Source organism: Aulonocara stuartgranti (assembly GCF_965226115.1).
Source record: "Aulonocara stuartgranti genome assembly, chromosome: 5".
NCBI classification, from domain to species: Eukaryota; Metazoa; Chordata; class Actinopteri; order Cichliformes; family Cichlidae; genus Aulonocara; species Aulonocara stuartgranti.
Window position 1 is genome coordinate 24,816,564 of NC_138943.1, and position 121,896 is coordinate 24,938,459.

Genomic DNA, 121,896 nt, shown 5'->3' on the forward strand with positions numbered 1-121,896 from the left:
CGGCCCTAATAAAGGCTCACTTTGAGTTCAGTAAACATTTTGCCTCGTTTGTCTGTGTCCGCACCTGGGTCCTTCAAAGTTTGAAGTTTAATACTTATTATACGTATTATTTCTCAGGATGATAACTGTGATTTCTGTGATACAGTTAACTTCATGCTTTGATAAGCAGGGGTTACAACAGAAGGATATCCACATTTGACAAGGAAAAAAATTCTGAGTTGAAAGACACTCCAAAGAAATTTCAAACCAACTGCCACAATGATTCTATTGTAGGAAAAAGAAGAATGAAACGTACAGCACTACAAGCGTGACTGTCCATTAGTGCTTTTGTTACCTACTGATGACCCAGTTTCTGGCTCCTGCACTGGGGTTGATGTACACACAGCTGTGGGTCACTGTGGGTTATGTGTAAGCTTTGTGTTAGCAATGAAAATAAAAAGCCAATGTTATGACTTCTGTCCTAAACACACTTTTTACTTTACCATGACCCGCTACTTCTTTTACCTAATATAAATATTACCCCATATCTCCACTCATCAAAAATTGTAGCTCCTTCTGCTGAATTAACTGAAATTGCCTGATTGTAATCCAAATTTGGAGGAAAAAAAGCAAAATTGTTTGACTTTGTCTTTCTACCCGCCAGGTGTGCAAATAACTTGGAAATCAAGTTATTGGTTACAGTCTGTAACCAATAACTTGTTTGAACAGCATGTTGTCATGGTGGTTAGCACTGTTGCCTTACAGCAAGAAGTCCCCGAGCTCCACCACTTGGCCAGGGTCTTTCTGTGTGGAGTTTGCATGTTCTCCCCGTGTCTGCATGGGTTCTCTCTGGGTGCTCTCGTTTCCTCCCACAGTTCAATGACATGCAGTTACTGGGTTTATGTGACGGCCAGGTGACCAGTGCGAGGTGTGTACCCACAGTTGTGAAATTAAATCATCTTTATAATAGAAAAGTTACAAAAAAACAATAAACTCACAATGCTGGGTCAAAACACCCAACGCCCTGACAGGTTACGTGAATTGGTGAATCTAAATTGCCCATAGGCGTGAATGTGTGTGCAAACGGTTGTCTGTCTCTGTGTGTTAGTCTTGCCCCAGGCTGGTGACCCATGCAGGGTGTACCCTGCTTCTCACTCTATTACAGCTGGGGTAGGCTCCAGTAACCCTGATAGGTGGAAGAGAGTGGATAGAACGTTACAGAAAAGTGTTATTATAATTAGAGTTTAATGACACTTAAAACCACATTACTTTGGAACATGTTACTCTCAACACTGATTATACACCAGGAGATGTATAAATCAGTTCTAAAAATTAGCTATGTTGTTGATGTACTTTTTTCTTCTTCTTCTTTTTTAAAAAAAAATCTCCATAAGTATCATTCTTTGTATCAGCGGCACAATGCTGCCATGCTATCAGTCAGGAAAAGGTTATAAAGCTGTGGGACCTCAGCCAACCACAGTGAGAGCCATTATCTACAAATTGTTAAAACAGGAAACAATGGTTTCCAGGCTGACTTACCAAAATTAAGTGAGAGAGCAGTGACTACTCATCTGAGAAGTCACAAAAGACCCCAGAACCACATTTAAAGAACTCAGGCTTCATTTGTGTCAGTTAAGGTTACTGTTCATGACTCTGACATTTTTGCCCAGTCTCTTTCTTATGGTAGAGTTCCAAGAGAAAATCCACTACTGAGCAAAAGGAACATAAAGGCTCATTTCAGTCCAGAAAACATCTTGATGATCCTCAATACTTGGACAAGACAAGTATTCAAGTAATACTCTAACTTTTGTCTTTTTAGTCCAAGACTTTTCAACCTTTCGGAAGATGTGTGTCCCATTACATCTGGCGTAAAAGTAACACAGCATCTCAGAAAAGGAACACCATATCAACAGTAAAATATGGTGGTGGTAGTTTGTTGGTCTGGCGCTGTTTTGCTGCCTCAGGACCTGGAGGACTTGCTGTGGTGTCTACCAAAACATCCTAAAGGAGAATGTATGGTAATCTGTTCATTGACCTGAAGCTGAAGCGCACTTAGGTTCTGTAGTAGGACAATGATCCAAAACACACCACCAAGTCCAACTCTGAACGGCTTAAATGTTGTCCCACCTAAAGTAAGACAGAAAAAAAGTGAAAGTTTAACGTGTCGAGAAACCCAGGGCGGATTTGGTGAGATTGGCATGTCTTAGACACCAGGTTTCGCAAAGGAGCTGAGCTGAGAACCAACTGGCGGTGAGTAGGACCGAAGGGCAGGGAAAGATTCTTTACAGATCTTGTACGGTGGGATTATCTAAAAGAGGCCTCTGTCCCTGATATCCACAAATCCCACATCGTCATCCCACCTGCAGTCTATGGACTTTGCTAAAGATGACAATGAGGTCACAGAACTATCAAGAACAACTGAGCTTGTTAGGTAAAGCCATGGAAGGGCAAGGATCCAAAGGAGACACCTGGACAGGGACTTGAACCCTGGACCCTCAGATTAAAAGTCTGATGCTCTTCCATCTGAGCTACCCAGGTAACAAGAGTCACGTGTTTGTCCTCTGGGACACATATTGTCTTTCTTTTCTGTAAAAACGTGATCTCTTATCCTCTCATTTTACTGTAGGTACTGGTGAGGATTTGCAGTTAGATATTATTAAATGGTCATTTCAGACAAGAGCCAAGGGAAGGATTTGATTCTAGGGGAAACATCGCTAGGCTGTATTATGACGTGTGATCACCCAACCTACAAAGCCCTAGGTAAGTCAATGGTATAATGGGTGAGGCCTGGGAGCTTCTGAAGGAGGACCTTCTTCAAATTCCACCTCCACTTGATGGACGTTTGCAAGGTGCACCATATGTGTTTGTTTTCTCATTTGATGGCAATGATCCACGTAGTTGTAGGCCGTATAATGAAGTCCTACCAACAAACCTACCAAGCCCTAGATGGTGACCAAAATAGCTTTGCTGAAACCCAGGATCGAACTAGGGTCCTTTAGATCTTCAGTCTAAAATGTTGTCCCACCCAAAGTACGATAGAAAAAAAGTTAAAGTTTGACGTATCGAGAAACCCAAGGTGGATGTTTGCAAGCTGCTTGGACTTTGCTTCAAATGTCAAGGTCACAAAAAGTTGTGCGCTGCCTGTGTCAGTTTTTGTTGGTGAAGCGTTCAGTTGCGAGCTTGAAAGCTGCAGCTGTGTGAAGTGATAACAACTATATGCTGAAGAGCATAAAAATGTGGACGTGTCCGCCGTGGTTTGTTTACAATAATGTATTGTGTAAGTACTATTGCTGTATGGGTCACTCAATGTAAAATCCATAAATTTACTTAACTTACTCCTATCATACAAAATATTTGTAAAGCGGATTCTGACTCATTATTTATATTACATGCGCAAACACTATACATCCATATTTTATTCACATTAGAACACAGAAAACAATACTAATATTAGAATTTAGAAGAAGAAATTTTACTGTTTCATGAAAAATATAACTTCATTTTCAATTTCATGGCAGCATTACATCCATCCATCCATTCGCTTCCGCTTATCCTTTTCAGGGTCGCGGGGGGCGCTGGAGCCTATCCCAGCTGGCATAGGGCGAAAGGCGGGGTACACCCTGGACAGGTCGCCAGTCTGTCGCAGGGTGGCAGCATTACATCTCAAGTGAATTTCCAGGAAAGGCAGGAAAATAGGGTGTTGCTAGCAAGAAACAGCTAGGCTAATTCGCATCTACTAAATTATAGACTAATTTCAAAATAATGTTGTGTAAAAAAAAAAGTAAATAAATTGAATAATTAATCATCTCCTCTACGTAGTATCAAATAATCTGGACAAATTTCTGTGCGTAAAGCGAAGACTGATTATTATTCTGTCATCAGCTCGCCTGAAACCTGTTTATTCTGTGCAAAGCGCTAACTTGTTTCTGACCATTTTCTCCTGTATATAGATTCCCCTGGAACTGTTCCTGTTTCCTGTCCTGGATTGTCTGAGAGCGGCTGAGTGGCGAAGTGCGTGTGGGACAAAAAGTATGAGTGTCTGACGAGGAGTGTGGAGAAACAGCGAAGGAGCATTCATATGTGGACTTCTCCCTTTCTTCCCCCACAGATTCCTGGAGCTCTGCACTTTGTATATATCACACGTTTTCTGTAAAAACAAACAAACAAACAAACAAACTACTGACTTGTCTTTTGAAAGGAAACCTTGGTCTGCACCTGAGTCCATTCGGTACTCCGGTGTATGTATCTCTACATCTACTCTATTTCTTGTAAGAGTAGCTCTCCTGATACTTCAAGCCCTTAGCCAACCCTTCCTTCTCTTTTTTTTTTTTTTTTTTTTTAACCTTAGAGAATAATATGTCTTGTGTTGCAGTTGAATCATCTTAACTGGGTCCCAGTTTTGTCAAAGGTAGCTACAGTAGTAAATCAGCTCTCATTTATAGACAGATTTTCTAAATAGAAAGTGTCTGTATACCACACCTGAGGTCTTGTTCCATTAATTGGACTCCAGATTTACTCCTTCCTGAGCCAAACAGCTCAGCCTAAGCCCAGCCATCTCACTGAGGGTGGTTGGTTGGTGCACAGCAGATGTTTGACTTCCAGTCTTGGGATTAATCATTTCTAGCCCCAGGCATCAGAATCAGTTCATTAAGTACATTTAAACCCCTGAAACTTCTTTTGTGGATCCTTTGTTCAATGTGGAAAGAAGCTCTCTTCTTTATTTCAAAACCTAAAACTTTGCAGTGTGTCAATGTGTTTGTAACCCTGGTAAGATTTACAGCAATCAGAAGTACAGGGTTCTTTGAATGCATCGTAGTCCTTGTCTGATAGTTTAATTTCCGGGCTTGCCCTGAAGGCACCATCTGCAGCTCCGTGCGCGTGAAGGTGTGGTGTAGAGGAAAAAGGACGGCAAGGAAAAACTCCATGCTGCCGCGGAGCACGGTTTTTTCCAGTTGAAAGAGAGGAAAGAGGTTTAATTAACATTTGTGAGAGAGCTGTCGTTAGCGGTGAACCACAGACGGGTACCTACCTGAAAGGAGCCGGAGTATTTCTTTGAACTTTTTGAACTATTCTGGTGAGTTAGCCTAGCTCACTTAGCACCGCTATTGCAGTTCAATGCACTGGAAAAAATAACTAACCAGTCAGAATAGTAGTAAATGTGTTTAATGATGTTTAAGATGTGTTTTCATAGTATTGCAATGTTGTGACAGTTTTGTTTATTATGAGTGTCTAATGTTTTTACTTTCTTGGGCCTGCTAGTTCAGCCGCGGCCAGCTAAGTGGTTATGCGCAGTTCACGTGCAATAGCTGTGCTGTTACTGTAACTGCGGGTGATGCACAGTAATACGGTGTATTTACTTTTAATGTGTCACAAGATGCAGATTTATTTTAATATTTCAAAAGAACCAAGGACATTAGGAACAAGGACATTTAAGGAATGTGGACATCTAACATTCTGCGTATTTGTGTGCAGACTGGTTTTTTTTGAGGTACAGTTCCATGGGTGCCAAGTGAGGAGCTGGTATCGTGGGTCTAAGACACTGTTGCTGCTGTGGAGGCCTTCTCTGTGTCAGGACGCCGACACGTTGATGCCTGCCGTACCAGGAGGGCGGTAGGGAAAAAAACAAAAGGAAGCCCACCTGAGAGATACCTTATCATTTTCTTTGCTACTTTTTCTCCGCCTGAGATTCAGGTCGTTTTCAGTTCTTAACCCAGGACAGTGGGTAACTGAATAAACTGACACCATAAGGAACTGGACACTCACATGCTATTTTCTTTTCTTTTTCCTTTTCTTTGGGGTGTTGAAATATTGTGTTTCTTGTCTTACATCTATTTTGATTGTTTCAATTATTTTTGTGATGCATTTGAGATGGTTACTGCATTTGAAGGTATCCCTACATTGAGGATGAGCAAAGGGAACTGATCCAAAAGGAAATATATAAAGCAAACTTTGTTTCATAAACCTGTGGTCGTGCGTGTTATGTGGGTTGGAAGTCTCATTGCTCTTACAGAGTTGCTACCGCCAATCTCCTTCCCAAACCTAGATTCGGATATTGTAGACATTGCACTTGGGCGAGCAGTATAGATCATCTCTTTATAGATAGAGGGACACACGTCCAGGTTACATAAAAAGTGGCGAGCCAGCCAGGAGATTGGTTAATAGTAACTTTCTGATCTTCCACCCCACACTACGCACGTTTGAGATTTTTGAGATTTGTTCCACTGAGTCAGGTATGGATATTTGCAATCGTTTTGAGGTTAATGGTCAAAACTCCCTGTATGTAACAGGTATAGGACCAGAATACACAGATGAGGAAATAACTGCTGTGTTCAAAGTTAATGGAGATATTTCTAAATTAGTGAGGATCCCTGACGAATCAGGACAACCAGAGGGTAGAGCCCTGGTCCAGTATGCATCTGACAGGTCTATCTCTAGAATCGACCCCATTACTTTGGGTACCGTACCAAGTCCAAAGGACCCAGCTGTGATGTGGTTTGCGAGGACCATTAGAGATGTTTGTCAGGAAGTGGTGGGGAGGGAGATAGCTTGCAGATACCTGGACGAACTAAAGTCTGTCGCAGGCAGTGGCAGGAAAGGTTTCTTGAATGTGCTTCAGGAGGAACTGCATGGGAACCAGGGCACATCACATGACGTACACAGTAATGCTACACAGCCCTATGCAGCTCAAAATGCTAACACACCTAATAATGATCAAAATGAGCCTGCAGAGCCCACACATGTTTATAGTGCATCTGCTAGTTTACCAACGAGCCCAGTCCACATCAGTGAGGATGTTTTTAACCCCCCCCAGATCCAGAGAGTGATTGTGGAGCATGTCATCCGAAGTGAGTCCACCACTTCACCATCCCCACAAATAAGGTTGCGCACCTTCTCTGGGCGGATGCCAAGGCCAAACGGTGAGGTGGACTACGAAACATGGCACACCCAAGTTGATCTTCTCCTTAACGATCCTTCCTTGAATGATGCTCACAAGGTGAGAAGGATTCTTGAGAGCTTGCTGAGTCCAGCAGCTGATGTTGTGAAGCCTCTTGGCATCTCTTCACCACCAAGTGTCTACATCACTCAACTTGATTCTGCTTTTGGTGTTGTGGAGGATGGAGAGGAGTTGTTTGCGGCATTTCTCGGCTCTAACCAAGATAGTGGAGAGAAGCCATCAACATACTTGAACAGGCTCCATAGCCTCCTCACAAGAGCAATTTCTAGAGGGGGAGCCTCAGCTGGAAATTCCAATGATCATTTGCTCAGACAGTTTTGTAGGGGCTGTTGGGATCAGAGCATCATCATCGGCTTACAGTTAGAGTGCAAAAAGGGAAATCCACCAACATTTCCTGAATTCCTCCTCATGCTGAGGACTGAGGAAGACCGCCGTTCCACAAAGCTAGATAGGATGAAAAAGCATTTAGGTGCTTCGAAAGCTAACATGTATGCCCACCATGTTTTTGATATGCCCTCTTATGACTGTGAGCCTGTCCCACTGCCTAACTCAAAGCCGAATGAGACATCAAAGCTTGAAAAGAAAGTAAATGAGCTAACTAAACAGTTGGAAAAGCTAAACAAAAAGCCACCGAGCCTCACTCATGATAGTAATCCTCCCCTAGTGGTAAAAGCAAAGCGAGATGAAACCTCTGATATTGAGAACAAGATAGCTGAACTGACAAAGCAAGTTGAAAAACTAGCACAAAATCAGAGAGAGAGTACTGAAAAGACCGTCTGCTTTGCAATCAGTAGTAGTAACATGAAGAGGGGCCTTAAGGTGCCTGGAATGCCGAGGCCGTGGTTTTGTTTTAAGTGTGGGGAAGACAACCACATTGCTGCTCACTGCTCCAATGAACCCAACCCCGCACTGGTTCGCAAGAAAAATGCAGAACTCCGGGAGAGGCAGGATAAGTTTTTAGCTCAGCAGGCTGCTTCCCCATTCACTTTAAACTAGTAGCAGCTCCTGTTGTGGGACGTCCAGGAGCTGCAGTTGATGATAACCCCTGTCCCAACAGATCAGTTGATGGTGCTGGAACACAGAAGAAAGTCATAACCCACACAATGACTGAAACCTACCGTTGCACAGAGCGATCTATACCTGCAGGGCTTGTAGGTCCTCGTTGTGCGGCTTCTGTCTTTCTTGAGGGTGTACAGTGTGAGTCCATAATGGACACCGGCTCACAAGTTACAACAGTGTCCGAGTGTTTCCATAAGAACCATCTGTCTCACTTACCTATACATCCAATTCATGCCCTTCTTGAAATCGAAGGAGCAGGTGGACAGCAGGTCCCCTATCTTGGTTACATAGAAGCGCGTGTCACTTTCCCGCTGTCTGTTCCTGGCAGGAAAGAGGAGCTAGTCGTGTTAGCACTTGTGGTGCCAGAGTGTCAGTTCAACAGCAGGACCCCCCTGTTGATTGGTACCAATGTGTTATTACGACTTTATGAACAAGTACTTGAACAGGATGGTCCAGAGGTTGTTTGCAAACTCTTCTCTAGAGATTTTGCAGTGATCTTCCAGCATATTGCCCAGATCCATGACCTCAACAACCATGCTCATCCTGTCAGGTTACATGGTGGAAACCCCATCACCATCCCTGCAAAACAAAAGTGCTGCATCACAGGTGATGTCAGGTTGAAAAGGAACAGTCAGACCACATTTGTGCTTGAACCCAATGAACATCACAGGTTGCCAGGTGGCGTGTTCCTTGAAGCTGCTCTGATGGACATTCCATTTAAGTCTAGCTGCAAGGTCCCGGTCGTCCTGCGCAATCTTAGTGACCATGATGTTACGCTGCAGCCAAAATGCATCATTGCTCAAATATGTGCAGCTCAGCAGGTCACATCACTTGGACCAGTGAAAGGTGACTCTCATCACAATAAGCCTGACAGTGACAACCTCGAGTTCAATCTTGATGATTCACCAATATCTGAACAATGGAAAGATCGTATCATCACCAAGCTTAGATCTATTCCAGAAGTCTTTGCTGTGGATGACCTGTCATATGGTCACACCACTGCAGTGAAACATCACATCAGGCTACATGACGAGACTCCTTTTAAGGAGAGGCCAAGGCCTATTCATCCCAGTGACAGGGAGGCAGTCAAGGAGCATCTTAAAGAACTGCTTGATGCAGGAATCATTAAAGAGTCACAGAGCCCTTTTGCATCCCCAGTGGTCTTGGTCCGGAAAAAGAATGGTTCTATCAGGTTATGCATCGACTACAGGAAGCTAAATGCTCGAACCATCAGAGATGCATACGCTCTTCCGAACATTGAGGAGACCTTTGCTGCCCTTAGCGGTGCTAAATGGTTCTCCGTCATGGACCTTAAATCTGGTTATTACCAGGTTGAGATGGCCGAAGAAGACAAGCCTAAAACCGCTTTCACGTGTCCCCTCGGCTTCTTTGAATTCAATCGCATGCCTCAGGGTGTCACGAACGCACCAAGCACTTTTCAGCGCCTTATGGAAAGGTGTGTCGGTGACTTGCATCTCAATGAGGTATTGGTGTTTCTGGACGACTTGATTGTCTTTTCAGACACATTGGAAGAACATGAAGCACGACTCATGAAGGTGCTGAACCGTCTTAAAGATTTCGGTCTAAAGCTTTCTCCGGAGAAATGTCACTTCTTTAAGACGTCAGTAAAGTATCTTGGTCATGTCGTGGATGCACGAGGAGTTCATACTGACCCTGACAAGATATCCGCCTTGAGAGACTGGCCTCGTCCTTCAAATAGGAAAGAGCTTAAATGTTTCTTAGGCTTCACTGGGTATTATCGGCGGTTTGTCGAAGGATATTCCCAGATAGCCAAACCTCTTAATAGCCTGACAGCAGGCTACTATCCACCAAAGAAAAGGGGCAAAGTGTACAAGAGGGAACGCTTCACGACTCTGTGAGCCCTAATGCACCGCTCGGTGAGGAGTGGACTTCGGAGTGTGAGAGTGCATTCAGAACCCTGATCAAGAAACTGACGTCTGCGCCCATCCTTGCTTTTGCGAATCCACAACTACCATATGTTGTACATACTGACGCTTGTCGCGATGGATTGGGGGCAGCGCTCTATCAAGAGCAGGAGGGGAAGCTCAGAGTTGTCGCGTATGCCAGTCGAGGTCTTTCCAAGAGCGAGAGAAACTACCCTACGCACAAACTCGAATTCTTGGCCTTAAAGTGGGCCGTTTGTGAAAAGTTCAGTGATTTCCTTTATGGGTCAAGTTTCACTGTGCTTACCGACAACAACCCCCTCACATACGTCTTGACATCTGCGAAGTTAGATGCTGCTGGTCATCGCTGGTTAGCCGCTCTTTCTACTTACCAGTTTACCATCAAGTACAGAGCAGGGCAGGCCAACCGCGATGCAGATGGGTTATCCCGGCGGCCTCAAGGTCCGCCTCTTGAGGATGAAGCTTTCACTAAAGAAAGAGAGAGAATAGAGGACATGAAAAAACGGTTCATGGAAGCAGGAGATGACATGGATCATGAGGTGTTCTCTGCATTATGTCAACGTCATCTTGTGATGGTTAAAGATGAACGTCACCCTCATTCAGAGCAGCCTGTCATTGCGGAGTCTCTTGTTGTCGACCCTTCTGTAGTGCCTGATGTTTTCGATGAGGACACTTTACCATCCATGGCTAACTCTGACTGGTGTAATGCTCAAAATAATGATCAGTCTCTCTCACGTGTCATCACCTTTGTGAGGAGAGCTGTAAAACCCAGTTTCAGAGAGACAAACCTTGAACATCCCGATGTCAAACTTCTTTTTAGGGAGTGGAAAAAACTTGAACTCAGGGATGGTGTCCTGTACAGGAAGTGGTCTGAGCGAGGCGAACTGGTGTATCAGTTGGTCTTACCCGAACAGTTCAGAGAGAGGGCACTGCAAGGAGTGCATGATGATGTTGGCCATCTCGGTTCTGAGCGTGCACTTCAGCTTGCTCGTGCCAGGTTCTACTGGCCGAGAATGGCCAGAGACATCGAGGAGAAGTGCAAAAAGTGCGAACGCTGTTTCAGGCGGAAGGCTGTGCCTCAGAGGGCCGCGCCTTTGGAAAACATTTCTGCTACTTATCCACTTGAACTTCTTTGTATGGATTATCTATCCCTTGAGCCGGATGATAGAGACACGAGAAACATTTTAGTCATCACCGACCACTTTACAAAATTTGCTGTGGCGGTGCCGACTAGGGATCAGAAAGCCAGAACTGTTGCGAAGGCTTTATGGGAGAACTTTATTGTTCACTACGGGTTCCCCAGTCGTCTGCTCAGCGACCAGGGCAGGGACTTTGAGTCTAAGACGATCAGAGAACTCTGCACACTGATTGGAGCAGACAAAGTTCGTACCACCCCGTACCATCCCCGGGGAAACCCAGTGGAACGATTTAACCAGACCCTCCTTGGTATGCTAGGGACCCTGGAAGAAAGAGACAAATATCATTGGAGAGATTTTGTCAAACCTCTGGTCCACGCATACAATTGCACGAGAAACAGTACAACAGGCTATTCGCCTTACGAACTAATGTTTGGTAGGCAGCCCAGACTGCCGATTGATCTTGTCCTGGGAATCCAACCTGATATGGCAAGTCACAAGACCCACTCAGAGTATGTCAAGGGCCTTCGTCAACGCCTACAGGAGAGCTACTCATTAGCTGCTAAAAATGCCAAGAAGATGGGAGAGAAGAACAAGGCTAGGTTTGACAGGGAGGTCAGGGCAGCTGAACTCTTAGAAGGGGATAGGGTCTTAGTGAGAAACGTGAATATCAGGGGGAAACACAAACTGGCAGATCGGTGGGAACAGAAAATCCATGTTGTTGTCAGACGGATTAGCGACAGTCCTGTTTATGTAGTCAAACCTGAGACAGGGGAGGGGCCACACCGTACGTTGCATAGAGACCTTCTTTTGCCGTGCGGGTTCCTACCTGTAACTGAGATCAGAGAGCAAAGTTCTTCCACTGACGCATCGAGGAAAATGAGACTGAGGGGCAAAACAACAAAAGGCGTGCAAGGGGACACTGATTGTCAGGAGGGCGAGTCGTACAGTGATGAAGATGAACTGTATCCTAATACATGGATGCCAGAAATCATCACGAAGGGTCCTTTCCTGCAGAGGGAAGGAGGCTTCAATGAGCCTCAGCCAGTTTCCAGGGTATTAAACCCAGACACCCCTTCTTTTGTGCCCCAAAGTTCCGCACACTTACCTGAAAGACCTACTCACGAGCTTCAACCAGGAACTCCTTATGTTAGCTCTGAGAATAGTGGTTCAGTTACACATCTTACTTCACACTGTAGGACTCCGGACCATATTGTCATTGATATTCCTGAACCTGATGTGACACAAATCTCACCTGATGAAGAGAACACAGATCTCATCACCACAGACCCTGTAGTTGCAGACACTGACAATGTAGTATCTGAGAGTCAAGAGTCCGAGAACGCAAGTGTCCGGCGTTCTACTAGGGAGAGACGTCCGCCTCGGAAACTCACCTACGATGAGCTGGGGGAGCCTTTAACCTTGGCCATTAGTTCATTCTTTCAGGCTTTAGGGGCTGCTATTTCACATGTGTCTGTACCGGTAGGAGCAGGTATGCATGCTGGGACTCATGCAGTCTAGAGGGGGAGAATGTAACCCTGGTAAGATTTACAGCAATCAGAAGTACAGGGTTCTTTGAATGCGTCGTAGTCCTTGTCTGATAGTTTAATTTCCGGGCTTGCCCTGAAGGCACCATCTGCAGCTCCGTGCGCGTGAAGGTGTGGTGTAGAGGAAAAAGGACGGCAAGGAAAAACTCCATGCTGCCGCGGAGCACGGTTTTTTCCAGTTGAAAGAGAGGAAAGAGGTTTAATTAACATTTGTGAGAGAGCTGTCGTTAGCGGTGAACCACAGACGGGTACCTACCTGAAAGGAGCCGGAGTATTTCTTTGAACTTTTTGAACTATTCTGGTGAGTTAGCCTAGCTCACTTAGCACCGCTATTGCAGTTCAATGCACTGGAAAAAATAACTAACCAGTCAGAATAGTAGTAAATGTGTTTAATGATGTTTAAGATGTGTTTTCATAGTATTGCAATGTTGTGACAGTTTTGTTTATTATGAGTGTCTAATGTTTTTACTTTCTTGGGCCTGCTAGTTCAGCCGCGGCCAGCTAAGTGGTTATGCGCAGTTCACGTGCAATAGCTGTGCTGTTACTGTAACTGCGGGTGATGCACAGTAATACGGTGTATTTACTTTTAATGTGTCACAAGATGCAGATTTATTTTAATATTTCAAAAGAACCAAGGACATTAGGAACAAGGACATTTAAGGAATGTGGACATCTAACATTCTGCGTATTTGTGTGCAGACTGGTTTTTTTTTGAGGTACAGTTCCATGGGTGCCAAGTGAGGAGCTGGTATCGTGGGTCTAAGACACTGTTGCTGCTGTGGAGGCCTTCTCTGTGTCAGGACGCCGACACGTTGATGCCTGCCGTACCAGGAGGGCGGTAGGGAAAAAAACAAAAGGAAGCCCACCTGAGAGATACCTTATCATTTTCTTTGCTACTTTTTCTCCGCCTGAGATTCAGGTCGTTTTCAGTTCTTAACCCAGGACAGTGGGTAACTGAATAAACTGACACCATAAGGAACTGGACACTCACATGCTATTTTCTTTTCTTTTTCCTTTTCTTTGGGGTGTTGAAATATTGTGTTTCTTGTCTTACATCTATTTTGATTGTTTCAATTATTTTTGTGATGCATTTGAGATGGTTACTGCATTTGAAGGTATCCCTACATTGAGGATGAGCAAAGGGAACTGATCCAAAAGGAAATATATAAAGCAAACTTTGTTTCATAAACCTGTGGTCGTGCGTGTTATGTGGGTTGGAAGTCTCATTGCTCTTACAGAGTTGCTACCGCCAATCTCCTTCCCAAACCTAGATTCGGATATTGTAGACATTGCACTTGGGCGAGCAGTATAGATCATCTCTTTATAGATAGAGGGACACACGTCCAGGTTACATGTTATTTTTAAAACTGAGGTAAACTAAAGCTGCTGCTTAATATGTGCACGCTTTATTTGATTTTGCAAATCGGGCTGAGGGCTCCCTCCACATTCTTCAACTACACCTTTACAATTATTCCACTTTGAAAACAAAAGAATAAGAATAAGAGAATTTAAAGAATACATTAAAAGCACCAAATTACCATAACATTTAAGCCCATGATGAGTATATGTAAACTTCTGACCACAGTTGTAGATCTCAGTTTATGAGGGAATAAAACAACACTGAAAAATTACGTGAGCTGAGAAACACAACACAAAGGTGGCGTGAAAGATGATTATTGGTTTGAAGACTTGACTTTCAATAGTGCACACATATCTGTATCTGGTAATAACATGCAAAATTAGTCAAATATGTCATGCCTCTATGCTGTATTTCATTAAAGACTACTGATAATATTCTGCTGTAATCATTTTTGTATATTTTTTTTGTCGGTGTAATCAAACATCATCAATCAAACCCAAGCTTCCTTTTGTCCAATAACAACACGGTCATCTTGTGCTCTGCTCTCTCTTCGCTACATCCCAGATCCTTCATCCACCACAGTTTCCTTCCCAGGGCTCTGCTACAGGACAACAGTATTTCAGCCAGGCTCTACTCACAAACCTCTTGTGAATTGTAAAAAAATTTTGCTCTTTTTAATAGGATAATAAATGCAGGATTCAACTTCAAGTAATTACAGCTTACATAGTTTATGTCCTTCTGGGAAGCATCTCCATTATACCGCAGGCTGGAACTCTCCTCCTGTAAATGAGTTGTTATATTCATGAGCTCTCTCTAGCAGAGGTCTCTGTTAATAATAATAATGCTGTATGGGTTAGATTTATGCAAAGCAACACAACAAATACCCAAGTGTACAACATGACAGACAGCCCACTTAATCACATTCCACCTCTCTGCTGGCTTTCACGCTGGTTATCTGATACGTGTAGCAAATGCACTAAGTAACAAAGTCAGTGTTAATGGGCTTCGCAGTGTCTTCAGATTCCAGGCCTGGTATGCAGGAACACGGTAATGATACATGTCTCAGTGCCTTGCTTGACTAAGTTACACATTATGCCGGTTAAACAGAGGAGTGCTTCTCGACTTAGGAGTCCAGTTTCTGGGCATTGTCTTTGTTCTTTAGGTTTATTTTCGTGTGGATAGAATCTCAAGTCCATCTGGCCAAATGGGGACATGGCCTACTTTTACCTAAAATATTTCTCTTCACAGTGTCTGCAGCTACTGACATTTACACTTGTTTTGGGTTTTTTTTTGTTTGTTTGTTTTTTGTTTTTTGAGGACTGCAGAGAGGATTGTGGTGTGAAAGATCTGTAGATGACATACACTCTACATGCAGTTTAAAACGAAACAATGAAAAGGAAATGCATCAGTAATTAGTACAGAATGTCTCAGCATAAATTCCCTTATCTCCCTTAAACTCCCTTATCTGAAATGTGCTGGTTATTCAGCTCATTTTCTAACAATAACATTTTAGCATGTGAAGATGTTTCACTCGTTTCGTGCTGAGAGTTCCAAAATAGTCTGTATTGTCTACTATCAGAGAAGCAGTTGTTAAAATCAAAGTAAGCATAAGCTACAAGTGTGGGCGTAAATCTGTGGCACTTTCCTCCTTACTTACATTTCCTGCGTTCACGTCTATCAGCTCTTCAGCCTCACTGAGCTCGGTGCTGCTGCAGCCTCCGGGGAAACACCTTGATGGTTCCTCCTCTCTTGTTTTTTGCAAAAAGTCAGACGCTGTTGATTTTCTCAACAGTGCTGCCACACAAACAGGTGAGGCAGATACATTAATTTAACACCGAATTTCCTCTAGATGTAAATATTCTGTCCTATCGTAAAAACATTTCACCTCCGTCACAGATGTAGTTGACCGTGAGCATCAGAATCAGCAGCTTTACCGCCATGTCTTCTTGCAGACTGTCATATGCTGGAATACTGTGCCCCCTTTCAGGTGCTGCTACTTTGTGTTTGTTACCTGAGAAATACCCACGCCCACCACCATCCCCAGCAGTAATCCCACAGGGACAACAAGAATTTGATGGATTTGCAGAGCGACAGGGAAGTAAGAACTGTGCGAAGGAGCACATCAGAGCTATACTCGGAAAGGTTTAAGAGTTATAAAATATTCTCAAACACTTCATAAAAGTTATCCAAAGGAGAAAAAAGTAGTAGCTTTGTTTGAGGAGCGACTCAGTCTAACTGACTCTGTACAAAGCTATTGTGGTAGAAGGTCATTAAGTCATGGACCTTTAAAACCTAATGTTCAAATCTGCAATTCTTCAATAGTGTGTGAAAGGTTATAAAAGAAAAACAAATTTACTCTGACTGAATCAGTTTCTATTTATGTTAAAGCAGTTGTTTTTTCCTTATTATACAGGATTTGTGCAGAACTCATTTGGAAGCTGCTGTTGTATGAAATGAAAATAGGAAATACTCCCAAAACTGGGAATTCTCATTATACAACTTTAACAGTTGTAAATGAATTACACTTCGCACAGCAATGCGTCAGATTGAGAGAGATCTTTCAGAGCAATTATGACTCCATCTAAAGATTTCTGTAACCACACTGGGTTCGTTTGTGTAAAATCATCGACATTTATAAAACTATCCGCATAATTCATGTAAATGAGAGGAACTCAGATCTGAGCCGCTACTCCTCCACATCGCATGGAGCCAGCTGGGGTGGAACGTTCGTCTTACTTGAATGCCTCCTAGGCGAGGTGTTCCCTCCATGTCCTAGCGGGAGGGAGGCCTCCCAGGACTCTCGGCCTCAGTGTTTCCGCGGATGAGCTGGAGTGGGTGGGAGGTCTGGGCTTTCCTTCTTAGGCTGCGGTCCCCACGATTAATGGATAGATGGATGCTGGATATTTGCCACTGACATGCAACTGGTATAGGTTATCAACTCTTTTCCAGTTCTACCTCTGCTATCTTGCGGATAGTCACTAGAGGGCGCCACTATTCTTTCTTTAGTGAGTTTCAATTAAAACCCGTAATCTTCTGTTGTTTGCTGGGATTTCACGATGGGTTTGCTGCTTTAAATACCCGAGTTTACCAGCACTGAAGGTGCCTTTATTGTGTTTTCACAGGAAAATGTAGGTTTGAAACTGAAAGAGCACCTTTTTTGTCTTTGCTCCTCCTGCTGCCATCCTAAAGGTGAGAGGCAGCGTTTTTACAGGGGGATGCTGAGGTGAATGGGCTGGTCCACTTGCAAAGAATTGTGGCTGGAGGCAGTAGTAGGACCACGGTGAAGGATACACGGGATTAATTTGTTGCTCAAAAAAAAATTTTTTCCTAAGTAACTTACTCTGAAACTAAATATTAATTGTGCATTGGTGGAAGTATGCGCCTGTAGCGAAATCCCTGCAGCTTTTTTTTCTTCTTCTTTTCCCTCAGTGATTTCATCCATCACCAGCACTGCGCGCCTTGGTGCGCCTCCCTGACTCACGGTTGTCTCCTCGTTGTCACAACATGTGGATTATTTTGGCGTTTATTTTTGCAGCCGTCCGTCCCGAGGGGAGCTGGGGGTGTCAGCTACCCCATGACTGGAGACCGCAGACGGAAGCGTGCCGTGCCGAGCTGGCCGAGATCATCGTGTTTGCCAAGGTGCTGGCGCTGCACAAGGAGTCGTACAGCGTGTATAACTATCTGCCGTGGCAGCACGACACTGACCTGCTCTTCTCCGCCGAGATTGAGCTCCTGTGCGATCAGGCGTGGGGCAGCATGCTGGAGGTTCCTGCGGGTTCCAGGTTTAATGTCACCGGCCTCGGTTACTTCCCCTGCTTCTCCTACAGCGTCACCAAAGACAACAACTACTACTTCTTCCTAAGGTGAACTCACAGATGAATAAAGTTGGTATGGCATTAATCACGCGTGATAACAGATAGCTGTAGTCTGATTTGATGCCAGTCTCAGTTAAGCTTCACTCCTAAGACTTTAACACCATGCTCACCTAAGTTGCAAGCGCCTAGTTTAATTTGGTAAGAAGACTGTAAACGATACACTAGGAATCGGGCCCTCCTGTACAAGATGCTTAGCTCAAATGTTGCATTTAATTTCACACATCCTATATATTCAATGTGGAAATATAGACAAAGGGAGACAGCGTTTAAGGATTTTATATGTTTACACTAAAATATGCAGTGTGTGTTTTGTCCCTGACAGATGATCTCCTACAGGTCAAAAAGACGCTTAAATGTGCATTTGACTGCATTACATGAGAATCAGAAGATGATTACCTGACTAAGTTGGCTACCTGTCCATCTTTTTCTTAGGTCCTCTTTGACACAAGAGACAGTTAAATATTTAAAGAATAGAAGAACAAAAGGTTTAGTCAATAGCCATGTCATTGCTTTATATGATGAAAAATAATGATCACTAGCAGGTTTAAGTTTTCTTCATCCTCATTAAGTGCAGATGTGATTTATTCTCTATGAATAATGCAAAATCCACAGATGTCACGTAGCACTCTTTCCAATGAAAACCAGCACCTCATCAGGCCTGTGCTGAGATCTGTCATGGAAACAAAGTATTGTTGACAGATTTAGTGAATTCGCACTCGAAGTTCACTCAAAGGCAGATAACTGGCACCTGTCCCCCATACAGCATATTCTCTTTCAGTCATTATCTGTCTGTGACACCATCCCAAATTTGGTTAATGTGCCGAATAACCAACCAATTTCCAGATTTAAAAAAAAAAAAGACAAGAAAAGAAAAGAAAAGAAAAGTATGCAACAAGTTAATTCCTAAATGTCTGTGTTGGACAGAAACAACACTGTTGCTCAGGAAACGTCTGTTGCTTTCCAGCTAGTGTAATTACAGAGCCAGACATTTCCAAGAGCTTGAAGGTAAATTACAAAGAATTTGTGAAGAGTTATGAGCACACCAGCGGTCAATACGACCACCTTTTGTCCTCCATATATGCACCAGTGTGTCACCTGACAAAAGGAGCGTGTGCTGACACGCCTTACAGATGAAGAGACAGGATATTCAGAGAGGGGTACTAAAAATGCATTCCTCAAGTTTAAAGTTTGTCTGTCCCACATGAGGGTATGTGGCAGAGCCAACAACAATAATGTTTTATAGCACATGTTACACCTCATATATGCAGAATTACGTGCACATGTGTGATAGTGTTTTGCTGTGAGTGGTGATAGCAAAAAGACTTTCATATGATTTTTTTTACTAGCCTGAGTTAATCACACCTTCAGGGACAGCTTTGCCGTCCCCCTGTTGCGATGGTGAAAACCATCCGGATGTTATCCCTGTAATCGGGGCAGGTGACCGCTATCGGAAACTTCCTAGAGCAAGTCGCAACAGAGTTGTGTTTAAGTGGAGACCTGAAGATAATTAAAAAGCCATGATTACTTCAGTAAAGCAATACAGTGGTCTTTGTCAATGTTTACCAAAGATATAATGGAGGAAAACCCCCAAATATGTTTGCCCACATTTTCCTTTAACTTCAGGGCATCTAGGATTGAAAGACTGCCAGTGTTCTGCTTTTAACAGATGGTTTTTAAAAAAAACAAAAAAAGCTCAAGAACCCAAGTAATTACTGGGATGGGAACAGTTATTACACTGTCATAACAACATATCAAATGACAGTGTGTGGCAAGACTCGTAACTTCATGTAAAAAAAAAATTGCAGAGATCAGAACAAAGCCTGAAAATTTCACCTTACAGTTTAACAGGGGGTGATGCAATCTGGGGGTTAATTGGCTGGCCAGGAGCAGCATTTCCTAAAGTCAAAGGAAGTGTGTGACTAAGCAAGACATAAAGCATTAATAGAAAGATCCAAAAATCCCCTGTGAGCGTGCACTTGGCGAAAGTGGGGGAGAAGAACACCCTTTACTTCTTCTGGAAAGCACAGGCCTGGTGAGTGAGAGGATGATTATTCGAAGCCATATGCTGTTATGCTGTTAGTAGCTTCATATTTACATATTTAAACAATCCAACTAAGTTTCCTGGTGATTGCAAACGTAGCAAATCGATTTATTTTCCAACGATTCTTTTAGCACCCTAAAAAAAAGAAGAAATAGATTTTAGTCTCAGTTTCGTGTGGTGTTTGACACCACAGCAACCAAATATTTAGAGAGTATTAAATCAAATGGTTTAGATGGGAGATGACATATGGCTTAAACAAATTGTGTTTGCATGTTCTGCTATGTGCGAGGTCGAGGCACCTCCTGTTTCCTGAACCTGAAACAGATCAGTTTAGTTTTAGTGGAGTACAACATCAAGTCCCAGACACTATAGTATCAAGTCCAAACTGAAAACTTCTCATCACAGTCTCCAGTGGATGTTCATTTCCTGTTGCAAAAGCCCCAAAAGCATAGTCTCTGACTAAAATAGTATTTCCAATCAATCATGAGTATAAGCTCCCTGGACAGAGCTGAGCATGGAGAAAAATGCAACTGAAGACCTCCCTCGGGACCTTTAAATGAGACAGATTGAGTGTTCTGCTTTAGCCATATGTTCGATGCAAAAACCTTAGCTTATAGTTCATTTTTTTCAGGATTTGTAACTTTTACATTAAAAATGAGGTAACCTAACACCGAGCCTTGAAGGAGGAGAAAGCTATACTTACTTTTACTCAAAGTAAGGTTTTTGAAGTATGCATGCTGCTTTTGCACTCTCGATCATGTACTAAACCGATACTCTGTGAAAAAAGAAAAAAGAAAAAGGATTTTCATTTCTTCAGACCTCACAGTGACTGTGATTACATCTCACCTTTGACATCTTCTGTTGAAGCAAAACATCAGCTTTCTTCTCGCTCTTTCAACATACACACAGATACCCACATATACAACACACACCCACACAGCTTCCTATAGGGACAGCCAAACTTTTGATGTCCCTTGAGGGATATGAGATGGAATCCAGATGTATGGAAACCCACTGCTTCAAGACTTCCTGAAGATATGAAACATGTTTTGTAAAAGCCTTTGGCTTGTCATTCGCTGGTTTGAGTCATCCGCATAATGCTTCAATTTGCATAAAAATAGAACAAGACCTGTTAACAATTCTCTAGAGATGTGTTTCTTTTTTTCCCCCAGATAAAGAAATTGTATATATGAAAATCATACAAATACTAAATGCCTAAATTCTCAGACAACAAACAAACATTGACTGAGTGGACTTGTGCAAAATGCTTATAGCGATTTTTGCACAAGTCCATTTATTTGCTTTGAGTGGACTTCTGGTGATAATTAAATGTTACACAATCTATTCTTCTGTCTGTGTGCATCTGTTTGTTTCCACACATTTGAGGTTTTTTGTTTTTTTTTACTGAAAGCCCACATTTCACTCTTGCTCGTCGCTGTATCAACAGACTCTTTCCCCTTTTTGTCATGCAGGATGGATGAGAATTACAACATCGTCCCCCACGGAGTGAACTTTCAGGACCCCATCTTTATCGACACCGCAGAGAATCACCGCATGTTTGCTAGCCTCTTCCAGTTTTCCAACTGCACGCCTGGAACTCAAGTCCACACCTTTACCCCGGAGTGGGAGGCTCAGGAGGACAGCCGGGTATGCAGATACTCAGACCCACCAAGAGAGACTTGATGTTTGACTCTCTTGAAGTCATCTGTTTAAATCCAGTTAGTGAGAAGGGGCGTGTTTTTCTCATTTAGCTGCTGCAAGTTCTGGTGGCTTCCCACATAGTACTTCAGGCAAAAAAGTATACTATAGGACATGATAGCCACAAGCATTGTGGTAAATGTGAAAAGTATTCAGTTTGACATCCTGTTCAAAGGACCTTAATGTGTTCTTACAGCATGGGAAACCAGAAGCACGTTTCTTTAGGTTTGGCTAGATCAGCGGTGCTCAAACTTTTTTCTGGCACGCCTCGTTTCAGGGGCTGACAAAGGTTGATTCCTCACACCCCACAATTTACAGCCTGCATCCAGCAGTTGAACTTTACTTAAATGAAGGTTAGCGTAATAGCATCAGCAAACGTGCCATCCCTGCAGTGGCTCGAGAACCACTGGGCTAGATAAAAATTGGGACAAAGGACAAAAACATACAAAGAATCCTGAATAAAGTCGCTACATAAAGTAGAACAAACATAATTAAAATATTTTCAAAGTAAGTGGCCATTTTCTACAAAAAAAAGCTCATGATTGCAGATCGGTGGTGTAGCAGTGCCACACTCTTACTCTTGTAATGCTTCTAATGATGCACATGAGATTATAACATGACCTTAATGAACCAGCTCAGTCTCCGCTTCACGCCCCTGCTGTCACTGCTGAAATGATTAAAGCATGTTTGTGTCTACACGTGCTTCTCCTAAACCTCGACTGAGTCAGTTTTGAAGGGGTTTCCAGCCGCTCACTGCTCTTTTATCTCCTTTAATGAATTTAAACCTTTTGGCATAAGCCCCCCCCCCCCGGTTCAGATCAGTTCACTCCTGTCTGGTTTTCATTTGCTGACTACTCATAAAAGAAAGAATCTGCCATGGGTTAAAAAAAAAGAAAAAAAGAAAAGAAAACATAGTTTTGTATTTCCATTAATGGAAAACTTTTTTTTTCTTTTGATCCGGCTTGTGATTATAATTACAGAGTGACGTCTTGATATCGGTGCCGCTTTGTTATATCACTCTGGTGATTAAATTTCCTTCTAGCAAAATAAAAACAGACTTTGCTTTTAGTGCTACTCAGCGACCGCTGTTTGGACAGTTGACCTGAAGTCAAATCAGACTGGATAATATGTCCTGCATCTTATAGTCCAGTGTCAACCGGAGTAAATCAGATGGGGTGACGTCATGTTGTGATTTAACACTAAACGTTATTAGTAACATAAACATTATTTTAAGAAGCAGGGATTTTCCCACAGTTTTGTTTCTCACACTGATGGTGAAATATTAGTGTTAACGGGCCAAAAACAGTCTTGAGCCAGTGATAGGACACAGAGCCAACACTGATCACACAATGTAGGAAGACCGCAGCTTCAGGTTGCATACGGTCCAACTGTGCAAAAGTCTCAAGCTGCCTCTCATTTCTTTATATTTTCTTAGGAATATGTGACATAGGGAAGTGATTTATTGAGACATCTGAAAAAAAAAAATACAATATGTACACCAAAAACTTTAACACGCTTGAAAGTCAATATTTATTATGAGCACCTTTATTCTTCAACACACCCTGAACTCTCTCATCAAGCTTTCTTGTCATTTCTTTAAGTAGTCTTCAGGAATAGATCTCCAGGTTTAATGAAGGACATTCAAAGCTCTGTGCCAAGATCATCCTACACTGCTTCAGTAATTAGGTTAAAACAGATTTAGATCAGACACATTAGAAGTCCTGGATATTGTCTGTGCTGGTTGGATGCATTTTAGAGAAACTTTAGAAAAAATGCAGAAAGAAAGAAGAAAAGTGTGGTTCACAGAAGAGGCAGGCAGGATCTTTTTAACAGTGTTGCATGTTGAGCTTGAGCCATTCTGGGGTTTAAACATCAGAATATATTTAATGCACTACGACATGCCCAAGCTACAGTATGTTTGGCCGGTTTGTGCTGTTAGGCGTGAAGGTAAAATGATACAATGCTTTTTTGAGGTAATGTACGTACGCAAAGACAAAAACAGTTGATTTTAGCACACTCGTATGTGTCTGCCAGGCAACCTGATGACATGACAATCACTAAATTGAGCCCTTTGGGGGCCTAAGATGTACCTGTGTGCCAAGTTTGGTTGCTCAGCTCTTTATTGTGTAGGAGGAGTCGGTGTACAAATAAAAACAACACACACAAATTTTGTCCCTTACATTAAATCTAAATAGATATTAAAAACAAACATATAATTAACAATTGTAATTAAATCATCTTAATTTTATCAGTTTTTCACTTGATGGCAATCAACTAGAAAATTTTGCAGAAGCTGAAAGTTTTTTTCCCGTCGTTCTTATAAATCCTTACAACTGTAGTTTGACACCATGTGTCATACAGGAGAGATGTTTATCTAACCGAAAAACCATATCTCCCAAATCCTGATTATACAAATTTGAATGTCATGTCTCTCCAAGCTCATTTCCCAAAAGACTTTAACAGTTTAATACAAAGTATGTTGAAGATGAATTACACTTATGAATTTTTCGCACTAGCTGCTATCATCTAATCCATCCATGGCGCCGTTCTAGGTTCAGCAGGTTTGCTTTTGGTCCACCTCTAACTGAACGTGTGCGCAAAAACATAGATGTGCCACTTTACACTTTATGCTTCATAAAACATTTCTTTTAGCTCCTAAACTTCATTCTTTGCATTGTAAAGTTTAATATTTCCACAGAATTCGCTCTGGGACATATGGAAGAGCACATGGGCAAAACCCACAGCTAATATAACGAGAAGTAATGTACTAAGCAGCGATGTGGGCAGGCAGCCGGCAGCACATTTTTAACATTTCCTGAAAAACCATGAGTGGTGGTTATCTGATGAAGGAGAATTTACATCAGTGTTTCATGCTGGCCCGTGTGGAAGCATTAGGATCTGCTACGGAAATCCACACTCAAGCAGACAGGCATGCATTCTGAAGCATCTGGAGCTCGTTTTTTCACCCAGGAATGGTCCGGGCCTTTGGATGTCTGTCACAGGTTCCATCTCACAGTGGTGTCTCACTGAAATGGGAAAAGTATGTTGTGTAACAATTTTTCCCTAGTTGCTATAGAGCTGCACCGTTGCCCACAGTATTACATAAAGAGTGGGACTTGTGCTACACGATAATGCTTAAAACAGTTCACTGCCACAGTTACACAGCGAGAAATTCTCTGCTGTTTATACAAAAGCTAAAACACTGGAAGACCTATGAGCTGTTGGCACTAAAAACATGAATGATTCTCTCATTAGATTCTGGCATCAAGAGCAACAGATCTAGTAGGTGTTACATCTTAAATGTATCACAGAGAGATTTGACTTGACTCTAGCATTTAGCATGATTCATTGTGGGATAAAGCGCCAACTATGATTTCACTCAAGTTGCAGCGCAGGATGAAAATTTGTGGGAAAGCCTGCAGAATAAGGCTAACACTGGAATAATGAGAGATTAACTGTAACCTTTCACGTTTACCTAGTGTAAGACATCTCGTGCTTTTTCAGGTAATACAAACGTATTTGGCTCTGTTTTCCTTCTCCTCGCAGTTGCTGTGCTCCACCGTGCAGAAGGCTCTGTTTGAGGAGGAAGAGAGGGTGAGGACCCTCTCCCAGAAAGTGCGTTCCTTGGAGAAAGCCAACGGCCACCTGAGGGAAAAGGTGAAGACCATGAAACGTCTGCTACGCCAGGCTCAGCGAGAAACAACAAAAGAGCAGCAAACCCTCAGCTTCAAACAGATTTACGAATCGAAGAAGCCACAAAGTCACCCCGATCAGGACACGACCCAGGACCAAAAGAACCAGCCGATTAAAAAGGCCCTCTCCAAAAAGCTAAAAAATTAGAGCTTCTTCCTGTTAACTAACGGAGAAGTGCTCTCTGTGAAGCATTAGTGGCAGATCAAACTGAAACAATAGCAAGTGAAATGTTGGGCGAGGTGACAGAAAGATCTAAGAACTCTGAATAAGCATGAAAGCCACTGTATTCTTCATGTCTTCCACAAGATTCGCCTTATTTCCAAAGAAGCATTCATTTTAACCCGCAGGATGATTCCTCTGCTTTGCTCATGCAACAAAGTTTAGTGCCTCACTCTTTAGTTTGTGGTTCAGTTGATCTGTGCCAGTGACATCATTGTTTCTCTGCACGACTGTACTGTCACCTAATCTACCCACAACTTATACCAGTGTGTACCGTTTCAGTTTATTTCAAGTGGCCGCACAAACAACTACTAGAAAGCTCATAGTTCAAAGCTTTTGAATGCCCAAACAACAGGGAGATAATGTTCAAACATTGGAAATGAAATATCTAAATCTGATATTTCTTGTTTCTGTGCTGGACACAAGCATTGTATACATTTTAGAATTTGTTTGTTTTTTTTCTTGGTTTTGCTGTCAAAATTCTTCAAATCAAACGTTGACTTTTGAGAGGATATGTGACAGTGTAGCATGTATTGTTTTAAATGATCCTATGTTTCCTGCGAGTGCTGAGGTACAAATAACCTTTTATTAACTCAGAAGTTTGTAAGTGCATGGCATTAGGTTGACTTCAGATGCTCACAATTACTGGCTGTGCAAGCTGGTGAGCTAAAATAAGCATGTGTGGGGTAAGTGGTTACAGGCCTGCATATTGATCTAGTTCTCTTTACGAGGAGCAACAAATATACCAAAGAATAAGGTGTGAAAAATATTTTTAAATTCAGTATTTGTTTGTGGGGGGGTTTCTCCCAAGAGTGCATTTTTCCAAGTTCACATTAATCTGTGATTTGTACTGAATCAAAGTGTCATTTTCGTATATAACAGGGTGCTGAGCACCCATTAATTCCAGCCAGTGAGCCTGGCATGGTACGGGATTGGCTTTTTCTGTGTCAGAAAAAAAAAGGTTGCTTTTGTTATACATTCTGTATTTGCTTTTGATATGATCTTGCTCTCTCTACAATGTAAACACCTGGCTTGCCTCGCCGATACAATAGCTTTTGTAATAGTGACTGTAGCTTTTTGGAATAAATTAATTTTTACAGAAAGTTGCAGTTGTCAGAGGTTTTTATTTCATTTGTCAATCAGATCTTTATGCTTCATCATTTTCCTCTTTTCAACACATTGCCAAAAACCGAGTGGGGCTCTGTGGAGGCCAATCCATGACTGATAGAGTTTCCCTGTGTTTTTTTGTTTGTTTGTTTTTTTGCTTTTACTTCATTAGCAGTGTATTTGTGATCTTTGTCATGCCGAAAAAATCAAGCTGTTGCAAATCAGATGCCTTACAGATGCTATTGCATGATGGATGAAAATGTGATGGTACTTTTCTGCATTTATAATTCCACCAGTTCTGAATAAAAAAAAACATAACATGGTCAGGTACAAAGACTGAGCTGATAATGAGTGAAAAAGAAGCCAATGTCCAAAGAAAAACACCTACAGGAAACCTGAACTAAATTAAAAATGACAAGAAAGGCTGGCTCCTTGGAAGGAAAATATAAAGAAATGAGGCTTGACTCACAGCTTTTGCACAGTACTGTAACTTTGAAAAAAGTCAGCGTTGCAGTGTTGGTCTCTGGATCTGTTTCCAGATCTGTCCAATCAGCAGCAGAAGAAAAAGGTTTCATGTAACAGTTTAAGGCAGTCATGCTTCTTTGTCTTCGTTTCCTGACATGACTGCATTCAGAAGTCCTACCGAGTTTAATGTTCCTAAGTTCTTTTCATCTGCAACACTGATACTTTCTAATAAATGTAGCCAAACAGCAGAACAAAGCCACTACTGAAAGAGCTGTGTTGCAGAGTGGTAATGATTTCATTTCGTAATGTTTCCTGCTTTCTGTGTTTTCCAGTCAAAAATGATAAATGCTTTCTGGCATACACAACATATTTAGTGTGATTCGCTGCTAATAAATCAAAAGTTCTCACAGACCCCAAAAGAAACATCAATCCTAAAAATAAATCAACCCTGCATTGACCCATTGCTCTCAAACTTTTGTCCACCTTGAATCTGGTGAACTTTCACAATGAACATTTATACAATGCAAAATCATCTTGGCAGATGAAATTTTCAACAAAATTTCCAAGAGAGCTGAACCAAATTTCTTCCACATGCTGCTGTCGCATAAAACGGGGGGAAGCCCCCTCTCTTTGTGTGTCCAGAGGAGAAATGAAAAACGGACACATTTCAAACACATTTTATGTCAGGAAGTCTCTTGCAGTTCTGTTGTTCTGCAGTAAACCAGACCATGATGCTTTTCTTCACAAGCATCACGTGGCCTCTTGAGCGAAGAAAGAGACTAGATCCACACTCCTCGTCTTTGCTTTGTTGACTCTTTCTTCTCCCTGTGAAACCATCGCATCCGACAACCTTGCCTGCAGCCAACTGTCAAGATCACATGGATCTGAGCCAAAGATGATACACACACACCGCTTTCTCAACATAAACCACCGTGCACAACCAAGCTGCAAAACAGATGTCAGGCAATGCGTTTGCACAGTGGTGGTCCACCTCGACAGGACCTGGCTATCTGTGAACACGGCTCGTTTATCTGGCCCCATTTTCCTTTTTAAATGCTGTTATTTTTCTCTGGTTTTGTTTTTTTATATTAATAATTCCAGTATATTTTCTGATTGGTTATTGCATTTTATTCTTTGTTTTCCCCACCTTGCAGTTCAGATTTTCTCAAGCATTTACACTTAGCAGTCTGTTACTGCTTCACATAAAGAAGTCCTGCAGAGAACTTTTAACTCTGAGCCTCAGAACCTAACACTGACTTTGTTGTTTCTGTAGATAATTATCTGGGTTGGCCCTTGGGTATGCAGTTTTTCCTTTAGAGCAAAGAAACCCAGAGCTTTGTGTTTCAAATTAACTTTATTAAAACCTGTGAGGTAACAGTTCTCTGTATGTCCTCTGGCTTTTTCTCCAAAGACATGCAGGTAATGGGGTTGGGTTAACTGGCGACCTGTCCAGGGTGTACCCTGCCTTTCACCCTTTTGCAGGTGGGATAGGCTCAAGTATTGACCACATAAACATTTGCTCACATGTTTGTTGTCTGACATATTTGCACCAGAATAAGAAGCTGTTTGAAGTTAAAAAGTGGTTTTCTGACAGATAGTGAGAAACAGCGCAGTTATTCACTTATTCACAGCAACAATGCTCATGTGCTAATCGTTTAGAAATTGCAACCATTGCTTAGAAGATTAGCACACTAGGTTTATGGGAATACCACTGATTTTTGTTTTTTAAATACAAATTAATTCAGTTTTTTTTTTTTTTTTACCTGATTGTGCAACTAGATTGGGAGATTTCTAAGCTTTTAGAAGATATGCACAGCTAAAAAATGAAGCACACCCCTAAGTGTCAAAACCTGCAGTTCTTCAAATGGCCACTTGAGGCTGGCTCAGAAAACAATACAGACTCCTGTGTTAAAATGCCAACCTTGTAAACAGAAATAATTATATTTAAAGTTTATGTTTAAAATGTTCCCTTTCTAAAACTCCCTGTGTAGAGGTATGTATGTATGTATGTATATGTGTATATTAGGGGTGCAACGATACACAAAATTCACGGTTCGGTTCGGTTCGATACTTTGGTGTCACGGTTCGATATTTTTTCGATACAAAAAAATGTTCATGCCTTTTTAATTTGTCATTTATTAAAATTATAAATATATATTTTAACTCAAAAGTACAGTTTTTAAATTTAACCCTAACCCTTGTGCGCGTTTTTTATTTTGACAGCGAATGCGCACCTGCGGACCACTTATGTGCAGCCCTGGTTATTTAGCTCGTCATATTGCAGCCACAGAAATTCTTTTGTCCATGAAACCATAAAGCTGCACTTTCTTTTTGCCTTATAGTCTCATTTGTCATAACTTCTCCGTTTTGTGGTAAGCTTTTCTTTGGCTGTCACTTCTTCACCCCGACCTGTCTTATTTGGCTCAGCAGAACTAAAATATATATACTGCTACTTTTACACACGGACTCACATAAGCTCAGCGATTCTCTGCGCGATCAACCTCTCACATGTGTAAGCTGCGGGAGATTTCACTTGTCATGTTTGCATAGTAAGCTAACGATTAATAAGACGATGTCAGAGGAATTGGTGCACAAATTATCATCACTCACAGATCAGTGCTGTCATTGCAAAGTGAAAGCAAAAAAACAAGCGCAAATTCAAACGCAATTTCAATATGTCACATATTGACAGTGGCTCACCGATGCCAATGACATAATTACCCAGCTACATTTCTGAAAGAATGCAAAAGCATTGACATATATTTTTCCTACAATAGCCCGACGGGCAGGGCAGAGAGATTTTTGTAGCCCGACTGGAAAGATCGCTAGCTCCGGGACGTCGGGCTAGCGATTTTGCAAGCCCTGTATCTGATTGAGGAATCACTCATCTTTGGAAAAGAGAGTTTATTACAGAGAAATGTCTCTTTCCAAAATAAAAGCTATACTATCCGCTTCTTCTGGGCTATATTCTCAGCAGCATAAGGAGAATCACGTGCTAACAGCTGTCTAAATGACTCGGCTAAAGTTAGTAGCATGCTTGTTGTTTTTGTCTTTGCACTAGGATGATGTCGGCGTAAATGTGCAGTCATATTCGTTGTGTTCCCACTAGTGCTTTCAGGTTAATCTCGTTGAAATGACCTTAACGCCACAACACGGCAAATCTCCGTTAACGAGCTACCGCCGATCGCCCCGTGCATGGGGCTAGACGGCCAACACGTTAACGAGCTAACTGCGCTAACACACTAGTTCACACCAATGTAATTAAGCATTGCATGGCACATCCAACATACTGTTTTACTTTAGTCCATGACTCGCTTACCTTCAGGGTCATACGTCACATGAAAACCAAAATAATTCCAAACGCCAGATCTGAATGAGGGTGGGGGAGGTCCATCTTGCAAGGAGAGCTTAACTTCTGTCTCGCTAGCTTGCCCTGCGCTCTTCCTCCTGACTATGCTGTCTGTGTTGAGCGCTCAGTGGATCTGCGCTCGACAGTGCAGCCTAGGCGGAGTAGTCGAACGCAGAGTATATGGATACTTCCTGCTTAGACCCCTTAGACACAGGTGTAAAGCTTGATTTGTGGCTTTCTGGGAACCTTTGGTTACTGGGGAAAATGTGACCCAATAACCAAAGGTCGTGGTTTGTTCCCGTCTTCGCCATTGTGGTGGATGTGGAGGTTGGGATGGGCTTAGGGCGTCTGGAGAATCCCTAGGGACGTTATCCCTGGAGGGCTTAACCCAGGGGTTGTGGTCATAACCTGGTTAGTGGCTCTGGTTGCTCTTAGAGGGTGTTCTCCTTGTGGCTGCGTGCAGCAGGCCTGGGGGAGGGCAGACGTAGGTTACTGCCCTGGTAGCCAGGCTGCCCCCTGAGTGGATCCGGGGCAGGCGTGGGGCTCCGTGCTAGGGCTCTGGCTGGAACTTGGGGGCTTCAGTCCTTGTTGGTGTGTCGCCGAGGATGTGGGCGGGTGGGTGCACAGGGGCTCAGCCCTGGCGCAGGGGGCCTCTGGCGCATCGGCCTAACTAGGGGGCTCTTCAACTGACAAGGAGTTTGATCCATCCTTGCAGGAGTCCACTCTGCAGGTGGGGGAGAGTCATGGGAGAGGTGGAGAATAAACTTAACCTGGGTGCCTACTGTCTTGTGCAGTCTGGGAGATGATTGAATGTTAGGGTGGGTACAGTTTCCTCTGCGTTGGGGTCGGGTGGGCTGCCCCAGGTCCTGTGGGGCTGGGCGGTCCTGCTGCCGTAGACCCCGGTCTGGATGGGCCTGGGCTCCCTTGCCTTGGTGGGTGCCGAAGGACGTGGGTACCTACTGGGGTGCGGGTGTGTCACCAGGGTGCAGGGGAGGCATCCCCCCATCCCCTTCTGGCCACCTGTGCCTCAATTTTATTCCACAACTTAGACATCCACATTACTCACACTCTCATAACACATACATATAGGGCCTTGAGGGTGGGCACGTTAACGGCGTCCAGTGGACGGTCTGTGTATTCAACCCCACCTCTGGTGCTCGTGCCCACCTCTCAATTTTAAATCCATGTAGACAATGAGGGTTCTCGGGAGGGGCTGTGCTAACACCTGCTGCTCTCTGGCAGCACCACCATGCTCGCCTGTGTTTTAAATGCACCTTAGAATAACACACAGCCACACTACACATGAGCAAGAGGAGGGAGGTTTGGGGTCTTCACACACCCCTGTTCTCTGCTGGCCATCGGGGTGGGGGGGCTGGATGGAGGTTTTGGCCATCCGATTGGGATCTGGGATGCGGGGCCTCCCTGCTGCTGCAGAGCCTGGGGCGGTCTGCTTGCCTCCACCCCAAGGGGAAAGGGTAACATCTCCTGGGTCTAGGTGCCGTTTCCCCCCTCCAGGGGTGAGGGTACCTGGACCCAGGGTATAGAGTTTTTTTGGGGAGTGTGATTGTGTGTACAGTGTCCATGTATGTCTATCCCTACGTTGGGTGAGTGCTGAGTATTTGTATATGTGTGCATGAGGGTGGGAATGCATGTTTGTATCTGTGTGTGCCTGTTTGTCTGTGTCTATGTGTCAGGTCAGGTCTTACACTCCACCTATCTGGGAACTCCCAGGCCTATCTCCCCTCACCACACTCCCTGCCGGTAATTGATGCCCTCAGGGGTCGGTGCGTTGGTGGTTCTTGGTGTCCGGGGCTGGGCGCTCAGGTATGTACCAGCTCACTCCCGGTGACTACTTGGCGGGGCCTGGTGCCTGTTGCTCGGTCAGGCCTCTTCTGGGGTAAAGGGGGCCCTCGGGCCTCCAGCCTCTGGGCCTGCGGCTCGGTTCACTCTGGCACAGCTGGCTGCCAGCAGAACCGGCGGGCATGCCACTGCAGCCCCCTCTGGCTTCTGCTCCGTGGCTACTGGGTGACCCCTCATCTGGGGCTCTCCTCAGCTCTTCCCAGGAGGGTGGCATGGATGCCCCTCCAGTGGTCCTCCTTGGGCTCTCGCACTCTGGGGCCTCTGGATGTCTGGGGCCTGGATCTCCTCCATGCCTGCTTCATGCCCTGGGGGACGGGGCTATGGCTTTCTACTTCCTCTAGCAGACCATTACATGGGGAAACCTTTTGAATACAAGCGCGCTGATCCACACAGGTGTGCACACGGGTGTTCACTGTTCATAGACATAAACTACACCTCTATTGGCTGCTATTTCCAAGCACATTGTGCGCTGTCGGTCCTGCTTGCTACACAACATTCACTATTTAATATTTACTGCTGTTTACACTTAGCTAGATTAACGTGATGTTGTTGTGTTTAGTATGTTGTTCTGGTTTTTTTCTTTTTTGCTTGTTTTCTCTTCTTTTTCTCTCAACAGGTGATCCAGGAGAGTTTTTTTTCTCTTCTTTCTCTTTTTAAGTGCCCTTTCTCACTGTCCCTCTTCCCTTCTGTTTTTCTTTTCCTTCATCTTTCTTTCTCCCTTGGTTTACAACTGAAAATAAAATAAAATAAATAATAACAACAAAGGTCGATCAAATGGACCAATACGGCAAGGCCGTGATGATCCATTTGGCAAAGTAAATCCATTGGGTATCCTTGTTGGTCTTCAGACAACAATTCTGACGGCTAAAGAACCAAATGGGACAGGCAAAAAGAAAAAAAAAAGTGACCCAACTAGTTGGCAAGTTGTTGTCAGAGATTACTGGCAGCTGTTAAAACTGGTTGCAATGAATACCTCCTTGCAAAAGCCTTGATCACCAGTCACCTGTAGTTTGCACAGAGGATGCTGAGTCGTCTGCAAACATTCTCTAGGGAGGCAAACGTTCTTTGCTTCCAGTTTGCATTGACCTTTCACAAGTTTCTCTACAGCTCAGAGAGTACGTGACAAGTGCTTGCAGACATGTTGGCATTTTTCATGCAAACTGTGGGTGGCAGCATCAATCTGCTAGCAGCCAAAACAATTTCAATCAGGCTTTGTTTTGTTGCACCAGGCGACAGGCAGCAACCACTCACCAACTGGCTGTGGAATATATATTTTTCCTAGAAGACTGGAGGTTGCCAGGGAGTCGACGACTGGTCTCTAGGCCTCTGTGACTGTGGATTAACCAAGTTAACTAGCATTAGCTTATTACTTCTGCTTCCAAAAAACAAAAATAAATAAATAAATATTTGACATAGATTAAAATAATTGAGGCGTCCACAAACCAACAGGTGATATTATGGTGGTTATATCAATTTTTTAGGTAACAGCCATCCTCTCTGTAGTATGAATGTCTGCACTCTTTTTAAGGACTACAGTGGTCTAACTGACTGATCCAAATCTATGATAATACTGTTAGAAAGGCTAAACACTGAGACACAGCTCTGTCTCTCAGTTTTTCATTGCCACCACAATAACATCTACAAACATTTCCTCAACATCTCCTTACACTTAACCAGCTGTACTTTCAGCAAAGGGGGAGGAGATTTTTCATTGCTGTCTGTCCATGTGTCCACATGTGGCACATGAATGGGCTCTGTCTCACGTTTGAGTATGTGGATTTTGCTCACTCGGGGAAATAATTTCTCATGTTTGCATTTACTGACTAAATCACACATCTTTCTTTCAGAAATCGTTTCAGGGGCACAAACAGTTTATCTTCTTTGGAGGTATTTTCTTTTCCAACTCTTTGTATTTCTTTCTTTTTCCTCTACCAGTTGGCTGAAGGTAAGCTGCTGCTTTAACCTTCACTGATAACTGTTTTTTCCCCCACTTAGCTTCTTCTCCTCTTACCACTTTTACCTCCTTTCTTTCTGGGTGCACTTGTATGTACTGATTCCTTTCTTTGTCTGGGTGGCTGACTGGGTCCATAAGGCAAACAGGAGGAATTCAAGTTCATGTGTTTGTTGTTAGTAATGCTATTCTGTTTTTCTATCTAATAGTTGGGGGAGTTTGCGTTAACGTTGCCATATTTTCCACTCCAGATGTTTACAGGTTTTTTTTCTTGGTTTTTTTTTGTGAGCGATTTGTTGAGGATTTGAAGCTGATTTAGTATTGTGATGTGGGTCGACTGTTTTCTTGCTTTGTTTTGTTTTTTCTATGCAAGAGTGATGGATCCTTCCACTTGATTGCAGGCATGAGTAATTGTAGGCTGGATGTTACAGCTTTAGAAATCAGTGGATCAGATTTTTTGCAGAGCTTAAAGGGACAGCTTACCCCACAGTGCCAAATGTTTACCTTTGACCTGCACCATATAATTATATATATCTTTTTCCTTTTTGAGGTTGTATTTGTCATAGAAGGAGCTTTTTCCCCCACCACCAAACTATACCCACCAACGTGTCACTCTGCAGAAGAAGGTTTGTGGATTTTGAGCAACCAGGTCATGATTTCCATTGTGTTTAAGAGAGAGCAAACATTTCAAGAGCCTTTCTTTTCTTTTTCCAATACTTGGCAACTCAAACCTAGACTTTCTATCTTTCCTATCTTGACTTAATTTCTAAATCCCAGTCATAATGTTTATCCAAACCCAGTTTATACACGGCACAAACAAAACACAGCTGTGAATGCTATTTTTTTAAAGCAATTAAAAAAAATATTGGCACGAGTCATTAAGCGTGTCAGAGCAGATTTAATATTAGTGCAATCAACAGCACTGCTTGCACCTTCTGCACACACTTATCCTGTAAAATAAGCCTGAACATATCACCAGAACTTAAACTGGTCACTGTGAAAAAGCTTTTCAGACCTGCAGTCTGTGAATGCACAAGCAGTCATTTTCTTTTTCTTTCTTTCTTTTAGAACAATTACAATTTCAATAAAACAAACAGAAAATGGAAAACACAAATAAAAATGGTCTGTACAACACAAAGAGAAGGTGTTGGAGAGGTAGCAGGAAAGAAGCAGTGGCTTATCCAGTGCTGCCCCCAGATAAATACTCTGTTATATCACCTACATAATGATATTCTTATTCTATACAACAGCACATGTATATACACATAATGTGAATCAGCAGACAAAATAAATTTTAACTTAAATTGGACCAAATCCATGAATTTTATAACAGATTTTTTCAAAAAGGTATTTTTGTGTTCATGATACCAAACATTATGTATTATCCTTATTGGTCTTTTTTGAATTGTGCATATTTTTGTAGAGAGGTCTTGTGTTGCCCCAGATTTCAACACAATAATCTCAATATGGCAGTAAATTATTTATTTAAATTTCGCACATGTGCATGGTTTTGTGTAACGGGCTGAGAATGTCCTTTGTGTCTGCTCGAGCCGGTTTTCTTGAGAAAGAGCGCGTAGTGAACACGGACCGCAGTGTGTTTAAAACCAACGGAACAAGAGCTGCTCTCATTTCTGCAGGCTTTTCAGTGGCTGCTCTTTAACGTAAGCACAATTTTGTGCTAATGACCTGAATGAATGAGTAAAAGTGGGTTATCTGAAAATTTTATTCACACGGACACTGATTTCACAGAGTTAACACCCACTGTGACCTCAGGCAACTCAGAATTCCTCTCCGGATCCCGTCTGATGTCCACGTTGATCCACGCACGTCCTTTATAGATGTGCAAAACCTGTAGAAAAAACCTCTCTAATGATTTTATACCTCATCTCTCTTGCACTGCTTGTGTTTTCCTCCTGACAAAGGCTTTCCTTTTTGTCTACCATCGCCTCATGGCCGGAGTCTGGGCCTGCATTGCTAATGTAAGTAACATGGATGTCAAGTTTCTGGCGATGTTGGACCCTAATTGCAGACTGAATTTTCCCAAAAGTGGAAAATTAGTGGCTCTTCTCTTTCTGCCAGATGCTCTCCATCTCTCGTTTTTCATCCTTCTTTCCATCCTGTTTATTATTACCAACTGTGGTTTGCAGAGTCATGCAGGACTTGAGGGGCTGCAGCTTTTCACAAACTGTGGTTCTTCAGCTTCAGGGCCTACAGTTCACCGTGTAAGTGCTCCAAGAAGGTCTCAGGATACAGCCAATGTTTTTCAGAGAAGTCGTCACACGTCGCACGCCAATATTGTCTTGGAATTCAGCTTTATTGGCTACTACTATTAAATATGAGACTCCTAAGAAAGCCCTTTTCATCCTTTCCCACTCATTTCTGCTAAAATGACTCATCCACAGTGAGTGAATTGTTCACAAACTATATGTCACTCATCTCCAGGGCATGAAGAGGAGGGTGAGCTCACTGCATAGTTTAGTCTCGAGCCTTCCGCCGTGCTCCAGCACCTCAGGGATTGTTCAAATTCAAACAACTTGGTTTTACAACTAAAGCAATGCAAGGCCACAGAACTGAAGAGACATGCAACTGGAAAATCTGTGCACATTAAGGTTATTTGTCTGTTTTTCCAAAGAAAATATTTGGCTAAGGACGCTGGGGGTTATCTGAAGCTGCATCCAAGACAAATGCACAACTTAGAGTGAATAAAACATGTCAGCGATTAACTGAAAAGGGCGGAAAGTGAATGTGTGTGTGTGTGTGTTTGTTTCTGTGTTTATTTGGTATCTAAAGCCATCCACACAGCTATTTGTTTGTCAAGCCACTGCTTGCTCACTGCATTTGTTGGTCTTCCTAATGTGTGTGTGTGTGTGTGAGTGTGTGCAGAATCTCTAAAAATAATTTAGAGATTCTGTAAAACTTTGCAAATATTTTCTCATTATTCCTTCAGCATGCTGCTTTAAACTGCTTGTTGAGCTTGGTGAGATCATACAAGTGTTTCAAATAAAAATCACCAGCATATTTGTCTGGGAATGGAATATCACTTAAATAATTGTGACCTCCACGAAGGCAATTACGTTTTCACTTTGTCATTTTTAGCCTAAATTTTCCCAGATTTTTTCTCAGACTTCAGTAGTGGGTCCAAAAAGAACCAAAGAAATATATTTTGGAACAGAGACTCAAAAATAGTTTGGGAAAGCATGAATTAAAATAGAGCAGAATAATTGGTATTTGCTATTATGCATGCACAAATGCTATTGCAGGCAGATATTCAGCACTTGGCAGAAACTAAATGCATTCAGGCTTGTAGACATGGTCATGACATCTGGTTGAAGTTCAAACCGAGCGTTAGAACTGTGAAGAAAGGTGATTTAAGTGACTTTGACTGTGGTGTGGTTGTTACTCTCAGGCAGGCAAGTCTGATGTACTGGAATTTTCCCACAAAACCTTTTCTGTTTTTGACTGAGAATGATCTAGAAAAAGTGGAAATATCGAGTGAGCAGCAGTTTTGATTAAAAATACTGCTTTGAGCTGATAGGAAGGCAAAAGTAACTCAAATAACAACCAAGTTATGCAGAAGAGCATCTCTGAACACACCACACTTTGAACTTTGAAGCAGATGGGTTACAGCAGCAGAAGACCACACCATATTCACTTTGAGCCCATCAGTATCAACTGCGTCTAAAAGCCACAGCCTTCCTTACTATTGCTGCTGACAATGTCCATCACTTGTGGTCACATAGTGATTGACATTAACAGAATTCTGATGTTTGCTTCCAGCAGGATAACATAAAGTGTAAAAAAGATCATCTCAAACTGGTTTCTTGAACATGACAATGAGTCCACCACATGCACCCAATGTAAACCTAATATAGCACCTTTAGGGTGTGCAACTATGTGATGCTATCATGTCAATATGGATTAAAAACCACAGAGGAAAGTTTCCAGCACCCTTTTGAATCCATGCACCTACTTTGACTTATTTATTTATCGCAGTTTTCAATCCTCTCGTTTAGTTTTCCCGAATGGCCTCAGGAATTATTGTGACAAGTATTTATTCGAATGGTTTTCTTTTCAGGGAAAAGGGTGGGAAAAGAGCGAACAGTTCAAACCAGTAAAAACTTGTCATACTTGTGACATCACATGTGTTGATGGACAGCATGGATGTAACGGTCGTACAAATCTGAGAGCATTGACAGATATTAGCACAATAGGTTCCTGCTGACAGACGTGAGGCCTGTGTGCTAGTGCTTTTTTTCCTTTGTACACAACACATTTAATTTCAAACCTTTAGTCAACACAGTAAGGTAAAACCTTGAGTAATTAAGCTTAATAAAGAGGCATTTAATCTGAGAACCGCTTTCCCCCAGAAGGCATAAACTCACAGAGTTGTAGCTCGTCTTTCATTTCCAGTGACCTACAGTATCTTATCAGTTATCTTCATAGTTATTGGAGGGTAACTTAATGCCAGTCACCTTGAATGATCGGTTTGATTTAGACTGTAAAAGCTCAGCTACAGAATGGATCAGCTTTTGCCTGAGTTGTATACTTTGTATTTGTGCTAACAAGGTTATATATCCACCTCTCAACGGCAACATGCTAATGGATTATTTAGAAATTTCGAGCATGCTGACATAGTTATTTACCTATTCACCACGTCTTCACAGTGCTGTGACACTGTTTGGGTGGAGCGTTTTTTTAAGGTCTGATTTGGGCCCTGTTCGCGACACATAAATCTTTGCAGCTTTCAACATCAGCAGATAAATCAACCTGAAAATGATGAGACCAAGTCTGTCATAGCAGTGTTGCTCTCTTTTGGCTCTTAACTGCATCAAGTCTGCGTTTCACATTCCTTACAAGCATGGGCAACGGCATGTGCTGCGAGGAGGATGTGGACTATGCACAATCCTCACCAGGGTGCTGATGCTTTTGTTTTTCTGTTTTAATGGGAATTGAACCCCAGTATGAAGATGCGCATCCTCGCCTTAGTTTTACAAGTTTGTCGTGTCAGGTTTCACTTTCCCTCAGTCTTCCACATCTAAAAATAAATAAACTGCTTCTTTCAGCACTTTCTACCTTGTGATCAGTGAAATTTATCCCCCATTATTTTTGAATCCTTCCCGTGTTCATGGTTTGACCACATAATTTTTACTCGTCTACTGTCTCCTGAATGAGGTCGACCACCAGATTCTTTCTCACTCTCCGCTCTCCCACCAGCGCATCGCTCTGGCGGCCAAACCGCAAGCCGCAGTTACCCAGCATTCCTTGGAGAGGATGAGAGAGGCTTCAAGTAGCAGACTGTTAAATTAACATTCATGAGGAACCTCTCAAGTCACAGAACTGTTTCATGAGATCAACTGTTGCTGAATTTCACCACTGAAATGTAAAGTAGCACTTCCATTGTAGTGTTATTGTTTTGCAGATTTGCCGTTCGAGACAAAGAACAAGACTGACTTTGAAACAGCTCTTAAGACTTAGAAAAAAAAATATCAAAGGGCAGAATGGGGGCTTACTGTTTGTGCATTTATACTGTGTCTGGGAAATTTACAAAGTCACATCTTTAAGAAATAAGAAAAGACCAGACACAGGACCTGAGAGACGCATATGGTCCTTTCAGTTGAGCCAACTATGTTCACTGACGCGTCATCAGAAAATGGTCTCAGTGGAAGGGTGGCTGCCAAGAAGCCATTCTTAAGGAAAGGAAACAGGGAAAAAAGGCTGCGGTATGCCAGATTACACAAGAACTGGACTGAAAATTAGTGGCAACAGGACTTATGGAGTGCCATCCATCATTTGGATTGGGGGGAGACCCACATGTGCACAGGACAAATATGTAAACTCCACACAGAAAAGGCCCAGATGGCACCTTCCTGAGGCAACAGTGCTAACCACCACACCACTGTGACTCTTCAAATTCAGCTTCAACACTCTAATGAAGTGATAACATAATGTGTAACAAGATGGAGGTTCTTTCACGGTTTGACAGCCAGTAGTGTTGGAGATCTTGTCAAAACTGATGGAATTATGAATGAAGAAAAGCAACATCAGATTTTGATCCATCATATAATACCATCTGGAAAGCATCTGACTGGCAGTGGGTTAATTTTTCAGCATGACAATTGAAGCAGCGTGGGAAGAAAATGCAACCAACATCTGAAGAAGAGCTTTGAATGCCCTTCAGGAAGCCCGGAGAACTATTTCTGAAGACTACTTAAAGAAAGTTGACTTAAGAGTGCTCAGAATGTGTTTCAGAGTAAAGGTGGTCACAGCAAATATTGACTTTCAAACTGTTTTTGTCCTATATACTGTACCCCCATGTATGTGTGAACCTTTCAGTAAATCACTGCACACATTCCTATTATATTCCTAGCATAAAATAAAGAAATTATTAGGGGCTCAAGACTTTTGCACAGTGCTGTGTATTCACAACAAGACAAAAACCTGTTGTGGTAATTAACGCGAGCAGGAGTTTGCCTTTAGCCTAATGAAATTAAAATTACTTTCACATCCTCCCCAGCTGTGTACTGTAACTGAAACATATAACTGGTTATTTAGTAGTAAACTGACAGAAAGTAACAACCAACAATCCTGCTGAATTAAAAAAAATAAACTAAAAATCAGACTAATGAAAAAATTCAATTTTTTGATTTTAAGGTTTTGTGTTTAATCGAGCTAACTCCTTTTAAATCGAATATGTAAATGCATTAAATCTTAAGTCAGTGCATTAGTTAACATCATAACTAATGATATAAAACATGTGCTGAGGTGTCATTTAACCTTAGATGAAATCCTTTTATTCCACTTTCCAGCACACTTGAACTCTACATATTAAGCATAAATGTAGCATTCAACATGTATTTTTTCCCCGGACAAACAAACTCATTTCCATAATGCATAGACAAGGATTTTAATGTATGCTTCCCTTACAAATCACTGGCTTTCACACTAAGCAATAGTCACTTTTCAACAACCCATGATGCATTGCATCTGTGTATACAGTAGGTACTGCAGCCCAAAACAGCATTTATTAAAAGGCAACATAATTATGGTACAAACACTCAGAACAAACTGTCACCACACACTGGTCATTCTCTACAAGCTGTTAGAGGAGAAAGACTGTCTCGCTCCTTTAGACTGGCGCAGTGTAAAATATATAAATGAAATTTGTCAAGAGCAGTAGCAACGTATGAAACCAACTGTGAGGTCATTAGCACATCCTTTCTCTACATGTTCCCGATATCATTCCGGCAGTTTTCCTACAAACATGGCTGACTGAGCAGATAACAGTTATATTTCCCCATCATGTGTTTTATTACCCTATACCCTGATGTAAAAATCTTTAATTTCCTTGCACATTTCAATTTGTTGCCTCAGCAGAGAATCAAATTAGAACTTTCAAGGACTTCTGTTAGTATTTTTTTGCATGTTAAATACAACAAACCATCTTCTTATTCATCATCACTAGATTTCTTTTTCCTGCAATATGTTTTCTATGGGTATTAAGTTTTTAATTTAATGGAGGAGGACATGCAAAGGATTATGCAAGTGACGGGGTGAGAGAGCAACGTGATCTGCTGTGGTGTCCCCTAAAAGGAGCAGCTAAAAGAAAAGAATATTTACATGGAGGGTTTGAAGTAACATTTTAAATCCATTTCTTTTTTTATTTATTGTGTTGTAGCTGTCTAAAGGAGACACGGCCAACAACGACTCAAATTAGAGCTGTTTTCATTAGCACGGGATCAGTTTTAATATTGACTGCTCCAAAATTAGTCTGTCTGCACGTCTGTTTGCTTTCCTCTGCTTCATGACATACAAACAACTCACGCAAAAAAACAACAACAAATTCCTGAAAAAAATAATTTGCCAATGTTTACCCAAATATATGCAGAAAATTTCAACAATTATTTTTTGAAGCAGCACACTAAACTCGTTTGAACCTGTTGAAATGTTACTATTTTTTTTCTTTGCCCTTTACTCATTTGCATGACAGGATTTGGATTAAACGATTGTCAAATAAAAAGAAACATCTTCCTTTTATCTGCATTCATCTCATGGTGGCTGTACAATTCAAGAAACGGTCACAATTTTCAAACAACATCATGCAAACATATGTAACCAGCACTAAATTACATGAGCAAGAATGATCAGCTGAAAGTCAATGAGAGAGCAGTGAGGGCAGAGATCATCGCTTTTACTGCTTTTGACAGCGCTGAGCTCAGGACAGGACCCACTGTAACAGGTCCCAGAGCAAAAGTACAGAATATCCAATTAAATGCACACAAAACACCTTAACATCTGCAGCAACCAATATGAACACACTAAATGAACATTTATAGATTCTCCAGCATTTACATACTAAGATTCATTATAAAAGCCAGTAAAAGGACCAATAAAACTCTGTTTGTCCATGTAGGATTTTAAAGGGAACTGAATGTAATAAATGTGAAATATTTACTTTTTATTCTTACATAAAATGCACTGAAGGGTGTAAAGTGGGTCTTTGTAAACACCAGCGTCAAAGCTGTCCCTTGTTGTTGATTTACCTTGTCGTATTGTAAGGAGTTTAATGTTATTTTCATTAACAATTAATGAAAAATATCATTAGCTTACATTTTGTTTTCAGGCATCCAGTCTAAAATTACAGTAATTAACTGTGAAACTACATCTTAAAGCTCAAAGTATAACATGTACAAAATATGAAGTTCCAGAAAGAGGTTCTGTTGCAACAACTCTCACCAATAGACCCATCATAGTGTATATCCTAAAGGCACCTTAGACAAAGAGAAATCCCTGTGTGCAAGCGGTTAAAGAGGTTGAAGGTTGAAAAACAAATGTGAACAAAAGGTAAATGGAGAAGCTTTTCCCTCTCAGAGAGCCTAACCACTGCATGGAAACACTGTATCACCACGAGAAAGGCTACATAGTAAATAAATTGAGTTTTCATTGCATAAACTATTCTGTTGCTGATTGTCTAAAAGCATGACTTAAAGACACAGAATGCAGCTCTGTAATATTACAAGATTTGACTCAGTTTTTGTTTCAAATGCTGCAAAAAAAAAATGCCAGAAATGCTCCGTCATTTGTTTTGTTTTCGTACTGCGATTACTGAAACAGTGTATGTTTTTAGAAATAGGAAAGCATGCATTGGGAAATTATCTCCTGATCATGCAGATATTGTTTCTGGATTTGTACTTCAAAGTCTAACAGTAGGAAGGAACACACAAATATACAAAACAATAAAAACAAACAATGAGACGAATTGAATTCAAAAAACAAAAACCTCAACAATTAAAAACAGTGTCCAACAAGCTCTGTTCTGCTTCGGCAAAAACAATCCCCCCCAGGAACGATGATGGAAAAGTTCGCCTTCCCCCACTTGCTTGGTATCCTCTCCTCCTTTTAAACTCATCCCAAAAATCACCCACTGTGGTGCATCATCATCGTTATCATCAATTCTTCCACCTCCTCCACTTTCAACCGGGTATATGACTTTCCTCTTCAGGCTGGGCTGACTTGCTCCCCCTGCAGACGAGAGGTTGGAATGACTCAGTAGTCCAGCAACCAGATAAGTGGGGAGACAGCGCCTCTGGTGCCACTGAGGGAGTTTAAATTGGAAAGTGACTTGGGATCAATTAGATAAGTAGGTGGAGCAGGTATGGATCACACCCTGCTGGTCGGGTGGCAGCGGTATGTTGGACAGTTGGACAGAGCATCTACTCCGCTGTCGACGTTCTGTGAGCACCCTCCCTCACAGCAAGCCTCTGGGAGATATAAAGCAGACAATATGAGTAATGAATCTACCTGACATTAAAAACGGTGAAGTATGTTACACACAGCCAAAGAGGAGCCACCTGCATCTTCCCCCGGCATCAGCAGATGAGCTGGGTTGGCTCCTTCTTGTCCCGTGCCGAGCTGGAGACGCCTCATGTGACGAACCACTGCTGTGGCATTGAACGCTTGCTGCAGAGAAGCAATAATGAAACTTCAAGAAAGGAGGAAAATCTACTTGCCAATTTTGGACAAATTAGGATCTGGATGGCAATTTAACCCGCCGAGGATCAAGTCATTGTAGCTGAAATCCCTAACCCTAATTACATTTTTTAATTGCCCGGTACAGTTAAGTTAAAATATAGCAAACCAGACCAGTTTTAATCTCTGTCCTCTCCTTTAATGCTAAAAATGAAAAGAACAATGCAACATGTAAGTAGAACTGGGAGGCAGACTTACCTTCCACTTGCTCTTAGCAAAATTCTTCTTAATCTGCGCACTGACAGACTCGTGAATGTTCTTGTCCAGCGCAGTATCCCCAGCAATCCTGACAGAGGAAATGGCTTTCAGTGCGAATGTGTTTTATTTGTGTGCATAACGGATAGGAATCCGGATAGGAATTGTTCTACAGATATGGTCACACATAGTTAACCGACATGCAGTCCAAACACTTACAATATTTACAAAACTTAAGTGTAATTATTGAAGATTTGAACTAACAAAATAACATTATTCTTCTTTGGAAAAATTATGTGTACAAGGAGCCATACCAGGGGTGCTGCAGAGCCTGCTCACAAGTGTAACGTATGCTGGGATCTTTCTCCATCAGATGTACTATAAAATCTTTAGCTGAAAAGGTAAAAAAATATACATTTTAAACATTATCAACTGCATAAAACTGATGTTTAATGAATGATTAATAACCATACTGTACTATCAGTCTAAAACTGGATTAAGCTTATTAATGCAATAATACTTCAGTGTTTTAACTTGACGCCAAGAGTCAAAAGTAGGAATTTTATTTTATTTTTTTACATTTGATCGTTGCCTGATCTTGCAAGTTAAATGCCTGCAGGGTAAACTTTAGGCTTGGAAGGAACAAAAAGATCAAGTCTCCGTCTGGCACTCTGTGTCAAATGGAGTGTCAGGTAGGTGGGAGATTTTTCTGCTCACTGTGAGGGTCTGTGTTTTGCAGAGAGAAGTATTCAACATTGGCGTGCAAAACTGCCGTTCACAATATTCACTATTGGATGAATGCCACCCATTCACAAGGCAATATTTTATGAATCTGGCAAAGATACTTGTAGTAAAACATTTAAATCAGCATGTACGTGTGTAGACACAAAATAATTACCATGTTCTTCCTGTCGCTTGTGGAATGCAATATCTAATGTAATTTCCAGGTGTGATTTAATGACTAGAAACCGTATCAAAGAAAGTTTTTGAAGTTTCTCCAGGACATGTGAGCACTCTGGAGTGTACAATCCCAAATAACAAATGCAGACAAGCACCGGCTGAGACTGTAACAATATAAGAAAAAGGATGTAAATTTCTAATAAATTTCTAGTGGCTCATCTCTTTCTGTGTAATCCAGAACTATCAGATTTGATTTAAAGAGGAGGATGTTTCTGACCTCAAAGAAAAAGAATGAATTAATTTGATGGTTTCCACAACACACACCCAGAACACAATCCTCTGGTGATTTGGGAAACTTTGTTAAAAGGGTGTGTTCCTTCTTTAATCACAGTTTCCAGTGTGATCAGCCTGAAAAGTATCAGTTCCAAAAAGCTCTTTATGAGAGGTCTCATGTCTGTACTGTACCTGAATCAGAGATATCGTCCCAGTACGGAGAATCAAACTCATATTCTGCTTTCAGGATCTGTTCAAACAGTTTGGCATCATTCTCGTCATAGAAGGGAGGATAACCACACAGCCTGAAACACAGAGACAGCACAGGCTGACACTTCCCTTTACAGACACGCTTCGGCTTTTCTATGATGCTAAAGCCTTAATCACTCCTTTATTTAGTAGCTCTGCTTGTTTTGATTTGGCTGATTTTAATGCTGGGTGCCCTTCCTGATGCAACCACCAAGGGATTAGTGTCTATTCCTGGGATCCAACCATGAATCCTTTGTTTGTTAGTTGAATGTTAAAATTAATACTGCTGCTGCTGAATCCAAAACATGCTGCATTCTGATTAATCCTTATCAAAACCTGACTGTTAAAATATTGTATCTCTGCAGATGTGATTCATCTTGTATAAAGATACATCTAAAACATGTACTCACAGAATATATGCTATGACACCAATAGACCAGCAGTCAACTGCTTTACTGTAGGGCTTCTGAGCCAAAACTTCAGGGGCTGAGGAAACACAAGGTCATAGCTATTAAGGCACAATATAACAAGACTTAGCCTTCATAGTGTCTGATACATGTTTAGCATGCTTTCTGTCTCACTTTTTCATACACAGTACACCATCTCTGAGCCATTAAACTGTGTTAAAGCTGAGATCTGAGAAAAAGGTGGTGTACACGCCTAAAGTTGTTTTTTATAAACAGATTTCTAGTATTTGACTCCTTTACCGACATATCCAGGAGTTCCACAGGCTGTTGACATCACACTGCCAGAGCCCTCAATTTTTGACAGACCAAAGTCACTGATCATGATTTTGGAGTCTTCATCCATGCTGTAATACAGCAGATTCTCTGGCTTTGGATGGAGGGACAACAGAACAGAACGTAAATAAAATGCATCATAAAAAAACCATAAAAAGTCTTGCAAACTGAAATCCAACATCACTGGACACACAATTAATAACTAATTCTACTTTTGTTAATGATCAGCAAAGCCATACAGTAAGGGGGGATAACAGACATGTATTTAGTCTGGGGGGAAGAACGTTTTTGCCAATTCCTTTAAAGGAGTGTGTGTGTGTGTGTGTGTGTGTGTGTGTGTGTGTGTGTGCGTGCGTGCGCGTGCGTGCGTGCGTGCTAAAGATCCTCAAAGGTTCGGTTTAAAATACACAGCACCATTAGGTATCAAAACACAGAAGATAAAGCCCCATAGCACAAAAACATTGATGAAAATGAAACCATATCTCATTATATTGTAGTGAAAAAACAAAAAAAGAGAGACAACAACCTACAAGAATAAACTCAAATTCACTACCATTTGCCACACAAAGTCAATCTTTTCAAACATAGTTCTGATCCCTGGTTCACCTTGAGGTCACGGTGCACAATGCCCATGTCGTGGAGGTATTTGACAGCATCCAGGATCTGCTGAATGAGCTTACTGGCATCTTTCTCTGTGTAGAAGCCCTTCTCTATGATACGATCAAAGAGTTCCCCACCAGACACTCTGTATTTTCAATGTGGATAAGAAAGAAGAAAAGAACAGTGAGAGGGGGACTAAAAATAGAAGGGAAGCATGGAAATTTAAAAGTGTAAAAGCGAGATATAAAAAGATAATCCCTGCTAATTCCAGCAAATAAAAATCTTTTATAGTTAGTTATAAACCACTACTTCAGATAAAGTTACTTTCTTACAAACCACATGGGAAAAATGCTTTCAGTCTAAAATTATAAACAGTCAGTCAATCTTACAATGTCTGCTTCATATTTTGCCACTAGATGGCAACGTGACTCTATCATAGGAATTTCGAGTACATTATGAATACCTGCACAGGAAATTTAACATCTTACAACGAGCTAAAGAAAGAAAAGAGAAGATGATATGGATGTTTAGACAAGCAGTGCATGGAAAGCTGGGTTGCTGAACTCATTCGGCCAGTGTCCCCGTGTCACTTTAACCACATATTCAGTTCCCTCCATGATACATTCCTATTCCTGCGTACATTTTCACATATATGTGCAGCCTCTGTTTGACACCAGTTGGCAGAGGTAAAATAAAACTGAACAGGATAGTGATGCAGCACAACATGAAAGAGTGAACAACCACGAATGAGGTAAAACATCTGGATTTCAAGGTCACATCTTCCCTCTTTGCTGCTGTTTTTCATTTCCCTAATTTTACAGTCATTAATAAATTAATAATAATTTTTCTAATCCTCATCTTGCCTTTGTTTTTCCTCTCTCACTCTGACATTTCACTAGTTGAGGTGGGTGGGACACTGACTGGCAACTAGTATGAGGGCAAACTCCCCACTGTTGCTCATGAGTAGGCAAAGTACAGAGTTTTCGTGTGTGTGTGTGTGTGTGTGTGTGTGTGTGTGTGTGTGTGTGTGTGTGTGTGTGTGTGTGTGTGTGTGTGTGTGTGTGTGTGTGTGTGCGCGTGCGTGCAAGCATGCCTGTGTGAATGTGTTGCAGGGTGCAATTCATGGCATGTGACAAGCCGTGTGTGGGAGAGAACACAAGTAGGCACGCAAAGACAATTCACAAAGTCCCACACATATGTGAATACTCACAGTTGCATGACAAGGTAGAGGTGTGATTTACTCTCAAATATGTCTTCCAGAGACACAATGTTGGTGTGTTTGATCCTGTGAAGAGAGGGAAAAAAGGAAAAAGCAGGCGAGAAGTTCAGTTGTTAATGTCTGCAGATACAGATGCGAGATGGACTCATCAGATTAAGATTACTCTTGTACCTCTGTCTAACCAACGTGTAATGTTAGCACACCTGCAATATGTGTCTCATACAAATGCTACTGTCAATAAATAACTGTAACCAAACTTTCTGCCAGTTTTTTAAAAGTGATTTACTAACACATCCATCTACAGTCATGTACAAAGGAAAATGCATGCTCTTTCTATCCTGAGGTTTAAGTGATAACATTTTTTAAAAAATGTGTGCTGTATGTCCCTACGAGGTTCTAAAATTATTTAGAGACAACCTAATCTAAAAAAATAAAAAAAATACATACATAACACATTTGATAGGCAGCGTGGCCTTAAAAAAATATCAAGAAAAATGTAAGAAGTGAAGGACAAAAGAAGAAATGGCAGGCATAAAAAGAAAAACAAAAAAAGACACCAACAATCTAAAATAGATCAATAGTGTCTGACAGTCATGTCCTCAAGAAAAAAGGAAAAAACAAAGACCTGGCCCATGACCTGAGAGATTTAGCTGGTTTTTCCATCTACTGTTCACTGAAGCCTCATCAGAAATGGTCTCAGTGGAAGGGTGGCTGTTAAGAAGACATTTTTTGGGGGAAGAGAATCAAGTAGGAAAGGCTGACATACGCTAGATTACACAAGAACTGAAATGAAAATGCAAAAGTCTGATAGTGTGAAGAATCCAAATGTGAAACATTTTCTTGAAACTGTTGTCAGTATTTATGGACGTCAGAAAAGAGGCACAAGAGAGAGCATCAAAAGCCATGTTCAAAATACAGTGGAGGTTCTCTCATGGTTTGGAGATTTTGATTGAACATGCAATATGTTCTATAGCTATAATTCTTATTTTTTTATTTACTTTAACTGTTGATTCACTTTTGACCAAATGAACACACTCAATACTGTATGTTGGAAAGAAGTAAATCACTTTTGAAAAACTGGCAGAAAGTTTGGTTACAGTCTCCATGGTTTCCACAGACCATGGAGACCATCTGACTGGTAACGACTTCATTGTTCAACTTTACAATGGTCCCAAACACACTGACAATGCAGTAAAAGCATACCTGGAAAGAAAAACACACAGTGGATCACTATCAGTCGTGGATTGGTTTCCACAGAGCCCAGACCTCAACATTATTGAAGCAGTGTGGGATCATCTTGGGTGAATGGTAAATGGCCTGTACTTGTATAGCGCTTTACTTAGTCCCCAAGTACTCCAAAGCGCTTTACACTACATTCAGTCATCCACCCATTCACACACTGGTGATGGCAAGCTACATTGTAGCCACAGCTGCCCTGGGGCGCACTGACAGAGGCGAGGCTGCCGGACACAGGCGCCACCGGGCCCTCTGACCACCACCAGGAGGCAACGGGTGAAGTGTCTCGCCCAAGGACACAACGACCGAGACTGTCGGAGCCGGGGCTCGAACCGGCAACCTTCCGATTACAAGACGAACTGTCAACTGTTGAGCCACGATCGCCGACAAAACGTGACAGCCAACATCCAAAGAAGAGCTTTGAATGTCCTTCAAGAAGCTTGCAGAACTATTCCTGAACTTTGCTTAAAAATGACAAGGAAGCTGCCTAAAAGAGATTAGACTGTGTTAAAGAATAAAGGTGCTCATGCCAAATATTGACTTTCAAGCTCATAAGTCTGTACAAACTCAGCGTTGATCTTTGGTCTTGCTGTGTTTCCACTGATGTTTGCACATGTTTCAATAAATCACTGCACCTAGTTCCATTTTAGGAGCAAAATATAAAGAAATATGGGTAACTCAATCTTTTTTCACAGTACTGTATCTCAAGAAGAGGTGTTTGTCCTGGTACAGGAACCAACTCATAAAAATATTGCCCCATAGTGCTACCTTTTACTTCAGCTTTGATTCTTTTTGATTTTTCCTTTTCCTTCATCATGCACTCTGAGTGTTTGTTACCTCAGTGCCTGGTCTAAGGTGTGTGTTTGAAGGTTACCGAGTTGAAGGCAGGAAGACAAAGACAACATAAAACCATGTGTCTGAGATGTACCCAAGGTAACTATGTATGCGTCATCCTGTGCTCACGCTGGATTACAGCAATGAGTCTTATCCACCTTCATTCAGCAGCTTAGCTCTGTGTGGAGCGAGAAACGGACATGTGGAGACTCACATACAGTTTCACACACACGATTACATATGGTCTGCAACATGTAGTACACATTCTGTGCTTGTGTGGACAATGAACCTACGGGTGGACACGGGTCATTGTGACTGTCAGAAAGCTGAAGTGTCTATTTAAGGTTCGGTCCTCTGCTGACCCCTGTCAGCTTGGATCACAGAAAGTCAGCAAATTAGAGAACAGAGCTGCCAACTTTGCAGTGAGCACGAAGCAAAACTGACACTTGAGTGAAAGTAAGAAAACAGGAAATTCTAGTGATTTTTAAATGCTGCTGATTTTTTATTGATTTATTTAACCCACCCTTTGGATTTTGCTGTCTTAGACTTTAAAGTTAAAAATTTATTTTTTCTGTTCACACCTTTTGTATTTTATTGTATTCTTCCAGAGCACTGAGTGGGCCAACCACAAACGAAAGAATGGTTCTTATAAAACTCTTATAAAATTTTAAAGTGTTTCCAGAGAAAATGTAAATATGTTTTTTTCAGATCAGAAGAGATTCAATTAGTCAAATGAAAAGAAACAAGCCACCAAAACAGAACTGTTAATCTGTTACCCATCATGTTTTAATTTGAATGCAGTTACTTCAGTTCATGTGCACGCAAATAAAACATTTTAAATAACTTCTCATTTTAAGAACTGTATAATCACTTGAAAATCTTCCACAACTTTTCTGTGTTGGAAGCAGCTACTCTACTGGCAACAAGGTTCCCTGTGTGACACTGAGCAGAATATGCAGTCACATCACCCACTGCCTGCCTCATCTCGTGAATTCACTTTGTAGTAAAGGTGTCAGATACAAGCTTGTGGTCTGACACAAACATGTGTAGTCTTCTTATCTGTCCAGTCCAGTGTTAAATGAGATGGAGTCAAAGACATGCTTAAGGTATGATATTCAGGCTTTGCTGCAACCCTTTCCAGATTTGAAACAAAGTAAGAGGGCGACTTCACAGAAATTCCTCCGACTGGCACAGCTACAAGTGACTCGAAGAGTACAATTAGTCACTGTATTTGCAAATGTCTGTGCTTCAGTAAATGTTTGGTCTAGATAGAACGGGGGAAAGACGAACAGCCCGTGTAACATTTATTAGCAAGACAAAATAGAAAAGCGAAACAGGAAAGACATATTTCTACACTAGCTTGGTGATCATATATTCAATACACTGACCTCTTTTATACAGTTCATAGTAACACGTGTCAAGCATTAAATACACACCAATAAATTTACAGTGGGAGAAATAACAAAAGCCATAGAGGATGACGGGTTTGGGTCTGGCCTCACAGGGAGTGAAGGCAGAGACCGAGTGGCCACATAACGTGGCAGCTGACTATTTAAAAAGCAATTTAATGCGACAGCTGTGTCCCTCGGTCATAAACAAACAGCAGGTTTACTCTGTTTCAGTGTTGTTCCACTGTGCTTTTAAAGTATTTATTAAGGCAGAGAGTAAAATGTGGAGAGAAAGAGTCTCTTATGGGTGTAACACAATGGTGAGACTTGTTTTTCACTGGTTATGTATATAATCAGTTTTGTATTCTTGTTTGCCTGTTTTAATTAAACAGTGGTAATTTTATTTTGGTGATTTTATGACCTACAACACTGTTTCTAAAAAAAATAAGTACACTTTGAAAAAGAAAAACAGAATGCAATAATTTAAAAATAATTTAAAACCTATATTTAGTTGAAAATAATACAGAAATATATCAAACTGTTTTTTTTTTTTTTTTAAAAAGCTCATTTAATGTTTTGCCACCAACACTTAAAAAAAAATTAGGAAGGAGCAACAAAAGATAGCAAAAGTGGTTCAAAGCCAAAAAAATAACTCATTATGATTAAACTTAATGAATAACATTATTATACATAAAACGGAAAACCTAGGGAAAAAAAGTGAACCTGAAAAAGGTTCACAGTTGCACACACAAACTTTGGAAACACATAAACTTTAAATAAACCTCATTTTTTCATAAACAGGGTCAAGAAACACTGCCACATATTGTGGGCCTGACTACAGCCTAGTCTTTGCAATCAAAGTCACGGATACTCTGACTTCTCCAAGCTAAAGCGCAAAGTGCACATTAATGATGGGTAAAGTGAGGCTTTGTGCAAACATTCAAAGCAATTGTGTCAACTGTTTCGAGACACTCATCCCTACAGTGACACCTACTGGCCAGTTTTGATATTGTCACAGGTTGACAATGCTCTTCTTCTCTAAATGACCATAGAGAAAAGTGTTGCACACTTCTACCACTCTATCAATAATTATGAACATGTTTTGAAGAAATGCCCATACAACAAAAGGAGAAAAACCTGTAAGAACCTTAAACGACAAAGCTGTGACTGTAAGCAAATACTATTTCCTCCCTTTTAAGTTTACATAAATGTGGTTGTTTCCGCTGTTTTGAAATTCAGTGAAATGTAAACAAACCAATTTATAAAATGTTTGTTTATTGTGACAACAATTTCAATGTCACCTACTTTGTAGGTAGGGTGTAGATGTAGATGTAGAGGTGGGGAACTCCAGGCCTCAAGGGCCTGTGTCCAGCAGGTTTTAGATATCACCCTGGGTCAACACACCAGAATCAAATGATTAGTTCATCATCAGGCCTCCGGAGAACTTCAAGACATGTTGAGGAGATAATTTAGCTATTAGAATCAGCTGTGTTGGATCATGGACACATTTAAATCCTGCAGGACACCGGCCCTTGAGGCCTGGGGTTCCGCCACCCCTGGTGTAGAGTGTAGGCCTCAGTGATCTTTATAGAAGATGTTTCATTTACAGTGGAACGAATGTAGCTAATTATACCAATGAAAAATTAACGTCTATGTAAATATGTTTATTCACAAATATTAGTTTTTCAGCTGTTTTGCGGATGAGTTGGCTTCTTTTTTTGTAACTTACCTCCCTAGACGTGGCAAAAATCTTTTCACACTTACTGTGGGTATACACGGGTATTTTTTGCCAAGCTCTAAAGGTGTGGATAAACAACACCTTATTCATGCCATCATCAGTGACCTCTACAGTGGCATCAGCAGTTGCACTATGGGTGCTATGAGTTTCACTAACCCAGCTGTCAAAAATTTCCTACAATCTCTGCTGAGTCCTGAGCTGTGGTTACTGCTGCCACTCCTGCTCCTGGTCTCGGTCCAGCTGCTGCTGACTTTCAAACTTTCTGGAAGTTTGTGGTGACACCTGGTGTGGTATCGCCCTCAGTTGATACTAACAATCAACTGAGGGCGAACGCACCAAAACTTGAATTAGCTGTGATCACATTATGTGCGTGTTTTGAACTGCACTGTGTTTCAGAAGATCTGCGCTTCATAAGCTCAACACAGCATTGAAGTTTTAGTATGGAGCATCCCACCCTAGTGCAAATGTCACAGGTAACATCTGTAAAGGGCCCACTAATCCTAAATAATATGAAATTGTGTATTCGGGGCCCAATTTTTATTTTTCACTTTAGTTTTAGTAGGGTGACTGGACAAAAACTGTGGAGTTGGGTGATTTAAGAATTAAAAAACTGGACAGCAAATATGCCTCTTTTCTTAAGAAACATTTTATGAAGCCCCTGTAATGAAAGCGTTACATGATCACGTATATCAAAAAAACAAAAAAAATGCATGAATTTTGGGGGAAAAGGAAAAAAAAGGTGGAGTTGGGAGTGAATTTCCTGATTCAGATATTCATTTTCTGGATGCTGCCATCCAGAAGTGTTTTTAGTAAAGGTCTTGCTCATTTTAGCAAGTGTGCCAAACTTCTGCAAGTATTACAACGGCATGCTTCTGTCCAGATGCTACATATTAGTACAGCTTCATGAAACGTATATTTTATAAACAGTTTAAATACTCCCCCACTCAGACCCCGTTCCCAACTTTGTGTACTTGGATGAGGTGTTACAATGATTCATGAAACCACTTTTCGAGTCTATGCAAACTTCACAAAGAGCAAGGCCTGATCTGCAATCCAAGTTTACTTCAGTTTACCTCATTTGTCAAATTTGGACTGTTAACTAAACCCCAACATGCTCATTGCTCCGTCCTCACGTCACCTCGTCTCCTGTAACCCAGGCAACAAGAGCGCTAAAAATAACTAGGGACCCAAAGTAGATCAGCCATTTTCACTGTGGCCTGTAATTCCCTGCATCTAAAGAAAGGTACATTTGAAAAACTTCATAACAGCAAAGAGTGAAACTGCCGCTTGCTTTACTATATTCAACATTATGCCTGTTTCTCAGGTAGAAAGAAAACCACTTGGGCAAATGACTCAATATGTGTTTGCTGCCAGGAGAAGCTGAAAATCATTGGTTTAAATCATTGTCAATCTTCATTTTGTGTGATGGCATGAAACATAGCATGATCTCAAAAGATAATGTCAATTACATTAATAGTTGCATCATATACAATAATTAACTTGAACACCTCATATGAACCCCAATCCTTGTTTCTACCTGAGAAACTCCAAATCAGTAGAAATAAAAACTATTTTTAGAGTAATTAGGGGTAAAACGACTCTATAACAGGCTACAGAAGCTAATCGTGTCAGCTAAGAAGAGGAAACTGATGCTATAATTCACACAGGCTCACACGGATCCTTCCCACCTTGGATCAGCGGTTCAGGTGTGTGGTGGTGTAATGGAGTGGGTGATTTCTTTTTAATTTTGTTTTGTTTTTTTGCCAAACTTTGGCACATTTAAATGCCACAGCCTACCTTCTTACCCACATCTTTTGTTATTTGCTCTCATCGTCACAAACACAGTCAGGAGATCTTCCTAACGTAATGTGCAGTGCTTCAAAATACAGATTTTTACAATAACAATTTAATCTTCTATGTATAAATAATTTCTGATCTCTCTCGTGTTTTTAAGCAAATCCATTCAAAATATGTCTTCTTTAAATGAAGACATATAGGGCCTATTAATGCCAACTCACCAAAACACAGAAGTCCACTTACTTGTGCAGTACTGCTATCTCATTCTCAATGCTGTTTTCCTTGCCCTCTAAGGCCTTCTTGGGGATACACTTGACGGCCACCAATTTCTGAGTCCTCTTCTCCTCAGCCAAGACCACCTCAGAGAAAGCCCCGCTGAAACACAAACACACAAGTCTGTTAGACCTGAGTTTATTCATCCCAGGGGCTTCAGCTTTTCACATGCGTCGCTGACACTCTACAGAAATTCCAGCTCTGATGTTAAACTGGTCTAACTTTTGTAATTCTTGGCTACCAGCATCTAAAAGCTAATATAAATTTTAGCCTGCTGATGCCAGATTGTGTTTATTTTTAATATCAGCCGCCTCCCGAAGTCTTTGGCGTGCTGAGTCAAGTTTTGGAAAGACTACAACCTGGTGGGATGAGTTGGAAGCACCAGTATTAAATATCGAGGTTTATCTCAGTGACAAATGTTGATACTGGCCAAAGGATTTTAAGTCTGACTCATGTAATGCTGTATATCAGTTGTATGCTACAGTTTACATTGTCACAGATTGAATAATGGTGTATATGAAAGTCCATATGAACAATAAATGGGGAAAAAATAGCCTCAGAATTTTTCCCCGTTTTGGATGTATTGCAGGCTTCATAAAACTTACTGTTATGTTATAAAATTCACTGTCTTCTTATTTATCTGTATTTGTTTCTAATTTATCTATATTCAGGGGTGCACATAAGTGGTCCGCAGGTGCGCATTCGCTGTCAAAATAAAAGACGCGCACCAGATAAGAAGTTGCAACGCACGTTTTTTTCACGGTATATTCTGCACCACATCTCTGTGCGTTCATCATTTGTTTGAAGCCAGCTCACCTCCTGCAACCACTGTTCCGAGACTACGTGCTTCTTTTGCGGTTTGGACTCCTTCGGACATTTCTTTGGTGGTGGAGGAGCACCAAACTAATTGCTTAAAGGAGCTTGCTTCTTCGCATCTTTAAGAGTTCTAAACAAAGAAAATCTTACGTACGCAAACGCGCGTTGCAACTTCTTATCTGGTGCGCGTCTTTTATTTTGACAGCGAATGCGCACCTGCGGACCACTTATGTGCACCCCTGTCTATATTTGTTTCTCTATTGTTTTAACCGATTGTGAAGCACTTTGGTCAACTCCGTTGTTTTTAAATGTGCTATACAAATACATTTTGAATTGAATTTGAATTGAATTTTGCCTTTTACCATCATTTACGTAAAGAACCCAGGCTTTGACTAGCTGAAGTACTGCAACGACAAATCTGACAGCCTTTTACACTTTTTTCTTTTTTATTCTCTTGGTTTCTGTATTCAGGAAAATCAAAACAAGTAAAGCATCTGAAGTCAGAGTAGCAAAAGAATAATAGCACTTTCCCATGACCCATTTCAGAGTGGAGGTGGACCTCGAGCATTTTGACCACAGCCCGAAGAGTTCTGACTCAGCTCCAGTGCTGTTCAATAGCTACAACTCCTGAGCCACAATGGTAGGCTTTGACACCGCAATACAACAGAGACAAGGTCACGGTAGCTTCAATGCAACGTTTTGGTTTCTTCATGTGTAATGTAACTTACTGTTTCAAACTGTGATGATTTTAATAAAATAAAAATAAATAAATAAGCAAGACTAATTATAGGTCATTTTTGCAATGGTGGTTCTTCCAAAAGTCTTATTGCACGAGGTCATCACTCTCAGTCAGTTTATTTATAAAGTCCATTTAAACACAACACAGTGCTAAACAGCAAGTAATAACAAGAGTGAAAATGTTTAGAACAATAAAAATAATGATTTTATCCAATATTCTTCAGGTAGGAGTGTCAGGCAAGTCATTACACAACAAACACAAAAATCTGATTTTTTATATCTCACCTGAAGGAAATCTGAATTCTACTAAATGATGTGTAGTTTTACAGGAAAGTTTACATAGCTTGAAATAACTCACAATGATGTCTTGCGGTGAAGCAGTAATTCACACTACAACAGACACTGACAGTGAACAATGTTTGTTTTTTGTTTTCTCAAAAAAAAAAATCTATGATCATTTCAGTATTAGCTGCCAATACCATGTTCAAACATGTCCCTGTTTTCTTAAAACCAATGGCACGATAAAAACTCAGATCAAAAGTGAAATCGGTTGTTATCGCTCTGGTTCCAGGCAGTTGTTTGTGTAGACAGAAAGGAAGGACATGCATTCAGTCTAGAGATTTACAGATTCATTATTACTGCCAAACATGAAGACTTGTTTTCATACCAGCGACATCTGAAAAACAAGCAACTCTCTCTTCTCTGTAAAGTAATCCTAGAAAAAAAGAATCCTGCAAAACACATTTACATTCATAATTCAAATTTTAATTTTAAATAAAATAAATAAATTCTTGAAAGAAGGCTGATTTTGCCTAATGTAATTTATGGCTCATGAGTTATATCAGGATTTTCCATAAAGGGACACTGTGTTGGCAAAGGTCGAGTGCACTGAGCAGTGATAGATGTCGCCTGCAGTCCTATTTTGGCTCAGCGTTTGTGTTCCTGTTTGCATTTCTTGCAGTATTTATAACAGTTGTTTGTGTCTTTTGCTTTAGGAAATTACTTTCGTAGTGAAATAAAGCCCATGATCAGTGTAACAAACTCAAAAATTGGGTTCCCATTTTGCTACTACTATTGAAATACACGCTGCCATGCATGACATTGTGATATTTCAATTTTGACATGACAGGCATTGGTGCACGCTGAATAACACTGGCAATGGCTTCCTTACAAAATAACAGTGAAACTGCTTGCTTCCTGCTTACGTTTAAAGAAATTGAATATGCAAACAGAGGGCTTACAATTACCTTTTTTTAGTTATCAAGCAAAATTCGTAAAGACAACAAATGAACAGTAGTTGAGCTTAGATATATATGTTTTACAACGGGTCCTTCCACAAACTTTATGCAGTGACCCTCATGCAGGTCTCTGGTGGTGTTAACTACAAAAACCCAAAGAACCCTGAACCCAGATCTTGATAAGACTAACTGTGAGTGAGGCTTTGTGGTCGTGTGTCAACAAGAAACTAAAACTTGTGCAGGAATGCCATCTGCTTTGGCAGAAATCCAGCTCTGTGGAGGAGGTTGTCACTGCTGCAAATTCCTCTGCAGCATCTGGAGAATTTAGCTGACATTCTCCATGCTTCCACTGACAAACCAAAAGGGCTCTTGGGAAGTGTCAAATAGTGGTTCACAGAGACGGTCTTTGACTACAGATATTCAAGGGGGGGGATTTTATTTGTTTCGCAAGATAAAAACTGTATAACCATTTTGCCATGTGAAATGATCCTGATGTATATTTGCCTGACTTGAATTGTTTAAAATAACTTGATATTTATATTTAACCACATTTTGCCATAAACCCCCCCCCCCCAAGAAAAAAAAAAACCTTTTACGTTCTTGACTTCCCATCACAAAATAAGACTGGTCATTGTTTTTATGTAGTTCCCAAAATTACTTCCCTATTTTCTGAATATCAGGAAACAGTCCTTCACTGCGTTGGTCCTTTAAAGTGACACTTTTACTGAGCAGCAGCCTTGACAGCCACTGTTTAATAAAAACAGAAGAAGCAGACACAAGTTCAGCCAACTGCCTTCTATGCTTGTCACCACACAGGGGATGCCAAAGAAATGTAGCAGCAACCCTCAAGTACTGTTGTTATACAACTGTTTTACAGTAAATTATCTGAGTATTATTTGATGTGTCTGCAACTGGCACCGTGCAGCCTAAAAAAACATGAAGAATATAGAAAGGATGGCTGTGTCGGGTGAGTTTGCTGAAGGTTAATCCTAACCAAGGTTTCAGTTGGATTATAAGGTAAACAAACGTGTTTACAGAGCTGTTCCCGTTCCAAACAGGATGTTCTAATCAGCACCATGGGAACTGTGTCCAGAAACAGGAAACACTCAGTCCCCTCACCCTCACGCACACACAGGCATGCAGACATGGTACGACTGGAGAGCTATTAGCTGCTAAGCCCTTAATGAGGACTAGCTTGCCATTATACAAACAGTAGGGCATTTCTCAGAAAAACACTGTGTAAATACTTTACACAGTGGTTTCAATATATACATACAGTATACAGTCAAATATAGAAAAGACATATACACATTTAGGCCTCATACAGTTTAAATATTTGCATAAACTCCGTCTCTGTTGGTTTTACACCCCACCCAAACATTTGAATAAGATGCTGGGCTGTTTTTTTATTATTATTATTAATTTTATTCATCGTAAATGGTCAAATGTCAGCAGACCCCTCTGTTTCTTCTATTTTGAACACAACACCTTTTTTATTTTGTTACTGTTGTATTGTATAAAGTAAGTGTCAGTGATGATGCAGATATGTACAGCACATACTGTATGCCAATTAAAATGAACTCTGCAAAGCAAACATTAAAAAAAGAAAATCAACAAGGAAGTATTTCTTATGTGGCAGTGACGTTTTGAGAATACTAATCTTCTCTGACTGTTTGCCATGGAAAAAGGACATTTCTTATTTCTCAAACTCACAGCACTTCTGCCATCTGTCCTGCTGAGAAGTTGGTCAAGAAGGTATGTAAACAGATGACAAAACTGTAACTGTGGAAAGGTCAGAGAGACATAGGGAAGGACCATCTGGCCCAATAAGAGCTGAGAGATACCCAACTGTGAAACTGGACCTGAAACATAAAAAGACCATCTTTGCTCTGTGGGCCTCCCAAACATGAAGAACAGCACAATCAAACCACAATCACTCTCGATTTACATATAACAACACAGCACACAGACACAACACATCAGTAAAATGTGGTCATCTAATCCTAAAGGGAGACCCATTTAAAATACTTGAATTACCTTTTTTTTTTTGCTCCATCAAGGCAAAGACACAAATCTGAGACAGTGAAAAATACTTCACACAAAAACTGCCAGAATTTAGCCTACATTAACCACATCTACCTCATGAGTAAATAATGTTGCCTATGTTGTGTTTACAGCCTATTGTTTTGAATCACCTGATCAAAACAACCATTTATACATGGCTAATATCTCAAAATTATACACCGTGCCTCCTTTGTCACTGGCGCCTTGATGCAGCAGGTTATGACAATATCAAAATACATCTCTCACTTCCAACTCATCACATATGGACACATGTATAAGAGCCCTTGGCATCAAATCACATAAAGGCAGTGGTTAACCCATCCAATACGATGGGTTAACTTTTGGCATATTTTAACTCAAACTGAAAGTTTTTCCTATACTATATTCCAATATTATACTACACGTAACACAGTAGTGTGCCTAGCAAGTAAAAAAGGAAGTGAAAATCAGTAAGTGGAAGATCAAATAAACTCAGAAGCTTCCAGATTATCCTCCAAACCTTTTCTGTCGTTGAAAGCCCACCATTACCCCTCTGCATTGAACACAAACTAGCAAAGCATTGTATTGGTGTGGAGCTGCGATGAGTATGTTTGCATTCTGTTCTCCTAGTTTACACATCTGCAGCATTAAACCTTCCTATGGGGCTAAGACTTGCTGTGATTGCATACCGAGTGAGGATGTATACACATACTGTATCACAAATGTGAAAAGTAAAATGAAAAAGAGATTTATTTACTTTTAAAAGGTTTAAATAAACCATTTAAAAACCATTAAATAAAATAAGGCAACACGGTGGCACGGTGGTTAGCACTGTTGCTGCACAGCAAGAAGGTCCTGAGTTCAATTCCACCATCAGGCTGGGGTCTTTCTCCGTGGAGTTTGCATGTTCTCCCTGTGTTGGCGTGGGTTCCCTACGGGCACTCCGGCTTCCTCCCACCGTCCAGCTTGTGGAGATAGGTTAATTGATTAATCCAAATTGCTCATAGGTGTGAGTGTGAATGGTTGTCTGTCTCTATGTGTTAGCCCTGCGACAGACTGGCGAGCTGTCCAGGGTGTACCCCGCCACTCGCCCTATGACAGCTGGGATAGGCCCCCGTGACCCTGAAAAGGTTAAGCGGAAGCGAATGGATGGTGTAAAATATGACCTACTGATATTGACAAAGTGCACCAAAGACCAGCACCATGGCTAAACTATGTTTTTTAGTGTAATACCTCAGTACAATCCACACTACAGTTCAGTGAAGTAATATTACATAACCAAACCAAGAAAACTAAACTGCTACATCTAGAGCTATGAGCAACATGGGGAGCTACTGGCTAGAGTGAACTCATTAATTCACCAAAAGACAAACATTGCTCCTGAAGTCTGTACTGTTGTCAGTCTCTGAATGGTGATAGCAGACAGCAATCCCATGATTCCTATGTCCTCTCTAGGTTACTATCCAAATATTTCTGTAACTGCAAATCTAAATATTGGAAACACTAACAATTTACTTTTAGCCATCTGATCTGTTCATGAGACACCAACAAAAGATATTTTCTGACTTTTTATATGGAATACTATTTGTAAATTAAAACAGCTTTAAATCTACAAGTACACAAGTGCTGGCATCAATAATGGTCAGTTTGTAGCATGAAAATTTTTCAGCAGAAAAAATTTGTCCTTCACTGAGAATAATTAAGCCACTCTGACGATACACAGTCTATCTGGACCAATCATCTCATGACGTAGCCTCTGCAGCTAACATTGTTTCTGAGGATAGAAATTCTTGGTTTTGTTATCTGCTATTTCCTCAATAAATAACAAAATGAAACACTCTTAAACTGTCATCACAAAATAACTGAAGGTTTCAAGTCTGAACTATGGCCAGTGCAGTAAGAGGTCACCTTACCAACTCCAGTTAATTCAGAACACTGCTGCCTGGATTTTAACTGGCACTAAGAAATATGAGCATATTTCTTACTCCAATAATAAATCAATGTTAAACTTAGACTGGCTGACCATTCAATTTTGTATCCATTTTAAAAGAAAAAGCTACTTTTAGAGGCTACCTTATCCACAAGGGGGGTCACCACAGCAGGTAGCGCTCTAAAAATGCACCTCATGAGGTAGCTTGACTTCACAAATCTTGTTGTCCTTAAAGTATTTTTTGGGAAAGCCAGAAGCTGTTCACTGTGTCCATGGGAAAAAACAAAACTAATGATAAACACACACACACACACACACACACACACACACACACACACACACACACACTATTTTGAATTTTGGATTAAGTAAAATCCAACTTTGAATTTTTTGCCGTTCTCCAGAGCCCATAAAAAGGTATTTGGGAGAGCCATACAACAATCCCCCAAAAGCTTCCATTACACCTTGAACCTTGCCCTGATATACTGAATGCTCATATATACATCTACCTGCTAGTAAAGATTATGTTCAACTATAACTTAAGATATTGCATGCAGAGCAAGTTGCAAAAAAGCAACAAGAAATTTCTAAAACTTTTTGACATGGAAATGCTAAGTATATACATACATTTAGGGAAGATTTACCCTCAAAAAGTGCACTGTAAAAAAATCAAGTTGGTATTTTGCATTGATAAGCTGGTCCGGCTGTTTCAGAGATTCAGGATTCATCCAATTCCCATGAAAAGACAGCAGCAAGGAGAATTTTATGATTTGCTCCAGAAGCTGAAGCTGTATCATGAATGCTTTCGTACATATTTCAGGAAGTCAATGGGGCAGTTTGAGCTCCTGTTGGCATAGTTGGGACCACAACTGAGGAGCCAGAGAACTCATTTCAGAGAGGTGATTGCGCCTAGCTGTTTATCTGAGGTAAAACAGTATTAAGTTAATATTTCCATATCATTGTATATTCACTACCGATGTGCATGTTAAGCCACAAGGACTCTTGTTGCTTAATATAGTGGTCTGATTACTAAATATTTTATGTGTCCTGTGTTTAAAGGCCTTTAAAGTCTTCACTAATTGATTTTATTTTATAGCTTGATTATTTATGGATTCTGACTCTCTTTGGTAAACAAATTAAATTTCCAGCACGCACCTCTTTGCAGTACGCCATTGGACAGGCATTGACAAAAGACAAAGTAACAAGAAGCTCTACCCAGCTAAAAAAAACAAAAACACACACACACACACACACACACACACACACACACACACACACACACACACACACACACACACACACACACACACACACACACACAGAGTAGTTTGCTGGTAGTTTGAGTGTTGAAAGAGATCAAAAATAAAATTTAAAAAGGAATGAATATTTGCCATAAATTGGCCGGAAAAAGGACAAATAGACATAAATGGTTACTCTTGGTGGATGTTTACATAGCTCACTGCTATCTAGAGGCCTAAACTCTGTTACTACCAGAGCTTTAGTATCCATTTAAGATAAAAATAGACCCAACTTTCCACTGTTTAAACTCCACTTACTGGCAGGAATTGCTTTGAAGCACATACATGAAAACAAAATCCCCCAATCAAATCATATAGCGGAGTATAATTAAGTTAGACAGCAAAGAACACGCATCCCTAAGGATTTCTTGGATTGGAGATAATAAGCGCATGGAATGTCTTTTCAAGCCAGTTTGCTGATATGTGGACAGCTTGAAATGTGAGAAATACGGACAATAAAGGATTATAACAATGGAGAAGGACTGTGGGAAGATGTACATGACAAGCCTGCGAGTGTACTAAAAGCTGTTAGGAGGATATATTGCTGTGAGCAGATGGAGTTGCCTAAGTGGGCCAGACAGTGGGCATATATGTGTGTGTGTGTGTGTGTGTGTGTGTGTGTGTGTGTGTGTGTGTGTGTGTGTGTGTGTGGATGGATTCAGGAACTGCAGGCTATGCCATGCTGAGTTGCAGACTTCTGTTTGAATTAGGTCAGGGCAGGGCTGAAGGGCTGAAGGTGCCATAAGCAGGGATGGATTTTGAGGATTGTGCTGGAGTTGGAAATAGTTCTAAACTGTCATTGTTCCAAGGAATGGTTAAACTCCACTGATCTGTGCTATGGCTGCTAGAGTGTCTTAATGAATGCATATTTAGAATGCAAAAATCTGTCCCACTTGATTACTATTTTTGGAATTTGAAACTGAAAGAGCAGCGAAAAGACAGAATAAGCCAGAGACACTATTACAAGGACACAGTAATGTATTGTCTTGTGCTATGCTTTACAGTACTGGAGCAAAGCCCCATCCACCTTCTTCCTTTTAATATCATCTATTCTGCAGCTCAGGCTCAATTTAAAAAAAATAAAGAAAACCAGTCTTCTTTTTAAGCTAGCTATGAGGTGATAACGTTACAGAAAAATTTATACTTTGGGGGTTTATGTGAAGATTAAAAACTGACGTTATAATAAGCACTATTACAGGAATACGATGGGATAAGTATGGTGGTAAATGAAGAGATGGGAGAGTTAGGACACAGACAGAAAAAAAAGAAGCACGGAGAGATGAAAAATAGATGAAGTGGGGCAGCTCTCATGCTGTGAGATTCATCTGCTCCATAAAGGTGGCTGTTTCTTTTGTCTGAACGGCTTTGTTAATCATCATTTTGAATTCGTTTGATTCAACTTCACACGCAAATGCTGTAGTAAAAGTGAGTCTGTGCTTATTTTCCTTCAAACTCCATGTGTGTCTGAACCTCCACACTACACTTTAGACTATAAATATGTTGGCATAGGGATGTGTGGGGTGATTGCTCACTTATTACTTGGAAATATTGCACAACACAGCAACGAAGTAATAAATTGCAGCAATATGGATTCAGCAGCATCATCCAAATTCAGACAATATAAATATAGTAATTATGTATAGGAACTGTATTACTTTACAAGATTATGGAAATACTATGTAAACACAATATTTGTGGCAACTAACTGTGGTTGAGGATGTAATACACACTCAATTTCTGGGCAATCACTTTCATTTGCAAAGTGACTGCACAGGTTACCTAATGAGATGCAACGTCCAAACAACTGCAGTACATCTTGGACTCACTTCAATCCCTCTCTGACAAATTGGCAAAGAATTCAACTAACTGCCATCTAATTTAAAAATACAGATCGCCAATCAGGTGCAAGCAACCTGACTCAGTAAGAACCAATGAGTGCAACTTGTCTACGCTGCAAGTTGCTCGATTCCGACTCAATTGATTGTGCAAAGTTGACATTTTGCAGTTAAACTGGCCCCTACAGCAACTACGTCACCATCTGAAGAAACTTCTTTCAGCTGTTTCCTTATTTACGTGTCACCACACTAGATGGCTCTTCATATTTGCATATCCCCCCAAGGGATTTGTGTCTCCTCCCAGTCTTAAAACAGGGACCATGTTAGGCACATGAGTGGGCCACTGCACCACAAAGCCACAGTATCATTAACTGTGCAGGGATTTCTGAATTTTAATTTCAAATCTCTGAAGTTCTGGCTGCACTAAATAATTAATGTGAATTCCTGTGTATGCAGGTAGCAACAGGTTTGCAACATACCACAACTGATTTGTGATTTTTGCAGTTTAATCACAAACACAATGCACATCTGTAATCTGATCCCATTCAGCTGCAAACTGGCCACCACAGTCTGACTCTACCTCGTTGCTGTTTATCACTGCCTTGCTGGGCCAAAGTCACTTTGAAGATGGCAAGTGACTGTCATCGAAACAGTCATTTCAATGACAATGAAACTTTGAACGGGTGAGTGCAAGATCCAGACAAAGGCATGTCCCTTATTTACTATAAGATTTATATACTATAAGAGAGGTTAGTACGTGTTTTAGAGACCGTGGTCTCTCTAAATCAGAGTTGTCAAACATAATGCCCAGGGGCCATAACTGACCTAGTAAAGACTCCAATGCGTTTTTTATTTTTGTTTGCTTGTTTTAAACAGCTTTTCCTACAGGCAGTAAGCTAACAGAACTTTTTTCTGTAGTTTTATACATTTATTTATGAGTTCTGACAGATTTTTGTCATTTACTACGGCAGCATTTTTATCCTTGTAGAAAAACTGAGCTGTACTGTTGAAGCTGCACTTCTTTTTCTGATAATAAATGGGATTAAATGCGTAGTTAAACATCTTTACACTGACAGAAAGGGGAGTTTGGCTGAATCAGCCCACTTAAGCTCAAAGTGGGCTGAATGTGGCCCATGGTGTAAAATGAGTTTGACTTTCCTGCTCTAAACAATAATATGATTTACTGTAAGAACATTCAATGCTACAGCGTGGTCAAAGCCTCATCTCTGGTCATGCAAATCATCGTCATTCACAAATGAAACTGTGCGTAAAAGTGCCCAAATAAACACACTCAGACGTATGAACATTTAGTGCTGAGTTATTGAACCCTTCCACTCAGGAACAGAGAGCCCTTAGACAGAGAGGCAAATCAGTGTTAAAACCCATGTAATAGCCCAGAGGCATGAGTATGAGGTAACAAGTGGAGCAAAAGGTTCCTCTTTTCACTAACAGATTGTGTCCCAGCACTAACTGTTGATTCTGTACAACAAATCAGCAAAAATCTTGAATCCAGCATTTCACTGAGAAACATCAGCAACACAGTTTCATATCACAGAAATACACACTGATGAAGTTAAAAAGATTAGTATCTCATCCATCTAATAGACACTGAACAATATAAGCTCACTCTGAAGTCTAGCACATAAAAATATCTGTGCTCTTTGCTTGGTAAAAAGAGAAGAGAAGTGATGAATGGATCCTCTTTCATTCTCAGAGTTGCTAAGTCAAATGGGGGGAGCTGAAGGTCAACAAGAGATAACAGAAATAGAGAGGTTTTATTGATTATTATAATTATACTGCATGTGCCTATAAACATACACAACGGGGCAGAAAAGAAAAACAAGTGTTGAATCCTTTTACTCTCTGTGCCTCTCCATCACCCCCGCATGTACAAAAACACAACTCTTACCAAATCAATTGCAGCCAATAGCAGATCCTACAAACAACGAGGGCCACTGGGTCACCATAGAACATGACTGACGAAGACAGGCAGTGGCCAATCCATCAGCCATAACGATTTTAGATGATTACACCATGCACCCCTGCTTTTTCTGTCCACTTCCTCCTATAGCCAGTCTCTTGTTGCTTTATCTCCTCTATGTTTTGCAATGTATTCTAGGCTAAAAATACCAAGAATTCCGCCTTACTGCTCGCGGCATGAGAACATGTGCAGCCATTTAAATGTCAAAAAAGTCAGCATGGTTCATTTGTGCAGTTTATCATCACTAAAGAAATCTCAAAGCCTGTGGCAAAGTGTGGGAACATTTCTTGCAAAGAGATGTTTATAGGCACTACAGTGAAAAGATCAACATCTTAACAACAGAAAGAAGGGGAAAAAAGTGAAATAATGGAGGACACTGGGATTCAAATGACATAATAGGTCATCTAGTCTTTGAAACATAGAAACAGTTTCAAATAAATAACTACTGACAGCAGATTCACTCATATTTTCTATATTAAGTTGAAAAGGCTCTATAATAATACATTACACAATATATAAGATATTTCCTATTTTCCAAATACAGGGCCTGTGACAATGAGCAGTACACCCGGGGCAACATGACTCATGACAAATGCTTACCAACATATTGTAGAGAGAGCAGCGAAAGTCAATATTTGAAATAAAAGGTTAGGAAAGTACCAGCAGAGACAAGGAAATTCAAACTTCTCAGTCAAAAACATCTGAATATGTATGCATGACTGCATACACACCAAGCCTTGCACACCTACCCTTGTTGAATTCAAGGTAACTGTGACAAATGCTACTTTTAATATTACCAGATCTTTAACTAGAAACGTAACTGTAATACTCTATATGTGATTAACAAAAGCCCTGAAGAGGATCTGTGGCATTATGCTCAGCTGTGTGTCCTCAACCCTGCATAATGAACGCTTTAATTTCAGCTGAAAATCAAAGGGCAGCAGGATACACTGGGATCCCCCATCCAACACTGAACACAGTTTGAAACCAGGAAATAGAGAGCAGGTGATAGAGATGTGGAGCCAAAAATGAGGTTGGCTTTCTGACAGCCGAGATCCAAGTTTTGAGTTGGGTAGGACAAATAGAAAGAGAGAGAGGTTGGGGGTGTTAACTTAAGGGAGGATTTAAGTTGATTGCAGTACCATTGCTTGTTTTTATTAATCCCCATCTGTTTTGATTACTGAAACATGTGCCTGCAGCTGGGGATTAACCAAATGCAAGCAGCTGTTATGTGGTTCATAGGACTGATGCACTGATACAACACTTATATCAGATACTGATCAGACAGCTGGATGGGGCATTTGTAACAACACAAAACTCTATGGGGCTGACCTAGAGTACTGTGCAATAGGGTTGAGCTACCCCCAATTTCTTTATTTTATTTCCAAGGAGCCAGACTTTCTTGTAATTTTGAAAGTGGTCTTGGCAATAGCTTGCAGAAGTTTCTCTTTGGAGACTGGCTGCTTTTTCACTCATTTTCAGTCCAATTCTTGTACCTGACTATTTTCAAAGCCACTTAACACCGACCTATGAATCATATAATATAAAAAGGCTCCTAACTCGAAAGATGAACTAGTGTTGTTTTCATAAAACGGATAACTTAGCTAGGACGTGGCTGTCAAAAGGCCATTTTTTTAAGGATAGCAAAATGGGAAGAAAATGTTGAGGTATGCCAAATTGCACAATAACTAGACTAACTAGACCAAAGGGTCTGATGGAGTGATGAATCCAAAGGTGAAAAGTTTTTTTTTTTAGTTCTAATTGTTAGTATGTACAAAGGAGGTCAGGAGACAGCCATCTGTAAAACATAGTTGAGCTTCTGTCATGGTTTGGGGCTGCATTTCAGTCAGCGGTGTTGGAGATCTTGTCAAAATTGGTGAAATTATTATAAATTCAGAAAAGGAACACCAGATTTTGAGACAAGATGCAGTATCATCAGGATACCATCTGACTGACAACAGCCATTTCCATTTCTCAAACACACTGCCAGTGTAGTAAAAGCATACATGGAAGGACTATTCCTGAAGGACTATTCCTGAAGAGTGCTTAAAGAAATTACCAGAAAGCTTGGTTAAGAGAGGTCAGTCTGTATTTAAGAGTAGAGGTGATCGTGCCAAATACTGATTTTCAAGTTCATTAGAATTATATAAACTCTGTTTTACCTTATATATACCATATTTCCATGCATGTTGATACACATTTCCTTAAATTATTGCACCTATTTTCCAAGCAAAATATTAAACAATATATTTTTAAGAAAGGTGACTTAAGAGTTTTGCACAGCGCTTTATTTAATTCATTTCTATATTTAATAGGTTACTCATCAGAAAAAAGTGCACCAATAGACATGGGTCAGGGAAGTGACACTGAGTATTTCACACATGCTACGCTAGAGCAGGGCGATATGACCAAAAATATTTATCACGATATACATTTGAAAATTTGCGATAACGATATAACTGACGATATAATTGACACTAGACAAAATACTTTACAACTCCACAATTTTATTAGTGGAAAAAAAAAACATCAATGTATTTTCACTTTTCACAAGCAGCTGTTTTTTTATGTGCATTAAAGTTATATAATATAAAAAATTAACAGTGCAAATGGAAATTCCTTGCTGACAGTTTAACCAAAAGGCATTTCCAGTGGAAATTGGCCAACATTGGCCAACATATCCTCAGCATAACCAGTTCCACACCAGTGAAGTTGCAGCATTTTTACAAACCAATTCTGGTTCATCCGTTTCATTCAACGATGCACGTTTTACCCATATTCTATCGCGATATTTCATTTTCTTATCGTTGCCCAACATTATACCAGTATTACCGTGAACGGTATGATATGGCCCAGCCCTATGCTACGCCACAAGTTCTGGGGGTTTTTTTTATAGTTTGTAACTGACTAGGTGATTTCCAACAAACAATGGTCAAGTGAGTTGGCCACAATAAAAGGAGTGTGCTTTCCATTTCAGCTTCGCTCTCTCTTTCTCTGTTAACATTTTGGATGTTGCTATATTCGATTTTACACTTGTTAGGAAGATTTTATAGTGCTTGCAGTAGCATTAGTAAGCCATCAGCTTCATTACACTCATCAATACCTGTCTCTCTGTCCAGCTACACTCCATGTGTGTACAGAGGGGTACACAGGGGTAAAATGGAAAGCAGAGAAAGAGAAGAGAGACACTAGCAAGAGCGTTTAGGACAGCAAGCGCAAAAACTTTGATCAACATCAAAAGTACAATTTGTTTGTGTGTACCATTGTTTGGTATTATTTTGATCATAAAAAGCAGTTCAGTACATTTATACCATTGCATGTACCTGTTACATTTGCTTTGTGAAGTTTGAAAAAAAGTTTAATTTGAACCTGATGCTGCTTGAAAGATAAAAGAATGATTTCCAGTCTTTACCTCACAGTGAGAAACAAAGCTTGTTAATGTACACTGGAGCTGTATCAGTATTCAGTATTGGCATAAACCTAAAGCCAAGGTATCTGCACTGATACTGCAACAGACCAAGCATCCTAAAGTGCTGGGATAACTGTGTCATTGAAGACCCCTGAAGGAAATAAATGTGACATATATAAATAACAAGTCATTTAAATACACATTTGATTATTTTGCATTTACTGAATGTTTTTGCAAATTCAGGACAGGTAAATTGATGACTAATGTTTAAGACTAATACTAATGGTTTTACATCAGTGACCACCCCGATCATGGTCAAAATATGAGCAAGGAAGGTTCCAAAAAAAACCCAAACAAACACAAAACGTGTGTAGAGAAAGGTATAGAAGCGCATCAAATTTTCTGTGTTTCCATTAAAAAAATTTTAATTTTTAATCCGATTCACAAAGCACACACATGAACCCGGTGGTGGATTATTAATAGCGAATCAAAAACTTTGTTTCCATAGTGACTGTTTGAGTCCATTATGGAAAGTGTCTCTTGTTGTTACCAAGACAACAATCCAGCAAAGGCAAATGAATGTGGCAAACAGCTGAGTGATGCATTGAGCCGGTGATCTCTCCATAAACAAGCTCAGCCCCAAACCGGGGGCAGGTGGAGAACTAGAGGGATGACAATAAGAGGGTTGAAAGGATTTTCATGTATGTGGCTGTCAACCAGGCTCAGCTGGTTATATATATATGTATTCTTCATATTATGATTAGGTTTTGAATATGTTTCTACTTATGTCAACTCGTGACACAAAAGGAGCAAGGGGAGGTTTTATAAACTCACAAAACCAGCTAGCTTTCACCTTGTATTAGGTTTCATCTAAGTTCACAGAACTTAATCCAAAACTAACAAGGATGTGGGTGTATGGAAAACACGCTTTAAGCAAGACACCTTGGACAAACATCCTGTCTTATGACACTCGGCATCCATGCTTAACGAGCTTATAACCAGGAGTTATTCTAGGCATTAAGTGTTACAAGTATGCATGCACAAAACAGTATAGGCTTAAAGGGGAAAAATGGGATCCAAATTGCTAAAGTAATTTTGGGAAAACATTTCATAGTGGGAAAGACAGTGGGACTATTTGGACAGGAGGACGATCTCAATCCCAGCATGACCTCTGAAAGGCAGAAACAGTCTTGATGTCAGAATAAATTATATTTTTATAAAAGCCAAATCACATCAAGATTTGACTAGCATACTGTGTGCAGCTACAACAGTGGGATTCCTGCATACTAGCACATATAGTGTAGCTGCGCTTCAGATACGTCAGGAATGATTCAAGTTTCTATAAATGACAAACAGCGGGGTTGCCATTCAAAAATCAAGCATGACCATTTGAGATAAAGTGATAATCACAATCACACCCATGTGAATAAAACCTAAACTTAATGTTTGTGATTTATATGCTATGTTTTGCAGGATTTAAACATCTCATGCTATGACTTATTCATGAAAGAAGCCACTTTCACATTTTTTGTCCCATGAAATAACAAAAGCAAGAAAGTATAAATCAATTTAACATTATGTTCTATGGGAACAAAAAACAAACAAACTAGGTCACATTCCCAAGTGAATCACACTAAGAAATATTAAGTCATATAACACAGGCACACACGCACGCACACACTTTGAGAGATTACACAGCAAACAGATCATTAATAAGGGGACAAGCACAAATCTGCAGCCAGCTGAACGCAGGACACTACATCCAAAAATATTTCAGCGATATAGCAATCTTGTCTGCAAGTACTGATAATACTGAATGTAGGCAAAGACTGCTGGTGGTATGATGAAAAACAGCTTAAATAGTTTTCAGAGCAGCCAATCCTCCTTCCTAGTGTTTCACACTCACCAGCGACACAGACGTAAAAACACAGTGACAGACTAAGAAGTGAGAATCCAAGTCTGTTACATATTTTTATGTGTCACTAGTCTCATATAATGACATATGTGCTGGAATAAACAAAGACACTCAGCTATGCAGTTTGACTTTATGCTTTCTTAAACAGTGAGCCACACATTTACAGAATCACAGAATCACTGTTACGTAAAACATGTTTCCCAGTTAAACAGTATATTACAGGGGAATAGAGAATGAAGTGTTCCTCATTTGGCTGTTCAGCAATATAAAATAGTGATAATTTGTTGAGAGGTCCTTTGGCTTAACAATCTTATAATATAAGAATAAGAATAATCGAAGTAGATCAATAGATTACTTCAGTATTAATGCTGATCCTTCTCAGGAGTATCATTTTGGCCTTTCGTCGACACTACATTAAACAGGTTTAAATTTACGAGGCTGTGTGTTTATCTTGTGTACTGACTAAGAAATACACTTCTTTAAGAGGTCTAACATTGTATTCATTTGCACACAAGCAGCAGCTGATCAGCATCTCAGTGTAATGCTTTGTGGCAGGATTGTTGACACTGGGCCAGAGAGGTAGATCAACAGGATACCGGTGACACGGCAGTGTTCCTCATACATAGACTTTACTTGGGCAGATTGCCATGGTATACTGAAAACCTCCAAATCATATTTGATGACCCTTTTTTTTTTAATCAGTCTGAGAGAACAATAACATCTGTTACAGGGTTTGTCATACATCCATTTATTTATTCAGCTGCTGATAACCATATAGACTATATACGCAGCAGATAAATGTAGCCACTGACCCTGACAAGTGAAGACAAACTGTGGGAGACTAGATGCTGGGTAAAAAAACAAATACAAGTAAAAATCAGTGTCACACACAACAAGTAATTGTGAGGTCATTAGCTAAATTCACGGGCTTTGATCAGATGATTTTTCTGAAAATAAGTCCATGTTTGAGTAGATATAATACTTCAAAGAGAAAAAGGCAGGTGAAACAAAAGGTGGAACACAAAACTAAAAACCTGACATTCACAAGAGCGCCCAGCATGAAGTTGGCTTGCAAAAGGCAGCCCTTTTAGGCGGATGGTTGCATAACACCGCGTATGCGTGCATCATTTGCCTATTCAATACATTCACGGCTGAGTGCCCTTTACCAACTATGGTTTATACATTCTTCAAGCAGCAACACTTACTAGGTAATTACATGTATAATGGTTTTATAAAAAAAAATGAAATCTAGTGTCAAGTATATATTTCTGGATTTTGTCCATGTGAGACAAGTGAATAGACAGGCATTAAAGAGCACACCATTTTTGCACTTCATGGTTCTGCAATGTCTTCTAGAGTGTGACAAAGACATCTCGCAAACCAACAGCACGAAGGAATTCAACACTGTGGCAAAGACACACTTACGTGCCCAGGACGTCTTTGAAGTCATACTTCTCCTTTATGTCCGTGGTCTTCTTTTTCCAGGCATGACAGTCCTCATCCAGCGGCATCTTCTTGTTGGGACGCTCAGAAACAATGCTAGTGAGGAAAAAGGGGGATAAGGAGAAAATATTCATAAATATCGGCATTTAACTGCCATAAATACTTCACTGATAGTTCAGGGCTCACATCTCTTGTGCTTTTTATTGCAAATCTATTTTTTACCCTTATCAGTTAGATGAAACATTTCATATCCAAATGTAGGTCACATTACTATGTGAGCATTATTTCACTGTGTTGGGAATATATTAGTTGTTTAGCTGATTTATTAGGGTGTGTATAAGCCAGGTGGGTGTCTGTTAAGCCACTTTTCCACTAGAATCCACATGACTCATCTCAACTTGGTTTTTAGGTTTTTCCATTAGGTGATAGTACCTTATACCAAGTACTTTTTAGTACCTACTAGACCAGGTTTCCAATCGAGCCAAGTCGAGTTGTGATGTCAACAGACTCCGTGCCACTGATTGGTCAAGGAGTGACGGTACTGGATGAGTTATGAGACCGACTCCTTCACAAGAATCATACCCGCCATTTTTTTATCCTGGCAACGAGGGAAATGGCTACACACAACGCCCGCCACCTTCTCTGGCCCTCTTCTTTCACACTGAGTATGACAAAAAGTCATAGACCAAGCAGCAGGTATACCATCACCTCGATGTCCTCCACTGTATGGTGTGTTTGTGTCTCATACAAATGAGATCACAGACCTTTCTACAGCGCCTTTCAAAAACTAACCACACTGAGTTGCAACTACAGGCAAACCATTGCAACACTTTGTTACAGCAACAGCTGCATGTTTCTGTTGCGTTTTCACACAGTCAACATTGTATGGCATAGGACTCTAAGCACAGGGCCAGGAGAGAATTGGTCATTTACACAAAAACACTGGTAAATATCTGGTCACGGTTGCTTGTGTGCTGGTGATTCCTTTTAAGTGGTTGTAACATGTAGCATATGCAGCGCTATAAAGCTTCAAAATGGCAAACAATAAAGTTCACTTCCAACTATATAGAGATGTTGTGAAGTTACATCAGTGCAGTCATGTGCAATACAATTTATAATCAGCAAAAGAGGAATTCATTGCAGACAGGGCCAAAAGCCAAGTCTTGTATCTGCCAGGTTAGTAAGTAAACCAAACAGTGACCTGAAGCAGTTCAGTTGCTGCTGTATGTCCTAAGTACATAACTTCAAGTGCTTAACTTCTTACCACTGCAGTTGTATCAGAGCTGCATACAACTCTGGTTGTATTATGGATCCAGATAACATATAAATTTGTCATCCTCACGCAATGTTTTTTTCACAGAGCTGCAAAGCTGTGTTGACAAGTCCAACTTTAAGATGAGCCCCTCTGAAGAAGCACATTGTTATGAAGAACTGAAACTCAGATGTTTATGCTTATGAAACGTGTGTTTATCTATTTAAAGTTGAGCATCAGGCAAGTTAGGTGAACTCAAATAAAGTCAAACAAAATTAGATTCACACTCATATACCCGGCCAAGGTATTAAGCCCTCCATAAATACCCTTCTACCATTAAAAAGTTATAAATGCAGCTCTCATTGAAACAATGTTTGTTTCTTCCTGTTTTCTTCTCACTTCATTTTTCACACCAGAAGTTAACTTTCAGATGTTTGTCCTCACCACACTTTGAAGAGTGGGAGGGATCACAGAGGACCCTGCTGTCACAGCTATCATAATCTAAACCTAGAAAGTGCCTCAAGATCTCGAAGACTAAAATAGCCCTGTTCATATCAGCATGCCTCACTCCTCCTCTGTTCCTGCTGCCTGCCTGGCAACTTCACAGTCTGTCTATATGGGATGATATAACATATTGTTCTGGACTGGGCCAGTGTTGTTCTGCTAAAGGCGATATAACAGCGCAGTTAATCATCTTCCAATTAGTTCAGAATCAGCTCATTTTAATGCCGAGAGGCACTGTAGCCATATAAACAAGGCGAGGCTTAGCACTGCAGTTATCTCAGAACAAATGGTCATGGCCTCTTCTAGCTGCAGGCACTGATTGGTGTACACGCACAGTAGCATGAATTCAAAGATTTTTTTTTTTTCCCACGTGTGTCCAGGGGTTTTCACATGATCACACACATACAGACGCACACAGACAGGCGCAGCGACAGTCGTGTTACCTTCACTAATGCCAGAAGTTGGCTTCATACATGTCGCCATGGAAACCCAAAGGCGCTGCTATGGTATCTGAGCGTCTAAATTGCTTTAGTGTCTAATGGCAGGTGGCAGCTAAGCTGGAAATCATTCTGGTTACTTTGACGGCTGGCTGCGGTGTGTTACCTTTAGCTTGAATATATCAAAATAGCCTGCTCAGACATAAAGTGCACATATATGCACAGGAAGAACTGTTTCATTTTAATCTACAGAGTAATTCTCAGTGCTAATTTTTGTATGTGTTCATGTTCAACTTCCGATATAATCTAAGGAACAAACCAACCAAATGAGCCTGTCGGAACAAAGCTTACCGTTAACATTTAAATACATATGAGTCATTCTACACCACATCATTTGGTGCGCTATTTAGAGAAGATGAAGTAAAAAGGAAGTGTCTCTAAATTAAACATGAAAACCAGCATGCAAAGTGAGGATAGTTGTATAAGGAAGTATAGTTAACCATGTGTAAATACTTTACTGATACATCTGATGTTGCACAGCCTGTAGTCCTGTAACTACTGTGAAGAATCAACAAATAATAAAAGAGCAGACTAACTGAATTCCCATGTGTATGCTCACCACCTGTCTCTTTCTATGGAAACTGTGGATTCATTTAGCAATTTTTACTTTAATGTTTTCCTTACAAAATAACCTGGAGTAACTTCAAGTCAGGACCTTGAACCTGCACTGCCAAAACAACTACTTAAAGTTGATATGTTGCAATCATTTCTACCATCATAGTTGTTTCTTGGCCCCAACCACAGAAGCTTTGCATGATTCACTGTTCAAAATAATCCTTGTCTATCGCATTGTAGGATTTGGTGCAGCCCCTCAGTTTGTCCACATTCCAAAGCACAAAGTTATTGCTCCACTACCTTTAAGCCAAAACTCTTCTGATTGACTACCTGTTGCAAACAGAAGGTCTGAGCTGTTGAGATGATAACTCTCTTTTATTTACAACATACAGACCCAAGAGCAATCTGAAGTCTGAGCTTTTGGTTCACATGGATCATTTGTACACGTGCTTTTTGAAAGTCAGGCATTTAACAGTATAATATTATATAAGAAATATTTATTTATTTAAATATATATAAAAGATATATTTTATGAGAACTATGCAACTACACAGTCATGACCCCTTGATTGTAAAGATGTTCGTTTTCTGTATACAAAATGGTTGGGTTGCATAATAAAAAGCTACAGTAAAACATGACTTCCATTAAGAGACTAAACAATGAATTAAACAACTGAAAATAAAATTCTTCACAGTTCTGAAAGGCTTTGTATTTTTTAATCCCCCTAACTGCATAAGAGCAAAAGACTTTTGAGAACATGAAGCCAGAGGAAGAGTGAAAACACCTCTCACATGCTGCTTGTTTGTAGCATCTCACCTTGCTCATATGGAAATTCATGTTAATTCATGCACTGAGAAGAAGTGACAATGAACATCAAAGTAATTTTTAATCCATATATGCGTCAACCTTTTGTTGCCAGTGGTTGCATTTTCTAAAGGTAGCATTACGCAGCAAATGCCAACATGCACCTAAACCTCCTTCACAGCACTTTTATATCAAAACAACACATTTCAAGCCACTGGAGTTTAATCCAGTTAGACATGAGCAAGGGTGTCTGTTGTTTTTTTTTTTTATTAAAAAAAAAAAACAGGCAAATGCTATAAACAGCAGATTAAGGTTCATGTTTCACACACGCAAGGGCAGAAAAGGCCAAAGCTTAAATATGTGGAAGAGTAGAGGAAAGATACATGCATGGTATTGTATGAGCATAAAGCGGATAAAAAAAAAAAAGCCCTTCAACGTCCACGGATGGCATGACTTTGGCCAGTGGGACACGATAAGCTGCTCAACTGAGTAAATAAGCAACAGGACTGAAGAAGCTGGAGGTTGGAAAAAAGCACAATATCATAGTCACATTCCCTGAGAAGTAGGTGACATGCAGCATTCACCCCCTGTTGAAGAATTAGAGAGAGTTGCTGTACTCACTGGTTTCCCATTCCTGTGATGCGCAGTGGACAGAAGAAACACACACACAAACACACACACACACACGACGACAGTTAAATGTGACAAAATGGCACGTGCAAAAAAGCTCTGTCCGGCCCTGCTAAACCGTCTCTCACACTCACAGACACACAAACACACACATGAACACACCACAAAATGAATGCAAAAGACTGAAAAAAAGAGGAAGTAGAAAAAGTTAAATTAACATTTAAGGAGACAGAGCTCTGCAAATAACTTATTTGGCTTGTGTCTCTATAACGATGCAGATAAACTCCAAATTGGTTCTGTTTATTATTCTTCCGTTTTTTTAAAGAATAAAAACTGATTTTGGCTCAGCTTAATCACTATTATTCCATACTTCTCCACACCATCTATGGCAAACTGAGGGGAAAATATGCTGCCAAGTATGAACAAAAAGTCAAAGACATGTCCAAGGAATGCATTCCTGTTAAAGCAGACAGAGTTCACTGAAAGCTCACTACACTAGTGCAAAGAGATGATCTTTCAGTGATTTTAAAACCTTCAGATGAGTCTGGCTATGTTTTTGAATCAAATTTCATAAACCTACCCCCAACATGTTTGGTTATTTATCTTGATATCTTTATTATCTCTTTGGAAAACTAGTGTTTTTGTTTTTGAGGAATCTAGTTTTTTTGTTTCTGAGAATGTTGCGCACACTGACAAGGACGAAAGACACAGGGGGGGAAAGCAGCTGCTGTCAAAACAAACTAACAAACTCCATTCACATATTTCATACAACAACAACAAGTTTCATTAGGTCAAACACTTGACAAAGACCTCCGCAGATGTGGGCAAGCTCTTTTTCCACAGGGTGCCAAGTGGAACATATTTAGAAGCATAAACACAGACAGTGAAAGAGAAGAAAGAAGAGCCAGTTTGTGTTTCCCAGAGTCAGAAAGCAGCTGTCAACTGAACGCCATGGAGCCCATCCATACCTGCATATCAATCAACCGACCTGCACCCATCTGCTTCCATGGCAAACACATTGAGATTTTTCTAACAGCAGTGTTGATTGGTCATCTGCTGTCAGTGACGCACACCAAATCTCCTCTTAAGGCCAGCTTATCAATGATAAGAGGACTTCTTAGTAGAAGAGGTGAGGAGGTGTGTGAAGTGTTAAGAAAGTGAGAGACGGTGTGTAAAGAAAGCCACAGAGAAACAGAAAGCAAATAAACGACAGAGACAGATGGGGTTACACTCAAACTGCTTTAAGGACTTCCCGGGGAAGACGTACAGTGTGATGTGTTTTTACTGATGAAATCATTACAGTATTTCTGATTTACAGATTAATAACAGGGATCCTTCTGGCCTAACGCTTTTTGTAGACATACCATAAGTTAAACTTGAGCCATTTAGATAGATATCTACCTGTATATGGTTTCAGTGAAAGAAGAAGAGGATAAAAAGCGATCACTTCAGTCTCTAGTATATTCCATGTCAGCATCTGATCTTCAAAACAGCAGCTTTAGTTACACCGAGGTCCTCTCGGAGTGAATGGGAGGATATAACGTGACCCCGGCTGCTGTTTATGCTTCAGCAGCCTAAAACGCTGAAAACGAGTTATTTTTAAAAGTCGTCAAATCTCACTTCAGCTGTTATAAACACATTCCTTCTACGGAAAAGTCCTTACAGGCGAGGTAAATGCAGCCAAAGTGCCCGTTAACGACAGCTTACCTCACAGAGAGCTCAGTGGGGGAGAGCAGCTGTCCAAACCCTGACGAGAAATCGCGCTCAAGCGCCTATCTGCTCTTTGTCGGAAGGGGTGGGAGTCAAAATGAAAGTTAACGCAGTGTCTCCCTCCTACCTGAAAATGTGCTGTCACGAAGGTCCGGAGTCTCTGCCTGGAGCCCGCCGGCTGTCTCTCCTACTCTGAGCGCTCGCGCTGAATCTGCACGCGCCAACCTCCACCAGCAGGGTTCCTCCTGACGTCACCTCAGGGCAAGGACGGACACAGTGAAGCGGACCAATCACCGCTCTAGCAGTGTGGCGCATAGGTGAACGGCTCTGTCTCACCGACGGTAGCTGCCTCCTCCCTCTTTCCCTCCCCTCACTCGTGACTCCCACACCTGTAATAAAATGCTTGGAGGCGAGAACACCTGTATCGACGTGCTGTTTCGATAGTGGCTGTAATAAACACAATGTGTCACGGTTTTTATGACGTTAACAGCCAAGGTGCTGTGGTTAACAGACTTCCAGGTGTAGGCTAGTTAGGTATTATAAGCTCTAATAAGTTTAGATAAATACTTGTGACATGCACACGCTGAGTGGTGTAGCCGCTTTTATTGGCCTGCTGTCACATAGAAGTGCGACAGTGTTGCAATAAAATAATCGTTATGTTTGATCAAACGAGGGTTGCTTTTTTTGCTAGACATGAGCAGAAGCGTGTTTCAAAGGGGGTATGGGGTGTCACTACCCCGCCTAAAATATAATGTACCCCACCCCCATCAAAGCCACTGAACTAGAGTGATGTTAATCATAAAATCCCTAACACCATCGGATAGCACCACATATAGGACTAGTAGGAATGTTACTTACATTTAGTCCAAGTATTCTACTCCAGTTTACTGGGCATGTTGCTTACAGCAAGTAAAAACTCATGAGTTTTGTTAGGTATTTTAGTACCATGGTAGCATTTACTGGATATTGTTTTATAGTGACATTATGCAGGAAAACTCTGTCATTCAATAAGGCCCCTTTGTTTTAGTTATTTTTCTCTTTGACCCAAGAATTGATGTGTGAGAATCACAGGCTGGTACAAGGTTGAAATACCACAGAGATCACTCCCTCAGCTACATTAGTTTCTTAATCTTTTAGACGCCTGTTGAAGGCCAAATGGTTTGTTTCAGATTTCACTAATGAAAGAACTCTTCGTTTTGTGCCTTGAAAATATGTCGCTGAGATAATCACAATTGTAGCTGAACTAATAAACTACACAAAGGATGCTTCTTCACCCAAGGGCAGGAAGACGCTGCCTTATCTTGGTCTGTACTGGTTTAAACTGATAAATCTGCTGTCTCATGAATTTTACCCTCTATATAAACTGTTGTACTTGTGAATAAAGTTGAGTCAATTTGGGAAGACAACCTGAAGCAGTCTCTGTTTTCTTGTTCTCCCAAGCTGCTCCCGAGCTCGTACTAACACGCTGAATGGCATGCTTGAATATTACTTGAGAATATATTTGACTGTGTTACAGACTAAGGGACATTCTCTGCTGATAGGTGAAGGTACATTCTCTGCTGATAGACGTCCACGCCTCGGAGGAAGCCGATCCACGGATTAGGCCCTGGAAACCGTTTCCTTCAATTTTGGTGTCAGAAGTGGGATCCTGACGAAGGTAGGCACTCGTCTTTTATTTTATAAGACTGTGTTATGCCTTTCTCAGTGATCCACATAGAAACGGGATACGCTGACGAGGCCTTCTTCGGTGGCCCACATAGTAACAAGTGGGATACACTGAGGAGCCTTCTTTAGTGGCCCACATAGAAACACAGGAAGTTGCCTGTTGTTTTGTAAATAAAAGCAGAAAGGACACAGGAAGTTGCCTGCTGTCATAAACTAAGAAGTTGCTCACCAGCAGAAAGGACACAGGAAGTTGCCTGGGGTCATAAAACGAGAAGTTGCTCGTTAAAAAGTGAGAAGTTGCTCACTAAAAAGATAAAATTGCTAGCAAAAAATCAAGTAACCTCAGGTGTGCCACAGCAAAAATAAATACTAACCTAAATCCTCCTAGCGTGTAAACCCCTCTGGAAATCACTGAACATGGGTCAGAATTATTCAAAGACCACAGACAGGTCCGATAAAAAATCTAAAGTACCTGTAAAACCAAAAATTAATAAAATACAAAATAAAGTCTCAAATAACGGCTCAGTACAACTCCCATTTCCGGTTACGTTTAACCCACGCTCGCGAATCAATGAAGACGTCCATGATCACGTATCCAGAACATGCGGGAGTGCTTATGTGACTGACTTTGTTTACAACTTAAGAAGTTCAATGCATTCTAATTTATTTCCGGAGCCTTATCCCGAACGATTATCGCCAGGAAACAGGTCAGTAGAAATGTTGAATATCATTTGTGATAAGAAAAGTAGTCTGCTTAAAAAGTCCTGTAGAAAATACATGATAGAATGCCGCGACGTGATACATCAAATGTTACCACTATGGAAAAAGGGACCGGAACCAGGTGTAGATGCTTTAACATCAAATAAAACTAGTGCAGGCTCTAGCATAGAAAATAAATCTACTGCGGGAAAAGCTAGTCTTGCATGCTCAGCCATTCAGCCCACAGCCCCGCCGCCTTACGAAGATGAGACCGAATTAATAGTTGCTGCAGCAGCTGCACGCAAACAATGTCAGCATTCTGATCCAACCAGCTCAAAAGAAAGCGACGAAAAATCTGAATCACATGCAACGGATCTTAGACACCTAATTGAACAAGATCAGGAAAAACAATATATACGCCGCGAGGAAGAATTAGCAGAACATAAAAAAAAGAGAAAAACTTTTGAAAGAAGAATGTGAGGAACTTATGAAAAACAATTTAGACGACTATGAAGAAAAACTTTTGCATCAGGCAGTGTCCACGATAGACACCCACATGAAACGCCACGATATCGTAGCTAGAGGTTTAGAGGTAGCTAAAGAAATACCTGTTACCCGAACTTTAATAAAGACTTATCTAAAAGGAAAAAAGGAAAAACAAAGCCAGGATGACAAAGGTCCTCACGCCAACACTCGCGGTAGTAAACAAACAGACCCAAAATCTAGTGACGTCAATGACACTTACCCCTTTATGATAATAGGAGATCAGTGTTGTATTCAGCCCCCTAAAATCTCAGAATTAGTGACAACTATTAAAGAGCTTCCCTATCCTCTTAAAAATCCTACAGCCTTTGTCTCTGCACTACAGAGAAGTACCAGATATCACCATTTGGGTGGTCCGGATTACAGGTACATATTGTGTCAATGCATTCCTGGAGTAACCGAGTCACAACTCATAAGAGAGATAGGTGAATTAGACCCAAAGCATGATAAAGCATCCACAACTGCAGAGTTTTTGTGGGTAAATAATGACAAAATCACCAATTTCTTTAAGAATCTAAAGAAATTCCTGCTAACAATGTCCAGAGACAAAATTGACTTAAATGCAGTAACTATGTGTAAACAGAAGCCTGATGAATCCATCCTAGTATTCATAAAACGCTTTATGCACTGTTGGACAAGCTAGAGGTGCAAATTTAGCTCAGTTTTCCAGCAGCCGCAGACACCCAAAGCAAAAATGAATTTGTGTATTTAATTTAACACAAAGGGTGAAATGTTTGCTGACACTGATAACAGCTTATGTTTTCTCTGCCCTATGTACCGACATGATGGAGAAGGAACATCCTCTGTGTCAGCTGGACCCTCAGCAGAGAATGAACTCAACATCCTTTTGTCCGGTACTCTATGTCACACACTGTGCCAAAAAAACGTGTACAGACGCCACTAACAGGTAATCCCATGACTGGGAGCCACACTTTTGTTTCTCTAAGGTCAAACAGTGATTTTGTCACATAACTCAGACATAGGTTACGAAATATGTCGACACATAGATCTAACCTACCCTATCCACTGTACTATTTCTGCAGTTACATTGCCAGCTGAATACCAGAATATGACATTATGGTCAAAAAGTGAGAATGATATAGGATTTATTGACTGTACACTTTATCACGTACACCTATTAAAACACAACAAGCCAGTATATGTCAAGCAACATCCCATTTCCACGGAAAAAGCCGCAGCTCTAGATGTCATCATAGGAGATTTATTGACTACAGGAGTAATAAAGCCTACAGTATCTCCATATAACACTCCTGTCAATCCTGTGCCAAAGCCTAACAAACCTGGCGTATGGCGTTTCATACAAGACTTAAGGCAAATTAATGCAGTCAACATTCCTCTGCCACCTCTCGTTTCAGATGTTCACAGCATATTGACATGCATTGCATCACACATAGAAATAAGCAGTACACTTGGACTCGTTTGCCCCAAGGCATGATAGACAGCTCTGCTGCTTTCTCAATGGTGCTTCACTCCTCCAGGGCTGCACCCTGATCCACATGTGGATGACCTCCTCCTCTGTGCTGAAAGTGAAAAACTATGTCAAACTGCTACACACATGCTTCTCCAGCACCTCCAAAAGACTGGCCACAAAGCATCTGCAAAGAAAATGCAGTACTGTCAGACTTCTGTTCAATATTTGGGATTCACACTGTCTCACGGAAAACGTTCCATGACTGCAGACAGGGTCAAAGCTGTGACCTCCGTCCCTCGTCCCACTACACAGAAAGAAATGCTGTCTTTCCTAGGCATGGTGAACTATTGCAGACAGTGGATACCAGACTGTTCTTTTCATGACCACATTCTGCGTGACTGTTGTAAAAAAGAGAAGCCTCCTCGAATACTGTGATCCACAGAAATGACTGTCTCTTTCAATGCATTAAAGGGAGTGCTGACCTCCGCCACTCAAAGGTGCTGCCTGAATTGTTCAGGGAATGCCGGCCTGCCTGAGGGCAGTAGCAGCTTGCTCTATCATGATAAGGGACTGCGAGAAGCTCACACTCTCACATGACACTATTCTACACACCAATCACCAGGTCACGACCATTCTAGCAAACATAACTACACAACATATGCAAATCTCACTATAAAAGCGAGCAGCACACCTGATTCGCCAGCACATTTATTGATCCTATGCTGTGTTCTTCTGACCGACAGGATGGCTCAGACAGGCTTGATGATCATGACTGCATGACACGTATACAGGAATCCACAGCACCACGTCCAGATTTAGAGCAAACACCTATCCCAGACTCAGCCACGGTTTATGTGGACGGGTCCTGTTCAAGGCCGAGAGACAACTCATTTCTTTGTGGCTATTCAGTGGTAACAGTGCCTGACATCATACTAGAGGCTCACTCATTACCATTTCACTCAGCACAAAAAGCAGAGCTCATGGCTTTAATACGCGCCTGTGAGCTACATTTGGATAAGCATGTGACAATTTACGCAGACAGCCGCTATGCATTTGGCGTTGTGCATGACTTTGGCACATTGTGGAGACAGAGAGGATTTAGATCTGCTGATGGAAAATAAATTGCTAATTCTGATCTTGTGCAAAGACTTTTGCAGGCTATACAGCTGCCATCGGCCGTTGCAGTTGTAAAAACGAAAGGACACAGTACAGCTGACACAGACGAAGCAACAGGTAATGCCTTAGCAGACGTGACAGCCAAGGCTGCAGCTGCATCACAGCTCCCACCTCCGCAGGAAGTATTATCTGTGCCCCTACAGCTGCCACTTGTTACACTCCCAGACTATTTAGAGACAAATGTTGATTTAAAATTTATACAAGAGCAGGCCTCTGCATGTGATTACACCTGTTGGGAGAATAATGACTGTACCTTAGATGACAGAGATGGCTTATACAAAATCTTAAGGGTTTGATTGCCCTCCCATATTCCCTGATGCCAGTCCTTGCCCGACATTTTCACTGTGTGAGTCATGTCGGACAAGGAGGGGTAATAGGAGCAATAAAATCAAGATTTGTAATCAAGAAAACATCACACGCAGTAAAACGCATATTAGCAACCTGTCTAACATGTGCACGAACTAATGTAGGAAAACCAAAAGCAAAACATCAGCATTTACCACAACCAGATTTTCCATTTCATACATTACAAATTGATTTTACACATATGCCATCGCAAGGAAGCATCAAGTACTTACTGGTAATAGTGGATCAATTTAGTAAATGGGTAGAAGCTTATCCAACCTCAAAAGAAACTGCAGAAGTAGTCTATCAAAAGTTGAGCAATGAAATAATACCCAGATTCGGAATACCTCACCAGATTAACAGTGATAGAGGACCTTCATTCACATAAGAAGTAATTAAAAAATGTGCTAAAACTTTAATGACCTGGGTCAAATTACTTACTCAAGTCCTGTGTGAGATTAGAAGGACTCAATCTGCAGTAACCAAATTATCTCCATTTGAAATAAGACTATTTCCAACACCATGGTCAGCTTCCAGAGGGGCACCGCTAGTAGAAGGTGATGTATATTGCATTGTCCACTGATGTTCACAACCTGGTAGAAAAACTGAATAATAACTATCAGAAAGTTTGTCTCTCTCAGCTTTTCCCCTCCACAGTTCCACCAGTGGAGACAAGGAGATGCATGTTGGAGAAGCCACTAAAACCAAGGACTCTCTGGGAGGCCGCGCGTGTTCCAGCCCCAGACTGTACTGGCAGTGACGAAGAACCAGCATCCTAACAGACGGACAACCTCAGTGGATTCATGCCAGCAGGGTTAAGACCAGCCCCACCAAACCACCTAAGGCGTCGGATCAAGTAGATGACGTCTCCGGCGAGCCAGCGCCCGGATTCAATACACCTATAGATGACGACTCAGGCGAGCCAGCGCCCGGATCCAATACACCTACACACACGCAATCACTGATTAACACACAACGTCTGAAAGAACAACAACAAGGTACTCAAACATCCAGCAGGAACAGAAAGCCAAAAGTACCACATGATGTCTAACCTGATAAAGCCAGACTCATTTCATCCTGATAATGGAGAAAATGAAATGCCCATTGTCATCACACGAACCTGGGACCAGGCCAGGAGACGACTAAAGAACTGTCTTTTTTATATATTTAGGTTATTAATCATATCTACTGCATTAACCTTAGGATTTTTATTTACTATTTCGTATTGTAAAGTGCAACCCTGTTCACATTTCTGCAAGCCACATTTTCAATGATAACCCATATAGCTACCAGTACAGCTACTTCAATGTATTTGCAATTAGCACAAATTGATCCTGAGGATGTGCCAGATGTTACCAATGATGTTCCTGATGTGTATATTGAACATTAGGTTGTGAACTATTACATTTTATGATTTGCTTTTTATATTATGTTATTACATTTGTGATTTTTCCTTTCTATTTGAGTTATTATTTTTAAAAATAATAAAAGAGGGGAACTGTTAGGTATTTTAGTACCATGGTAGCATTTACTGGATATTGTTTTATAGTGACATTATGCAGGAAAACTCTGTCATTCAATAAGGCCCCTTTGTTTTAGTTATTTTTCTCTTTGACCCAAGAATTGATGTGTGAGAATCACAGGCTGGTACAAGGTTGAAATACCACAGAGATCACTCCCTCAGCTACATTAGTTTCTTAATCTTTTAGACGCCTGTTGAAGGCCAAATGGTTTGTTTCAGATTTCACTAATGAAAGAACTCTTCGTTTTGTGCCTTGAAAATATGTCGCTGAGATAATCACAATTGTAGCTGAACTAATAAACTACACAAAGGATGCTTCTTCACCCAAGGGCAGGAAGACGCTGCCTTATCTTGGTCTGTACTGGTTTAAACTGATAAATCTGCTGTCTCATGAATTTTACCCTCTATATAAACTGTTGTACTTGTGAATAAAGTTGAGTCAATTTGGGAAGACAACCTGAAGCAGTCTCTGTTTTCTTGTTCTCCCAAGCTGCTCCCGAGCTCGTACTAACACGCTGAATGGCATGCTTGAATATTACTTGAGAATATATTTGACTGTGTTACAGACTAAGGGACATTCTCTGCTGATAGGTGAAGGTACATTCTCTGCTGATAGACGTCCACGCCTCGGAGGAAGCCGATCCACGGATTAGGCCCTGGAAACCGTTTCCTTCAAGTTTTAAAATTTGCTTCCAACTCTTCTGCCTGTTGTTTCATGAAACAATAAAATCAGTGACAAACCAAATTTTTAAAACTGAAGCCAAAAATAAATAAACCCATACAATTTTTTTTCAGTACCATGTGCATACACTCTGTCCTGTGCAGACACCTCTAAGCTGAAATTGTGCAGTGTCAGCTTGTACAGGTGTAGTGCTCCATCTAGTGGATTACATAACCTCAAACAGGTCAAGATCATTGCAAGCTTAAAGTGGTCTTCTTGGAACTGAAACACGTGTGCTAACACACAGGATGTTGTGTATCAGTTTATTTGAACCTTTTTTTAATCATTGTACCCTGTCCATCCCTTTATGTTTCACAATGGAATCATAAAACGCTGTTAAATTGCTCTTCAGCACCATCTAAGCTTGCATCCTGACAAAGAGCCACTGGTTTTAAATTATCTGAAGTGTCTTGAAGTTCTCACTCATTGCAGATGTCAGGTGTAAATTTGCATTTAAATGTAGTTTTCTCTCTGCTGATACAAAGCTTAGACCTATATTGTTGGATGTGGGATTTAAACATTAAAATAGGATATTATATGACTTGTTATAAAGGGTTCATAATTTCCATGCCATAGCAGAAATAGTACATGTATAACTCGTAATTTTAATAAAGAAAGGTTACAGCCAATGCAGTGGTCCAGTGTGCTACCAGTGGCGTCATCAAGGGAAAACCCTGTCTCCCAATATGTTTTTTTAAACATACAACGTTTTGCTATTATGTAAAGAAACAAGAAACAAATAATAAATATTTCTTTTTAGATCTTAGAAATTTTATTTGACTTCTAATTTGATGCCTGTTTTGTTAAAAAAAAATAGTATTTTGTTTCGTTATTCATTTTATTTGTATTTTTATGTATTTATTAGTTTTATTTATTCAGTCATTTTTTTATTTCAGTTTTTAAACATCTACATTTGTAATTAAACAGGTCACACGTCCTCGGTGGCTTCTACGCTTTGTATTCTTCTCTCAAAGGGTAGAAGCGTGAATTAAGGTGCTTTAGGTGAACAGTTGTGCCACTGTCCCCTGAAACGCATACAAAGCGTCTCTGCGGTGAAGGTGCTTCTTGTTGTGACTCCAGGCACTAGGTGGCGCTGTGTCACAAACTGAGCGCTCCTTTCCCCCCTCTCACCTCATCATCGGCAGTGAGCGACCAGTTGCCTAGTGACGAAAAAACTGTGCAGCAGGGCTGATTTCCTGCGTTTCCAACATCTCGTCGCTGGCGCTGACCTAGGGGGAAGTTTTTTCTCCCAGCAGATTTGTTTGCGTCGCATTCACAGCAGGATGCGGGACTGAATAGAGCTGTTACGCTTGACGGGAGCTGGTCCTGTAAACTTTTGGCGTTTCGGGCCTCGTAATGAAGCGTTTTGAGGAATGATGAATAATTACACTTTCATCAGGGTCGTTGGGAAAGGGAGCTATGGGGAGGTGAACTTGGTGAAACACAAAACAGACCGTAAACAGGTGAGAAACAGAGCGGTTGTAAGTGGAAACAAACCCCAGATATGTTAAAATAAGCACGCCTTTCAACCACATGCTAAACGTTTTCGTAGAGACCCTAAAACCCTGCTAAGTACTGCTAGCACAAAGTTAGCATAAGTCCTGTAAAGTCTCACGGACTGAGTTAAGGTTTTATACCCACTGAAAACCAATGTTTCTGCTAACTTTGGCATTATAACAACAGCTTAAGCTTGTTGACCACTGTGATGATAATATTTCTATACTCTATTATTGCGTCTGACAGACGTGAAGTAGTCCATTCATAACTGACTTATAAATCAGAACTCTTTGCTCCTATAACTCAGCTTTTCATTGCACAATTTGTTTTCTTTCACGATGAAGCATATATGAAATCACCTCCTGCAACACGATTTTTGTGGGCCAAAGTTTGTATGTACATGAATATTTGTAATGATTTCTGTGAGATATGCTATGCCAGTTACAATTAGAGTACCATGTGTAACTCCAGAACTTTGTTTCATTTGGATTAAACCATCTTCTGATATTTTTATTTGTTTGTGGTACAACTTGCACATTTGCTCGATCCAGCGTGACAGATGGATGCAATTAGCATTTTCTGCCGTTTTGTGACCAAGAATTTCATGTTAAAATTAATTCTCTCAGCATTATTTTGGAATAGAACCATATCTCATTCAGAAAGTTATTTTATTATGTGTTCAAATATGTATGTAAATAAGTTTACAAGACTATTTGAATCTTCTTTTTCTTTCTTTTTTTCATATTTTAACTAGCCAATACTCAGACATTTATTTATTAATTTTTCCGTAATTACAGACCCGTTATGAAATACCAGTGAAATTTTCAGGCATGTCTTTAATAGTTTCCGAGATATTCATATTCAAACATTTCCTCAGATTTCAATGTGAGGAACAAGGTCTGAAAGTGGCTGATCCATCCATCCTATTTATTTTTCACATATGTCACAGTGGGAGCTGGGCATTATTCAAGATGTCATAGGGGAAGCAGCAGTATGGCACCTTCTAGCAGTGAGATGACAGAGCTACCCGTTGTACCATTGTGGGTTGGCCTTTTAAAAATATAAAAATTTTCAATGCCTCTTCTAATAAACTTGTATGCATTCATATAGTTTAGTTTTTGTTTTTTAATGTATTTTTTCATAACAACTATTGACCAGTGTACTTCATTAAAGGTGTTCCCAGGCTGCTAGTCTATAGAGGAACAAAGGCATAGACTTGTAAAATCTATTCAAAGTGCATAGGTTTTGTTTTTCAGCACACGTGTTTGTGTTTCTTGTAGTATGTTATAAAGAGATTGAATTTGACCACCTCCTCCAAACGTGAACGACGTGCTGCGGAGCAGGAGGCGCAGCTGCTGTCTCAACTGCGCCATCCCAACATTGTGACTTACAAGGAGTCCTGGGAAGGAGATGACTGCCAGCTGTACATTGTGATGGGTTTCTGTGAAGGTGGAGACCTCTATCACAGGCTTAAACAACAAAAAGGAGAGCTGTTACCCGAGAGGCAGGTGGTGGAGTGGTTTGTCCAGATAGCCATGGCATTGCAGGTGAGTTCTGCATCGGTTTATGCATTTTTTCCATCATTTATTCACATAAAGCGACAGTCACTCTCTTATTTCTCTTATTTTGTATATCAGTACCTACATGAGAGGAACATTCTTCATCGGGACCTTAAAACGCAGAATATCTTCCTGACGAAAACCAACATCATTAAAGTGGGGGACCTTGGCATTGCCCGAGTACTGGAGAACCAGAATGATATGGCCAGCACACTCATAGGAACCCCATACTACATGAGTCCTGAACTCTTCTCTAATAAACCTTATAACCACAAGGTATTTTGGATATCTGTTTAAAATGACTCCTTGTCTTTGAAGTTATATAAGCAGGGTAAAGGACTGGGATGACTTATTAAACACAAATGTGTAGTATATGGAGTCAAACACATCAGCTAGGAGGCAGCAACTCTCAGGGCTTCATTAAAGGGCACATTAGCACATGCATAAATAGGATTTCCTTGATTGTTGTTCCCAGGCCGTTGGTGCATAGAGGAGTTGTTCTCTAAGCAGGACAAAGACATAGACTTTAGTAGCTATTAAAAGTTTTTTGTTTCAATGCAGAAGGAAAGCTTTGGCAGTGCACAGAGACAGTGTGCCAGGATGATCACATAAGAAATGAACTATCGTGTTTCTTTCCCACAGAAGTGAGACAGTGCTAGCGCTCTGCCAAATAGGTTATGGCACCAAACTGTATGTGTAACTTTAGCTTCCCTGATATAGTGTTTTATTGGCTCATTACATGTTAGCACACTGTGCAGTATAACCAAGGAATGTATCCACTAATACTGGCCCACATTAGGGCAAAATGTTATGTAGCTGAGGTATCCAGCTTATAAATGAAAGAAACTGCAAGTAGTAATGTAGACAAGTTAACAAGTACTTATGCTTTGAGTACTTAATTTAAAGGTCACATTATGCCAGGTACAAAGTCATGAAGTCCGCTCTCATGAATGATGCTCCCATAGACTTTGTATGATAATGATGCATACATCTTTTTATGGGCTTAATTTTTCTGTCTCTAGTCAGATGTCTGGGCCCTGGGCTGCTGTGTATATGAGATGTCTACACTGAAACACGCCTTCAATGCCAAGGACATGAACTCACTGGTGTATCGTATTGTAGAGGGAAAGGTGAGCTTTATATTTTAACATATTTATGTTTTTAAAAAAATTATTATTCATTTTTTATTCGTGTTTTCTTTAGGTAAAGTATTGTAAGTTACAGTATCTATCCATCTATCTTTGTCTGGGTTACAACCTGGAACACCCGCCAGTCTGCCACAGGGCTAACACAGTGAAGCATACAACTGTTTACACTCACATTCACACCTATGGTCAATTTAGAATCACTTGTTAACCTAGTCCATGCATGTCTTTGGACTCCAGGAGGAAGCTGGACTATCTGAAGAGAACCCACACAGACATGGAGGAGAACATGCGAACTCCTTACTGAATAAATCCATTTTAATATATTATATCAAAATAATATCTATACCACAATGTAGTTTAATGAGCCTAAAACGTTTGGGTGATTTTGTGAGTGTCACTTAAGCTCACTTGTTTACAAGCCCAGACTGTGGTTTCTGTGTGACTGATAGGTGTCTTCAACCATTTGGATTTGTTTTTTAATAATTAACACTTGTCCCATGTGGTTTATTCTGAACGGTGATAATTGTCTTCTGGGTTTCTAAACAGCTTCCACAGATGCCCAGTAAGTATGAGCCCCAGCTTGGAGATTTAATCAAAAGCATGCTGTCTAAGAGACCTGAAGACAGGCCCGATGTCAAACTCATTCTCCGGCAGCCCTACATAAAACGACAAATTGCCATGTTCCTTGAGGCAACAAAAGAGTAAGTTCCCTCTAAGTCATTTTAATGAAAAAAATCAAAAATGGTGTTTTGAAATTTTCTTTGTATGTTTTTATAACCTGATCATTTCTGCCCCTCTCTTTGTGCAGTGATCTCTTTGTTCTTAAAGGCTTATTATGTGTCTTGATTTTCACTTCCCCAGAAAAACTGCCAAGTCACGAAAAAGACCTGTTGGTGGCAGTGGTGATTGTAGGACCAGCAGTGTGTCACCTGTGATGTCATGTCAGCCAAAGCCTGAGAGGCTGGCTCCCAGTCCACAACCTGAACCTCGTGCCAGGGTAAAGCGGGTAAGTTAAGGATGAATACTAATACTGATTTACCGTAATAAAATGAATCCTATGACTTATATTATTTTTATTTACACAGTGGTAGACTGATGGAAGCCTACACATATCAGTGTGTAATGGTAATGATACTCAGTCAATCCTTTCTTTTGAGTTTTCTTATTTTCATCTCATCTGCGCTCATTAAAAAACTCCCCCCTTTGTGGAAAGTATTTGTTTTCTACTTGGATATAGCTGCTATATAGAAAGAACACTCCTATTAAACTTTTTGTGATTCAGTTAAAGATGTTCATATAAACAAGGAACCCTCTGTGATTGTTATTTTTGTTGTTAAACTCAGAAAGACGACAAATCGCAACACTTTAAAGGCCGGAACGGTGTGGTAGACAGCACTCCCATCCAGACGCCTCCGCCATTCAAACCCTCTTCACCTGATGCTCTCAGAGCATCCCTGCTTACTGTTAGCAATATCGATATTGATATCCCCGTGCAGCTGGACAATGACCTGATACAGAGACAGGTGCAGAGGCCCCAGCCTGTCGTGTCGCATCACCGGGCAGCTAATGAACCTCTCACGCACAATGTGAGCAAAGACAGCAAGGTGAGAGGGAAACCAGATCCCTTTCCCCCTCCTTCGCCACTAAAGCCCCCTCTGAAGTCTGTATCAGGTGTTTGCAGCACGAGAGAAGACGAAGGGAGGGTGGCCGGTGACTTGTCTGACTTTCAGCGACAGGCCAAATCAAACCCTGGGGACAAGTTATCTAACTCGGGGGAGAAAAAGATTTCAGATATGGACGATAAGGATGACACCATGGAGTTACTTAAAAAAGCTGATCCACAGGACCCAAATCCAGAAAACGAGGTTCTAGAAGCAGATGCAGACAATAAGAACAACACTGTGACTCTTTTCAAGCATGCTCCAGCACACCTACCTACCTCAGACATCCAAGTAAGTGTCCTAAAGTACCTTCTTTTGATGTTTTCATCTGGAGTGTTCGGTGTTTGTTTTATTTGTTCAATTATATCTCTGTAGGAAAGCCTAGAATCTACTGAAAAGCTGTTAGAGCCACTCCCTCCACCACTGGTGAGTGCTAAATAATGCAGATATAGTATAGAACACGTTGCCTCGTGTTAATGCAATTGTATTTGTGTTTTTTCAGGAACCCGTTAAGGAAGAATCTCCCTTACAAGCCAGTAAGCCAGATCGAGCTGCTACATGTCTAACTCCTCTGTACCTATCATCAGAACCATCTATATCACAGCAGCACAGAGGAAAGCACACAAGACAGAAACATGAGGACCAGGACAAGGTAAAGACTGATACAGGAGTGATGTTGCTGAAATCATTATCGTTCTAATGATATTTTAAAGGAATGGCAAGACAAAAAAGAATGTGTCTGTGTAGGTTCTCAGTCATCAAAATCATCCAGGCATTCTTAAGAGCTTGACAAGGAAGGGAAGTGGAATTCTTCAAGTTTGTAAAGCTGTTTCACCTCTCATCCAAGACGCTTCTTCAGTTGTAAAATAATCGGAGGAGAGTCCCTGTTGGATGAGAGGCGAACCGTCTTCACAAACCTAAAGAAATCCAGTTGCCTTCTTAACGATGCTCTCAAGAATGTGCTGCTGATCTTCTTTCACTGACCTTTCACTGACTCTCCAGTCAGCAAATTTCATTTAGCATTTGTTTTGGTTAAGATCTATTCCTAACCACTTTCTATTGCAGTGCTAGCCAGCCAGCATGCGTGACAGTAACAAAGGAGTGAGTTAGGCTAATTAAAGCAGTTGTTGCATCTTGTTTTGTCCTTTCAGTCCAAGGTGGCCGCTCTTAGACCTTTACCTCAGCTTCCTGTTGATACTGTAGCTGTGGAGGGGAAAAAGAGGAGCAGGAGGAACTCGGAGACCAAGAAAGCTGATGTGACTGTGACCTCAGAATCAGTTAGCTCCCATAATGATGGACTTTTACCAGCACCACAGGTGAGGGCATTCCCCTAAAACCACAGCTTTTAATTTCTGAACATTTGCTTTGCCTAAGACATAACGTTTTTGAGAGAGATAACAGATTATCTATATCTGCATTTTTTAGTCTTCTACATCTTAGAAACAAATGTCAGCAAGAGTAAAGAGAACAGTGTCAAAACAGGAGCAAGGCCAAGGCTATACTCAAACTTTGATATTTTATTATTTCCTTATTACAATATGATGACGTCAGCCTGTTATGGCATCATTTGACGTTGTAGGCCGTCGTATTGGAAAAAATAGAAAATATGTTGTTCAGCTCCATTTCATATGTTACATTATTCAGTATAATTTCTTGAAAGTTTTTCTTCAAGGTCAATCTTTACTTTGGGTGCTAACAATGAAAGTCAAGGTCAAATGTTTAGCTGATCTATCTAGCTGATCCCAAGGCCTAGAATGTTGTTGTAAAGTTTGAAGATGATCTATAATAAATTTTGGGGAGCAGTTTTTACTGATTTTCACCAAAATGAAATCACCTCGAACTGTGAATGCTAGTCTGCTAACCAACAGACAGACAAACAAATAGATCCAATTACATACTGTGTAATTGGATCTGTGGGGGCAGAAAGGTTATTTCTGTTTTAATTCTTGTCATGTTTCATAGTTTATGCAATATTGTTCTATCAAATTTTATTTTTAGGATCGTCCCCTCTCTGCAAGAGAGAGAAGAAGACTGAGGCAGTCCCAAGAGAGTGCCAGACAACCATGTACGATACTCGAAACTCAAAGTGGAGCATTTTGTTGCAAAACAAACAAAAGGATTTACAGAAATTAATATTTGTTTCTACATTTCTGTCTCTGATTAGTTTTCTGTCTTCCCCAGGTGTTAGTGCTGTACGGAGGGCATCTTATGATGTCACGTCCACCAAGGCTGAGCACGACAGTGCCCCATTTACTCGATCTGTGTCTGCCTCTTTTGCAGAGTCCAATAGTAAGGTACAGACACGCCACCCACTGTGACAGTGCATTGACTTTACTGTTCATTTGTAAGCTACATTACATACTGACTGTGGCACTGGCCTGACTGAGAGTGACCCACTGCAAATTCTGCCTATTGTGAGGCTAATCTGATCCTATCGTACTGAGTCTGAAACACATATCTGTGTTGTATCAGCAGGATAAACTGCTGGAGCAAAAGTCAGATGAAGATGAATGCAGCTCATCCACAAGTTCCACAGAGCGTTCAGAAGGAGACTGCAGGGAAAGGTAAGAGCATACGGCAGTAGAATTGAGTGCAACTTAGCTGAATTATAAAACTGAACCAAAACCTAAATTTTCTTAAACGTGTTTATAATCCATGTTTTGTGGTCTCTCTGCAGAAAGACTGAATCCAGCGACATGCACGACTTAGTTAATATGATGACTCAGACTTTGAGAATGGATGTTGGAGATGGTGTAAGCGAGGGGGACAGAGGCAGATTTGGCTCTACCGCACTGCCAGAGTTTAAACTGAACAGGAAGTACAGGGATACCCTGTTGCTTCATGGGAAGGCTCGAGAGGAAGCGGAGAACTTGTCACTCGGTCAAATAGGTTAGAAGCTTTGTTCAAACCCTTTGCAATATGTCAGTCTTTATGAAACTCCATTGTGTTAAATATGTATGTCACTTCAGAAGGCTCTCCATCTGGTCCGGCCAAAATAAGAAGAGCCATAGAACGTCTGAGAACAGATGTGGTGAAGGGCCTGGGGGTCAAGCTGTTGGACAAAGTGCTGGAAGTGATGGAGGAGGAGGATGACACTAAAAGAGAAGTGGGTAAAACACATCCAATATCAAGATAAAATTACATGGATAGGTCAAGGTTTAATAAACCATATAGTAGTGGAGAGGAGAAAAACATTATTATACCAATCTTCTTGGTTTTAAAAAAATCAAGAACAATATCTAAACAAGTGCAGGCCTCACTTCTCTCAGTTCACGTCAAAGTTTATGGGAGAGCTGGGAGAAACCCCAAATGAAAATTTTGGAGTGGCCTAGTCAAAGTCTGGACTTAAATCTGATTGAGATCCTGTGGCATGACCGTAAACCATCCACTGTGGCTGAAGAGTGGGTCAAAATTCTTCCAGTTTTGTGAAAGACTTATTGTCAGTTTTTACTTGATAGCAGTTCTTGCTGCCAAGGGTGGCACAATTAGTTATTAGTTTTAGGTTTTTCACACAGGGCCAAGTAGGTTTGGGTAGCTTTTTTCCTGCATGAAAATATAATCCAAAAACCATATTTTGCATTTACTTGGAAATATCTTTGTCAGATATTGGAATTTGATGTTGCTAAACATGAAAGTATAACAAATATGGAAAAAACTAAGAAATCAGGAAGGAGGTGAATACTTTTTCATGGCCTCGTACATTCAGAATATCTAATGAGACTAACAAATTTGCCATTAAAACACCACTCGTGATCATGTACAGATAAACATGCCAGTTCACAGTAAACTGACCCCACTTGTCTTCCTTTTTTTTTTTTTTTTTAGCTGTGCCTTCGCAACCTAATGGGAGATGAGAAGTACCAAGCCTATGCTGTAATGGTGAGGCAGCTGAAATTCTTTGAGGATATGGCCTTTAAGATTTAAAAAGCACTATATATGAAAGCTTAAATGTTTTTCACAATCGTCTGTGTGGAAACCCCGAAGTAAGCTGGAGCAACAAATCTTAAATGATGACGCACATCAAGATGGACTTTGCAAGAAATATACCAGCATTCATGTTCAAACATGGACTGAATTGAAAACTGCTCAAAGGCATTTTTTTCCTGCCACTACCAACATGATTGTTTGGGACTGTTACATTTTTTTCCAGACAACATGCAAGATCTCACTTCTGACTGCAGGGTTTATCATGGGACTGTCATACAGATATAATCTTATTGTGTACATCACATGTAAATGAAGTTAATTTCTTTCTCTTTTTTAAAAACTTAATTTCAGTATAAACACAAAATGTGAAAGCATCTAAGGATTTTCCAGATCCCTATGCAAATATTTTTGTCATGTTTAAGCACGCTCTGTCTTTCCATTTGCTGTAGAGGAATATCACCTTATGTACAATGCAAACCAGAATTTCTAGAATGGTTACATCTGTTGAGGACACTAAATCTTCCCCCTACTGCTCAATTGTATTTTCTTATAGACAAAATAATGTAAATTAGATGTAGATATTAACATGTGAACAATTTCTAATAAATCCTTAATGTATTTCTTGTTTATTTTTCTTGTTCTTGTTTCTTGTTTTATGTTGAAAACCAGAATAAAACATTTAATTGATAAAAGAACTAAAACAAGATGACTGCATGTGCATTCTCAGCATTCCCAAACATAAACATAATTTTAAAAAAAAACATGGACTGTATCAGGTGTTTATTATGTGAAACACAGATTTCATTGCTGGGTAACACTGTAACAAAGGGTTCTTACTAAATGCTTCAAATGTGAATTGCAAGACTTCAGTACAACATCCAATATAAAAAGATGTATTAACAGGCAGATACGGGGTGCCTGCGAGTTATTTGTGCTTCTTCTTTTTGGTGCTTTCCTGAGGTTTTTGGCTGGGCTCTGCAGTGCTCTCTGGTAAAGCCGGCTGCCAGGACAGAGGATTCCTTCTGAACATAGGCCATGGAGGCAAGGTCAACTAAAGCAAAGAACAGACCCAAAATTAAGTTATGATGGATGTTGTTAAAGGGCTGGACAGGTGTGAAAAAACAAGCGAAAACAACAATGTGTCTAATTCTGACATGTTTTCCTCTCAGGCTGAAAGGAGAGCAAGGACAGAAACATGTAACAGGTGCACAATGTATCTATCATGGCAAACTTACCACACAGGAGACAGCAAAACCAGCCAAGACAATGTACACTGTCCACCCGAACTGTTCAATGATCAGACCGTACACAAATCCAATCGCCTGCAACAATTACACAAATATCTTAAAATCTAACTTCAAGTAAAAATTAAAAAAAAGATTGTGTGAAATTTTGGTTAGTTACCGCTGAGATGAGTATTATTCCCTGGAAAATCTGTTCTGCCAGCTTCTGACCTTTATAATCCTGGAAAACAGTTGTTTGGGGAGGGAGGAGTGTGTGTCAATGAATCTCTTATTATTATACGTGAAAAGGATGTACACCATGATTGCTTAAGCCCTCCTATGCTACTTAACCCCCCCCCCACACACACACACACACACACACAAGCAATAACAGAAACAAGTACCAATGTCGTCATTAAAACAGCTTTTTCTCAGTGTAAAGTGTGCAGATGAATATAACACCAAGACCCTTCAATTCCTGACTGAAGGTTGCAGTGTAGTAATGAGTTTGTCTTATGGGTCCGAGCACACACATCAAGCTTCTTTAGGTAAGACAATGCATTTGCAATATCAATAACCAACTAATAGCTGCTGAGTCATATGGTAAACCTATCTTTTAAATCTTCTTAATTAGGAAGAATGATCTTCTTCACGATTTTAGGTTTAGGGGATAAATCATATAACAGCTGTTACCTGCGTAGCCACAGACACATCGGCCAGCTACCGTTAGACAGGTTAACTTTAGCTCAATAGCACAGCATGCACGAAAGTCAGTGCGAGCCTGACCGTGCAGTTTCTGATCAAATAACCCAATTACCGCTTACCATATGCGTGGGGATAGACTTGAATATAGGCAGCATGTTTCCAAATGAAATAAGCTACCATAAAATTGAAAGAATTAGCGAGAACAAATCGAAGGAACTGAATTTCCGGTTTCAAAAAGATACGTCTGTAAACGAAAAGGACCCAATTACAGCGGAGGAAACCGCGCAAGCGCAAAGATCTACAACGCATACGGATTGGACGAAGCCGTACGTGGTACAGTCAAATTTGGGTTTAGTATGATTGGCCACACAAGTGCCAGTCAAAATATGTGGCTCCATTATTTTAGTTATATATATATATATATATATATATATATATATATAACTAAAATAATGGAGCCACATATTTTGACTGGCACTTGTGTGGCCAATATATATATATATATATATATATATATATATATATATATATATATATATATATACGTAGCTTATGACACGTTTGTGTTAGTAAAACGCGACAAGATGTAGTTTTTTCAGTCAGGCACATCAGAGACACCTCTTACTACGCGAAGGCGTGTGGATGGGGCGGATTTGATGATGTTGAGTTGGCAGTTTGGTTTCAAAGTGAATTCTTCTTAAAACTCTGCAAAAATTGAAAAACTTTTGTTTGTTTTAACGTACTAAAAGCCAACGCTAATGTCCGCTAGTTTGCGGGTGGTTTCTCGTGTTTATGAGGTTTCTGCCACGCAGCGGTACAGCAGCAGTCCTCATTAACTGCCAGATGATCCTGCGCCTTCTGCGCGCAAACCACCTCTGATGTTTATGTTTTAACCTTTTTATTATTTGGTTTGTTTTCTTTTCCTTTCACGTGCTGGAGGGACGGATGAGATCATTACTATGGGACTGAGGAGAGGTAGGTCAGTTTGAATCATTTGCAGCTTAGCTGTAACTAGTTCTGCAGAGTGTGTGAAAAGCAGAAATAGAAAACTTGCAGGGTAATAATGAGAGGACTATATACTTACTGTGTCTTTCAGTTAACGTGATCATTCTTGTGCTGCTGGCTGTTGCCTTCCTCATCATAGTCCAGCGAAATCTCCTCAATCTCAGTGACTTTTTGCACACAGAAAAGCCAGGTATGGTCATTATCTCTGTGTTCGAGTCTTCACTGTAGTGTGGGGCACACACTCTTGCGTGGAGCAGTTAGGTGAATTTAAGTAAAGCCATACAAAAAGTTGATGTAATGCATTTTTAAATGTGCCTTTATGTGCAGATGAAGGGCTGATTCTTCCCTTTGAGTCTGAACTGTCTCCAGACTTGAATTCGGCAAGGACGGGTGAGGAGATTCCTGTTCTCATCACCGCTGCTGAGGACAGACTTGGTGCTGTTGTTGCTGCCATGAACAGTGTGTACAGGAACAGCAAAGCCAATGTTGTCTTCAACATCGTGACCTTGAATGAAACCGTCGCTCACTTAAAGTAAGATATTTCAGCACGTCTCTCTCCTTAGGTGCGGAAAGGTGGGAGTTTGTGAACTTGGTCATATTTGACCTGTCCTTTTCTTTATTTTACAGAGCATGGCTGAGTAATACTAGACTAAACAGTGTCAAATATAAGATAGTAATTTTTAAGCCTGAGTTACTTAATGGGAAGATATCTAAGGATCCTCAGACCCCAGAGGCTGCAAAACTAGTAAGACAACTACAGGCATACACATGTTGTTTGCATGCCTTCCCCACTAGCTAAAACTTGTTTTAACTGTATTTTTTTTCAGCTGACCTTTGCCAGGTTTTATCTTCCTGCTTACATTCCCGAAGCAGAGAAAGCTATCTATTTGGACGATGATGTCATTGTACAAGGTGAGAAGTCTCCAGAAATGAAGAGATTTGGTTATGAAATGAGGCCCCCTTTTTTTTTTTTTTTTTTTTTGAGATCAGTAAATTCTTTTCTGTTGGCTCTCAGGTGACATTCAGGAGCTCTATGAAACCAACCTCAAACCAGGACATGCCGCAGCCTTCTCTGATGACTGTGACTCGGCATCTGCCAAAGGCATTGTTCGTGGTGCGGGAAATCAGGTGGGCATGACCCACAAGAGCTTTTCAGAGTAAAACAAAAAGTTAAGAATATCATACACTGTGATGCTTAATTAGATGAAAAATCTCTGTTAACAGAATAATTACATTGGCTTCTTGGATTTCAAGAAAGAAGCTATCAAGAAGCTGGGGATGAGAGCCAACACTTGCTCTTTCAATCCCGGGGTCTTCATTGCCAACTTGACTGAATGGAAGAACCAAAACATCACCCAGCAGCTGGAGCACTGGATGGAGCTCAACACACAGTAAGTGACTCAGAATCAGAATCAGAAACTTTATTGTCATTGTCATGAGAACAACGAAATTAAGAATGGTCCCCGATCATTGCATCATCCCTAGCAATATCAAAATATAAATAAAACAATAAAATTCAATAAATAAAATAGATAGAATACTTAAAATACTAATAAGATATAACAGTAAAACATTCACATACATTCCCACACACATGCTTCAGACCGTGCATAGATTAACACAAGAGTGGCGTGATGGACATTTTTTTGTAGTATTCAGATGTGTTATTGCAGTTGGATAACAGCTGTGTTTGAGTCTATTAGTCCTTGCTCTGATTGCCCTGTACCGTCTGCCTGAGGGCAACAGTTCGAACAGGGAGTGGCCAGGATGTGAGGTGTCTTTTATGATGTTTTGGGCCTTTTTAAAACAGTGGGCGTTGTGTAGAACTTCCAGTGTGGGGAGAGGGCAGCCAGTGATCTTTTGGGCGGTGTTAATGATCCCTTGGAGTGCTTTCCTCTGAGCCCCTGTGCAGCTAGTGTACCAGATGCATATGCAGTAAGTTAGAACACTCTCAATGGTGGCTCTGTAGAAGGACACCAGCAATCTCTGTGTGATGTTATTCCTCCTGAGAATTCTCAGGAAGTACAGTCTCTGTTGGGCCTTTTTCAGCAGCTCGGAGGTGTTCACACTCCAGGAAAGGTTCTCCTCTATATTGACTCCCAGGAAGCGGAAGCTTGCCACCCTTTCTACACAGTCCCCATTTATGAATAGTGGTTGGATCTCTGCCTTTTTCCTTCTGAAGTCTATTATGAGTTCTTTGGTTTTTGAAGTGTTGAGGAGGAGGTTATTGGCCTTACACCATGACGTCAGCTGCTCCACCTCGTCTCTGTACGTAGACTCGTCTCCCTTGGAAATGAGCCCCACCACTGTGGTGTCATCTGCAAATTTCACAAAGATGTTGCTGTGGTGGCGAGGAGTGCAGTCGTGTGTGTAGAGAGAGTAGAGCAGTGGACTGAGCACACAGCCCTGGGGTGAGCCAGTGCTGAGACTCAGGGCTGAGGATGTGTGATGGCCAACTCTGACTCTCTGTCTACAGCCCGAGAGGAAGCTATTGATCCACATGCAGGTGCTGTATGGAAGCCCCAGGTCTTGTAGCTTGGCCACCAGTTTGTGTGGAAGGATGGTGTTAAAAGCTGAGCAGTAATCCACGAAGAGCATCCGCACATAGCTACCATGCTCTTCCAGGTGAGTTAATGCAGCATGGAGTGCTGTGGCTACAGCGTCTTCCGTGGATCGGTTTGCTCTGTAGGCAAACTGGTGTGGATCCAGGCTGCGGGGCAGGGCTGCTGTGATGTGTCTGCGGACCAGCTTCTCAAAGCATTTCATTACCACTGGGGTGAGTGCCACCGGTCTGTAGTCATTCAGGCCGGTGATGTGGGGCTTCTTAGGCAAGGGGACTATGGTGGAGGACTTCAGGCAGAGTGGGACAGTCGCCTGTGCGAGGGATTTGTTGAAAATCCTGGTGAAGATCCCAGCCAGCTGTCCTGCACAATCCCTCAATATTCGACCTGGCACACCATCAGGACCCGCCGCCTTCCTCGGGTTAACAGCCTGCAGCATGCGCCTCACCTCGTGCTCTTCCAGGGTGAGGGTGGTGCTGCTATGGGTGGCGTGTTGCTGCTGTGGCTCCAATACCTCCGGTACCCTGGTCTCAAAGCGGGCAAAGAAGATATTCAGCTCCTCTGCCAATAACTGGCGCAATAATGAATGGACTTCAAACAAAGGAAAAAAATCCTACTGTTAGTTACAAAACATGAATTTAGAATAGAATAGACCTTTGTTGTCATTGTACATGTACCTTGAAATTTAATCCAGTGAATCTCTCTCTTTGTTTTAAAACCGTGATGTTTTCCTTTTCTCAGGGAGGATCTATACGGTAAAACCCTCGCAGATAGCGTTACCACTCCTCCACTCCTCATTGTTTTTTACAAACGCCACTCTAGCATTGACCCCATGTGGCACGTGAGACACCTTGGTAAGTTCTGGCTGATTTCTAATTTTAAAAATTGCACGCTTGACTTTTCTCAGTTCATGGGCAGTTATTTTGCGCCTTGGTTTTTCCACACGCTTCTTGCAACCCTGTTGACTATTTTGAATGAAACGCTTGATTGTTCGATGATCACGCTTCAGAAGCTTTGCAATTTTGAGACTGCTGCATCCCTCTGCAAGATATCTCACTATTTTTGACTTTTCTGAGCCTGTCAAGTCCTTCTTTTGACCCATTTTGCCAAAGGAAAGGACGTTGCCTAATAATATAGGGTGTTGATGTCATTAGACCACACCCCTTCTCATTACAGCGATGCACATCACCTAATATGCTTAATTGGTAGTAGGCTTTCGAGCCTATACAGCTTGGAGTAAGACAACATGCATGAAGAGGATGATGTGGACAAAATACTCATTTGCCTAATAATTCTGCACTCCCTGTATAGCTCGTTACCCTAACCTTAACCATGTTCACGTTCTAACCCTCAAATCTAACTCCAAACGTTTTTTTAAAAAACTTTTTTTCCTGAGTGGACATCAGCAGGTTTATTTTTTCCATGTTAAAAAACTATGACATCACAACAGTGTTCTTGTTCACTTGCAGTGTTGAACTTTGACAAACGTTAATGCTGCTGATTCAAGAACAAGTCCAACGTGGAGATATCAGATACATCCACAAGACCAGGCTGCTTGACAAGCTTTTAAAGACACATTTAGCCTCAGAATCTAATTATTTATGTGGTCTATAAGGCCAGATGAATACTATGTAAATTACTTGGGGGTAAATCATTTAAATAGGTAATTTTTTTCATGGTGCCAAGTTGTAGATTTCTCTGCCTTCTTTAGAATATAATGGATCTAAATGGCACCTTGTGGAGCTTACAGTGCCGTAATGAAAGTCAGTAGCGACGCGTCTCTTCACAAATTACGACATGCTTTCTTAAAAGAACAAAAAATATTGTGATCACTTAAATGTAAGAACTATTCTTTTACTCTTTTATCTGACTTCACCCATCAACTGTTTCGCTCTTCAGAAGAAAGCATGAATTTAGTTTTGTTTTTCCATGTTCACCACCACATAATAAGATACTTCCATTATGTTCAAGAAAAAGGCAGCGATTTCTACATCTAATATTTTTAAAATGGTGGAAATCACACCAAAACAATCCAGATAGATATATGGCAGGCTGTTCATTAGTCTGAGCATTTTGCTGTAACTGACTTAAAACAGCCACCTCCTAGCCTTGTCTTCACTTCTAACTAATACATGCCAGTGTGGTCAAATGTCTCTGCAAAGAGGCAAATTGTCAGTGTCAGACTAGTCCTACAGCAGCCTTTTGATGTCATTAAGTGACTTTTAATTGTGCAAAAACTCTGTGAAAGATAAAAGTATTCAGATCACATGTTTGATGATCATACAGGATGGTCCTGTTTTGGTGATAAAAAAATATGTTTCTCTTCATACAATAACGGATTATATTTTGTGCTTTCAGTGTTAAATATGCTAAATAAAAGAAACAATTCTGTTCATTTTTCAGGTGTAACAGGTGCTGGAAGCCGCTATTCTTCCCAGTTTGTGAAAGCTGCCAAACTCCTGCATTGGAACGGACACTATAAGCCCTGGGGGCGAGGATCCTCCTTTACTGATGTGTGGGACAAGTGGTTCATTCCCGACCCCACAGGAAAATTTCACCCTGTGCGAAGACACACGGGGGACAGCTAGACTGAAAAATGGGCTCCTTGAACCTTCAGATCGGGTTCGTAGCAGCAGGAAAACTTCTTCATATCTCAGGAACTATGCAAATGTCATGTGTTTTAGTTCCATCGTCCTCCGAATGTGGACCTGCCTATTCTCATCTTCCAATGAACAGAGATTTTTTTTTCTATATCCAGAGTATATTGTTGATAGCTTCGAATTGCATTTTTTTAGAAATATTTTGTTAAACTAAAAGTAGACCATTTCAAATACTGTTTTACTCCCACTCAGCTGAGCATAAACCATCCTTGTCAAAGTAAATGGCTTTTAAGTAGGTGTGTTTAGCAGCTAAATAAGGATTTATTTACTTAATGTGCATATTAAATGACTCAATTATCTGAGCTGTCGTTAGAGTGAGTCACAGCCACAGCTTATTCCTGCTTCTTTCTGATCAGCTAAGTTTGAATTATAATCATTAGCCATGCAAATTCCTCATGTCAGTACCTCAGTGCAGTACTTCCTGTGGAAAACTATATTTTTAAGTCTTGTATAAATCCTCTACAGGTTAACTGCAGTCAAACTAATGGTGCATGTTACTTTACCATAATAAACACTACCTGTCCCGCTTTCATATTTAACAAAAAACAAACGGTGTTTTTTTTTTTTTTTTTTTTTACACGAACCACTAAGATCACTGCACCTCTGCAGGAACAGAACAGCTTTGCACGAACATCTCCTACTTTAGTGCTTCATTATCAGCATTTTCCTACTACCTGTTTAAAGTTCCCTTACTGGTGTAAATGTCTTTTTTTTTGTATATCAAATAAAGGTTACATGTTTATTAAACTCTCGTGATTCTTTTTTTGTCCAATATCTGCTAAATCTTTTTACAATTGCATCTTCTTCAGAATTCGGTACCTTTTGTGACAGTGTGCCAAATATCAGGCTTAAATCCAGAATTTGATTTGATTTCCCAAAAATAGCAGTCGCCATTTATGAATCAGAAATTGCTACACTTTTCAAACATGTCTGAGGGATTTGCAGAAAGTTGATAAATATTTGGAAAGTCCAGTCTTTTGTGATCATACCGTTGCTTTTGTTGTGTACAGTGAAGATGCTGGTATCTTTGGTCACCTCTACATGTGCTAGCTCTCATTTTCCTAATAGGGATGGACAATAACAAAACAAAGACACTGTAGTTAATACCTTTAAAATTAGGCTAAGATGTTTCCCAGTGGGTTGTGTCAGATGGATGTCCCTCCCTGAACCTGGTTCTGGAGGGTTCATCCTGTTAAAAGGGAGTTTAGAAAAGTTAGTTTTTATCACCAAATGTTTGCTCATAGGGGGTTGTCCGATTGTTCAGGTTTTCTCTGGTATTACTGTAGGCTCTGTAGATATAAATAAAACTGAATTAAAGAGGGTTTTCATATTGAAATGTACTGATCTAAAAAAACAAAAAACTCCACACAGCAGAAGGCAACAGATTGTTTCTTTTCAGGTTTATTACCTTGGTAGTACGATATCTATTTACACTGCAATACAAGATATTACAAAGATCTTGTAAAGAATCAGATATATACAGATGCATGCTATGCAATAAAGTCCATCTCTTGGTTGGTGGTTATTCCAAGAAAAACAAACCGACTGATTTATCAGTTGAAAACTTTCAGATTAATCCCACAGTAAGCTGGGTTCAACCCAGCTGTACTCTGAAATCAGTCCACTAGCAGGACAAGTGAAGGCACCCAAGTGACTGTATATCATCATTTTCATGCATTCTGCTGAATCCAAAGTCTGAATGTCCACCAGGCTGCAGGCACCCGCTCAATCATTTAAAATCAGTGTTGAAGTCATAGGCGTCGTCTGTGATAGCTGTTGAGAGGCTGATGTCAATGGGGACAGACTGAAAACGCACGTTTCCTTTTTTTCCTGCAACGAGAAAGCAGGAGATGTTAAGTAGCTGCCTTGATGGGACCAATATTCAAGTGACAAATGAAAGCAATCTTTTTCAAAACATTTACTTTTGATTGTCTTTTTCTGTAGCTTCTCAGCTTTCTCCTTTTTATTCGAGTCCTCCGTGGTTTCAGTCTGTAAGAAGAGCGGATGGTTCAGTTATTTAAACTCAACAAGCTCAAAAATATACAGTGTGTTTTATTAAGAGAAAAAAAAGGGTTCCAGTCATCAGGATCAGAGTTGGATTAGAAGTCTTCATGAACAATTCAAGACTTGCATTTTTGTCCTCATTTCCAGAAGAGTGGACCATCATTAACATTTTAAGCAGCTCTATTGTTTGACAGGTTTCCCATCTGTAATTACCTCGCTGCTTTCTTCGTTCTGCTCTGCTTCTTCTTCTGTGGCTGCAGCTCCAGGCTTTCCTTCAGGGATGTCGGCGACACTCAGCAAACCTGAAGTCGGCCCTTTAGAGGTGAATCCTATACTGCTGGCCTGGTTTGGAAATCTAACAGCTGCAAAAGGGAATGTTTTCAACAAGATTAAAAAATGAAAACACTGTAATACATTCACAAGTGCTGACCTGAAAAGCCCACTTGAGGCCTCAAAAGGCCAAACTGCAATTCTTTACACCTCACACGAATAGAACATTAATATTAACCGTAACTACTTCCTGCACTCTCAACTTTTATTTCTAGACCTCTATCAACCAATCCCTGAATTTCAAAACAAGCATGAGATGGGAAAGGAAGGTGATTTTATGACTCTAAATGTGCATGATAGTTGTGCCAGATGGATTGGTCCATTTCACATTTTGGACCTCTTAAAACCATTTGAGCATCATTTGCTTATTATTTATTATGTTTAATGTTGCTGACAATGTCCTTTTCCAGCAGTATAACGGACCATGTCACAAAACTCAAAAATCAGCTGAAACCTGCTTCCTCTGAAATCTTTTGGGATTTCAGTATCGACCAAAACCAGAGGAATATTTCCAGCACTTCACTGAATCTATGCCACAAGTAATTAAGGCACTTCTGAAGGCAACAGGGGCTCTAACCCAGTAACTAACCAGGTGTAACTAATAAAGTGGCCGGGAACCATTTACCTCTGTAATAGTGTACTGTGTTTGCCTTACATTACACAATGACACTCACCCCCCCAAAAAAAACTTCACAAAATTTCACATTAATACCTTTCAGAGTTTCCTTGTTTCCCGTTTTTATTTTGTTTAGATTCCAGCCATTCTGCATCTCAGTGACCACGGCATCAGAGAGGTAGGCAGGAAGGCTGTGGTTTTCTGGTGCCTTACAGTGGTAGCTCAGTTTGGCTCTGAGGAGACATCAAGCCAGAGAGCAGGATTTTTTTTAATTCAAAAGCACTAAGCAGTTTGCCAAGCAGCATATTTACAGCTCAGTACAGCACAGTATCTGGATCAGAGTTGGATTAGAAGTCTTCATGATGAACTCCAGAAGTGCATTTTGTCCTCATTTCCAGTCATGCACTGCAGCTGCCCACCTTCCCAAGACAGTATAAAAGTGCGCACACTCACCCTGTCCAATCTGCAAGAAACGTGGTGGCCGCCTGCTCTGTGTTGGGAACGCCGCCCTTCTGCAAATAACCACGCTTTTTGGCGAAAAGGGTCAGAAACTCCAGAGAATTTCTGAAGTCTGGGATGTTATACTGAAGCATGATCTGGAACAATCAGAATAAATAACCTTAATTTATTAAAACTGTAATTTACAGCAGCGACCAAATTTGTAATGTTAACACCTCCTGTGAGAGAAACTCTTCGTACCTGGGTCTTATCACACTGCTTAAGCAGATTCCTGACAGCCTCCAGCACACTCTCACCGCCTTCCTCCACCTGCAGGCTCCTCAGAGCCATCGAGGCCGGAGGGTTGGATGGCGATGCCACAACTCCTGGGCTGTCTATTAGCTTCACATTCTTTGCGATGTGCACCTCTTGCATCATTCTGGTGAATTGTAGAGAGGAAAAAAAAATGATGATGCAAAACAAGCGAGAGGGTCAGAGAAACGTATTCACCACCAATATTCACTTAAATTACAACTTTTAAAGCAAACTAAACAGAACAATTGCAAGCAGTGATACAGAAGAGTTCTACTTAGAGACTGGATTTTTAAAGATTGCCACTTACTTGGTGGTGCCTCTCTTGATGCCAACATTGCATGCTAGGGACCCCTTTATACTGTTGATGATGCTGCTCTTCCCAACATTAGGAAAACCTGAAGGTAAAAGCAAGTGTGCAAAAGATTCAGTACCCTGAACAATTGACAGTGAATGAAACACCCATCAAGGACATTGATGGCAAAAAAAAAAAAAAAAAAAAGAAGAAAAACTTACCGACTACGCCGACTCGGAGTGAACCTTCACTCTGCGTTTTATCAGCGTAGCTTATGAGCAACTCTGCAAGACAACAGTTTCCAAAGCAGGCTGCTCCTCTGGATCTGTCCAGCACTTCATTAGAGGCCACTATCCTGCGCTTTTTGGCTTTCTAATGAAGAGCGAAACAGAGATATCATGAACAGTTAAAGTGGCTGAGGATTGCTCTTTTGTAAAAATGGATACCTCGTGTCTGCATGCATAGAGATTTTTAAAAATGATCCACAAACACATCTCAGCTCTGCGTAGAACAGGCTGAATTAATCATGTGGTTTGTTTACTACTCTTGGAGGCTATAACCAGTTATAACAGCACAGAAGAAGCTGTCCAACCTTCTCAGTCCTCCACATCATTAAAAAAAACAACAACCCTAATTTCTAACATTTCTTAGTAACCACAGAACTCACACTAGCCACTGTTGAATAACAGTTTTAAAACACGCTCGTTATTTCAGCCCTCTATGACAGACAACTCGTGAAAATGAATAAACTGCATCTGTGATCTAAACAGACGGTGGACTGCTTTCAAAGCAGAAAGTTGGAGCTGTCACCAGTTCAGTATTGACCAAACATGAGATGTGATCAGTCTCCCTTTCGCTTTTTAGTTATGATGTTGGGTGATGGTAAGAAAATCATTTTAGCAAAATCTCACTGTGCAAAATCTCAGGTGAATTGACTCTTTTTCAATCCCAGGCGGAGACACAAATCTACTTGGGGTTGTGCCACGCATCCAGCGTAAAAATAACTAAATAAATCAAACTTACGGAACTACTGGCTGTTGTGGCAAAATCTGAATGGCAAAGTCTTCATGTTTTTAAAGTGTGGAGAGTAAAATGCACCACCTACCACAACTCCATCCCGCAGCTGTGTCGATGCTTTAAATGCCACAGCAGGAAACTCCTGCTGCAAACACTGGATCCACCTTTCCACGGTCTCTTTTGGCACCAGGTCTGCAACAGACAAAGCCAAAAACCAGTTTAATCCAATGAAATTCACGCAAACACATCAGGGTTTAAACTGTACGTGAAACATGAGGCAGGATCCCAAGTCAATTTACCTATTTTGTTTAAAACCAAAAGTAATTTCTTGGTGCCTCCTCTCTGCAGCACAGCCTCCTCGAGCTGTGGACACCTGCACCCCAGTGGATCACGAGCGTCGAGGACTTCTATTACTACATCGGATGCATCGATTACCTGAAACAGAGGAGATCCCTTGAGCGTTAAGAGCTATTATTCTCCAGGGTTAGACCACACCTGGGAGCAGGTAGCTTTACCTTGTTTAATTCAGCACAAAGGAAGTGTTTTGAGCTCCTGTCTGGGGCAGGCTTTTTCTCTGACTGAGTTCCATTGTCATCCTATTTAAACAAGACAAGGTCAGCAGAGAAGAGCTTAAAAGTTGAATACACATAAGGTCTTAGCGATGGCCTTTTTACCTTGCGAGCCTTCTTCGCCGTGGGTTCTGCTGCTTTACTCGCAGCCTCCTTCTCTTTCTTCCTCTTCTCAGCTCGCTGCTCCTTTTTAGCTTGCCTCCTCTTTTCTTTTTCTTCCTCGACCTATGAGACAGATTCATTGAAAGACTCTTACACTTTACCAACACAAGAGACATACTGCACATGAATGTCATGATGATCAAAGCACAGACTTTTTCATGGTTAGATCGGGACTGTGCATTAACCTTCAACATGCTCCCGTGATGATGTGCGCAAGAAAAGCCATTTGACTGCTAACCTGTAGCCTCCTCTGTTCTGCCTCTCTGAGGATCTCCTCTTTGAAAGGAGCACTGTTGGGCACTCCGATATCCTTCTTCACTCGTTTGCTCACTCCTTTCTTCTTTGCCTCTTTCCTTAGCTTTCTGTTGTGCTCCCGGACCTAAATACACGACAAGACTGGGTCACTCAGTTACATGGGGACACAAAAATCCGTTTGAAAAAAAAAAAAAAAAAAGAGTCTGGTCCACATGGGCCTCCTGTGGGAAACATTTACTCAAACGTCCTGCTAGAAGTTAGTGTCAAAGTTAAGGCGCTTACCTTCTTCTGTATTTTATAACGTTTGGCACATGAGAGCCGCTTGCTTGCCTTCTTTAACTCTGAAGACGACAGAAAAGAATAAAACAGTTAGTGGTTGTTAGCTGGAAGCCGCGCTAAAGCAGACTGAACAGGTTTACCGGCCACCAATGACAGCCGCTAGCTCGTTAACCGCGTGATTAACAGACCAGTAAAGCTCTGTATAATTATTCCACTTTATTCATAATGAAGTATTATTGTAACAACGTTATTTACTTACTTGGTCGTTTCATGATGGAGCCGCAGACCTACCAATGTGACTGAAATGCTCTCACACGTGGGAGACGGAGAAGTTTGATGTCATGTCACTTCCGGTTCTTTCAGCGTGTGGTTGGGATTTCGCCACCTGCTGGTCAGGAGGGTTTAGTTACAATCTTGTTCTTCTTTCGCCACAGCGGATCATCTGCCTCAGCCTCATCCTCTGTAGCTCCAACCGTGTCCTTCTTCATTACGTCCATGAATCTCCTCTGTGAGCTTCCTTTTTTCCTCCTCTGTGGCAGCTGCATATTCAACATCTTGTGTCCAGTGTATCCACCTTCCCCCCTCTACACGTAGTCAAATATCTCAGTCTTCAAGGTTCAAGGTTCAAGGTTCTTTATTTGTCACATGCATAGTTATACAAGTATAACACACAGTGAAATGTAGCCTGACACGCTCCTCGACATGTGCAAAAAAATTGGGGGGGGGGGGGGGGGGGGGGTAGAGGAAAAACATTATATATATATATATATATATATATATACACATATAGTATATACATTGGGTGAATGTGCAGTAGTAGCAGCAAGCAGGTGAATTCTGTACATTAATATGAATAGACATCTGACTATTTTACAGGATAGACAATATAAACATATTTAAAATTAAAGGAATTGAAATGTACATTGTGCCTTGGTTTAGTGTCTGGAAGAGTCCTGACTCAGTCAATTATAGATGATGTGAGAGGGCGGGTGTGTGTGTTTAGAGCACGGATGGCTTGGGGATAGAAGCTCCTCTTGAGTCTCTCTGTCCTTGCCCGGAAGATGCGGAACCTTCTACCAGATTGCAGAAGTTGGAACAGTTTGTTGCCAGGATGGGACGGGTCCTTCAGTATCTGCGCTGCTCTAGTCCGGCATCTCCTGGTGTAGGTGTCCTGAAGCGGGGGGAGAGCAATCCTGCAGCAGCGTTCTGCTGTACGGATCACTCTCTGGAGAGCTTTTTGGTCCTTCACACAGCTGTTCCCAAACCACGATGTCATGTTCTGTGTGAGGATGCTCTCCACAGCGCCTGTATAGAAAATCCTGAGGATCTTTGGAGAGACCCTGAACTTCCTCAGTTGTCGTAGGTGATACAGGCGCTGCCTAGCCTTTTTGGTCTGGACCTGAATGTGGGCAGCCCATGTCAGGTCTGAGGAGATGTGGACACCAAGATACTTGAAGGACTGCACCCTCTCCACTGGAGCTCCATTGATGATAATGGGCTTGTAGTCAAGTCAAGTCAAGTCAAGTCAAGTGGCATACTGTCATTTCAACCACGTGCAGCGGTACAGTACACAGTGTAGCGAGACAATGTTCCTCCAAGACCATGGTGCTACATATAACATATAACAGACAATCAACACAGGACTACATAAAGTGCGATTGTGCAAAAATAACAAAACCCCCCAAAACTAAACACAATGAAACCAGACAGAACAGAACAATACAGACACAAGACAGTGCAGACACAACAGTGCAATAGAAAAGTGCAACAATGACAGTGGGAAAAAGCAGCTTGATGTATGAAGGTGTGTGTGTGTGTGTGTGTGTGTGTGTGTGTGTGTGTGTGTGTGTGTGTTTAATCCAGTCACTGAGTTTTCAGGAGTCTTGTTCTCTAACTTCGTCTCCTAAGCGTTCAACCTCAGATTTCCCTCTGATGTACTTATTTCTAATCTCATTCATTCATCCGGGTCACTCCCACAGAAAATCCCAACATCTTCAGTTCTGCCAACTACAGATCGGCCTCCTCTCTTTTGGTCAGTGACACTGTCTTCCAGCCGTATATCATACCAGGTCTAACTAGTAACTTATAAACCTTCCTTGTCACTCCTGCTGTTATGCTTCTGTCACAAATCTCTCCTGACACTTGTCTTCAGTTACTCCACCCTGATTAAATTTTCTTCTTCACCTCTCTTGTGCACTGTCCAATGTTTTGGATGGTTGACTCCAGGTATCCTAACTCACCCACTTTCACTACCTTTGCTCTTATCAGCTTCCCTATACCCATCATCCTTCTCTTTCACACATTTCTACCCTGTCTTGCTCATTCCTTTTCTCTCCAGAGCATACCTCCAGATAGATCACAGTGTTATCTGCAAACATCACAGTCCACGAACACTCCTGTCTGACCTCATCTGTCAACCTGTCCATCACCACTGCAAACAAAAAGGTGCTCAGACCCAATCCCACCTCCACTTGAACCCATCTTTCACCTCATACCTCATACATTTCCTGCACCACCCACACATACTTCTCTGCCACTTCTAACTTTCTCCTGCAGTGTCACAGTTCCTCTCTTGGCACCCTGTCATATTCTCTCTTTACATCCACAAAGGCACAGTGCAGCTCCTTATGACTTACTCTGTGCTTCTCCATCAACAATCTCAAATGCTCACTGATCATCACCTCTCTTCTCACCCTAGCTTCAACAACTCTTGCAACAAATCTTATGTACACGTGATATTTTGTATAAATAAATAAATAAATAAATAAATAAATAAATAAATAAATAAATAACACAGCAAATATTATTTGTATTCCTTATTTTTGTGTGTTCTCATTCTTGCTGGCTCCTGAGTGCAAATTTTAAATCACCAGAAACGGATACGTGTTGGAATTACATTTAAAAAAAAGCCCAATGAATTTGAAACGAATAAAAGAAATTGAAAACATTCTGCACAATAAGAATGAAACAACCCCAAAACTGCAAGTCAAAGCACAGGAAATATAACGAAAAACAAAAATCATTGGAAGACAATCCCTGGGGGTAAGAAGGCAGAAGAAAGTAGTTGGGGGTCACGTGACGGGGTCGAGCATCTTTTTTTTTTTTGGTCCGTTTTAGCTGGTGGCAGGAGCTCCGTGCAGCCCAAAACAAAAATGACCAAACTGCAATTTTTAAACGTCTTTTTGACTGAGCGTCTCATGCTTGCTGCGCAGGAGATTTACAAATCTGTCGAGGACACGATTTTGGAGTACCAGGAGGAGATAGCGATCCGGGAGCGGGAGAACGACCATCTGAGACGCAGGCTGCGAGAGGCTGGGATTGAAATATGGCCAGGTTAGCTCCACTCTAAGCTAACGGTGCAGTGGTTTCTTCTTCTGCACTATTAGCCGAGTGTATGCGGGGAAGCGGGGATTGGTAGGCAGAGGAACTGAAACAGAAACGTCAATGATGAAGAGCAGCAGCAGCAGAATAATTTCGACCCGCTTCCAAGCAAGTCCAGTTTGGTCGCTGACAAGCTAGTTGATATTAGCTGCTGGTGCTGTTGTTGTGTAGGGGCTAGCGCGATAGCAACCTTTGTTCGTTAGCCAGCCTGCTAGTCTACTAGCCTAGTGCCTATACCCGGGCTAGCACTGAGCTGTATCTGGATCCTTGTGTGTATACTAACGAATTTGTTTTGCAGACGCATACATTATCTGACAGTCACACATGCTGGAGAAGGAAAAGCAAACAAACCACCACACAAGTGATGTGTCAGCAGTGTTTGTTTACCCCGGTCTTAAACCCCTCATTCACAAACACCCATAATTCACTCGGGTTCCAAAGTGCTGGCAGAGATGCCATTTAATTATTAGAAATATAGATACTGTTGTTTGCATGACACATTAATCTAAATTACCAAATTCCTGTTAAATCCTCTGTAATTTCTTTTAATACATCACTTTAAAGTCAGGGGTGTTAAACATAAGGCCTGGGGTGCCTGAATGGACCAGGCAAAGACTCCAGTTTAGCCTAATGAATGGCTTTGGAAAATGTGAAGGATGGCATAAATGTCTGACTTTTTGCTGCATCTGTTTTTGAAAGTTTTATAGCTTTGTCTACAATAAAACTTCCCAAACCAATTAAGGATTTGAAAAAAAAAAATTTAACAATTAAACTCTCCTGTTTTATAACATAGTTGGGGCAACAAGCTACTTGAAACCTTTCTGTAATATTACATATGCATCTCTTACAATTTAAGAGTCATGCTGAGAGATTTCTTTCATTTACTACAGCAGCATTACTTTATGTTAAAGAGAAACAGACATAAGGTTGAAATTTCACCTTTATATGAAGATATCTCAGGGAATTTTTTATTTTTTTATTTTTTGCACTGACAGAAAGTGGGACTTTCACCAGATCCGCACAGTTAAGATTGGAGTGGCTAAATGTGGCATAACTTTATCTATATAGAATAATTTAAAACAAAAGAAGTTGACCCAAAGTAATTTACAGGCACACTCTTTTGTTATTCAGGTTTCAAAAGGAGGTGTGGGGTTGGGCAATCACCACAAAGGCCTGGTTTGCTTTAGTTTTCTGGGGAAAATGCATTGAAATAAGTTGTTGGGACAATGACCTCAGTGACCCTGATGCAAAATATGCAGTTAAAACATCTGTAATAATTATATAGACAGGATGTCCAACATGTCACCATCAACAGACTTTGGATGGTATCTTTAAAATGGTACACTTTAACTTTACCCTTGTAGCTAGACTACACATACACTGTATTTACTGAGTATGTCTTTAGGCCATAGTCTTGCCATTATTGGTCATAAAACAAAAGGTTTAGGATGCCACCATGTCACTCGTACTGTAAGCTGTGACCACGTCAGATTTTTAACATGGCATAACTAAAATGAAATATTTCTGTTCTATTAGTTTTACTTAAGAGTGTCGCACGTTCAGCTCTTTGCCTGTTTCATGTTAAAAAGAAAGAACAGAAAAAGGTTAACAAAGAAGATGCATCTACCATTTCTTCAAGCTCTTGTGTTGAGGAACAAGGGATTTTAATATTTGATTTCAAATGTCATCAACAGGCTGTTAACATATTTTCTTCAATGCAGTCAGTGGTTTCGTCTGACCAGCTTCCTTCCAATGTCTTTTCAGATCGTCCGTCCATGGCGTTGTTGGACGAGGAGGATGGTGAGCATCCGCGACGCGAGTGGAGTCCCAGCATGGGGCACGAAGAACGCATTCCTATTCAGATCAAGGACAAAAGAGATATGCGGGCCAACCAAGCGGATGATCAGCTTCGGGGACATGGTTCTTGCAGCACATCAGAGAATATGTTCTCTCCTCCTCGTGTTGGAAATGAATATCCTCAGGATGGCCCACACACATCCAACGTCCCGCAGAATCAGGGTGTGGAAAACAGGGAAAGGGATCCTGGATCTCGAGGTCCCCCGAGGCATGTGAAGGCAGAGAGCGGAGCTGGCCACAGAGGCTCGACTTCCTCCAACAACGGCGCCCAGCCTCTTGCACCGGTCAATCCAAACTGCTCAAACGAGAACAACATTGACATTATTGGGGTGGAGAATGGCGGACAGATGGTTGGTGCTAAGGGTGCTGGAAACGCAGCGAACAGAGGACAGGCTTCTCACATGCGGAACCAGGGAGCCAGCACCGTAGACTGTCCCCATCAGAAGTCCCCCCTACAAGGCCACATGTCTTCTTTCTGTTGCAAAGTTTGCGGTGAGGCGTTTAGTCACATTGGCCACTTACACGTGCATGTGCAAGTGCACACTCGGGAAAAACCTTACCGCTGTGGAGTATGCGGAAAATGCTGCAGCTCCTCAGGCAGACTTCAAGAACACCAGCGTAGCCACACGGGAGAAAAACCGTTCCGCTGTCAGATTTGCGGAAAGGGCTTCACACAGATGGCTCACTTGAAGGTGCACATGAGGATCCACACAGGAGAAAAGCCATACAGTTGTCCTGTGTGTGGCAAGTGCTTCAGCCGCTCTGACAAAATCAAAAGGCATCTTCAGACCCATAGCCGTGAGGGAACATATTTCTCAGGGCAATGATGCAACTGTGTTGCTATACAATCTGTTGTGTGAATCGTGAAGAAACTTTTCTATAAAAAGCTCAAATTGCTGCCATTAGGACGATGAGTTGTTTCTTCCAATATTTCAGGATCGAAAAATTCTGCAAATCCTGGAGAACTTTTTTTTTTTTCTAACCTAATAATCCTCAGTCCATCAATAGAATTTATATTAGCCAGTTTAGTTTGTTGTTTAACACATTTTTTGTACTTGTCACTGAGTGTTAAATATTTGACACCATTTGCGTCATTAGCTAGACTTTCTGTAATATCTAGCCTTTCTTTAGTCAAATAAATAGCATGAAGAAGTCTTCCACCCACATCTTGAAGCTGAGACACATCAAGATCTGCAAGAATGTCCAGCACAGTCACAGCTTATGAGCAGCCGGTCACTTCCAAGTCACACATGAGTTTTAAAATCTCTCACTTTATGACTTAAACTAAAGAGCAATGTATGCATAAAATCATCTTAATTTTATTAGCTAACAAACAGAGCTAATAGTGATGGTTTGGTAAATAAAACCTGTGTATTACATGGCTAAAGCACTGCCGTTTAAAATAAAATACTTTTATTTTTAAATGTAGCATTTTTTTTAAAAGAAAAATATTAGTGTTGCCAAAAAGCCCTGTAAACTGGAGATGTGGCTGATATAAAAGGAAGAGTCTGATCTAACATTTATCTCCAACAATTTTCTTATTGTCTAACTTAACTTTCTTTTTTTTTTTTTTTTTTTTAAATTAGGTGCTGTTACATTAAATACTTACATGCTGCTATCTCACATGAGCCCTTTTCAGACATGCTTGCCTTATCAGCCTGTTAAACTTACGGCACATGTCATTTTAACACAAACTTTTGTGTTCACATAACTTACTGCTTCCACTGCAGAGATGAAGAGTCGTGCAAACACAGTTTTTCCTGTGTGTGCAAACAATGTGCACACTTTAGGGTTATTTCTCTCTGTCATTGTTGTCAGGAGAAGAGTCTCTCTGTGTGTTGCAATGAAGGTGCTGCTGAAAGAAGCGTCCCCTGACCCTCTCACACAGGCTCGGACAGGTCCCTACCTGTTCTGTATTACGCAGCTAAAAGGCATCATAAAGGAATGTCTGCTGAGCTGAACACCTGTCAAAGAGCACAAGAGGCATGCGCTTTGGCATTCTTGTGTTTTTATCTATCCAGTAATGTGACTGGATGTATTTCAGACTTGTGCACAAAGTGGCACATTACAAGGTCTGACTTTAGTGAGGTTTGACCTCTACAGAAAAGTGTCCAAGGTGCATTAGGATACTGTGCGCATGTCTGAAAGTTACTCTTGTTTCATGATGTTGATTAAAAGGAGGATACATCTGTCAGGAGAGTGCACCACTATTTTGTGAGATTCTGTATAAAATCCACTGTTTCTGACCCATTATACATTTAGGAATTTTGTGATGTCTTTTTTTGTTTGTTTTAATGACATGCACTATTGCATTAGTCCTGGATGATGCAGGAATTGACACTATGACAGGACCAGGCAGTATTAGCAGAAACTGTGTGGTTTTTCAGGGATTTCATTCACAGTAGTGATCATTTAAATGTTTTTGGAGTGGCCTCCCTCCACTTAAGAGTTATGATTGGTTTTTCATGGATTAAAGTCCTTCCTCTTCACAGTGATTGATCCCTTCACAGCAGATTCATCAGTTTCTCCTCTCAGGATTAATGCTGCATTCATAACTGGGGGCAGTTGAGAAGCATTAAACAGTTATGATCAATTTAATTTTTTCTCTGCTTGTAGCTGAAGTAAATACAAAAAAAGAAACTTGTATCCACGTATCGTGCAAAAAGATGAACGATAACGAAAGAGTGGTCTTTCCAGAGTGTGTCAGAGCTCAGTCGCTAAGGAGGCCTTGTCTCGCATCATTTGTCCCTCTACATGTGATGAATGCAGCATGAAAAAAAAAAAAAAAGAACTAAACTCCAGCACATCTTCTCAACTTACCAGCAGCCCAACTCACAGTCTTCTCTGGGACATCTTTGTTCCCCTGCGCACACATTATACTGTACAGTGTTGTATCAATATGTATTAAATGTTATTTTTTAATAAACTAGCAGTTGAGTATTTGTTGCTGTTGTCTCATATGTGGCCAAAGTATTCTAAGAGAGATTATTTTCATAGCCAATCACATCAAGCATCCAAAGGTACAAGACACTAATGTTTGCACATCTAGACAAAACTTCTGGCAGCTTGAATTTTCTTGTTTGACGAATTGCAATGTTCCAGTGAATTCTAAATAATACTACCCAGGATTTGAGCACAGCCTCTTCATATGGGAGGCAAATGTATAACTACTAAACTATGAAAGCGCCTCAGACTTTGGACAAATGAAGGTTATTTGTGCCATGGCTGTATTTAAGAATGCTGATTAAATGTGTGCTACTCAGTACCGCTAAATCAAGTCTTGAATGTAATTAAACTCCTACTGAGTTTCAGCTGCTTCAGAAAATTAATTCTAATTCATTGTCGCATCTTTAGCATTCAAGTTCCTTGGCCTTCGAAGTAAACATTGAAAACCATTTCTAAATAACACCTGTCTGCTCAAAAGCAATACAGTTTTGGAAAAGCTGGGGAAGTTTCTTAGAATGACAAGCTTTTGCTAGTTGTTGAGTCAGAGTAAGCTCAAGAACTGTTAGCTGTCAGCTTTACAGTGTTTATTAGCAGCACAGATTAGTTTGCAGTATGTCAATAACAAATTCCTGTCCCTGCAAAGATGGCTAATTTGGAGAAATCCACTGCCCCAAAACAATATATACTAAGTTGTAGTTAGGTTTGACTATTTTATATTCATTACACAATACATACACTTAGGGACACTGACCTGTTTCTCTTACTTTAGCATCAATGCCATGGCTTATCTGGAGAAAGAATGGAGTATGCTGTGCCTTTGTACTACACCACAATCAGTGAAATGTGCCATTTTCTTTAGTTACAATAATGCACTTTATAGGCATATAAAAACAAAGAAGCAGCATGTACAATCAAGAACCTTTAAACAGGCTGTCACAATGTGTTACTCGTCTCTTAATAATAATGCAGTCATGCTATTTTATATTGTAGTAACAGATTCACAACACCTGGTGGAGTCCTTTCCATGTGATTGTTGGTCATTAGTCTGACTGCAAGAGTGTGAAATATGAATGTAAATCTCATCTAATAAACAACAGCTTT

At 40.8% G+C, this 121,896-nt stretch overlaps 7 protein-coding genes and 1 long non-coding RNA gene across 12 annotated transcripts; 5 read left to right on the top strand and 3 right to left on the bottom strand.

Moving 5' to 3' along the window:
- Positions 1 to 15,884: 15,884 nt before the first annotated feature.
- Positions 15,885 to 26,590, top strand: ccdc3b (coiled-coil domain containing 3b). Its single transcript, XM_082533135.1, has 4 exons — positions 15,885 to 16,059; positions 17,497 to 17,824; positions 21,350 to 21,524; positions 25,122 to 26,590. Exons 1-4 carry the CDS (start codon positions 15,900 to 15,902, stop codon positions 25,413 to 25,415), a joined length of 957 nt encoding a protein of 318 aa, XP_082389261.1. The 5' UTR covers positions 15,885 to 15,899; the 3' UTR covers positions 25,416 to 26,590.
- A 14,517-nt stretch (positions 26,591 to 41,107) lies between these two features.
- Positions 41,108 to 80,565, bottom strand: camk1b (calcium/calmodulin-dependent protein kinase Ib). 3 transcript variants are annotated; one of them, XM_082533131.1, is made up of 12 exons: positions 80,413 to 80,565; positions 74,316 to 74,429; positions 55,658 to 55,789; positions 48,413 to 48,487; positions 47,209 to 47,347; positions 46,570 to 46,696; positions 46,273 to 46,348; positions 45,806 to 45,918; positions 44,755 to 44,833; positions 44,444 to 44,531; positions 44,068 to 44,176; positions 41,108 to 43,977 (listed from the first exon to the last, which is right to left on the bottom strand). In XM_082533131.1, the coding sequence occupies exons 2-12, from the start codon at positions 74,399 to 74,401 to the stop codon at positions 43,877 to 43,879; spliced, it is 1,125 nt and encodes a 374-aa protein (XP_082389257.1). In that variant the 5' UTR covers positions 74,402 to 74,429; positions 80,413 to 80,565; the 3' UTR covers positions 41,108 to 43,876. The 3 variants fall into 3 exon arrangements, with proteins under 3 accessions (XP_082389257.1, XP_082389258.1, XP_082389256.1); XM_082533132.1 differs by lacking the exon at positions 80,413 to 80,565 and adding an exon at positions 80,283 to 80,390; XM_082533130.1 differs by lacking the exon at positions 80,413 to 80,565 and adding an exon at positions 78,567 to 78,710.
- A 645-nt stretch (positions 80,566 to 81,210) lies between these two features.
- LOC309706523 lies at positions 81,211 to 88,123 on the top strand. The gene is made up of 2 exons (XR_014276748.1): positions 81,211 to 81,942; positions 86,787 to 88,123. It is a non-coding gene; the product is annotated as an uncharacterized lncRNA (long non-coding RNA).
- A 1,414-nt stretch (positions 88,124 to 89,537) lies between these two features.
- Positions 89,538 to 98,848, top strand: nek4 (NIMA-related kinase 4). Of its 3 annotated transcripts, none has more exons than XM_082532054.1 (16): positions 89,538 to 89,851; positions 91,166 to 91,432; positions 91,523 to 91,720; positions 92,467 to 92,574; positions 93,139 to 93,293; positions 93,454 to 93,598; positions 93,936 to 94,544; positions 94,629 to 94,679; positions 94,756 to 94,905; positions 95,405 to 95,569; positions 96,252 to 96,318; positions 96,435 to 96,547; positions 96,726 to 96,817; positions 96,931 to 97,142; positions 97,223 to 97,359; positions 98,079 to 98,848. In XM_082532054.1, exons 1-16 carry the CDS (start codon positions 89,762 to 89,764, stop codon positions 98,175 to 98,177), a joined length of 2,658 nt encoding a protein of 885 aa, XP_082388180.1. In that variant the 5' UTR covers positions 89,538 to 89,761; the 3' UTR covers positions 98,178 to 98,848. The 3 variants fall into 3 exon arrangements, with proteins under 3 accessions (XP_082388180.1, XP_082388181.1, XP_082388179.1); XM_082532055.1 differs by having other exon boundaries at positions 97,226 to 97,359; XM_082532053.1 differs by lacking the exon at positions 89,538 to 89,851 and having other exon boundaries at positions 96,729 to 96,817.
- Positions 98,849 to 98,945: 97 nt separating this feature from the next.
- spcs1 (signal peptidase complex subunit 1) lies at positions 98,946 to 100,389 on the bottom strand. The gene is made up of 4 exons (XM_082532056.1): positions 100,228 to 100,389; positions 99,585 to 99,644; positions 99,416 to 99,502; positions 98,946 to 99,231 (listed from the first exon to the last, which is right to left on the bottom strand). The coding sequence occupies exons 1-4, from the start codon at positions 100,261 to 100,263 to the stop codon at positions 99,106 to 99,108; spliced, it is 309 nt and encodes a 102-aa protein (XP_082388182.1). The 5' UTR covers positions 100,264 to 100,389; the 3' UTR covers positions 98,946 to 99,105.
- Positions 100,390 to 100,723: 334 nt separating this feature from the next.
- glt8d1 (glycosyltransferase 8 domain containing 1) lies at positions 100,724 to 106,884 on the top strand. The gene is made up of 9 exons (XM_082532462.1): positions 100,724 to 101,083; positions 101,205 to 101,303; positions 101,441 to 101,645; positions 101,741 to 101,858; positions 101,941 to 102,025; positions 102,129 to 102,241; positions 102,338 to 102,504; positions 104,416 to 104,528; positions 106,078 to 106,884. The coding sequence occupies exons 1-9, from the start codon at positions 101,068 to 101,070 to the stop codon at positions 106,260 to 106,262; spliced, it is 1,101 nt and encodes a 366-aa protein (XP_082388588.1). The 5' UTR covers positions 100,724 to 101,067; the 3' UTR covers positions 106,263 to 106,884.
- An 835-nt stretch (positions 106,885 to 107,719) lies between these two features.
- On the bottom strand, positions 107,720 to 112,979 carry gnl3 (G protein nucleolar 3). The gene is made up of 15 exons (XM_082533426.1): positions 112,871 to 112,979; positions 112,615 to 112,673; positions 112,316 to 112,456; positions 112,021 to 112,140; positions 111,862 to 111,942; positions 111,646 to 111,781; positions 111,435 to 111,538; positions 110,551 to 110,701; positions 110,345 to 110,432; positions 109,984 to 110,161; positions 109,738 to 109,880; positions 109,381 to 109,517; positions 108,552 to 108,700; positions 108,257 to 108,323; positions 107,720 to 108,164 (listed from the first exon to the last, which is right to left on the bottom strand). The coding sequence occupies exons 1-15, from the start codon at positions 112,881 to 112,883 to the stop codon at positions 108,064 to 108,066; spliced, it is 1,668 nt and encodes a 555-aa protein (XP_082389552.1). The 5' UTR covers positions 112,884 to 112,979; the 3' UTR covers positions 107,720 to 108,063.
- A 2,699-nt stretch (positions 112,980 to 115,678) lies between these two features.
- LOC309707172 (uncharacterized protein) lies at positions 115,679 to 120,789 on the top strand. Its single transcript, XM_082534324.1, has 2 exons — positions 115,679 to 115,944; positions 117,757 to 120,789. The coding sequence occupies exons 1-2, from the start codon at positions 115,764 to 115,766 to the stop codon at positions 118,674 to 118,676; spliced, it is 1,101 nt and encodes a 366-aa protein (XP_082390450.1). The 5' UTR covers positions 115,679 to 115,763; the 3' UTR covers positions 118,677 to 120,789.
- The last annotated feature ends 1,107 nt before the right edge of the window (positions 120,790 to 121,896 follow it).

Excerpts from the sequence above, each read along its gene's own strand:
- ccdc3b (XM_082533135.1), top strand. The coding sequence starts at position 15,900 with ATGTCTTCTTGCAGACTGTCATATGCTGGAATACTGTGCCCCCTTTCA. Across the intron at positions 16,060-17,496 it reads ATTTGCAGAGCGACAGGGAA|CCGTCCGTCCCGAGGGGAGC; the intron begins GTAAGAACTGTG and ends TTATTTTTGCAG. Across the intron at positions 21,525-25,121 it reads AGGCTCAGGAGGACAGCCGG|TTGCTGTGCTCCACCGTGCA; the intron begins GTATGCAGATAC and ends TTCTCCTCGCAG.
- camk1b (XM_082533130.1), bottom strand. Across the intron at positions 46,349-46,569 it reads TGGAACTCCTGGATATGTCG|CCCCTGAAGTTTTGGCTCAG; the intron begins GTAAAGGAGTCA and ends GTGTTTCCTCAG. Across the intron at positions 44,177-44,443 it reads TTGCTAAGAGCAAGTGGAAG|CAAGCGTTCAATGCCACAGC; the intron begins GTAAGTCTGCCT and ends GCTTCTCTGCAG.
- nek4 (XM_082532054.1), top strand. The coding sequence starts at position 89,762 with ATGATGAATAATTACACTTTCATCAGGGTCGTTGGGAAAGGGAGCTAT. Across the intron at positions 94,545-94,628 it reads TACCTACCTCAGACATCCAA|GAAAGCCTAGAATCTACTGA; the intron begins GTAAGTGTCCTA and ends ATATCTCTGTAG. Across the intron at positions 94,906-95,404 it reads AACATGAGGACCAGGACAAG|TCCAAGGTGGCCGCTCTTAG; the intron begins GTAAAGACTGAT and ends TTGTCCTTTCAG.
- spcs1 (XM_082532056.1), bottom strand. The coding sequence starts at position 100,263 with ATGCTGCCTATATTCAAGTCTATCCCCACGCATATG. Across the intron at positions 99,503-99,584 it reads GAATAATACTCATCTCAGCG|GCGATTGGATTTGTGTACGG; the intron begins GTAACTAACCAA and ends TAATTGTTGCAG. Across the intron at positions 99,232-99,415 it reads GTTTTGCTGTCTCCTGTGTG|TTGACCTTGCCTCCATGGCC; the intron begins GTAAGTTTGCCA and ends TCTTTGCTTTAG.
- glt8d1 (XM_082532462.1), top strand. Across the intron at positions 101,646-101,740 it reads GAAACCGTCGCTCACTTAAA|AGCATGGCTGAGTAATACTA; the intron begins GTAAGATATTTC and ends TTTATTTTACAG. Across the intron at positions 102,505-104,415 it reads TGGATGGAGCTCAACACACA|GGAGGATCTATACGGTAAAA; the intron begins GTAAGTGACTCA and ends TCCTTTTCTCAG.
- gnl3 (XM_082533426.1), bottom strand. Across the intron at positions 110,702-111,434 it reads AGCTGCGGGATGGAGTTGTG|AAAGCCAAAAAGCGCAGGAT; the intron begins GTAGGTGGTGCA and ends GCTCTTCATTAG. Across the intron at positions 108,701-109,380 it reads AAACAAGGAAACTCTGAAAG|CTGTTAGATTTCCAAACCAG; the intron begins GTATTAATGTGA and ends TCCCTTTTGCAG.
- LOC309707172 (XM_082534324.1), top strand. The coding sequence starts at position 115,764 with ATGACCAAACTGCAATTTTTAAACGTCTTTTTGACTGAGCGTCTCATG. Across the intron at positions 115,945-117,756 it reads TGGGATTGAAATATGGCCAG|ATCGTCCGTCCATGGCGTTG; the intron begins GTTAGCTCCACT and ends ATGTCTTTTCAG.